This window comes from Narcine bancroftii, chromosome 11 (assembly GCF_036971445.1).
Source record: "Narcine bancroftii isolate sNarBan1 chromosome 11, sNarBan1.hap1, whole genome shotgun sequence".
Classification (NCBI taxonomy): Eukaryota; Metazoa; Chordata; class Chondrichthyes; order Torpediniformes; family Narcinidae; genus Narcine; species Narcine bancroftii.
This window is the reverse complement of record NC_091479.1, coordinates 11,106,247-11,228,142: the sequence shown is the minus strand read 5'-3', so window position 1 is coordinate 11,228,142 and position 121,896 is coordinate 11,106,247. Positions and strand designations below refer to the sequence as shown.

Sequence of the window (121,896 nt, the reverse complement as noted above, 5' to 3'; positions counted from 1 at the left end):
CGGGCCGAACCCCCCCGGTTGGCTCCAGCATCTGGGTCCCGAGCGGGGGATCCGCCGGTGGTGGTGGGCCAGCTCCCCCGGCGGCCCGTGGAAGGGGGCGTCTGGGTCTCGCCACGGTTGGACGGCCGGCGTGGGCGCGGACCGCTGCGCTCCCACCTCGAAGCGATCCCCTTACTCATCACAGAGCAGGACTGGCCCAGCGGTGAGTGGGAAGGGAAAGGTCGAGGACCACTGACCCTGTTTGACCTGCTGAGTTTTGATGCATTCAGGAGCCTTTGAGCTCCTGGACCTTGTCCCCGATGGGAACAGAGTGAAGAGGGGTGCATTTTCTGTTTCTGAAGTTTATATTTGCAAGTTTTCTTTTTAAAAATCTCATCGCCTTCCGCGGGCTAATTGCAGATCGTCCTGTTGGCCAGGCGCTGAGCCGGGGGAGGGGGGTGGTGCGAACCACAGCCGGGAGCCCTTGACCGCAGCGTCAGCAGCCAATCGGCTGCTGACTGGTAGCTCTTTCGCCAGGGCTGTCGAGACCGGCTTCAGTGCGAGGCGAGCGATGGTGGGTCGCGCTTTGTGGCTGATGCCCTTGCTCTGCTGGCTCACCCTCGGCCAGACGGCAGAGTGGCCGCGCCGCAGGTTCGAGTACAAGTACAGCTTCAAGGGTCCCCACTTGGCGTGGCGGGACGGTTCCATTCCCTTCTGGACCAAGCATGGCAGTAAGTTCTACTTACTCTCCCCTCCTCCTGTCCCCTTTGGCAATTAACATTGCGAGACCCCCCCAAGCATGGCAGTAAGTTATACTTACTCTCCCCTCCTCCTGTCCCCTTTGGCAATTAACATTGCGAGACCCCCCCAAGCATGGCAGTAAGTTATACTTACTCTCCCCTCCTCCTGTCCCCTTTGGCAATTAACATTGCGAGACCCCCCCAAGCATGGCAGTAACTTATACTTACTCTCCCCTCCTCCTGTCCCCTTTGGCAATTAACATTGCGAGACCCCCCCAAGCATGGCAGTAAGTTATACTTACTCTCCCCTCCTCCTGTCCCCTTTGGCAATTAACAGTGCGAGACCCCCCCCCCCAAGCATGGCAGTAAGTTATACTTACTCTCCCCTCCTCCTGTCCCCTTTGGCAATTAACATTGCGAGACCCCCCCAAGCATGGCAGTAAGTTATACTTACTCTCCCCTCCTCCTGTCCCCTTTGGCAATTAACTTTGCGAGACCCCCCCAAGCATGGCAGTAAGTTATACTTACTCTCCCCTCCTCCTGTCCCCTTTGGCAATTAACATTGCGAGACCCCCCCCCAAGCATGGCAGTAAGTTATACTTACTCTCCCCTCCTCCTGTCCCCTTTGTCAATTAACAGTGCGAGACCCCCCCCCAAGCATGGCAGTAAGTTATACTTACTCTCCCCTCCTCCTGTCCCCTTTGGCAATTAACATTGCGAGACCCCCCCAAGCATGGCAGTAAGTTATACTTACTCTCCCCTCCTCCTGTCCCCTTTGGCAATTAACATTGCGAGACCCCCCCCCCAAGCATGGCAGTAAGTTATACTTACTCTCCCCTCCTCCTGTCCCCTTTGGCAATGAACAGTGCGAGACCCCCCCAAGCATGGCAGTAAGTTATACTTACTCTCCCCTCCTCCTGTCCCCTTTGGCAATTAACATTGCGAGACCCCCCCCAAGCATGGCAGTAAGTTATACTTACTCTCCCCTCCTCCTGTCCCCTTTGTCAATTAACAGTGCGAGACCCCCCCCCCCAAGCATGGCAGTAAGTTATACTTACTCTCCCCTCCTCCTGTCCCCTTTGGCAATTAACATTGCGAGACCCCCCCCCCAAGCATGGCAGTAAGTTATACTTACTCTCCCCTCCTCCTGTCCCCTTTGGCAATTAACATTGCGAGACCCCCCCAAGCATGGCAGTAAGTTATACTTACTCTCCCCTCCTCCTGTCCCCTTTGGCAATTAACAGTGCGAGACCCCCCCCCCCAAGCATGGCAGTAAGTTCTACTTACTCTCCCCTCCTCCTGTCCCCTTTGGCAATTAACATTGCGAGACCCCCCCAAGCATGGCAGTAAGTTATACTTACTCTCCCCTCCTCCTGTCCCCTTTGGCAATTAAAATTGCGAGACCCCCCCCAAGCATGGCACTAAGTTATACTTACTCTCCCCTCCTCCTGTCCCCTTTGGCAATTAAAATTGCGAGACCCCCCCCCAAGCATGGCAGTAAGTTATACTTACTCTCCCCTCCTCCTGTCCCCTTTGGCAATTAACATTGCGAGACCCCCCCCAAGCATGGCAGTAAGTTATACTTACTCTCCCCTCCTCCTGTCCCCTTTGGCAATTAACATTGCGAGACCCCCCCCAAGCATGGCAGTAAGTTATACTTACTCTCCCCTCCTCCTGTCCCCTTTGGCAATTAACATTGCGAGACCCCCCCCCAAGCATGGCAGTAAGTTATACTTACTCTCCCCTCCTCCTGTCCCCTTTGTCAATTAACAGTGCGAGACCCCCCCCCAAGCATGGCAGTAAGTTATACTTACTCTCCCCTCCTCCTGTCCCCTTTGGCAATTAACATTGCGAGACCCCCCCCCCAAGCATGGCAGTAAGTTATACTTACTCTCCCCTCCTCCTGTCCCCTTTGGCAATTAACATTGCGAGACCCCCCCAAGCATGGCAGTAAGTTTTACTTACTCTCCCCTCCTCCTGTCCCCTTTGGCAATTAACAGTGCGAGACCCCCCCCCCCAAGCATGGCAGTAAGTTCTACTTACTCTCCCCTCCTCCTGTCCCCTTTGGCAATTAACATTGCGAGACCCCCCCAAGCATGGCAGTAAGTTATACTTACTCTCCCCTCCTCCTGTCCCCTTTGGCAATTAAAATTGCGAGACCCCCCCCAAGCATGGCAGTAAGTTATACTTACTCTCCCCTCCTCCTGTCCCCTTTGGCAATTAAAATTGCGAGACCCCCCCCCAAGCATGGCAGTAAGTTATACTTACTCTCCCCTCCTCCTGTCCCCTTTGGCAATTAACATTGCGAGACCCCCCCCCAAGCATGGCAGTAAGTTATACTTACTCTCCCCTCCTCCTGTCCCCTTTGGCAATTAACATTGCGAGACCCCCCCCAAGCATGGCAGTAAGTTATACTTACTCTCCCCTCCTCCTGTCCCCTTTGGCAATTAACATTGCGAGACCCCCCCAAGCATGGCAGTAACTTATACTTACTCTCCCCTCCTCCTGTCCCCTTTGGCAATTAACATTGCGAGACCCCCCCAAGCATGGCAGTAACTTATACTTACTCTCCCCTCCTCCTGTCCCCTTTGGCAATTAACATTGCGAGACCCCCCCAAGCATGGCAGTAAGTTATACTTACTCTCCCCTCCTCCTGTCCCCTTTGGCAATTAACATTGCGAGACCCCCCCAAGCATGGCAGTAAGTTATACTTACTCTCCCCTCCTCCTGTCCCCTTTGGCAATTAACAGTGCGAGACCCCCCCCCCAAGCATGGCAGTAAGTTATACTTACTCTCCCCTCCTCCTGTCCCCTTTGGCAATTAACATTGCGAGACCCCCCCAAGCATGGCAGTAAGTTATACTTACTCTCCCCTCCTCCTGTCCCCTTTGGCAATTAACATTGCGAGACCCCCCCAAGCATGGCAGTAAGTTATACTTACTCTCCCCTCCTCCTGTCCCCTTTGGCAATTAACATTGCGAGACCCCCCCCAAGCATGGCAGTAAGTTATACTTACTCTCTCCTCCTCCTGTCCCCTTTGGCAATTAACATTGCGAGACCCCCCCAGGCATGGCAGTAAGTTATACTTACTCTCCCCTCCTCCTGTCCCCTTTGGCAATTAACATTGCGAGACCCCCCCAAGCATGGCAGTAAGTTATACTTACTCTCCCCTCCTCCTGTCCCCTTTGGCAATTAACATTGCGAGACCCCCCCAAGCATGGCAGTAAGTTATACTTACTCTCCCCTCCTCCTGTCCCCTTTGGCAATTAACATTGCGAGACCCCCCCAAGCATGGCAGTAAGTTATACTTACTCTCCCCTCCTCCTGTCCCCTTTGGCAATTAACATTGCGAGACCCCCCCAAGCATGGCAGTAAGTTATACTTACTCTCCCCTCCTCCTGTCCCCTGTGGCAATTAACATTGCGAGACCCCCCCCAAGCGTGGCAGTAAGTTATACTTACTCTCCCCTCCTCCTGTCCCCTTTGGCAATTAACATTGCGAGACCCCCCCCAAGCATGGCAGTAAGTTATACTTACTCTCCCCTCCTCCTGTCCCCTTTGGCAATTAACATTGCGAGACCCCCCCAAGCATGGCAGTAAGTTATACTTACTCTCCCCTCCTCCTGTCCCCTTTGGCAATTAACATTGCAAGACCCCCCAAAGCATGGCAGTAAGTTATACTTACTCTCCCCTCCTCCTGTCCCCTTTGGCAATTAACATTGCGAGACCCCCCCAAGCATGGCAGTAAGTTATACTTACTCTCCCCTCCTCCTGTCCCCTTTGGCAATTAACATTGCGAGACCCCCCCAAGCATGGCAGTAAGTTATACTTACTCTCCCCTCCTCCTGTCCCCTTTGGCAATTAACATTGCGAGACCCCCCCAAGCTTGGCAGTAAGTTATACTTACTCTCCCCTCCTCCTGTCCCCTTTGGCAATTAACATTGCGAGACCCCCCCCAAGCATGGCAGTAAATTATACTTACTCTCCCCTCCTCCTGTCCCCTTTGGCAATTAACATTGCGAGACCCCCCCAAGCATGGCAGTAAGTTATACTTACTCTCCCCTCCTCCTGTCCCCTTTGGCAATTAACATTGCGAGACCCCCCCAAGCATGGCAGTAAGTTATACTTACTCTCCCCTCCTCCTGTCCCCTTTGGCAATTAACATTGCGAGACCCCCCCAAGCATGGCAGTAAGTTATACTTACTCTCCCCTCCTCCTGTCCCCTTTGGCAATTAACATTGCGAGACCCCCCCAAGCATGGCAGTAAGTTATACTTACTCTCCCCTCCTCCTGTCCCCTTTGGCAATTAACATTGCGAGACCCCCCCAAGCATGGCAGTAAGTTATACTTACTCTCCCCTCCTCCTGTCCCCTTTGGCAATTAACATTGCGAGACCCCCCCAAGCATGGCAGTAAGTTATACTTACTCTCCCCTCCTCCTGTCCCCTTTGGCAATTAACATTGCGAGACCCCCCCCAAGCATGGCAGTAAGTTATACTTACTCTCCCCTCCTCCTGTCCCCTTTGGCAATTAACATTGCGAGACCCCCCAAAGCATGGCAGTAAGTTATACTTACTCTCCCCTCCTCCTGTCCCCTTTGGCAATTAACATTGTGAGACCCCCCCAAGCATGGCAGTAAGTTATACTTACTCTCCCCTCCTCCTGTCCCCTTTGGCAATTAACATTGCGAGACCCCCCCAAGCATGGCAGTAAGTTATACTTACTCTCCCATCCTCCTGTCCCCTTTGGCAATTAACATTGCGAGACCCCCCCAAGCATGGCAGTAAGTTATACTTACTCTCCCCTCCTCCTGTCCCCTTTGGCAATTAACATTGCGAAACCCCCCAAGCATGGCAGTAAATTATACTTACTCTCCCCTCCTCTTGTCCCCTTTGGCAATTAACATTGCGAGACCCCCCCAAGCATGGCAGTAAGTTATACTTACTCTCCCCTCCTCCTGTCCCCTTTGGCAATTAACATTGCGAGACCCCCCCAAGCATGGCAGTAAGTTATACTTACTCTCCCCTCCTCCTGTCCCCTTTGGCAATTAACATTGCGAGACCCCCCCAAGCATGGCAGTAAGTTATACTTACTCTCCCCTCCTCCTGTCCCCTTTGGCAATTAACATTGCGAGACCCCCCAAGCATGGCAGTAAGTTATACTGACTCTCCCCTCCTCCTGTCCCCTTTGGCAATTAACATTGCGAGACCCCCCCAAGCATGGCAGTAAGTTATACTTACTCTCCCCTCCTCCTGTCCCCTTTGGCAATTAACATTGCGAGACACCCCCCAAGCATGGCAGTAAGTTATACTTACTCTCCCCTCCTCCTGTCCCCTTTGGCAATTAACATTGCGAGACCCCTCCCAAGCATGGCAGTAAATTATACTTACTCTCCCCTCCTCCTGTCCCCTTTGGCAATTAACATTGCGAGACCCCCCCAAGCATGGCAGTAAGTTATACTTACTCTCCCCTCCTCCTGTCCCCTTTGGCAATTAACATTGCGAGACCCCCCCAAGCATGGCAGTAAGTTATACTTACTCTCCCCTCCTCCTGTCCCCTTTGGCAATTAACATTGCGAGACCCCCCCAAGCATGGCAGTAAGTTATACTTACTCTCCCCTCCTCCTGTCGCCTTTGGTAATTAACATTGCGAGACCCCCCTAAGCATGGCAGTAAGTTATACTTACTCTCCCCTCCTCCTGTCCCCTTTAGCAATTAACATTGCGAGACCCCCCCAAGCATGGCAGTAAGTTATACTTACTCTCCCCTCCTCCTGTCCCCTTTGGCAATTAACATTGCGAGACCCCCCCAAGCATGGCAGTAAGTTATACTTACTCTCCCCTCCTCCTGTCGCCTTTGGTAATTAACATTGCGAGACCCCCCTAAGCATGGCAGTAAGTTATACTTACTCTCCCCTCCTCCTGTCCCCTTTAGCAATTAACATTGCGAGACCCCCCCCAAGCATGGCAGTAAGTTATACTTACTCTCCCCTCCTCCTGTCCCCTTTGGCAATTAACATTGCGAGACCCCCCCCCCAAGCATGGCAGTAAGTTATACTTACTCTCCCCTCCTCCTGTCCCCTTTGGCAATTAACATTGCGAGACCCCCCCAAGCATGGCAGTAAGTTATACTTACTCTCCCCTCCTCCTGTCCCCTTTGGCAATTAACATTGCGAGACCCCCCCAAGCATGGCAGTAAGTTATACTTACTCTCCCCTCCTCCTGTCCCCTTTGGCAATTAACATTGCGAGACCCCCCCCCAAGCATGGCAGTAAGTTATACTTACTCTCCCCTCCTCCTGTCCCCTTTGGCAATTAACATTGCGAGACCCCCCCAAGCATGGCAGTAAGTTATACTTACTCTCCCCTCCTCCTGTCCCCTTTGGCAATTAACATTGCGAGACCCCCCCAAGCATGGCAGTAAGTTATACTTACTCTCCCCTCCTCCTGTCCCCTTTAGCAATTAACATTGCGAGACCCCCCCAAGCATGGCAGTAAGTTATACTTACTCTCCCCTCCTCCTGTCCCCTTTGGCAATTAACATTGCGAGACCACCACCCAAGCATGGCAGTAAGTTATACTTACTCTCCCCTCCTCCTGTCCCCTTTGGCAATTAACATTGCGAGACCCCCCCCCCCCAAGCATGGCAGTAAGTTATACTTACTCTCCCCTCCTCCTGTCCCCTTTGGCAAGACTCAATTAACATTGTGAGACCCCCCCAAGCATGGCAGTAAGTTATACTTACTCTCCCCTCCTCCTGTCCCCTTTGGCAATTAACATTGCGAGACCCCCAGTTGAACTAAAAGCAGCAGAAGGGGAAATGTCCATGTCAAGCCACCTCCCTCCTCCATCTCTTGGGGGGGTGGGGAGACACCCGTCCCGGTGGTCCTGGGATCTTTCCACGCCTGCACACAGCTTCAGGTTCGACCAGAGAGGCAGAGGCACTCATGGAGCATCATGAACCAGTCATGGTTCTGCAGCAGTAAGAATAAAAGAAGCTGCCCTTTGTGCTCGTCTTCAGCCTCCTCTACCTTTCCCCACTGCTCACAGAGGGAAGGGCGGTGGTGGGGTGGGGGTCCTTGAGGAGAGCGGCGGCTCTCTTGGTGGTGAATCTGTGGGACTTGTCGCAGGCGGTGGTGGAGGCCAGTGTGGGGGGTGGGGGACGACTTGGTTCTTGATTCGCCAGGGCATTAGGGGTCACGGGCAGTGGGGGAATGCCCACGAATGGGCGGCGCCGCGCTGTTGCGGCACCAGTGATTGGGATCGGGGTTTGAATCCCACGTGGTCTGTGAGCCCTTTGTACGTTCTCCCCGTGTCTGCGTGGGTTTCTTCCGATCTCCCCCCACCATTCAAAAACGTACCATGGGGGGTTGTAGGTCAGTTAGGTGTCATTGGAGAGCACGGGCTCATTGGTCAAAAGGGCCTGTTACCATGCTGTATGTCTAAATTTAGAATTTATCATTATTGAATGGTGGGGCAGACTCAATGGGCTGAATAGCTCAAGTATCTCATCGTCTTAATGACAAACAGGAGGTCACTCAGCCCATCTCATCCCAAGGGGCTAGTTCCAATCTCCCTCTTCTTGTCTCTTCACCTGTATCAGGCATAGCCAAGAACCATTGCAAAAAAAAAAAAATTGAGTGGGCCAAGCCGAAAATCCCTGTCTTGTATCTTGGTTCGTAATCCTTCAAACTACTGCGTACGGAATTTAAACTGGAGGTGAGGGAGGGTGTGCTTAAATCTTAAATTTAATTGGGTCTGGTTGTGTGAGTATGGGAGGGTGAAGATCAAGTCCATACCTTAATTGTGCAGGGGAAGGATGAATTGCTGTACACATCGGTCTTGGAAGATGGCAAGTGGAATCTAATTAGGGCATGGCCTGTTGTTTCTGCCATTCAGCAAGGCACGGGATGATCAGTCGCGTCCGTTGTTTTTGGGAGGGGGATGTCGATGAAAACCAGTGGAAATCCACATGGTCCATGGCAGAACATGCAAAGTCCACACCGATGGCACCTTCGGATCGGGTGAACGGTCTCTCGTGGACATTTTAACACCTAAAGACGTAGTTCGACCTGCCTCTTCTGTAACCTTGAAAATCAATCGATTGTGGGACTTCTTCACATTTTAAGTGTAATTGGAGATGTGTGCGTTGGCAGCTTAGAGTCCCGAGATGGTGGTGCAGCAGTCACTCACAGTGGCTTCTTTGGGGCCTGTTGGTTCTTTTACCATGCTGTTTGTAGTTGTTAATGTAGTTTTTTTAATGTAGCACCGCGGGCTTGGGGAAACATCTCATTTTTCTCTTAAAGTGACAGATAAAGCCTATGACGACTGCTACTACCCGAGGCGGTGGGGGGGTGGGGGGTTTGGAATTGTTGAGTTGAGAGGTAACGGCTGCGCCACGGTGTTTCAGCTGTCAGTGGCTTTTCATTGACTGTTGTGGCAAACCTAGATTTGGAAAGCCAACTGAAACAAATGTTTGCCTCGACTAGTCACCCAACTCCATCTTGTGTGGCTCAGCTTCCACCTGACTACTTTTTCCTCTGGTGTGAAACACAAAAGATGCTGTGATTGCAGTAAAAACGCACCGAAATGCTGAAGGAACTCAGCCGGCCTCTCAGTGTCCATACTGACGTTTCGGGCCTGAGCCTTTCGTCAAGGAATGGGAAAAAGCAGGCGGGTGCCTGAATAAAAGCCCTGGCTGGGAGTGCAGAGCAACAGATAAAAGGTATGGAGAGGAGGCCAGAGAGAGAGGGATAGAGGAAAAGTGAGAATTGATAAGGGGAAGGGGGGGCATTGGCTCTGTGAATCCAAGAGTTGGGGTAAAGGCGATAGAGGGAAGAGGGAAACAGCTACAAGGAAGAAGATGGGGTGGTGGTTTCTAATGGAAACTGGAGAAGTTGATGTTTAATGACATCCGGTTGGTTGGAGGGGGCCCAGATGGAAGATGAGGTGTTGTTCTTATTCCAATTTGCCGTTGTTCTCAGTCTGGCAGTGCATGAGACCATGGACAGCCATGTCAGCAAGGGAATTGAAATGGGTGGCCACTGGGAGATCCACGCTATTGCGGTGGACAAAGCCAAGGTGCTCAACAAAGTGATCTCCCAGACTGCGCACAGCCTCTCCAATGTAGAGGAGACCATACGGGAACACCGGGTGCAGTCGATGATCTTTGAAGATTCACAAGTGAAGTGTTGCTTCACTTTGGAAGGACTGCTTGGGGTCCCAAATGGTGCGGACACACGTAGCATCTCCTGCGGTGACAGTGGTAGGTGCCAAGGGGGTGATTGGTAGGGAGGGAGGATTGGATGAAGGAATCATGGAGGAAGAGGTCCCTGCAGAAGGAGAGGGGAAGATGTGTCTGGTGGTGGGATTATGTTGTTGGTGGTAGAAATGGTGAAGGAAGATGTGGAGGCTGGTGGGGTGGTAGGTGATGACAAGGGGAATGCTGTCCTTATTGCAGATAAGGTTTTTTCCTCTCTCTCTCTCTTTGGCACCTGTCAATCAACTGCTCCTGTCTGTCATTCTGGGCATCTTAGCCAGTTTTAATGCTTCCACGTTGTTATTTGTGGGAGGTGCCAGTGTGAATGTTGATTTACAACTTTGTGGTGATTGAAGGAGTTGGGATGTTCTGGTAAAGTTGTGTAAGACATCTGGAGGATTGAAACATAGAAACATAGAAGATAGGAGCAGGAGTAGGTCATTCGACCCTTCGAGCCTGCTCCGCCATTCAACGAGATCATGGCTGATCTTAAAGTTCAATACCCCGTCCCCGCCTTATCTCCGTAACCTTTAATACCTTTATACTGAAGAAATAGATCTAATTCCCTCTTAAATAGATTTAATGAACCTGCCTCTACTGCCTTCTGTGGCAACGAATTCCACAGATTCACCACCCTCTGGGTAAAGAAATTCCTCCTCATCTCGATCCTAAATGGTTTGCCTATTATCCTCAAACCATGGCCCCGGGTTCTGGATTTTCCCACCATTGCAAACATCCCATCTGCATCCATTCTGTCCAGACCTGCCAGAATTCTATATGTCTCTATGAGATCCCCTCTCAATCTTCTAAACTCCAGCGAGTACAATCCCAATTTGCACAATCTTTCCTCCTAAGTCATTCCTGCCATTCCAGGTATCAGCCTGGTGAATCGCCTCTGCACTCCCTCCATTGCAAGAACATCCTTCCTTAGATAAGGTGACCAAAACTGCACACAATACTCCAGGTGGGGTCTCACCAAGGCCCTGTACAGCTACAGTAAGGTATCCTTGTTCCTATACTCAAACCCTCTTGATATGAAGGCCAACATACCATTTGCATCTGTGGGCAGTTTTGGTCACCAAACTACAGGAAAGATATCAATAAGATTGAAAGAGTGCAGAGATTTACTGGGATGTTGCCTCGACTTCAGGAACTGAGTTACAGGGAAAGGTTAGGACTTTATTTCCTGGAATGTAGAAGAATGAGGGGATATTTGATAGAGGTATTTAAAATTATGAGGGGCACAGACAGAGTGAACGTAGGCAGGCTTTTTCCAATGAGGGTAGGTGAGGTACAAACCAGCAGACGTGGGTTTAGGGTGAAAGGGGAAAAGTTTAGAGGGAACATGAGGGGGAACTTCTTCACACAGAGTGTTGGAAGTGGGGAACAAGCTGCCAGCTGAAGTGGTGAATGTGCCCTCAGTTTTTTTACCATTTGTGGTGGTATGATTATGTTCACAGGCTGGCCCGCCCTCTGGGCGTTTCCCTGTCCTTAACTCCTCGCTGGTCCTGCTCATGTGACCCCAGGCCATAAAGGACGAGTCCCCTCTCCTTCCCGCTCATTTCCGAGCCTTGGACCCGGGCCAGCAGTCTCTAGTACAATAAAGCCTATCGTTCTCCTCAGTCTTTGCGTCGTAATTGGGAGTACTGATAGCGCCCAATAACATTTTGGCAGATACATGGATGGGAAGGGTGTGGAGGGCTGTCGTTGAGGTGCAGGTCAGTGGGACGAAGCAGAAAAATAGTTTGGCACAGACTAGAAGGGCCTGTTTCTGAGCTGCAAGGTTTTACGGTTCTATTATGGGATGCATTTGACCTGGGCACCTGTAATCTGACTGTGGCTTTTGTTAAAGAATCATCAGATCCACCTGAGTTGGGGTGAGGCTTTGCCGAGGAGGAGTTTTCAGCCATGCAGCTATCTCGCAGCATTACAATGGAGTGTTGACCTCTCTTTCCCTGCCTGGTGTGATACTTGACTCCACAAGCTGTCTCTGCGACCTTCCCCTTGGAGACTCCAGAAGGAAATGCATACTAAACTTAAGACTTCTGAATCACATTTTGGGGGCAGGTCGCATTTTAAATCCAGTCTATCAATGTTTCCTTGTCCTGATTTTGAAGGTGCCATCTTTGGATGTTAAACCGAGGCCTTGTCTACTCTCATGGACAAATAGAATAAATCCCTGGGCTCTGATTTTAGGGAGGAGGTAAGCGCTTTGTAAAACCTGAAACAGCCCCTGGTATCTGGCACCTATGGAGATTGGTAGATGCCAGATAAGTGAATTTGCCGGTTGCTTGAGATTGCGTGGATTGATGAACTGGCCATTAGGGGACTGTTTTGTCTTTTTTTAACCCATTTGTTTTTAATTTGCTGTTGCTTGAATTCAAGACAACAGGGATTTTACTGTATTTATCTCGTGAAATTACTTGAATGGATGATCTGGTCAGTATTCCCTGTGCGAATCATGACCTCATTGTTCCCTGCAATTTGAAATCCAAAGCCTTAGAACAACAACAATCCAAATCTTTTCCCAGGGTAAAAATGTCTCACACGAGAGGATTTGTGTTTCAGTGTTTGGGGGGGGGGGGTTTAACTTGAAAGGAGATGTCCGGGGCAAGTTGTTTTGCACAGGGTACCAGCAACTGGATGCCAGGTGTAGAGTTGCAAGCAGATACAGTAGTAAGAGTCTTCTTGACCAGCCATTCTCAACCTTAGTTTTTTTGCTATGGCCACCTTAGGAGCCTGCTCAATGTTTCTGGGCCCCTTCCCTGAGAAGCACTCAAGTTTAGTTGGTTGCTTCCGTACTTCGCTCCGACCCACTGCATAAAATTTTTTTTTACGATTTCAGCCCGTGGCCTGCCTTAAATGTGCCGTGGCCTCCAGGATGGACCCCATTGAGAATGGTTATTTGAGGTAGACACAGCGAACAGAGGGGTGTATATTATGTACAAGGAGCAGAGTTTTAAACTGGAGATGAGGCTTCATGTAGATGTGGCCTGTTTCTATACTATCTGTTAGCCCTAACCACTCAATACTTGCATTTTTTAATTTTTAAAAGAAATTTAGACAGTAACAGGCCATTTCGGTCCATGCCACCTAATTAACCTACAACCCCCAGTATGTTTTTGAGCAGATGGAGGAAAACTGGAGCCCCCCCTCCCCCGGGAAAAGCACGCACTGAGACACTGGGAAAAACGTACAAACTCCTTGCAGACAGTGCGGGATTCAAACCCAGGTCCTGATTGTCTGCGCTGCACTATTAGCCACTCTAACCGTGCTGCCCTTGCTCAGCTCTCATCTGATGGTGCAGGATAGAATCAGCCTGTGCTCCTCGGGGAAGGAAACAGGCAATCCGGTTTGGGCTTGCACATGAATCAAGGTCCACGTGGGTACTTGAATGTTCACTGAAAGAGTCAAGACAACTTTTCCATTCAAGGGTACACAAGGATGGGAAATAAATAGTAGGGCATCATGCTCTCGTCCCATTATTAAAAGTAATTTGGATTCTACCTATGGCATGAGAAGGATTTTCTTTCTTGAATATTGCTCTGCATTAATTAGTGTGAACATTCTATGAACGTTCCGATGTTACGAGTCCAAAGAACCCAAAACCCAGCAGCAATAGACATTCACCAAGACAAGTGGTTTTTAAAACAAAAGTTATTTTTAATAAACTTTAAACATGAAAGTAGAATCAAACTTTAACTTAATCCTATACTTAACAACCCAAATTAACCCCCTTCTAATTCTAAGCGCACGTGTATGTCATGTGTATGTAAATTTAAGAAAAGTTCTTTGGTTCACACTTCAATCTCACTTCTCCTTCTTCCAATTTCTCTGGATGCAGGCAATTCTTATATTGTGCTCAGAATTTAACATGTATAAAGTTCACCAGGCTTTGGTGTTTGAAAGGTAAATGTTTACTGCTCAGGAAGGTTCTTGTAGGGTGTGCAGAGAGAGATTTGTTGTTCCAGGATTTCCACAACTGAGGTACCACCTCAAGGTCTCGCTGATGAAACTTGCCCCATCAGGGTTTTCCAGATGGTAACCTCTTTCTTTCAGGTTACCACAGAGTTCCATTCCTCTTATTCCAAGAGAAACATCAGACAGATCGCACTTCCAGCCATCCACTGCTCTGGAACTTTGTTTCCAACCAGCTCTTCCTGACTTGCACTGTTCAGCTGCTTTAGTGTCACACACACGAGCTGACTGAGAGCTTCTCCTCTCTCTCTCTCCAACTAAAACTTCCAGCAAAACCATGTGATTCACTCACTTGCAAAACCCCCACCTTCTTCAGCAAACAGGAGTTCGTCCTTCTGCTCAAGCTGTTGTTAGATAAACAAAAACCAGGAGTGACCTTCCTGTAAGCACCCTTCAGAAAGGTACTTGTAGCTATCCTGGCACCAGTTCATAATAATGGTCATTCATTTTATGAAGTCAGTTCAATTAACACCTACTTGTGAAGGTGCATAACATTCTCCAGAGATCTTCAATATTTCTTCAGTCGTTCAAATAAGATCTGTTTTAAAATGTGTGTATGGATGTAACCTACTCTAAATCTTACCAAAAGCCCCTCAAATATTACCAAATTCTCCCAAAATATTTATCCATTACACCGATCATTGAACCAACTCCAGAAGTCTCTGTATCCATTGATTCTCTGTGAAGGTATATTTCGATTTAGAAATGCATCAAGGTTAGTATTGCGGTTAGTGCGTGCTGTCTGTAAGGAGTTTGTACGTTCTCCCCGCATCTGCTTGGGTTTCCTCATGGCATCCCACCCTTCAAAATGTACCAGGGGTTGTTAGTTAATTGGGTGGCACTGGCTCGGGGGGCCAGAAGGACCTGTTACTGTACTGTATGTCTAAATTAAATCACCCAAGAAGGAATGTGAAATGGAATTAGTATTGAGTATTGGAGTTGGAATGTTATGGTAAAGTTGTATAAGCCACTGGTGAGGCCACATTTAGGGAATTGTGTGCAGGTTTGGTCGTCAAACTACAGGAAAGATATCAACAAGATTGAAAGAGAGCTGAGAGGATTTGCTGGGATGTTGCTGGGACTTGAGGAACTGGATTAAAGGGAGAGATTAAACAGGTTAGGACTTTATTCCCTGGAGCATAGAAGAATGAGGGGAGATTTGATGGAGGTATGGAGATGTATGAGTACATACAAGCAGGCTTTTTCCACTGAGGTTAGCAGTGGACATGGATTAAAGATGAAAGGGGAAATGTTTAAGGAGAACATTCGGGTGAATTTGTTCACACAGAGAGCAGTGAGAGTGTAGAACGAGATGCTAGCTGCAGGGTCAATTTTAACATTGAAGAAAGATTTGGACAGGTGCATGGATGTAAGGGATATGGTCTGAGTCCAGGCCAGTGGGAGCAGGCAGAGTGTAATAGAAGGGGCCTGTTTGCTGTGCTCTAATGTTCTATGAAAGATTTGTATTGTAGAAGGCAATGTTTATACACACTGGGAGTTGTGATTACAGACTTCAGATTGGGACCTGTGGTGAGATTATAGACTATCAAGCTAATTAAAAAAGACAGGTTAGTCTAATCCAATGACGGCATCGAAGTGCTATACAATGCAACATCCTGTAAAGAACTGTGTATGGGATTAAAATAAGAGATACTCTGATACACCAAAGTTGTAAGGTTCCTGATATTCACATGAGACTTTACAATTGGGGTGGCCAACCTTTTAATTTTTAATGTAGACATATAGCATGGCAACAGGCCATTTCGGCCCACGGGTCCATGCTGCCCAGTTAACCTACCCCCACCCCGGTACAGACCTGCGGTCCGAGATGACCTGTGTGTCCAAATTAAAAGCTGGCCACCCCTGCTTTACATGGTGACACAGCTGGCCATTTTGTTCCATCGCTTTAACCATTCCTCTTTCCCTCTTTTCCAGATACCCTTCCGAGTGCAGAAAAAGTCAGAATTGTCCCTTCGATACGAAGCCAAAGTGGATCCGTTTGGACCAAGAACAGTGTAGCTTTTGAAAATTGGGACGTGCACGTTGCTTTTCGGATAATCGGCAGGAACCAAATAGGCGCCGATGGGCTGGTGCGTGTCTTTGTTCAGTAAGCTCCAGGGCCTTGGAGTGGTTTCCAAAAGCCTGAGAAGTTTGCATCTTGGGGGACAGAGTTAATGACAGCTTTATAACGCACTCACTGTTTCAGTATGATGCAGTCTCCTCTGTGTGGGGTGTTTGCTGGGACATGCATTGGTGCTCTGGATTTGTCTATAGGCGCTAACCAATTTAGGCAGCCAGATTTCCATCCTTTTAAACCACAAGGAGTTTCTGCACTGGAGATGAGCTGTGTACGTTGATAAGGAGTGTCTAGTTAACAGAGAGTAAATCAATTACTGCTGAATCACAGCTCCGTTTCAGTCCGTCTGTGTGCATGTGGGTTTTACAATAAGTACAGCAAAATCTCTGTTAGCCGGAATTCAAACAACTGGCAGTCACAAGCAACTGGCCAAAAATAGGGCAAAAAGTACAAAAATTTAAAATTAACGGTCCTCGAGGTTAGTTTGCCAATCGTGCAACACGTGTTCCCAAGCAACTGGCAAATTTATTTATCTGGCATTACCAAATCCCATAGGTACCGGGTACTGGGAGGGTTTTACTGTACTCCAGTTTCTTCCCACTTTCCAAAGGCGTGAGGATTGGTTAGAATCAGGTTTATTGTTATGACCATGTGTCGTGAAATTTGTTGCTTTGCGACAGCAAAATTACTATAAAATTACAATTGAGTAAACACAAGATTTACAAAAGTAAATAAGTAGTGGAAAAAAAGTGAGGTAGTGTTCATGCTTTTGTTGTTTAAAGATCTGAAGGCAGAGGGGATGAAGCTGTTCCGTTGAGTGTTGGTCACCGCAAGTTATCTGTTTCTGTAGATACCTGGTAAAACAAAGGGGAGTTGGTTGGTGGACAGTTGAGAGAAAATGTTTGTTTATTATCATCCGATTGTACAAGTACAACATGACAAAACACCGTTCTCCGGCCCTCGGTGCAAAACACGTAGATGCACAACCAGACATAACACGCATACAGAGAAACAATGTATACATAGGCCAAATATGTATATAAAAAAATAAATAGTTTAGTAAATATTAGAGTCTCAGATGGCAGTTAGGACCACAACATTACAGCCCAGAAAATAGACCATTCGGCCCTTCTAGTCTGTGCCAAAACATCACTCTGCTAAGTCCCACTGACCTGTACCCACTCCATAACCATCCAGACCTCCCCCATCATTGTATCTATCCAATTTATTCTTAAAATTTGAGAGTGAGCCCGCATTTTCCCTGTCAGATGGCAGCTCATTCCACACTCTCGCTACTCCAGGTTCAGGAACAGCTGCTCCCCCTCCACCCTCAGACTCCTCAACAACAAACTCAATCAGAGACTAAGGACGCTTACTTGTGCACTTTATTGATTTTTCTCCGTATTGCACAGTCAGTTTGTTTATATTTTATTTACTTGTGTCCGTTGAGTGCAGTTTCTTGTGCACTGCCATTGGGGCCATTCTGCCTCGCCTGCAGGAAAAAGAATTTCAGGGTTGTATGCGATGTCATGTATGTACTCAGGCAATAAATCTGAATCTCAAGGCGCAGCGAATCCTGAAGTGAGCATTCAATCTGGGTAACTCTTGTGGAAAACAAGAATGTGGCTCAAAATGGCTTCTTCCACTGCAGGCCATATGGTACACCAAGGAGAGGGGGACAATGGGACCAGTCTATGGAGCAGATGACCACTGGCACGGTGTCGGCATTTTCTTCGATACTTTTGACAACGACGGCAGTGTAAGTGCATGAGAGGGGAATTTTGATGAATTCATTTTGGAAGTAATGAGGGGCGGATTTGTTCAAGGTGGGTCATATTAGAACACAGAAGAGTACAGCACAGGGAACTTCATCCAATGTGTCTGCCCCACACACGATATCCAAATTAAACTAAGATTCTGCTTGTGTATGACACAAACCTCTTCATTCCCTGCATGTTCTTGTGTGCATCTCAAAACCTCTTGAGCGCTACGATTCTGTGAGACATGACTTTATGGAGGTGCATAAGATTATGAGGGACACAGATCGGGTGAACAGGCAGCTCCTTTCCCACGGGGTGGTGTTGGCCAATGCCAGAAGTTGAGTGGAGGAAATTTTAGCACAATGGTCCGCAGCCTTTTATTCCACTCGCGTACCACCTCAAGTAATCCCTTATTAACCACAGAGCACCTATAACCTGGGTTTAACAGTGGTGTCAGGGGTAGATGTTTTACACCGAGTGGTGGGCTCCCACAATGCGTTGCTGGGGGCAGAGGTGGAGGGTGATCTAATAGGGACTCCCTGGGGGCCATTTAAGTAAAAGCCTTGTTTTCCTCTTGCCTGCCTCAACATAAATTTTTTTTTATTGTAGTCGGTAGGAGAGAGAAGTATGGAAGAAACCAAAACTGGTAAACTTGGGGCAGAGTCCTCGGGGGTCCAAAGCCAGGAAAAAAGGTTGAACATGGCTGGTTTAAAAGACACTTAGATCGACAGGTGGATGTAGCTTAAAGGAGAGAGTTAGGGCAGTGAGATTGAGAAGGGTTAGAATGGTGGTGGAGTAGGTGTGTACAGGTCAGCACAACATTGAGGACTGAAGGGTCTGGGCTGCATTATGTTCTGTCCTGCTTCAACCATGACCCTTGGATGGATTAAACGCCACCTTCCATTTAGAAACGGGCCCCGCTAGCCCCTATAGTCTGCGACAAACCACTTTTTTCTTGTCTAGTCCCACTGACCTGCACTCAATCCACGGCCCTCAATGCCTCTCCCATTTATATACTTGTCCAAATTTCCCTTAAATGTTAAAATCGAGCCCGCATCTACCACTTCAACTGGAAGCTCGCTCCACACTCCCACCACTCTCGTGTGAAGAAGTTCCCCCTAAACCTTTTCCCCTTTCACTCTTAACCCATGTTCTCTTGTTTGAATTTCACCTACCCTCAGTTGAAAAAGCCTACCTACATTTACTGTCTGTCCCCCTCATAATTTTAAATACCTCTATCAAATCACCCCTCATTCTTCTACGCTTCATGTTTAACTTTTCCCTGTAGCTCAGTCCATGAAGTCCAGACAACATCCTAGTAAATCTTTTCTGCACTCTCGCTTCTATCTTATTGATATCCATCCTGTAGTTAGGTGATACAATCCTCCAAAATTGGCTTCACCAATATCTTGTACAATTTTACCATAGCATCCCAACTCCTGTACTTAATACGTTGATTTATGAATCTGCTAAAAGCTTTCTTTACAACCCTATCCACATGTGATGCCACTTTCAGGGAATGATGTATCTGTACTTCCAGATCCCTCTGTTCTACCGCACTTCTCACTGCCCTGCCATTTACCGTGTGCGTCCTTTCTTGGTTTGTCCTTCTAATATGCAACACCTCACACTTATCTGCATTAGATTCCACCTGCCATTTTTACCAGCCGCATAATTTGTAACTGATGTACATCTGGCTGGATTATTATAGAAAGCTTTCGATCCACAAGGTAAAAGTTTGCTTAACACTAATCCACATGTCGCTCTTTTGTTGCTGTCTAGAAAAACAATCCAATCGTACTTGTGGTACAAAATGATGGACAGCTCACGTACGATCACATGAAGTGAGTTGGCATTTAATACTTGGTATTAACTTGAAAATTGTTTGATATATTAAAAAAATACAAACTGACCTCCAGCTGAAAACACTGACTACAAAATTTTTCAAAAGGTTCGCTTCCTGAAGATAAACTAGATAAACTGGGGATTACAGTAGATGAATTCAAGTTGAACAACGATAATTTCAGATTTGATGTATCATGTAGGAAGTTAGAGAAACATTAAATGAACTTCTATTGACTTTAGTGTGTTTAATCACATCGTGATGCTGTCACATTGCATCAGTTCAACTGACCTAAAAATACTTTGCCGCTGATTTTCGTCTGTTCTCTGCATCTGATGCCTCTCATGTCAATGTCCAACAATAGTCGGCCAGCGTTGATGGATTCCAGTTGCCTGATACCGCTCTTCCATGGTTGCAATGTCCTGGTGAAACCTTTTGCTGTGTTCGTCACTGACTGCACCAAGATCAGTCAAGTGTGGAAGTAGAAGATGAATTTTCAATGACATGTAGCACTTCATGTGTGCTTGAAGTAGACTTCACATGTGACAGGAAATCACAAAAATAGGTTGTGATAAAAATACCTCTAGATTCTGATGCAAGTAGTTTTCTTGAAGGGAAAACTTTTACTAAATATAAGCATTGAGAACTTTTTAGAATAGTATGGTACAAGCAAATCTTTGTTCCTCCTGTCAGTATGAAAGGAGATGGAGGCATATTGACCAGTTGTTCTCAATCATTTCTCACCTGGGGCGAGGAGATCGCTTTGTTGAGCACCTCGGCTCTGTCCGCCACAATAGCGTGGATCTCCCAGTGGCCACCCATTTCAATTCCCCATCCCATTCCCTTGCCGACGTGCCTGTCCACGTTCTCATGTACTGCCAGACTGAGACCACCAGCAAATTGGAGGAACAGCCCCTCGTCTTCTGACTGGGCACCCTCCAACTGGATGGCATTAACATCGACTTCTCTGGCTTTTGTTAACCCACCCCCTCCTCCCACTTCCTCCTGTGCCTTTCCCCCAGCTCTGTCTCTCTCTCTCTCTCCGCCTCCTTTCACACAGATGAAATAAATTCTCACCTTTCCCAGTTCCTATCCAAATAACAGCTTTTGTTGGTTTGGGCTCCTCTCCCAGCTGGCACTGCCTCTATTCTAAGATTTCTTGTTTTCTGCTTACTCCTTGAAGAAGGGCTCAGGCCCGAAACATCGACAATATATCCTTATTTCCTATGGACGCTGAGTTCCTCCAGCATTTTGATGTCTTTTTACATTTCTCATCTGGAGTCCACCTTAAGTATTCCTTGACTTATCGAGGACCTTGCACAACCAACTCGCTGAACTCCTATAGTAAACTCGCAGACCCCAGAGGTGCGGTGGGGAGGTGAGGGTGAAATGAATCAACTTTTTTTTCCTGAACTTTGGGTGTGTATGTGTGTCTCTCCATTTTTTCCTCTTTCCGTAACTTGCCACTTGAAGGGACAGGATCACCACTGCATTTTCCCTCTGAGTTGGGAGGTTTGATCTGTGACCACACTGACTCGGTCAACAGCTCTCTCAGCTCTTGCGTTGAACGTTTGTGCATTCAAGTCCCACTCGTGAGATCTGAGCATCGCCATCAAGGCAGAAACTCCAGTGCATTTCAAGAGGGTGTTCCAGTGTCAGGGATATCTTGTCCAGACAAGACTCCTTCTGCTTACTTGAGTTGTATCAGAGGATCACATTTTCTCCTGCAAGGGGAAAATTTATGTCGAGTATTCCCACTGATACGCACCCCTCAATCATTCCCTAAATTTGTTTTAAAATATTTAACAGGTCAGCCAGCATCTGAGTGAAAAGAAAGAGTTGATGTTTCAGGTTACCACACTTTTGAGACCAGTGTTGCCTTCAGTTCCGGTCACCTCATTGTAGGAAGATGTCAAAGCTTTGGAGAGGGTGCAGAGAGATTTACTAGGACAATGCTTGGATTGGAAAATAAGTCTGATGAGCCATGGTTAGCAGGGATATTTTGGAGCAAAGACTTAATAGATGCCGACAAGATTCTAAGATGGACAGCCAGTGCCTTTTTTTCCCCCCAGGGTTGGAATAGCACACAACAGGAGACATCTCCACAAAGTGAAGGGTGGAAGGTTCAGGGAAGACATCAGGGATTTTTTTTTAAGCAGAGAGTTGCAGGTGTCTGGGATAGTGATGGAGGGTGAAACATTAGGGGCATTTAAGAAACTCTTAGCCTCATGAATGAAAGAAAAACCGAAGGTTAGGAGATAGGAAGACTTATGTATTTTTTTGGAAGGAATATATAGGTCAGCACAATATCAAGGGCCAAAGGGCCTGTGCTGTAATGTTATGTTAATGAAGATCAATGTTAATTCTCTTTCTCTAGATGTGGGGGGTTCCAGCATTTTAAGCATTATTTCACCTTTTTTTTGCTTTCCAATCCTCAAAACAGATAACGTGCTCATTTCTGTGGACAGACCTTGCAGAACCTCCTCTGCGCACGTTGTCTCCTGTGTTTTCTACAGTGCAGGTGTCATTTAATTGGTTGCTTCATCGGCTGAAAGTTCATAGTTTTGTATATTTTTTTTGAAAAGGACCGTCTTCTAAAGTTCTTGAATCATTAATTCTCAAAGAAGAGTTATGGGATCACTGGTATCCTGAGATATCCCTAATTTCCTCAGTTGGTGGCAATGGACCTGTTCGCGAATGAGGGTGTGATCAGCTTGGAGAGCAGAAAGATATAGCCTCGTATTTCAGGCAGGACATTCTTGCCATAGAGGGAGTGTGGTGTCATGTTTCCAAAATAGTGGGTTAAATCTTTTTATTGCACGTTGAATCATTTATCTTGAGGTGAGGGCTTTATGTTCTGACCTCACTCATCAGTTTCAAACACAATCAGTGAAACACTTGGGTGCATTTGTCTTTCACTCCAAACACTAGAGACGGTGCTGGCCAGGCATCGGGCACGTGTCTGAGGGATTACCGCAATATCTACGACCCTATTCGAGTCAGGATCCGGTATTATCAGAGGGCACTGAAGGTAGGCATCCTGACAAAGTTAATCATTTGACTTCGCTGTGAAGATGGCTACATTATTTGCTGATGTTCAGTTTTCTTTGGATTTCCCTGCCCTCCCCCCTTGTCTGCCCCTGCCCCCACCTCCCTGTCTGCCCCTGTCCCTGCCCCCCTCTCCCCCCATTGAGAATTGCTGTTCGGGAAGAGCAAAACCATGCTTTGCACTATGGTCCATCACACATTATTTTTATATGATAGAAGACACATGGTCCGAATGGTCGACTCTTTAAATTTCTTAAGGCCTTTGTGCCTGCTTCATCATTCAATAAGACCATAGCTGATCCTTTACCTCAGTGTCACTTTCCCGCACTAACCCCCATCCCCTTTATTGCCTTAGTATCTCATTGACCTGGGAACTCAATGCAAGTCACACAAGTGGAGGACTTTGCCCAAAGATGCACTGAGCTGAAGATGCTTTTTAAATTATTTATTCCGTCTGCCTAACATCATTTCTTTTTATTAATAAAAAAAAGGAGCGAGGACTCTGGCTTTTATCTTCTTTGTCTTCAGAATCGCCAATGTAATTTTGCGTCCTGAATCTCAACCAGAATCGTGGGCGCTCGTGGAACAATTTGTCAACTTGATTTTTTTTTTCTGAAGCCCATGGTCATTCTGAATGTTGGTTAAAGACTTGGGAGATTTCCCTCCGACTTATCCAGGAGGTTGCACGTCCATCACATAAGGGTCGACTTCCGCGAATGAATTATTTTCAAATGCAGAGTCAATATCCCATCCCTGTGTGAGATCATGTAACCATCAGATTCAAGGACCGTTTCTTCACTGCCACCACCATTCTGTCATGTAATAGTGCAGAGCATGTAATACTACACGAAATCCCCTTCTGCCGCCATAAGGCAGAGAGTTGCCATTGGTGTCGCCTTTAGAGAGTCCCTGCAGAGTCGCCGAACGTCCGTGGATTTGTCTCCAGCGCTCCCAAAACCTCTGCAGCCACACAGAACCCTGTTCGATCCATCGGCGACCCGGGCTCCAGATTCAAATCTCCATCCAACACGATCAGGAAGCCTTTGGCGCCAGAGGCCCTTCAGGGGTGGGGGGGGGGGGGGGCTCTTCTTGCCCTCCGCACCCGCTCGAATCCCGATTCCGACCCCTGGTTCCCGTGAGCCCATGCGGTTTCCCCCGACCGTAAGTCACCTGCAGCCTGTGTGGGTCTCTCAGCTGCTGAGCCCCTCGCTGGTCTGCTGCTGGGGCTACCATCCTGTTGGGTCATCTCCTCCTCATCGGGGTGGGCCGTTTCTGGTGCCCTGCACTGGCTCGCTGCTTCCCAGAGTCTGCAAAGCCATGTTGCTACTGCTAAACATCTCATTAGTAAAATTATATTTGCTTCATACCGACTAATCACTTTCCTTAACTATCTTGCTGTTCTTTGTATGGGATGTCTAGATGGACTGCTAACAAAGCAAACCATCACTGCCTCTCGGCGCATATGACCATGAACTTGAACTGTGCTCCTCCAGGTTTATCTGAATATGGGGAAGGCAGACGTGGTTGAGAATTATGAGCTATGTACACAAGTCATAGAGATGGATCTGCCTTTGGGCGGTTACTTTGGAGTGTCCTCAGCCACCGGGGCAGTTGCTGGTGAGTGTCAATGACCGCTGGGTTACGTTGGGACGGTAAGGCTGCTTAACGTAAGAAATTACTGCCCAGATGTTTGTGGAGTTCGTGTGTTCTCCTGTGTAACCCCGAAGTCTGCAAGTGCTGTGATTAATAGTGCCAAAACAGTGAATGCTGGAGGGACTCAGCCGGTCTTGCCGTGTCCATAGGAGGTAAAGATATATGACCAGCATTTCAGGTCTGAGCCCTTCCTCAAGGGTTAAGCAAAATACAGGCGGGCGTCTAAATTTCAGGTTTATGGTCAGACAACATACATAACACCACATACAAGTCTGACATTTCTCCTGCAGGTTTTGCATTAATTCCTGCAAAACTACCACTGATTGGTAATGTAAAAAAAAACTACACAACGTATATATGTAAGCAAATAAAGAAATGTAAACAAATGTGCAATACAGAGAGGACAAAAAAAATCAGTAAAATGCAGAAGTCAGAGCCCTTAAATGAAGCCCTGATTAAGTTTGTTGTTGAGGAGTCTGTTGGAGGCGGAGCAGCTGTTCCTGAACCTGGTGGTGCGAGTCTTGTGGCACCGCTACCCCTTTCCTGATGGTAGCAGTGAGAGCAGAGCGTGTGCTGGGGGGGTGTGGATCCTTGCTGATCGCTGCTGCTCTCCGACGGCAGCGTTCCCTGTATATGTACTCTATAGTGAGGAGGGTTTTGCCTGTGATGTCCTGGGTTGTGTTTAGTACCTTTTGGAAGGCTTTCCACTCAGGGGTATTGATGTCCCCCATACCAGACCGTGATGCAGCCAATCAGTTCACTGTCCACCCCACATCTGTTGAAATTTGCCAGGGTTTCTGATGTCATACCAAATCTACACAAAGTCCTGAGGAAGTAGAGGTGCTGACGAGCTTTCTTCGCGATGCCATTAGTGTGTTGACTCCCAAGAACCTAAATTTGCTCCCCCTCTCCTCCTCACTCCAAATTCGGCCTCACCAATGTCTTATACAATTTTAATTTAAATGTTTTTAAAATTGTATTTAGACATGCAGGATAATAACAGGTCATTTTGGCCCAGGAGTCCATGTGGCCCAATTTACACCGAATTAGCCTACATCCCTGCAAACATGGAAAGAACATACAAACTCCTTACAGACAGCGCAGATTCAAACCCCGATCCTGATCACTAGTGCTGTCAACGCATTGTGCTAACCGCTAGGCCAACCGTTCCCCACTTTACTATAACATTCAAACTCCTATATGCAAAACTTTGATTTATGAAGCTCCCTTTACAACCCCATGCCACTTTCAGGGAATTTTGTATCTGTATTCCCTGATTCCGTTGTTCTACCGCACTCCGCAGTGCCCGACCATTTACTGCAATAGCGTAGCCTGAAAACATAACCACACCTCTCTTCACCTTTTTTTTTTAAATTTTTTATTTTTCACACCATAAACTAAGACGCAACTTACCCCCTTATCTGAGCTTTTTAATCACCTTCCCTCAAAGGGCTGAAAGTCTGACAAAGGTGCTTAAAAAAAAAAACCCTGGCTTGCAATGTTTTACTATGTTAAAAGTATTGTATTCTGAATGGATGAATACAGAGCTGCGCTGCAGTAAATCAGGCAAAACTGCAAGATCACCCACTAGCCCAGTGGTTCGCAAGTTTTTTTTCCACCTGCAAATCACCTTTCGTAATCCCTGACTAACCACAGAGCATTGATGGCAACCACTTGAGGTGGTATGTGAGAGAAAACCACTGGACTAGCCTCTGTTCCAACATTTACCCTTCCATCAGGTTCCATCATCCCCTTCCCATCCCGTTCCACTTATCGCAGACTGGCAACCTGTCCTGCTCCCCTGGGTCCTGATGTAAGGTCTTGATCCAAAATTTGCACCTTCTGCCTCCACGGATGTGGCTTGACCCACTGAGTTCTTCCGGCATTCTGTTTCTATCCCGTGTTTGGAACATTGCGTGCAATTCTGCTTGACGTACTGTCAGAAGGGAGCCGAGACTTTGGAAAGGGAGGGGTTAAGAGCGGTTCAGAGCAGCTTGCCTGAAATGGAGTGTATTAACTATACGGAGAGGTTGACAAACTTGAATTGTCAGAGGTCAAGGGGTGATTTGATGGAAGGGTATAAAATTATGAGAGGCATGGGTAGGGTGCATCACCAGAATATGTTGGCATTAGAAGCAGAATTTATTGTCATGAACAAGTCACAAAATTTGTTGTTTTGGGGCAACATCCCAGTACAAACATTTATATAAATCACCTTACAAAATAAATAAAAATAGCACAAGAAAATGTCAGAGTGGGACAGTGTCTGTGGTTCATTGCTCATTCAGGAATGTGATGGCGGAGGGGAAGAGGCTATCCTTGAGCCGCTGAGTGCTTGACTTCAGCCTCCTGTACCTTTTTCCCTATGATAGCAGTGTGAAGAGGGTGAGGCCTGGGTGGTGGAGGTTCTTGAGGATAGAAGCTGCTTTCTTGAGACACCGCCTTGTGCAGATGTCCTTGATGGTGTGAAGATTGGTGCCCGCAATGTCGCAGGCCGAGTTAACTACCCTCCGGAGTTTTTTCTTGTCCTGAGCGTTGGTACCTCTGTACCAGACTGTGATGCAACCAACCAGAATGCTCTCCATGTTGAAGTTTTCAAGAGTCTTCATTGACATAATGAGCTCCTCACAAAGTTTAGCTGTTGGATGTACTTTATGACAACAATGTTGCAGATAACAGGTTAGGGTGTACTCATAGGCGGGGGGGGGGGGGGGGGGGGCGGGGGGCGTGGGAAGGGGGGAGAGGGAGGTCTGGGGGGAGGGGGTGGTGCAGCAGAACTGATACATAACTTGCAGAGGAAATTATCACGGCTTTGCCATAGAGAAAAAAGCCTTTCCAGAAAGTCCTGTTTTTGGTGTGCCTTTGCTTCCATCTAGTGGCTGGGTTAAGCCTGGACTTCTGTTCAACACCTCTGTCATCCATTTCCGAATTTCCAGATTCAATCACTTCACCCTTTCTTTATCAGCAAAAGTCTGCAGGAAAAAGAATCTCAGGGTTGTATGTGATGTCGTGTATGTACTCGGACAATAAATCTGAAATTTGATCTGAATCGGATTCCTTTTACAATATGTGTAGCGGTTAGTGCAACGCCTTCACAGCACCAGCGATGGGGACGGGGGTCGAATCCAATGCTGACTGTAAGGACCCCATGTCTGCGTGGGTTTGGCCCATTTGAAATGCGCCGGGGGGGTGTAGGATAATTGGGTATAAATTATGGTCTCGTGGGCCGAAATGGCCTGTTATGTCTAAATTTAAATGTTAAAGAATGAATTTAAACTTACTGTGGAAGTATTTTGAGTGTCTCACTTACCTATGTGAAAGGCTCTAGTGGATTTCAGATGTGATCGCCACTGAGTCTGGCCGATGTGGTGTGGCGATTACTTGCAGAATAAAATTTGCACTGAGCGGGCAAAATGCTTCAACACGAAATGTGTGCATGTTTTCCAGATGACCATGATGTCCTCTCGTTCATCACGTTCAGCTTGACTGATCCTGAGAAAACGGTGAGTTGATGGCCAACTGTTCCCCACTTTACTATAAGATCCCAACTCCGAACCTTTGAAAGCCCTCAGTGTGTTAATGGTGATCGCACTGTGCACCACTTTGTGTCAAATGACCCGGCAAAGCTTAAATGTGACATGGCTTGTGATCGCATGGGACTTGAGCAGAATGCTCTTCCCCTGGTTTAGCTTGTGACCCATGGACAAGTGCTTGCACCTAAATGGTGAATATCACTGAAAAAGATTCAGTGGCAGAAAATGTGCTTCAATGGATCTGTCACTTCTCCCACCCTCCAAAACATACAGGGGCTGTACTCGGGCAGCAAAGGTTGCCGGAATCGGCTTTTACTGTCGTGCAAATTAAATTTAAATATACATTTTTTTTTAAAAATGCTAATACAGTTCTTTTCTCTGTATCCTGCATGACTTATTTCAAGGGGAGTGCTTTTTTAAAAAAATTTGTTGCTATGTACTTCCTGCTGTATGAGTTGACTTGCCTGGGTAGCGTGCAAGCCAAACTTTTTGCTGTCATGTTTACTACACGTTGATGACCATTTCAGTTCAATGCAGGAGGGACATGAAGAGGAAGATTCCCCCCCCCCCCCACCCCAAAGAGGCCGGAAATAATCTGGAAATCTTGACCTTTTCACGTGGTAGAAACCGAGTGGGTCACATTAGTAATGCTCGGCTGTAACTAATTTTCAATTTTCTGCTTGTTCGCTCCTTGTACTGTGATAAGCAGGAAGCTTCAACTCGGGTCCACGAGGAGCAGCAAGAGGACAAGTACCAGGAGGAATATGAGCGCTTTGAGAAGAACTTGGAGAAGCGGAAGGAAGAATATCAGAAGCAGCACCCTGAGATGCGCGGTCCAGGTGGGGCGGGGGGAGGGGGGATTGTCCTACATGTGTATTCTTTGTCTGTAGGTCTGTTATATCTCTTTGTGTGTCTGGAACCAAGGACCGGAGAACCCTGTTTCATTGGGTTGTAAATTTTGTTTACGTTTAGACATAAAGCATGTTAATAGGTCATTTTGGCCCACAAGCCCTTGACGCCAAATTAATTACACCCAATTAACCTACAAACCCCCGGTACGTTTCGAACAGTACTCGTGCAATCAAATGACAATGGACTCTCGGGAAGAGAGCCTTTCATCCTCAGGATTTTAATTGAGACATGAGGCACAGTAACAGGCCATTTTGGCCCACGAGTCTCTGCCACCCAATTTACACCCCATTAAACTATACCCCCAGTACATTTCGAACGGTGGAAGGAAACTTGAACTCCCCGGGGAAAATTCACGCAGACATGGGGAGAACATACAAACGTCGCCTGATCTACATTGCTTGATGGTGTATTTAAAAGAATTGCTTTGCAAAATTCTTCTTGAATTGGCATTTTGCCTTCTAGTTTGCAGTCTTGCAGGATATTAGTGTGGGGGGGGGGGGGGGGGTATAGTGACGTATTTATCCTGTCAATATTCTAATGCCAATTCCACATTAATTCCAATGTTCTCAGATGAAGATGCCTTTGAGACAGAGAGTCAGCGGGAGTTACAAATGGTGGTCAGCGGCCAGTCCTTAATTGAGGGAGAGCTGACGAGACTCAGGGAAAAGTTGGAGGAGGCGTTGGAAGAGCACCAGCAGCATTTGAAGACCTTCAGCAGGCAGAGCAGGGACCGACCGACAGGCGGCTCGGGGAGGGAAAGTGGACAGCAGGCAAGTCTTTGTTCCAGCCTGGTTCGGGAGGGACCTACCCCCTTGAACAGTTCAACAGATTCCAACGAGATAGTTACGTGTGAACCAAAAACTTCTGACAAAGTTGCATTTTTTTGTTCGAAGTCACAGGGATTTAGTTTTGAATCTTTTTCTCTACGGTGTGGGTTGTCACGGGGGGTCATTCTCTCCGTGACGTCCCAGCTGTTCCTTCCTCCCCCTTGCATCTGGGCACGGTCCAACCACATCAACTTAACATCAACTTTTCCTGCTGTTAAACCACCCCCCCCCCCATCTTCATCCCCGTCCCTGTATATTCCTACCAAAAAAAACAAAACCTCCTAACTCTCTAATTTTTCTTCGATCCATGTGCCTGTCTAAAGCTGTAGTAAGTGTCCCTAATGTTTCAACCTCCACCACCACACCTGGCAAGGCATTCCAGGCCCCCACAACTCTCTTTGATCCCTGATATCTCCCCTAAACTTTCCTCCCTTTACTTTGTACAGATGTCCTCTGTGTTGGCTGCTCCTGCCCTGGGGGACAAAAGGCGCTGGGCCGTTTGTGGTGAAACCACTACTGTGCACATTTGCCACATGTAAATGTCACGACCTTTCCTGGTTGGCCCTGCTCTCACTGGCCAGCTCGTGATTCCTCCCCTTTTCTTCCCCCAAAAAAGGCTGTCATGCCGCAAGGCCTGCGCCCCCCAGTTCGAGTCTGGGACAGGGTGAGCGACCAACACAAACAAGTTTCTGTAACTTCAGTCTTTGTGCATCACTCTCCACCGTATCTATGCCTCTCACAATCTTGCGGAGCTCTATTTCCCTGCAGATATTTTGGGAATGTTGTTCTTCAGACCTTTCCAGGGATCAGGACACTGTTTTATAGCTTAGACTGTGTCTAATGGCCCGAGTTCCCAACATAAAAACTTGTACTTAATCCAAATGGAGCACTGAAACACCCCTTCAACTTCTTCTCTTTAAATGGTGGACAAGACAGATGCTGTTCTTTACAGAGCTGAACCACCACATCCTGAAAAAGACCCTCTGAGTCATTTTCAGACGTTAATTAAAACTCCAAGCAAGAATAAAAGGCTTAAGGAGCAAGGAAATTTCAAATTCCACTCAAATTTAAGTGCCTCGATCTATTTGTTTCTTGGAATGATTTGATTCACGTGACAATCCAGTGGTTACTCGGGAAATAATCCTAAATGCTCCATCTCGTTTGAATATCCCTGTAGCCTGTCTGCTAAGAGGCTTTGACTCGGAGATTACTGGGATTATAATTATGATTCAAGTGCATCCGTAACCTGCCCACGTACAAGGTTCATGCAAATGGTGATCAATTCCAGAGGAAAATTGATCATGATCCCCTCTGCGTTTATGAGAGAGCGAGTTTCTGCAGAAGCTGTCAATTTGGGGTGAAAGAAACGTGAATTTTTTTTTAAAAAAGCAAGCCTGTTCCTCAATGCAAGAGAGCGAGAACAGGTTTAAAAAATGATTCCAGGCCTTCAGATACAAGATTAGAAGCTGGGGTTATTCTCCTTGGAACAAAGAAGGCTGAGAGGAGATTTGATGGAGCTGGACAGTATCATAGAGAGGGTAAATAGAGGTAATTTGCTTTCATTGGGCAGATGGCCCAAGGACCAAGAGATGAGGGTTTAGAAATGCAAGTGACAGATACATGGTGAGGAAAAGTAGTTTTTCTGGTAGAAACAATGTAGGTCAAGTCTTTCTCGGCTAAAAGGTGAGCAGCGTTTACAGGATTTGGGAAAGAACAAGGGAATGGGGTTAGCAGAGTGAAATTCAAAGATCTGCACATACTGTATTGTAGTCAAAACACAGTAAATGCTGGAGGAACTCAGCTGGGGCTCACAGCGTCCAGAGGAGGTAAAGCCATGTTGCCGACGCTTTGGGCCTAACGCTACAGCAAAGAAAATGGTCATTCGGCCCTTCTCGTCTGCTGTGAGCACTATTTTGCAACTCCCACTGACCTGCTCCCATTCCATAACCCTCCAGACCCCTCCCATCCACGTCTCTCTCCAATCTATTTTTAAAACTCAAAATCAAGCCCGCATTCACCACGTCGGAGGGCAGCCCATTCCACACTCCCTCCGCTCTCTGAGTGAAGAACTTTCCCCTTTCAACTTAAAACCTCTCTCCCCCCGATCTAAGTGGAAAAAGCCTTCTTGCACCCGCTCTTGTCTCGTAATCCTCTATCAAACCCCCCCCCCCCCCCGATTCTTCTTCACTCCAAGGAATGTGAAGAAACGCAGCGTCTGAATTAAAGGGTGAGGAAAGAAAGGGGGAAAGAATGGAAGGGGGAGGATTACAGACCAACAGACAATTGGATATGATCAAAGGAAAGGTGAGACTCAATAGAGGTCTACAAGATTATGAGAAGCATAGATAGGGTGGACGGCCAGCACCTGTTTGTCAGGGTTGGATCAACAAACACCAGCGGATATGTGTACAAAGTTAAAGGAAGGAAGTTTAGAGAAGATGTCAGGGGTAAGCTTTTTTTTTACACAGAGAGTTGTGGGGGCCTGGAATGTCTTGCTGGGGGTGGTGGTGGAGACTGAAACATTATGGGCATTTAAGAGACTCTTAGACAGGTACCTGGATGAAACAAAAATAGAGGGTCATAGGATAGGGAGGGTTTAGAACGTTCTTTTTGGAAGGCACAACATCAAGGGTCAAAGCGCGTTGTATTGTTCTATGATTTTGCCTCTGTGAAAGGACATAGAACTAAAAGGAAGAAAGTGCAAGAAGAAAGGAGATGGGGAAGATGAGGGGCCAGGGGTGAAGGGTTCAACAGAAACCAGGGAATTCGATGCTAATGCCATCCTATTGGAGGGATCCCAGATGGAAAATGAGGTGATGTTCCTCCAATTTGCGGGTGGTCTCAGTCTGGCAGTGCACGAGAGCATGGACAGACATGTTGGCAAGGAATAGAGCACTGAAGTGGGTGGCCACTGGGCGGTCCACGCTGTTGCGGACCGCCAGTAAAATCGCTTTGGTAGGGCCCAGGAGACACTCAATGGGCTGAAGAGCCATCTTCTGTGGGGTAGTAATTCTGGGTCTACTCCCTATTACCGCGAGTTCTCTTCCCCAGCCCCCACCTCCCAATCAGATATCATTAATTAGGCTACTATTTCAAACCACATTCTTTAACCATGGAAGAAATGTATTCTTAATAGTGAAATGTTTCTATCCAGTACCTTTTGGTGAAATGCTCCTTTGTTTGGTAGGACGCTATTGATGAAAGCTTGATGACAGTCCTTAATGGTCAGAAGAAGGCAGCTCAACAAGTGCAGGAGATTGGGTAACTATTGTCTTTCCTGTTGCCTCTGTGGTGTGGATGGGGAGAACCATTGAGAGACCAAGTACTCTGGAATTTCAAAGATAAAAATCCTTAAGGAAAATTCTTATACAGATAATCCCTGATTTACAATGGTTTGACATGATTTTTCCAAGTTACGAAGGTACTGTACAGGCAGTCCTCAATGTACGACCTACGCGACTTATGCCCACCTGCAAATATGACCAAAATTTTTAAAAATACTATACATAGACTGAGATTCTTCATTGAGGGTTCATTTGTTGAATTTTTTTTAAAATTGCTTTAATGCTTCATTAAGACATGAAAATCTGACTTATGACCAGACCGAGTTATGACCAATCGTTCAGTCCCAATTACGGTCGTAAGTTGAGGACTAACTGTACTTTGAATTTTGGCTGGGCTATGATGTTCAGGGTCTCCCGTCAGCGCTGTTTCATTTCCCACACTGATCCCACTGCTCCTCTCTCTCTCCACAATGTCAGTCCCCACACTGATCCCACTGCTCCTCTCTCTCCACAGTGTCGGTCCCCACACTGATCCCACTGCCCCTCTCTCTCTCTCCACAGTGTCGGTCCTCACACTGATCCCACTGCTCCTCTCTCTCTCCACAGTGTCAGTCCCCACACTGATCCCACTGCTCCTCTCTCTCTCTCTCCCTGCAGTGTCGGTCCCCACAGTGATCCCACTGCCCTTTTCAACACAATTTTTTCAACTTACGATGGGATTGCCAGAACATAACTATCGCAGGTTGAGGATTATCCCACTTGGAATTAAATAGGGGAGTTAAGAAAAAGCACAAAGTGTAGATGACACTGTCGAACTTCTAATATTTCCCAATCTCAAAACATGTCATCTCCCAAGAAACGTAAGCCTCGATATTCCGAATTGCATTTTATTCATCCAAACAAATCAAACTTCGTAATTGTAGCTGTAAATAGTTTTAATTTGTTGTTGATAAAAGCGAATAAACATTTTCATAGCTTCGAACTTCAAACACAGCATATTGTAGATGATAACAATACTCAACTTCAAGCAAATAGAAACAAATTAAAATGATAATAAATGAATAATAATGAAAAGTTTCTCGAGTAAGCTTACTCTCCTTCCACGGTTAATCCAAGAATGAGAACGAGCTCCTCGTCCGCTCAGATATTACGACATGGTTAGTAACTATGGTAAGTCTACAAAAACAATTTATCCCTAAAGGAAAGTCATAAAACAACCACAAATAATAAACACAAGGGTTTAACCTTTACACAAAGTATGCATTCAGATCTGACCCCTGAGGTTTATATCGGTGAACAATCCTTTAAGTACAGTGCATGCAGTAGTTGATCATGGGTGTCAAGACCAGTGCAGCAAAGTGATTTGTTTGCTTTACCTTCCAGAACTTGAATGTTTTTCAATAATTTCTTGCAGTTTATGGTATTTTAAATGTTTTTAATCAATTTGAATGGTTTGGCAATGTCTTTATGGCTTTAAAGTAATTAATAATTAGGTGGCTCGGTTAGCATAGGGGTTTCCACTATGCTGTTAGAGTGTCAGTGACCCGGGTTCGAATCTGGCATTGTCTGTAAGGAGTTTGTACTTGTACCCTGTGTCTGCATGGATTTCCTCTGGGTGCTTCGTTTCCTCCCACCTTTCAAAATGTAGTGGGGGGGGTGCTGATGGTTAATTGTATGTATTTGGTTTGTGGGCTGGAAGAGCTTGTTTACTGTGCTGTATTTTTCTAAAAAAGTGTTTAGCTGTCAACAGGCCATCAAGGCTTTCTGGGGGGTTAGATTATAGAATTTTCAAACCCCCACCCCCCTACCCCGAGAGTGAACCAAATGTAGAAGCTATGTGTGTACCCATGGGAGAAGCATCAATGCAGATCCCATAGCAGCAAAGCACGGGGACAGTATGAGCATAATCTCGGTAAGAATATAAAAGCTTCGATGGTGGTGTTACATTGACCAACTCACATTGTCTTTGAATGATCCGGCAGGTGCAGGATAGATTGTACAGGGTGCACCCAGAGCTATCCAATCTCGGCACCAATGGAGCTCTCGATTTGACCTTTGAATCTCTGTCAGGGGGACACTGGGCAGGATTCCTGATTGGTCACCAATGAGCCTATGGGAAGTGGTGGAGCATTTGCTGATCATCTGGGCACCAAGGGGAGACATCTCTTGGGGTGAATCCAGCAATGCATTTGCACCTCCTGAGAGTAATAGGTTAAGCAAAGCCATATCAAATGTTTCATGCAATTAATCTCTGTACAGTAAAAGTCCGAAGATCCGTATCAACTGCGAATCTGGATCTCAAACTTGCCTGAAATCCAGACCACCCAAGAATCCAGACCTTAAGTATTCACGGATTTTGCGTACATGCGTGCTCTGGGTAAGCACCAAAGATGTACTGCTCAAGAAGCCAGAAAATCGAGACCAACCCAATCCCCAAGCAGTCTGGATTTCAGGACTTTTTACTGTATTTCTATAATCTCTGTACAGTATTTGCATGCATTTAAATTGGAATATAAATATGCTTTGAGGTACAAGTATGAAATGTGGCAGCTGATCAAAGTCCAAACATAATTAATCAGCTAACTTGAAACTAAAATAACAGGAATTCTTAAAGGTATGGGTGGATTTATTTATACATATCTACTTCCCTGTTTAGAGTTTAGATTTGGAGATACACTGGAAAATTGATTTAATCTTAATTGACTGGGCGATGGGAATAGAGAAAATATTGGGCTTTGAGCATCTTTGGCAATGCACTTTAATGTTAAAATGTGTTGTGAAAGACTTCATATCCATTCTGACTCATTATGGGTATGAACGGAGCTGAACTCCCTCCCCAGAATTTTTCCAAATTAGCCCTCCTCGGAGATGTTGACATCAAGGAATTTGAAGTTCTTGACCTTCTCCACTACTGAACCTTCAAGAAGGATTGGATCATGTTCTCCTGACTTCTTGCTGAACTCCACAATCGTCTCCTTGGTTTTGTCCCTTCCTACACCCAGTGTTAGCCCTCAAACGCCTTCTCTAAAGCTTCACTACTCTGGAATATTTCATCTTTGCTGTCAGAAAATGGTGGAAGTAGAAACCATTGGCATCTTCCAGATCATTGCAGTAGGCCATCGTGGTTGGCATAGCGGTTAATGCAACGCCTTTACGGCACCAGCGATCGGGTCTGGGGTTTGAATCCAGAGCTGTCTGTCAGGTGTTTGTACGTTCTCCCCGAGACTCTGTGGGTTTTCCCCAGGGGCTCTGGTGTAGGATAAATGGGTGTAAGTCGGGCAGCACAGATTCATGGGCCGAAATGATGTGTGACAAGTCTAAATTTAAAGAAAAAAAAATTAATTTTAATTACATTTTATTTTTAAAACCACTTTGTGTAGGTGGATTAACTGGATGGCCTATTTAGTCTGAACTAATTGTCTCACAAGAGGGATTTTCTGTTATTAAAATTCTGTGCTTTAACCTTTATAAATTTCACTCTGGAGCTCAGTAGCAGAGCATGGAGAAGGGTTCTAATTTCCACCTTGTTCGCTGAAAGTAAATGGGTACAAAATACAGAAGCTTAAAATTAGATTACCTCACCATTCGCCGATCATGTCACACGCAATCTCAAGCAACCGAAAAATTCACTATCCCCATAGATGTCAGGTACTGGGGGAGGGGGAGGGGGGGGGGTTTATTGTATTTTGAATCGGCTGCCAGAGGAAGTGTTAGAAGCAGGGACTAATGTAACATTTCAAAAAGTATTTAGATGGGTACATGGATAGGAAAGGTTTAGAGGGATTTGGATCAACTGCAGGCAAATGGGACTGGTTTAGTCAGCATGAACAAGATGGGACGAAGGGGCATATTTTGTGCTGTAGAACTCTGTGATTCTGAGTGAAGGCAAGACACAGATTGCTAGATTTTTATTTTAGATCTACAGCACAGTAACAGGCCCTTTAGGCCCACAAGCCTGGGCTGCCCAATTGACTTACGTCCTCAGTACGTTTCAAACGGTGGGAGGAAGCCGGAGCTCCCCGGGAAACCTCACGCAGACACAGGGAGAACGTACAAACTCCTTACAGATGGCGCAGGATTCTAACCCTGGTCCCGATCGTTGGTGCCGTGACACCATTGCGCCAACCGGGCCACCCTTTTATTCTTGGCATTAAGGGATTGGTTCAAGAAGGTGCTGCTGAGGTAAAGATTGAATGGGAGACCAGGCACAAAGGGCTGAATGGCCTTTTACTCCTACTGATATCCCAACCTAGTGAAAGTGAAGCATAGATTTCAAACTATTTGGCAGAGGGGTTGGAGTCTATGCATAATTGAGGGTTGAGAGAGGTGGGGAAGGGAGGAGGCAGGAGGCAGGCAACTGCTAGGCCTAATTTGGACCGAAGACTGGGTCATGGAATTTACCCCAATTATCCCTGTGTTGATATCTCCGCCCAGTCTTTAACAGAACCAGTCCACTAGTCCCATTGCTCTGCAGTGGAGTGAGCTCGAGGATGGGAGATTGTGTTTACGCAGCAGGGGTTCGGGCTGGGGATCACCCTGGGGTTGGGGGGGATGGGTCACCAGGGACCAGGAACGTGGGCGGGTTTATAGCTGGAGTCAGGTTCTGGACTGCTTGAATGTTTTGGCTGATTTTGATGCACTGAAGTGTACAAGTTGGAGCGGACAGCGCGGAAACTTGTCAGGCTGACTGGCCTCAGAATTTGCAAGAGGCGTAGATAGGATGGACATCCTGCACCTTTTTGCTGGGATGACAGTATAAAGCACCAGAGAACACCTGTAGAAGGTGAGGGGAGGAAAGTTGGGGAAGACGTCAAGGGTAAGAATTTGACTCAGAGTAGTGGGTGCTGGAACACATTGCCAGGGATGGTGGTGGAGGCTGATACAATGACTCAGACAAGCACATTAATGCAAGAGAAAAGAGCATTATGGGTGTGAGCTAGGGAAGGTTTAGATTGTTGAGTAGGTTTATAGAGGTCGGCACAACTCTGTGGGCCGAAGGGTGTTTGAGATGTTTAAATTTAATTTTACACATGAAGCTCCATAACAAGCCCTCTTGGCCCACAAGCCTGTGCTAACCGACTACACCCAATTGACTGAAAACCCAACCCCTGGTGTGTTTTGAGGAAACCAGAGCCCACAGAGGAAAACCCACAAAGACATGGGGAGAGCGTACAAACCCCTTACAGTGTGGGATTTGAATTCCAGTCCCGATCGCTGGCGCTGTAACAGCATTGCGCTAACCGCTACACTAAACGTGCCGCCCTCCTATATTCCAGAGTTCCTGCTAATTATTTTTTAAAATAATTCATATAAATTCTCTATACTGTTCTTTCCAATATTGACCTTGAACTTTTTTTTAACTCAACTATAAATAGATTTGCCAACTCAATCCAGCCTTATTATTCTAAGTGCCTGTGTCAGATTACTCTGTCTGTGCTCTCTGTCATTCTCACCCTGGATATTGCCGACATAAACCAGTACTGTATCAGGTTTTGGACATCTTAGGTGAATGTCCATAATTAGATTCTGGATTTAACTTTGCCATTACGAGGCAGGATTTCTCTTGGTCAAGAGTGTTGCGTTACAGATCAAGGTGATCTGTGACACGGAAGGCCTTCAAACCTCTTGAATATTTAACCCAAATTTATTCAGTTATGGAGGAAATCTGAATTGTATTTTCAGAAGGGAGGGATAGTTCGACTTGTGTTTCCGCGTCCTCGTAATAATTCTCTCCATATACCAGCCATCACTGACATCAGCCTTCCGTCCATTGAAAATCTTTGTGTGAGGCGTTGCCTCAAGAAGGCAGCCAACATAAAGGACCCCGGTCACAACCTCTCACTGCTACCTTCAGGCAAAAGGGACAGGAGCTTCATGTCCAACACCTATCGGGTTTTGAGCCTCCTTGTACTAACCTCCCCTAACCATAAGACAACTCCGAAACCTCCAAAAGGAGACAAGGAAGTGAGAGAGACAGACCTGGGGGACGATGACGGGGAAAAAGTGGAAAGTCTCAGTCACTGTCCCCCAGCTCTGTCTCTCGCTTCCCTGTCCTCTTTTGCACAAACATGATCAATTCTTATCTCGTCCCTTATCCTATCCAATGGACACCTTTTGTTGATCTGGATTCCTCCCCCAGCCAGCACTGTCTGAATTCTGAGACTTTGTGAAATATATCTTTTCCTGATGCTCCAAGACCTGCTCCAGCATTTTCTGTGGAGTTTTTTTTAAAACTGGCTAATGTAAAAAGTGCTGGGGTCGTTGAGTAAATGGAGTGACAGCTCCAGTGCCATTTCTTCTTGAGGCCGAATTCATCCCGCCTTTCGGCACGACACTAGCTTTTTCCTGGATGGCTCCTGCGGTTCTTCGACGCAGCGCCACGATCATCGGAGGTCAGAGATGTCACCGTATCGTGTGGCCAGACTGATTGGGTCAGCTTGACCCTTTTTGGCGGAGCGAGCTGTGCGCAAGACAACCCACGAAAACCAACTGCCCTGAAATTAGAAACTGCATGGTGAAATGATTCATGTGAATCTTGTGGTAAGTCCAGCAGAGATGACTTGGGCCAGATGGCTTTCATTTGCGGCGAATGCTTAATATAGCACCAAAGTTTATGAATGAACTTCCCTGCTGTTTGATTAGGTCTGCATATCCATCTGCAGTTATGGAATTAAACCTTGCGAATGCCAACCCTTTGCATCTCAAGGCAATTATCTGCAGATTCAAAATAAGTGATAATTATCTGATAATTAGCTGAACTAAATTATCCTAGTACACCATTCAAGAAGAAATCTGTTGTTCCTTCTGTGCAGTCAGAGCCATCTTCAGTTTAATTGGAATGAAGCACTTTTGTAATTAACAAGTGAATCTGCTCAACAAAAGTGGATTTGAACTTGCTTGTTCAGCAATAAATGGTGCTGTACCTTGTGCCTGGACCAGTTTCCCAGGACTTTCCTGGGATCGTTGACTCAGAGGTCCTCAGTTGTGAGTGTCCCATATAGGAAGATGCATCCTGGCCAATAACGTCCCTCCTCTGACACAAGTATTCCATTGTAATATGACATCTCCAACAATGTGGGAGTACCTCAGAGATCAGAGATTGCAGAGGGTGACCATAAGTTCTTGGGAGTCACTATCCCAATTGATGTGATCTACCAGGATCGTTGTCTGAAGAGGGCGTGCAAAATCACTCAACACCCCTTCCGTCCAGAGCACAGCATCTCTCAGCTGCTCCCATCGGGGAAAAGATCCAGGAGGATCAGAGCCAGCACGACCAGGCTGAGGAACAGCTTCATCCCACGGACAGTGAGAATGCTGAACGGCCAAAGGAACTGCTCACACTGACCATCTGTGAGTCTCATATTCATGAAACAACATTGATTTGTATATATGAATCCTTGCCCTACATATGTTTTGTTTGTCGATATACGAGTTATGTCTGGCTGTGCGTCTGCGAGTTTTGCACCGAGGACCGGAGAAAGCTATTTTGTCAGGTTGCACTTGTACAGTCGTAATCTTAAGTCACTATTTTAACAGGGGAAAAACAAATTAGGACATTCAGTGCATTTCTCCTTCAAGATAATATCAATGTCACATTTTCCGCTTTGTTCCTGGTGTCCTTCAACTTGCATTTTCTGTAGCTTTATATATAACATCTGCAGTTAGTGATGCTTTTATCCAGCCTGGATGTAATTTCATCGAAACTGTTGGTAGCCAAGGGCACTAATTTGATGAATAATTCCACCCCCCCCCCCCCGCCAAAGATTGTTCGTGGTGCCTTCCCTATGCTGTACCACTTTATGACACCATTGTTGGCAATAGCAGCCTGTGTTTTCTGTCTCTGGTTGCCTTTGAACTGAGAAGGAAGTTGAGACACAATCACTTGGGTCGGCCTCGACTTGCATCGAGATCAGATTGGGCACAGCTGGCTAGATTTTCTTCCTTCATGGACGTTCGTGAGCCTGCGAGAATCCAGTGGTTGAGACTAACTTTTTAAGTTCACTTATTTATTTCGTTCTTTGAATATAAATCCCCCGGTTACTGGGAGGAGACGTTGCCTCGTATTTCGGGATCTGGGTTATTAGTGCCACTCTGTTAAGGTGACTGCCTCCATTGGCACTTCAGGGAATGTTTATCCAGCACGTTGAGTTGTTGTGGGCTGGAGAATCAGAATTGATTGTCGTGAACATGTCACGAAATTCGTTGTTTTGAAGCACCCTCACATTGCTAACATTTCTATAAACCACCTTAAAAGTCAAAGTTAGGTAATGTAGTGGTTCAATATTCATTCAGAAATTTGGTGACAGTGGGGAAGCAGCTGTCCTTGTACCACTGAGTGCTCGTGCTCCTGTACCTCTTTTTCCTGATGGTAGAGTGAAGAGGGCACGGCCTGGGTTATGGCGGTCCCTGAGGACAGAGGCTGCTTTCTTAAGACCTCCTCGTAGATGTTCTCAATGGAGTGAAGTCGCAGGTCAAGTTAACAACCCTCTGGAGTACTTTCCTGACCTGAGAGTTGGCAGCTCCATACCCGAGAGTGATGCAACCAGACAGAATGCTGACCACCTGTAGTAGTTTTCGGGAGTCTTTGGTGACGTATGTAAGGTAAAACATCATGAGATGGGAATGTGCAGGGCTGTAACAAGATGTGAATGCATCCTTGTACTTACAAGATAAGAGAGACATTGATGGATTGAGAGGCAGGAAGCTAGCAGGGAAAGGATAGCAACAGTTTTAGTCATTGGACAAGTAATGATATGATGATGTTCTAAGCACGTATCCAAGGGTATAAAAAATCACCATTTTGCTGATAACGGCAGAATGCATTCTCCAACTAACATGTTTAGTTGCAAGTGTTACAATCCGGTAATAAAGAACAAAGAACCCTGATTTCGACTCAGTCTGGTGTTTGTCTCACTCATTCATGAACAAAGCAGACCTAACACGTACGGAATCTCCTCAAACTCCTCCTGAACTATGGCCGCTGGCGAGCTTTCTTCTTGATTGGATTGACGTGAGAACTCCAGGACAGTTCCCCGGAGATGTTGACACCCAGAAATTTGAAGTTCTAGACCCTCTTCACTGCTGAGCCCTTGATGAGGACGGGTCGGTGGTCTCCTAACAGCTCCTAACACAATCATCACCTTGGTTTTGCTAGTGTTGAGCCAGTGTAATCATGAGTTTTGAAAGGGTGCTGGATATATACTGAGGAGGTGGAGTTTTCAGAGCCAGAGAGACCTAAGTTACTGTCTGATTGGTTGCATAATTGGCCTGTACTCTCCCTGACCTGCTGGTTGCTATATAGAAGAGGAAGGGCTCAAGCCCGAAACATCGGTTGTGTATTTTTGTCTTTGCTATATGGAGGACACTGTTTGACCTTTAAATTTCCTAAGACATACAACATGGTAACAGGCAATTTCGGCCCATGAGCCCATACCGCCCAATTTACACCCAATTAGCCTACATCCCCGGTGCGTTTTGAACGGTGGGAGGAAACCGGAGCACCTGGGGGAAACCTACACAAACTCCTTACATACAGCGTGGGATTTGAACCCTGGTCCGGTCCCGATCGCTGGCGCTGTAAAAGCTTCGCCAGCCTGCTAAGTTGCTCCAGCATTATGCTTTTTGCTTCAACCGCGGCGTCCGCAGACTTGTGTGTATTACTTCTCCCAATGCCCTCTCGTACACTAGCTCACCAAATACATCAGGGATGTGCTAGAAGGTGCCGAGAAGGATGGTGATCCAGTGGCGCACAATCCAGGGGCAAGCCCAAGCTCCCAACTTCCGAACCTCCGATAGGGTCGGGATGCTTTCACTGAATGAGGCCTCTTCGGGAGCCCTTCTTGCCCTCGAATCCTGCTCCTGATATGTCAGTGTGGGGTCCTTCAGCCACTGAGCCTCTCACTAATCTCCTGGCGTGTCTTCTCCCAGGCTTGTAACTGCCACAAGGACAGTTATGAATTAATAAAAGTTTCAAGTTGCAGTGGAAAATATGGTGGGATGTCTCTCAACATCTCCCTTTACTGATGAATGGAAATTCTGTTGAAATCAGTAAAGCGCATGACATCATGTTGTTCCATCCAGCATTTGAGCAGACACTGACTTCCCAGGGCATAAGTCATCAGGAAGATTGCAATGAATTAAAAACTGGTTTGTTTGGATTCTTAAGTGGGATTATGTAGCAAACTATGCAATGCAATGAGAGCAGCGGCAATCATCACCTAGTGCACGTTCTGTTCTCATAGGAACATAGGAAGTAGGAACAGGACTAGGCCCAAAAAGGCCCATCGAGCCTGCTCCGCCATTCAATGCGATCATGGCTGATCTAATTTATGACCTAACTCCACCTACCTGCCTTCTCCCCATATCCCCTAATTCCTCTATCATGTAAAAATTTATCGAACTGAATTTTAAATATGTTTAATGAGGCGGCCTCCACCACTTCCCTGGCTAGAGAATTCCAAGCATTCACTACTCTCTGCCATCAGGAAAGAGGTCTCGGTGCCACAAGACTCGCACCACAGGTTCAGGAACAGCTGCTCCCCCTCCACCATCAGACTCCTCAACCACAAACTCAATCAGAGACTCTTAGTTTACATATTTATGGTTGGATATTTATTTTCTGCATCACACGGGCAGTTGGTCTGCCCTTCTTTGCTTGCATTTCTCTCCCTTGTCCACGTATCTCGAAAAAAGTCCCCCCCCCCCCCCCCCCCACCAATGAGTAGAAATTCTGCCTGGCCCACAGGAAAAACAATCTGAGGTATTTTTAAATTTACACGTACGGCACAGTAACAGGCCATTTCGGCCCACGAGCGAGGGCAGCCCAATTTACCTTCGACCCCCTTTGAAGGGTGGGAGGAAACCCACATAGAGAACGAACAAACTCCTTGCAGACAGCGTAGGATTTGAACCCCGGTCCAAATCGCTGGTGCTGTAACATTGTTGCGCTAATCGCTACGCAAACGTGCCGCCATTGTATGTGATGTCATGTATGTTCTCTGACTATAAATCTGAGCTTTGACTTTGAAGTGAAGGAGTATGAGAGAGAGAGAGAAAGTGGTGGAGTACCATTCCCCGAATGTGAAAGGTAAAGGTTCCATTATTGTCACATTTTTAGAATGTAATATGCATGAAATTCTTTAACGTTGTCTACCGTAAAGAGAGTCACCACTTTGCCCAGAGCTCCTCACAGAAATGAGGCCCCAGCGAGGAAAAACCCCTGGTTTACAAGCCCTCTAACCACTAAGCTATGTGGGGGAGAGGAAGAATTTGGGAGGATATTGAAGTGAATATAAGAAGATGAAATGAGATTAGTTTTGGATTGGAGCAAATAGATGCTCAATGATGCATCGGATCACAGGCTCCAGATTTATGTCTATATTGTATGTTCTCAATGTCGCCGTTAAGCGTAGGATGCATTGTGTAGGGCACTACCAGTAACCACCAAGACTAGGAATGATAGGCTTTAATAAACAGAAGAACCTTGCTGGCCCAGATCCAGGTATAGGAATGGTGGGAAGGGAGAGGTGGCTCGACCTTTATGGCCCAAGACCACAGGGGAGGAGTCATAGGGTATGAACCATCAGTGGGCAGGCCAGCTCCACATATACAGTAGCCAACAATAACTATATACAATGGAGGAAACCTTTCACCACACATTGTTACAGAAATCCGAACTCTTCAAAAACTCCCAAACTTTTAAAATTTTGTGGGCTTAAGTGCCACGGGGCATGCTTTTTGTCAAGTGTTAACTTTATTTCTCTTCAAAACTGTTCATTTTGATTAACAAAGCCTGCTGTATTTGGTAAATGAGTCAACAATCAAAAATTTAACCGTTCATCTCTTTATTTATGTTCATATCTTAAAAGTACTGTCTGATAATCCGGACCGGTCCAATCCCAGAGTGGTCCGGATTTTTGGACTTCTACTGCAGTTGATTAAAATAGGAAGGGCTCTCTGGTTACCATTTCTACTGCTCTCTTGGGTAAGCTACCTGCATGACCACCTTCCCCATGTTTTGACGCAGGCAGTAAGGTGCTTTGGGAACATTCTGACAGGGATGTGAAGAGAGCTACATTTGTACAAGGGATGTATCCTTTTTGTAAAAGAGTTATCACGCTGGCAGAGATGTGCAGCATGGCCTCCTGAAGCTGATTAATTTGTTTTTGGCCATGTGCAAAATAAATCCCGTTAATCCCTCCAGCAGCTGAATCCCACTTCAAAATGCAAACTCAAAAGGAAGCTGCCATTTGGACTGATGCCAGGTTTGCTTTCATTGGGAAGGTTTGTGTGAGCATTTGTGACCTGGATTTGTCAGGCAAATTAAATGAACCTTTGCCCTCTGGCCGTGCTGAATCATCTGTACAGGAGAGGTTAGAAGGTGAGCAGTGGATGGGGAAGTGGACAAATTCCTTGGGATCTAAGGGCCAGGATGATCGCAGGGTCTGGGCTCAAGGTGGTGGCGCCTGTGTTTAGCAGTGGCCACGAGGGGTTGCAGACACGGGGCGAGCAGCGGACTTGCGCCGGGTACCAGTAATGGGGAGAGCACACAGTGTTGAGAGGATCCTAAGGATGGTGACATTGGTGGCAGACCGACGAGGAGCTCTGCAGCTGAAAGACACACACAGGTGGCGAGCTGTGGGTGAAGGACCCACACAGGCCGTGCGACTTGAGGTCAAAGGACTCGTATCAGGCCATGGGCCACTGGAGACTGGCTCATGAGAACCAGGTATCGGAACCGGGATTCGAGAGGGTGCTGAGGGCAAGGAGGGCTCCCGAAGGGCCCTGGGTGCTGAAGGCCGTGTTGGTGGTTTTGATCTGGAGCTCGCTTTGCCAATGGTTTGAACTGTATGAGGAGCACTGGACAAAGTCGCAACTCTGAGTGCCTTACGGTAGACAAAAGTTAAAGAATTTCACATATCTAAATGTAGTATCATATGACAGGGATCTTGTGTGGCTGCAGAGGTTGGAGGCGAATCCACAGACACTCTTACTTCTGTCTCTGACTGGTGCATTAGGCAATGCTGATGAACCTTGGGGCAGAATAAAGGCAGTTTCATGTAATATTACATTTATTTTTTATTACATGACAATAAATAGTATCTGACCTGAAATAAGGAAGAATTTGACCTTCAAAAGGATCTTGTACGTGAGGGAAGTTCATACTGACAGCCAACTAACTTGAGATGGATGTCACGTTATTCCTAATGAGGGAGAGGGAGTTCCAGGAATGACCTCCATAGCAGGATGCTGGCGGCAAAACCTTTGGACGATCCAAAAAAACAGATGCTGTGCAGGAAGAAAACTTGAGTTTATCTGGAAAGATAAGTTGAGATAATGCAAAGCTTATACAAGGGGAACGGTGGGGAAGCAGCTGAGGATTGGGAATCTTGGTTCATTTCTCCTTCATTATCTTCCAACCCTGCCGAAAAATTCCGTGGATATTGGAGTGGGATGTGGACCAGGTCTCTTTCTGTCCATTGCACTAATTTGAAGACGTCCAAGGGAGTTCTTCCCAGGTCCTGAACAATGTCCTGCGAACCATCACCAGAAGCAGATTATAGAGTCCTCATCAAGTTACCACAGCCCCTCGTCCAATCTGTTCACTGTCAGAAAATTCCATTGCTTCTCCTCTCTTGGTGCCAGCCAGACTAATTTATTTGGGCGAGGGTTTGAGAGTTCCATCTCTTGAGAGGGGAAGGTCAGAGGGGATGTCAAAGAGCAAGTAGGGGGTCACTGATCCCTTGGCTCTGTCCGCATCAGCGACAGGGATCTCCCAGTGGCCAACCATTTCAGTTCTCTGCCCCACTCCTGCGCTGACATGTCTGTCCACTGGCTCATGTATTGTCAAACCAAGGCCACCCGTAAACTGAAGGAGCATTGCCTTGTTTTCCGTCTGGGCCCTCCCCAACCGGGTGGCATCAACATCGACTTCTCCAGTTCCTGCGAGACCACTCCCCATTCTTCTCTCTCTTCCCCCCTCCCTGCAGCTCTCTTCCCTCTCCATTCACAGAGCCACCCCCCTCCCGTTGTTTGCAGATGTGCCCTCCCTCCCTTATCCACCTCCTGCCTGTGGAACTGTGCTCGTCCCCTGCCCCTCCCCCCACCATTTTGTTCGAGTGCCTGCCGACATTTTGTCCATACCTTGATGAAGGGCTCAGGCCCGAAACATTGGTTATGAATCTTTATCTTTGCTACACTGTTTGACCTGTTGAGTTTCTCCAGTGTTTGTGTTTTAACTTGGACAAATTAATTTCCCTTTCTCAATTGTGATGAAGGGTCCCTCATCTGAAACGATAACTATTTTCACAGATGCTGCATAACCAGCCTAGATTTTTCAGGATTTTCTGTTTTTATTCTCATCCTACACACTTGAGACTTGCGTGTCTGACAGGTTTGAGCCCTGTGCCAATTAACAACTCATTACACGGCCTCGTAACTTAACCTGCTGGCAACTGTTCTCCACTGAACTATTTTATTTATCCTATCGTAGATAGTCTCTTTGTTCTATACACCCATTCCTCTGCATTCCAATGAGAAACCATACATGCCTGTGTCAGAATCAGATTTTATTGACGAGAACGTCACAAAATTTGTTGTGCGGCAGCGTGGCAGTGCGAACGTTTCTTTGGGCTCCTGTACCTTTTTTCCCTGACGGTAGCAGAGTGAAGAGGGCATGGGGGGTCCTTGAGGATAGAGGCTCCTTTCTTAAGACACCACCCCTTGTACATGTCCTCGATGGAGTGCCCATGATGTCGCAAGCTGAGTTATCAACCCTCTAGATGATTTTCCTGTCCTGAGCCTTGGCATCTCCATACCAGGCAGTGATGCAACCAGACAGAATATTTCTCCATGGAGAAGTTTATGAGAGTCTTTGGTGGCATACCAAATCCCCTCAAACACCTCACAAAGTATAGCCGCTGGTGAGCCTTCTTTGTGACTGCATCGACGTGGAGGGTCCAAGTTGCCATGCTTGACCTTCTCCAGTATTGAACCCTGTTGAGGACTGGTACATGTTATCCTGATTTCCACAATTATCTCCTTGGTTTTGCTAACGTTGAGTGGAAGGTTGTTTTGACACCATTCAACGAGCTGATCTACCTCCCTCATTGCCATCTGTGATTCTGCCAACAACTGTGGTGTCAACGGCAAATTTCTAGATAGTATTTGAATTGTGTCTGGCCACACAGTCATTGGTGCAGAGTAGAGCAGTGGGCTAAACACGCGTCCTTAAGGTGCACCTGTGTTGATTGTCAGCGAGGAGGACACGTGATTTCCAATTCGTACTGACTGTGGTCTTCCGATGAGGAAGTCAAGGATTCCGGTGCAGAGGCCCAGGGTTTGGAGGTTCTTGACCAACACTGAAAGAATAATGTTTTGAGCTGTTGAGCTGCAGTCGATTAACAACTCATTACACGGCCGAGTAGCTCAATCCTGCTGGTAAAAATCCCCACTGAGCCATTTTATTTTGTAAACATTCCTTTTGTTCCTTTTGTTCTAAACCCCCCCACCCACCACTTTCCAACTAGAACCGAGCGAGCAAGCCTGAACTGTTAAGTGTTTCTCTTTTCTTAGATGCTGCCTGAGAATCTGAGCTTTTCAAACATTTTTCTGTTTCATTATCAGGCTGTTCACTTTCGGAAATGGTTGTGCACCAAATAGTGGTCATGTTTTCTACAATGCACCCGCAACTCCCTTTAATTAATTATACCCCCCGCCCCCCCCCCCCAGCTCTAAAGTGTACATAGCTTGGTGGTGACATTGCAGATCATGTTGCAGGATCGTGCTCTGCCAAAAATTATTTACCTGTTTCCTGGCAGCATGGGTTGTGCAACGCTGTTGCAGCGCTAGCAATCAGGGTTCAAATCTGGTGCTGTCTGTAAGGAGTTTGCACATTCTCCCTGCGTCTGCGTGAGTTTCCTCCAAGTGCTCTGGTTTCCTCCCACCCTTCAAAATGTCAATTGGGCGACACAGGCTCGTGGGCCAAAAGGGCCTGTTGCCATGCTGTATGTCTAAATTAAATTCAATCTGATTCTGACGACTTCCTGTATTGCACAGTCAGTTTGCTTACATTTCTTTTGCTTGTATACAAATCTTTTCTCGAGTGCAGTTTTATGCGCTACCAATCAGTGGAAATTCTGCCTGGCACTCTTGAAAAAAGAATCTCTGGTTGTGTGTGATGTCGTGTACGTACTCTAAAAATAAATCTGAACCTCGAGCTTTGTTTTGGTCTGATTAGCTCAGAACCGATGTACTTAGTGGTACTAAAAAAACCAAATGCAAAAAAAAAATCCCAATTCAGAATTTATTGTCATGACCGTGTAACAAAGTTTGTTGTTTTGCCGCAGCCCTCACAGGGCAAACGTTTATATAAACCACCTTACTAAATAAATAAAAAATAGTGCAAGAAAAAGTCCAAGTGAGGCAGTGTCTTTGGCTCATTGTTCATTAAGGGATCTAATGGCAGAAGGGAAGAAGCTGTCCTTGTGCCGCTAAGTGTTCGTCTTTAAGCTCCCATACCTTTTTTCCTGATGGTAGCAGAGTGAAGAGGGCATTCCCTGGGTGCTCGGGGTCTTTGAGGATAGAGGCTGCTTTCTTAAGACACCGCCTCTTGTAGATGTCCTCAATGAAGGCTGGTGCCCGTGATGCCGCAGGCCGAGTTAACAATCCCCCCCATGGAGTTTTTTTCCTCTCCTGAGTGTTGGCGCCTCCGTACCAGACAGTGATGCAACCAGCCAGAGTGCTCTCCACGGTCCACCTGGAGAAGTTTTCGAGAGTCTTCGGTGACGATACCGAATCTCCTCAAACTCCTCACAATGTATAGCCGCTGGCGGGCCTCCTTCGTGATTGCATTCGGAGTGTGCACCATCAAAATAGCTGGCCCTTTTAGATTTTGTCTGAAATTTTGCTTTTTAAAATATTCATTCCTTTTTTTTTTAAACACTCCGGCTAACAAGGTCCTTTGCCACTCTCTGTGGGCAACAGGGACTCGAAGAGCAAAGCCAAGCCATCTGCTGCTTCCCTAACCAGAGGACGATCTTGGAATGTATCCAAGTGGTGCTGCTTGCATGAGTTCTAAGCAGCATGGCCGATGAACTGTGTAGGGCATGTCTTTCAGTTGGTAACAGAATCCTCATTGGAGTATGTCATGTGGAGCTTCAGGAATGTTGTTTGCAGGAAAGATTCGCAAGAATGTGGCCAGGATTGGTATGTATGAATTATAAAGAGAGGCCGAATAGGCAGAAAGCTGATGGGTGGGCTTTATAAAAGTTGATAGAATCTCGATGGGCAAACATGTCTCCCAATGTGGGTGAACCTAAAGCTGGATGGCAGAGATGTTAGATGAGAGGGGGGGAAAGATTTAAAAGGGACCCAAAAGCAATGTGAGCAAAAATTTTACGCTGTACAAATTCTTTTCCTGTGCGCTTTGAATTCTAGTGCAAATGTAAACTTGAAATTGTTTCAAGATGATTTTGGCCCAGCCCATCTTTCATGGCTAATAACTCTGTATGGGTGTGTTTTTAATGTGCTACAAGTACAATCGTGTCTGCCTGTCCCGCATCGGACTTGTCAGCCACAAACGAGCCTGCAGCTGACGTGGACTTTTTACCCCCTCCATAAATCTTCGTCCGCGAAGCCAAGCCAAAGAAAAAAGACAAGTACTTAAGATACTTTTGTATGCACTTTAATTTCCTTTGGGCGTCCGTTGCAAAACGTGTGTGTGCGCACACAACTTAGAGGGAACGGGGCCCAAAAGGTTTTTCAAAACTTGTTACTACAGCACTTCCCATAATGTTGGTAAAGTAAAATCCCTGTTATCCCAAATTGAAGCAACCGGTGAAAAAATTGCAGAAAATAAACAGGTTTTTTTAAAAAAAGAACAAAAGTTTAAAATCAACACCCCATGGTGGTTAGTTCGCCAATCCTCGCAGCAATCTCAAGGAACCGGAAAATTCACTCATCTGGCATCGACCCATCCTCATAGGTACTGGATACCGGGGAGGTTTACTGTATATGGACCAAGCTTCCAGAGGAGGTGGGAACCAATTGTCATGCTCAAAAGGCATTGAGAGAAATGGATGGATGGGAAAAGGTTTAGAGGAATGAGATCCGAACGCAAGCACCTTGCTCAACGTGGACAGGTTGGGCCAATGAGTCCATTTACATGAAGGGTTAATATTGGTTGGGATGCTGGAGAGAGTTTCCCTACTGCTCTGAAATATGTTGCCATGGGTTCCTCTGCTCTACTTTATTTTGGGAATGAAGAAAACTGCAGGACTTGGAAGAAGGCCTGGTTGGCGTTAGCGGTTAGAGCGGCAGCGATCGGGTATTGCCAAAACAACAAAGTATCTTCCCTGCTCTCCTTGAATGGGTTAATCTTTTATAATTTATATTTTATTTGCAACAAGGTAGAAGCCACTTCTGGCCAGTTAAACCTGTGTTGCCCCAATTAACCTCCAATCCTGAATGACATGGAGGGTGGGAGGAAACCAGAGCACCCGATGAATTCCTTCGCAGGAGTGGGGGGCGGGGGGGGGGAGAACGTACAAACTCTTTAGAGTCTGGTCGCTGGCACTGTTTAGCATCATCTAACTGCTGTACTAACTGTGCTGTCCTTAGGCTAGGGGCAACCCATCAGTAAGATGGTGTCAATGGCTGGAGGACAAACCCCTTCCCAGGCCAAACGAAGGCATGTGGTGGCTTCGTCCCCAGTGATCTGATAGCTTGGTATCTCTAGTCAGGGCGTGACTTCTGAGATGTAACTTTTTGTTCTTGATCATTTCCATCCCCTCTTGTTGCTGGACTTGAGCTCTCACACTCTCCTCCAATCTACTCTCCCATGCGTTGGCCTTTCCCTTGTTCACATTCTCTCCTGTATGAAATGTCCATGGAGTTCATAGCATTCAACCATGAGACTTCACTGTGATTCCCTGTTCATAGTTCTTCCACCACCTTCCAATGGGAACCAGAGTAAAAATTACAATGCTGAAGAAACTCGGCAGGTCAAACAATGTGTAGAGCAAAGATAAAGATGCCCTTTTGTACCAGCCTCCACCACCATTCTCCAGACACCCACAACTCTGCATTTTTTTTAAAAAAAACTTCCCTGATCTCTCCATCTCTCCTCCAAACTTTCCCCCCTTCACTTTGTACATACGTCCTCTGTTGTTTGCTATCCTGCCCTGGGAAAAAAGGAGCTGTCTCGGTCTCTCAGAATCTTGTAGAAAGTCTCCTCTCATCCTTCTTTGCTCCAAAGTGGAAAGCCGCAGCTCTGCTAACCTTGCCCTCATAAGACTTATTTTCCAATCCAGGCAGCATCCTGGCAAATCTCCTCTGCACCCTCTCTATCCCTTCCACATCTTTTCTATAATGAGGGGACCAGAATGGGACACAATGTGCGGTCTCACCAGGGATTTGTCGAGTTGCAATAGGAGTTTAATTGCCTTTCTGAGGGCCTTCCCTGGGATTCCTATTTCTCTGTGATTCCGACCTCCCTCAGAAGCTTAAGGTTTGCTTAAAATTCCAGCATTTGCAATGTTTGTGTTTCTCATGTAATACTGAAAGAGCATTTATCACCACAGACGCTGCCCATCCAGGTTTTTATCATTTGCTCAAGATTTTGGCATCTACAGTTCTTGTTTTTCTCAATACTTTAATGATCTGTTTTCTAGGACAAGTATAGACAATGTCCTCTCAAAGGTAAAGCTCAGCCAGGAGTCCTTGCATGGCATGTTCACAGACCAGAACCATTTTGGGGAGATTAAAGAGCACATCCACATTGCAAAGAAGGATATTGATCGCCTCATGAATACCAAGGTTTGTTGCCAATCATTTTACTTCAATCATGAATTGTCTTTCCGATACACTGCACCAGCACTTTTTCCCTAACCAGCATTTTCTTTGCTTTAAGTAATTTATTTGTGCATCTTGTCCAATGCAGCAGGACACAGGAAGGGTTAAAATTCTTTAGATGTTGCATAAATCGTGTTCTATTAAATTAATCCAAGGGAACAAATGGTATTACCCCAGGGGGAGAGAGAGAGAGAGCGCGTGAGACCCAGACAAGTTTTTGATAGATATTCGCATTGCCAGGCTGAGACTTCCTCTAAAAGCCTTCCAACCTCAGGAGAAGCTATGACCTTGCTCTGCTTTCAGTATTGCTGCAGGCTGTCCCCAATGTATTCTCAGTGACGACATTGACTGTTCCACTGAGGTAGACCCAGCTTGAGATGCATTGAGCCTCTCCCACCTCTCTGCATGCAGCAGTCAGTGAAAAAGTCAAAACGCAATGCTGGAGAAACTCAGCAGGTCAAACGGTGTACTTTGCATGGAAAATAAAGATACAGAACTATCGTTTCGGGTTTGATCCCTTCATCGAGGTATGAGCAAAATGTAGACAGGCACCCAAACAAAATGGTTGGAGGGGGAAGAGCACAGTCAATTCACAGCACCTTAAACCTTGCCCCTCCACTCACAGAGCCTTCAATGCTCTCCACCCCCTTCCCTCTCCATTCTCATGTACTGTCCCACTGGCACCACCCTCAAGTTGGAGGAGCAGCACCATCTCCCTCCAACCAGATGGCGTTGGCATCGACATCTCCGGTTTCTGCTCGCCTCCTCTCCGTTCTTCCTCCCTCCCCTTTCCTCCAGCTCTCCACCCCCCCCCCTTCCCTCACCATTCACAGAGCCGTCCCTCCCTCGCCCCCACTCGCTGGTGTGCCCGCCCTCCCTTATCCACCCACCCCCTCCGGCCTTTGGGACACCGTTTTAAAAGAGCGCTCTGCCACTTGCAGCAAAAAGCCCAAACTGCCGGAGGAACTCAGCAAATGGTTTGGAGGCAGAGGGATTTGTCAATATTTATGGACAAGACCTTTATTTTTTTCTTTTAAACGTTAATTTTAGATTTCCGACATGGTAAGAGGCCCACAAGCCCATGCCGCCCAATTTCCCCCGGTACGTTTTGAAGGGCCCATGCAGACACGGGAAAAATGTACAAACTCCTTAAAGACAGCGCGGGATTCAAACCCCAGTCCCAATCGCTGCCGCTCTAACCGCTCCGTCAACCGGGCCTTCTTCCAAGTCCTGCATTCCCAAATTGTTCTCTGGTATTTCCAAAATACAGCTCTCTCACCAACATCAGCTCTATCCCATCAGCTAGCTGGTAATTTGGTAGGTAATATATTGGAACTGATATAATGTGTTGAAGAGAATATTCCAGCGGTTGAAGTAACGCTTCAAGAAAGATACATGTTTGGACTCAGCATCCCTCCACAAACCCGATGTGGAAATGGCATGGAAGTTAGGGCTCAAGCCCGAAACATTGGTTTTACATCCTTAGTTTTGCTACATAAAGTTCACTGTTTGCTGAGTTTCTCCAGCTTTGTGCTTTTACTCGAAATAGACTCTTTGCCTCTCTCATTGAGATTTGTGTAGATCACTTAACTTTGAACACAAATTTTACGCTAACCATGAAGGCTGGGTTCTTTTTACGTTCGGATGTGGTTCCAGTTTATGGTCATGCGTACCAAGGGTCAGTGAGAAGGTAGGTTTTGCGTGCTGTTCAGCTGGTCGACCCACACGACAGCACGACATGGAGTGCAGACTTGCAAAGAGAGCTCAGTCAGAACAGAACGAGGGCAGCATTATTTTACTGATACGAGGCAAGAAAGGAACAGTCCTTGAATCTGGTGGTGCGTGAACATTCTTCCTGACTGGAAGAGGGAGAAGAGAGAGCAACTGGGCTGGGGGGAGCCCTTTGGCAGCCGCACCAAGGCAGTAGGAAGTGTAGATGGGGTTTATGGAGATGAGGGAGGGTTGTGCGATGGTCTGAGCTACATTTACCACTCATCCTGGCTCTAAACTGGTGGCCTTTTCCTCCACGCATCGCTCTCCATCTCTGCCCTGTGTGACTCATCATCCTTTGAATCTTGCCTCTCTCCCTTTGCTTGGTGCCTGCCAATCAACTGCCTCTGTCTCCCCGTTTTCTGGTGCCCTGCTCCAGTCCTCTGCTCTCCCAGAGTCTGCAGCCCCTCGTGGCTGCTGCCAATCACAGGCGCCGCCATCTTGGGCGCAGGCTCCGCGATGGCGTGATTTTAAATCAAACTACCATTGGCTCCTTTACCGGGCTGTTCGGAAGCTGCACTGGGCGGTTGGACCCCGCAGGAACGCTGTGGCTCCGCTCTCTGCGGGCCCGGACCAGCGGCAGCGCTGCCGTTACAATAGTGCCACCATTTTATCTCCTATGCATCCAAAATGCTGGGGGGAAGGTGTTGAGCATACGAAAGAGGATGGGTTGTGGAGAATGGGGACGGGCACTGTTCCCTCTAAGCAGTGCGTGCACACATGCCTTTTGCAGCCAGCGCATAAAGGAAATTAACGTGCCCACAAAAGGTTAGTTATCTAAAATTATATAGTAATTAATAATTATACTTATTAAAAAATAATCTCTCAGCTGTTTCTGTTAACTAGTCAGTTTTTCAAATATCACATTAATTTATTTAGTCATCACATCACATCAAAATAAGAAATACTCATTGATGTTTTATTTAATGGAACAACAAACTGAACAAAGGAGTTCAACGTATAGAATAAAATCTTATCTCGATACATTACATTGTAGCATGCAATCACACTTGTGTCATATTAAAACATGTTAATACAGTTTTATTAGCCATGAGAGAGAGAGAGAGAGAGAGAGAGAGAGGCTGTGCCAAAATGATCTTGAAACAATTTCAAGTTTCCATTTGCACAAGCCTTCAGTGCGCACGTGCTTTTGTCACGGGAAAATAAGCTGCACAACATAAGATTTTTGCACACACTGACGACTCAAAATTAGGGGAAGCACTGGGGATGGGGTGGGATTGGATTGGTGGGATTGGGATTGGATTGGTGGGATTGGATTGCGTTGGTGGGATTGGAATGGGTTGGTGGGATTGGATTGGGTTGGTGGGATTGGATTGGGTTGGTGGGATTGGGTTGGTGGGATTGGATTGGGTTAGTGGGATTGGATTGGGTTGGTGGGATTGGCTTGGTGAGATTGGGATTGGATTGGTGGGATTGGATTGGTGGGATTGGATTGGCTTATTGGGATTGGATTGGTGGGATTGGCTTGGCTTGGTGGGATTAGATTGGCTTGGTGTGATTGGATTGGCTTGGTGGGATTGGATCGGCTTGGTGGGATTGGGATTGGATTGGTGGGATTGGGATTGGCTTGGTGGGATTGGGATTGGCTTGGTGGGATTGGATTGGGTTGGTGGGATTGGATTGGGTTGGTGGGATTGGATTGGGTTGGTGGGATTGGATTGGGTTGGTGGGATTGCTTGGTGAGATTGGGATTGGATTGGTGGGATTGGATTGGTGGGATTGGCTTGGCTTGGTGGGATTAGATTGGCTTGGTGGGATTGGATCAGCTTGGTGGGATTGGATCGGCTTGGTGGGATTGGATTGGCTTGGTGGGATTGGATTGGGTTGGTGGGATTGGATTGGGTTGGTGGGATTGCTTGGTGAGATTGGGATTGGATTGGTGGGATTGGATTGGTGGGATTGGCTTGGCTTGGTGGGATTAGATTGGCTTGGTGGGATTGGATCGGCTTGGTGGGATTGGATCGGCTTTGTGGGATTGGATCGGCTTTGTGGGATTGGATCGGCTTGGTGGGATTGGATTGGCTTGGTGGGATTGGATTGGCTTGGCGGGATTGGATTGGCTTGGCGGGATTGGATTGGCTTGGCGGGATTGGATTGGCTTGGTGGGATTGGATTGGTTTGGCGGGATTGAATTGGCTTGGTGGGATTGGCTTGACGGGATTGGATTGGCTTGGCGGGATTGGATTGGCTTGGTGGGATTGGATTGGCTTGGCGGGATTGGATTGGCTTGGTGGGATTGAATTGGCTTGGTGGGATTGGCTTGGCTTGGTGGGATTGGATTGGCTTGGTGGGATTAGATTGGCTTGGTGGGATTGGATTGGCTTGGTGGGATTGGATTGGCTTGGTGGGATTGGATTGGCTTGGTGGGATTGGATTGGCTTGGTGGGATTGGCTTGACTTGGTGGGATTGGATTGGCTTGGTGGGATTGGCTTGGCAGGATTAGATTGCACTAAGACAGCATGGCCTTAATGAGCTGAATAGCTTCCAATGCAGTCATAAAATATGATGATTGTGTTCTGTTTTGCATTTCACTTTTCGAAGAGCTAATCCATGACTAGCAAGGTTTTGATTTGTTGGCGATTTGGATAAAGTGCATTAATTGGTTGTTCTGCAGGTTCAACCAGTCAGCTGCCCAAAGGCACCTCCAGTCCCATCCTGTCTCTCGCTGTGGCATTTCTCGGCATTCATTGTTCTCCAATCAGCGTTCTTCCTCTACTACCTGATCCACAGGTAATTCTCTTTATACACCTGAAATCGGTAATGACTGGCAATGCACTGTATTTTGGCAGTTTTGTTTCGTGACTGCAGTCCGCAGGCACTGTTAGAACTCTCTGCTTGACGGTAACACCTTATTAAATGTCAGTGATCATTGTTTACCAAAAGAAGGAAAAAGACCCGGCGTAGCGGGGTTTTAAAGAAAACAACTTGTGGGTAATGACCACACTGAAGAATTTCATTGATTCCCGTGATTAACCTGCGCAGAGTTTGTGTGAAGCCAGCCGATCACTCTGAATGGTTGGATAATTCACCTTACAAGTCACTCAAGTGGGCCGAGCAGAGGGTGAGAAGGAGCACGTGCCCAAAGGTCCTGATCGACATTTGGATCCGGATCATCCCGAAATGCTCAATGAGCGCTCAGTGCGATCTGACATCGCAAATGGCTTTCTGCAGGACCAAGGATCCACTGTGCACAACTCTCGGATCATTAGGAGGACAGAATTTGTTTTAAAGTTGAATGGCTGCTCTCTCCTGTGTTTGTTCGTTGAAAAGGCTTGGGAGGAGTAGTTTTAGACTTCCTTCTGATCACTGCCAACTATATCATTCAGGAATGAAGTTACAATGACTACAAGCTTGGGGACGGGCGCCATTTCTCCAGAGATCAGGAGTGCGGAAGAAATAAAAGGAAACAAGAATATATTAATGCCCTTTCAATTATCCACCTGCTAATAATACCTTGCCGTCTGGATGTGTTATTAGTCCCTCAGAACTCGTGCTATTGAATGCTCTTGATTTGTCAGAGCTCGGGTGATGCAGACGTTGAGACACTTTAGCAGAGACATTCGAGTTCACAGCCTGGTGCAAGTGGCAGGTTAATGGCCCCCTTGATCACAGCTGATGAAGGAGGAAGGCCTTTCTGACTAATGTGAGCTCTCGGCATTATCTAGTTCTGAATGGCAAAGCAAACCGGAAGGTCTGAATGATCATTTCTTCTTCTGAATTGTGATACCAGGGAATGACTAATGCAATGACAAGTGCTGCCTTCCCTAAAAGAAACGTATTTTTGTCTTGCTATTGAAAACGCTAAATAGAATGGTGGGGGGGGGGCATGGGGGTGGTGGAAGTGGCACCTACATGGATTGCAGATGCCAGATATGCAAATTTTCCGGTTGCCCGAGTCTCACTCTTGCGATAAAAACCGACAGAAATTCTGGAGGAGATTAGTTGATCTTGCAGGATCCATGGGAGGTAAAGAGGTCTGAGTACCTTTACCTCCTATGGACGCTGTGAGATGGGCTGAGTTCCTCCAGCGTTTCTGTGATTTTATTGCAATCACAGCGTCTGCAGACTTTCGTGTTTCACTCACTCTCACATTTCCTTTGGAGTTATGAAGCCGTGCACAAAACGAGTCAATGAGGTACAATTAAAACAGTGGTTCTCAACCTTCTTTCCACTCACATCCCAATTTAAATCATCCCTCCGCCATTGGTGCTCTGTGATTAGTAAGGGGTTGCTTAAGGTGGGATGTGGGTGGAAAGAAAACGTTTGAAAACCACTGTTTTAATTGTACCTCATTGACTCGTTATGTGCAGGGTTTCATAACTCCAAAGGAAATGGGCCAACAGCAATTTTTCTCAAGCAAAATATTTCGGTAACAATTGGGTCTAGAGCAGTGGTTCTCAAACTTCCCTCTCACTCACAAACCACCTAAGCAATCTCTTACTAATCCCAGAGCACCAATGGCATAGGGATTACTTAAGGTGTTGTGTGAGTGGAAAGAAAAAAGTTGAGAAGCACTGGCCTAACTAATACACCTGCTTTAAGAATTAACAGTTTAAAAGACAAAAAAAAGAGCAAAATGTAAAGTAATTTGAAAAAAAAAATCAGTTGTAGTCCTTAATTACATAAAGTTCACTTTAATCAGGTTGTTCCCCTAACTTAGAAATTTTAAATTTAAATGGTGCTGCCATCATAATTAACACCCTCCCTCAAATTTACAGATTAAGCCATACTTAATATACTAATAAAGATCAAGACTCTTATTAGCCAGGGATAGGGAGACACTTTAGGAGGAGTTGCCCCAGCGATGAGCAGCTTCGGCCAGCTCTTCATCCTGGGCGCCACCTTTTCATGCCAACACAACTTTATTGAAACAGCTGCTGCAGGCGGGGCACAACCGGGACGCTCCGCTGGCTGAACTTTTGCTCCCGTCTTCACCAAGGGGTTTTTGTGTTGCTTCACAGAACAATTACTTTTACAATTTTAAACTTCTGCTTAATTTTTTACTGATTCTTATTTCCCTTTTTATTTGCCTGAATTCCGGATAACGGGGATTTTTACTGTATTTCTGTTTTGCAGGAACAGAAGGGAAGTCAATTCAAAAAAATTTTATTGAAGATTTACTGCAAGATCTTTGGGTATATAATTTGTAAGGAGTATTTATGAATGAGTTTGAAATAATTTTTTTTTAAGGTGTCTTGCTCTCCGAAAAGATGAACATCTCTCACTTCTACCACCAGATAAAATGAACACATCTACTTTGATGGAGAAAAACTCAATGCTGGAGAAACTCACCAGGTCAAACAGGGTCTTTTATATAGTAAAAGGTAACGGTAAGTGTGAGGAGCTTCATTCTGGGAAGAATAACCAAAATAGGATGTATGCAGTAGGAATGTAGAGGACCAGAGGAATTACTTGGAATTACGGATCATCGTTCTTTGAAAGTGGATTTTCATGTAGATAGGATGGTGAAGAAGGCTTTTGGAACGTTGGCCTTTTTAAATCATAGCATAAAATATAGGAGCTGGGAGGTGATGTTGAGACTGTTTAAGGCTTTGATGAGGCCAAGTTTGGAATATTGTGTGCAGTTCTGGTCTCCAAATTATAGGAAGGATATCAATAAGGTTGAGAGGGTGCAGAGAAGGTTTACTAAAATGTTGCCTGGATTGCGGTATCTTGAATATGGAGAAAGATTGAGTAGACTGGGTCTTTATTCGTTGGAGCGTAGAAGGTTGAGGGGGGATTTGATAGAGGTATTTAAAATTATGAAGGGAATAGAGTAAATGTGAATAGGCTCTTTCCCCTTGAGGGTAGATTGGAATGAGGGGTCATAAATTAAGGGTTGGGGGAAAAACTTCAAGAGGAAGCTTCTTCACTCAGGGAGAGGTGGCTTAGTGGAATGACCTTCTCGAAGAGGTAGTTGCAGCAGGGTCAATTCTGTCATTTAAGAGGAGGTTGGATGAGTACATGGATGTGAGGGGGTTGGAGGGTTATGGGCATAGGAGTGGGTAGGTGGGACCAGTGGAGTTTCACGTAAATTGGTGCGGACTAGAGGGGCTGATATAGCCTGTTTCTGTACTGTAAATTGTTATATGATACAGAACTGGCGTTTCGGGCTTGAGCCCTTTATCAAGGTATGGAAAAATGTAGGCGTCTGAATAAAAGATTGAAACGTGATGGACCACAGACTCTGTGACTGTAGTAAAAACACCGACGTGCGGGAGGAACTCAGCCGGTCTTTTAGGCATCTAAGGAGACAAAAATACATCACCAATGTTTCGGGCCTGAGACTGGGTTCAGGGTGAAGGTTCATGTCGGATGCTCGATCCTGTAGAATGCCGTGCCAAAACGGAGACCTGCGTGTGAACCCCGGTCCTGTGGGGTGGCGGGTTCAGGGTGAAAGTTCATGTCGGAGGTTTGATCCTGTAGGTCAAGGTGGAGACCCTGTTTCAGGAGGTCCATCCTGTCAGCTGCCATAAATTAATGGCAGTCTCCCAGGACGCTAGCTTCTGATCCTTGATGGATGCCGGGTGAGTGTAGAATCGGTGGATTGAATGCGTGGATCCAGCAGAGAATGAAGTATAGGAGAGATCCGTGGCATATGAGGTATGGAGCTGTGGTAGCGAGAGAGAGAGGGCCTGCTGGTACCTGTGGATCAAGCTGAGAGTGGTCTGTAGGGTAAGGCGGAAGAAGCAGGAGTCAATGCAGCACAGGTACCTAAGTGGGGGCCAAAGAAGGGCTCAGGCCTGAAACATCGGCAATACATCTTTGTCTCCTGAAGATGCCAAGTTCCTCCAACATTTTGGTCCGAATAAAAGAGTAGAGGAGGAGTGGTGGTCACAAAGGCAGGAGGTAATAGCTGTGGAAGGGAGGGGACAGCAGCAAGTATGGGGAGGCAGGATGGCTGGGTGAATAGTGAGGGGAGAGGAGAGCTGGCTAGCAGAAACACCACGACCACGTACTCACACAGACTTGATTCCACAGCCACGTTGCCTTCCTTGCTACCGGTTTCTGCTAACCTGCTCTCCCCCCTCCTCCTTCTCTCCCCTCTTCCCTCTCTATTCACCCAGCCATCTTCCCCCCCCCCACCCCCCCATTGCTTGCTGCTGTCCCATCCCTTCCTTCTCCACCTTCTTTAACCTCCTGCCTTTGCGACCACGACTCTCCCCCAACTCTTCTCTTCGGATGCCTACCGACAATTTTCCATACCTCTTTCCTCTCGCCCGAAACGTCGGTTATGTCATTTTACCAAAGCTATTTGACCAGCTGAGTTTCTCCGGCATTGTCTGCTAATTTTCATGTTTTACTTTGCATGTAATCCATGCATTAACTCACCCCCGAGATATTTGAAATGTTTGTAAGTAAAATTGTAGATTTTTACCAAATTTGCTAAAGCAGTATCTGAGGCCTTTTCTCCATTTTCATGAATGGAGTGAATTGTCCAAATGTGCATATTAATTTATTTCAGCCAGTTTTATAAATATACCTTTGAGCATCTTGGCAATAAATGGAATCCCTGTACATCGCAATCGTTGCTGAGGAGTTTCTGTGTGAAAGTGCAGAAGAGGAGGATTTCTAATCCAAAGTTTAAATGTCGACATCCAGCCCTTTCAGCCCACGAGACATGTTGCCCAATTGACCTATAACACCGGTGCGTTTTTTTTTAACATTGGGAGGAAACTGGAGGAAGCCCACGCAGGCACGGGGAGAACGTTTTACGGACAGCACCACCCTTGATTTCAGCTCGCTCCCGTTTCTGCGCCCCGTTGTTGATTGCCTTTGTGAAAATGGTTACCCCATCGCCGAGCTGTTATGGAATGGTGAAAGCTGTTAGCGTGTAACATTGGTACTAGGTATTAGTGGTGGTCAACTGGAGAGTAATAATTTGTCCCAATGTGCATATATATAAAATAGTGTTGGCAAGTCCGTTGTCCCAAAGAAAACTGGCGGGATGATCTACTTTACTACTTTTGGAATTGATTTGAAGGGCAGTATTGACCACATTTTCAAGACGGTTTGGTCAATATCCATGAGATTTTCCACTTGTACAGATCGGCAAGACCTTAGTGTCAACTGCCATTTGAAAAGAAAACTGAACCTTGCAAGTTCATCTCGGTCAATGGTTTTCAGACTTTCCACTCACATCCCACTTGAAGTAATCCCCATGCCATGGGTGCTCTGTGATTAGTAAGGTGGGATGTGAGTTGTAAATTTGAAAACCACTAGCTAAGATCGTTGTGTGTGATCTCAACCTTCCATCCAACGGAAGAAAATATCACTTTAACCAAGCTGACACATGACCTTAATCTTCAGAACTGCCTCCGAGCTCCAAATAATGTCCGGAACCTCCCAGTGATAAACGTCAGCCAGCCACCATCCACTCGAAGTGGCGATGAATCCTTTTCAAAATTGACCAAGGCCTGACTTAATGGCTTTCTGCTACCATGCTAACAGGGTGTAGTGATTATGTGGCAGAGATTTTAACTGGGACATCATCTGATCTGAAAAAAATAATACATTGTGGGGTATTTGAATAAAAGGAAATGAATAATTTTTGGAGGTGTTTAGTATAATAAAATGATGGGATATAAGCAAGGCGGTTCAAATTTCCAATCCAAATTTAGACATACAGCACGGTAAAAGAGCCTGTGTTTCACAAATACCCTAATTAACCAGGAACTCCAGTTCATTTTGAAAGTTGGGGGGAAACCAAGTAGACATGGGAAGAACATGCAAACTCCTTACAGACAGCACCAGATTCGAACCCGGGTCGCTGGCGCTCTAATAACGTTGTGCTAATTGTGAAGCTAACCTGCCGCCCCGGTGGTCAACTTGAACCAAATAGTGCCAGGGGAATAAGCAATACATAGCAAGTTTGATGAGTGATCTTTGTCGAGTTAAGGATTGAAGTGGCGATTGTGGCAGCATCTTGGATCAAATGGATGGATGAAGAAAAAATGGATTGAACGTGGGTCAAAGGGCAGGGTATATTTCAGTAAGAGGCGCCATGGCAGATTTTGGGTTCGATGCTCTAGTTCCATACGTAACTACATCACTGCACCCTCATGTCCCCTGCATCTGAGAGTGTTGCCATTGCTTTTCTGAGCCTGATGAAACGGGGTGGGGGGGGGGGGGGAAATCTTAATAAGAGTTCAGTAAAAAGCACAAAATTGCTGGAAGAACTCAGCATCCAAGGAGGTAAAGGTATACACCCTCTCCCCAACATACATACGACTGGAAAAAAATACGTTTTAAAAATAAAGAAAAGTGATATATAAATATAAAAATTACTCTTGGTCGTACGTCCACCAGTGCTAACAGCTGTGTGCATGTAACAGTCACAGTCAGACGATATCCTGGAATTGTGTACATCACAGCATCTCTCTCCGTTCTCAGGAGAAAATAAGGCTGAACAGGTACAGGGGGCCGTCGGGAGAGCACGGGGCAGTGGGATCAGTGTGGGGACTGATAGCGGGATGTCGAGAGAGCGTGGGGCAGTGGGATCAGTGTGGGGACTGATAGCGGGCTGCCGGGAGAGCGCAGGGCAGTGGGATCAGTGTGGGGACTGATAGCGGGATGTCGAGAGAGCGCGGGGCAGTGGGATCAGTGTGGGGACTGATAGCGGGCTGTCGGGAGAGCGTGGGGCAGTGGGATCAGTGTGGGGACTGATAGCGGGCTGCCGGGAGAGTGCGGGGCAGTGGGATCAGTGTGGGGACTGATAGTGGGCTGTCGGGAGAGTGTGGGGCAATGGGATCAGTGTGGGGACTGATAGTGGGCTGTCGGGAGACTGTAGGGCAATGGGATCAGTGTGGGGACTGATAGTGGGGTGTCGGGAGAGCACGGGGCAGTGGAATCAGTTTGGGGACTGATAGCGGGCTGTCGGGAGAGAATGGGGCAGTGGAATCAGTTTGGGGACTGATAGCGTGGGGACCACAAGCCATGCTAACATACATTTGATTTGTGTCCATTTTGAGATCCGACCGGTCGGTCAGAACGGAACTTGGACGTATGCCAGGGAATGACTGAACAGCCAACATTTCTGGCCTGAGCACTTCCTCAAGGTATGAACAAAAAGGGTGGGGGGAGGGAAGAGACGGCAGGGGGAGGAGCACATGCCAACAGGCGAGAATTGGATGTGGATCGGCGGACAGGTGAGAATCGATGAGACTGGCATTTATTGCTTATCCCAAACCACTGGGCTATTTCAGAAAGCAGTTCAGAGTCAACTCTGGAGTTGCACAGGTAGGGAAGGCAGATTTCCTTCTCTAAAGGATATGAGTGAAACAGGTAGGGTTTAGAAACAGTCCAGTCGTTACATGCACATGATCTCTGATATCCCTCCATTCCAGATCACTCAGATCATTTAAATTCTCTGCTTCCACAGTGGGATTTGAACTCATGACTCTTGGATTATTAAGCCATAGGTTTTGATCGGTCTAATAACAAACACTGTGCTACTACCCCTGATTACAATCCACGGAATATTTAATACCAAGTCTCTGCAGCCAGTAAGTATGTCCTGAAATGCAGTGTCACCCGGTGTGGTAGCACATAGTGTCTTCCCCCTCCCCCGCCAGAGTGCTGAGCGTTGAAGAAACGGGTATGTGTTCATTGTATGTCCGGGGTGGCACTGAGTGGGGTGGGGGTGGGGGGGGGGGGGTTGGGGCGCATTAGAAGGTTCAAAAAGTAATGAGCGTTGAGTTTTAGCCTTGTAGGTGTATTCACACATATAAGGTGGGGGTGATGGTGTCACCTGGTGTGGTCCGTATCCCCCCCCCCTCAATAGAACAGGCCCCTCAGCCCATGTGTCTGTGCTGTACATGATACCCAATTCAAACTAAAGATCTGCTCCTTGCACCCAATCCATCTCCCTCCAACGCCCTCCGTATTGATGCGTCGATCGAGAATGCTACTTTTGGATTTGCTTTCCCCACTACTCCTGGTTGTTGTCACCCACCGCTCTTTGTGTAAAATATTTGCCCTGCACCTTAAATACCTATTTCTCTGGGGCGTAATGCTTTTGTCTTGGAAATCAATGTGAATTAAAGTCCTTTAGTTGGAAGGGAAATAGAGAAAGGATTTAATTGACGTGCAAAAGAATATACTGCTGATCTGCTCTTGTTTGAGTTTAATAATTGACACTGATTACACTGGACACAAACATTTTCCTTCCTGAATACTTTTGGATGCATTTTCTGGGTTTGGGGCTGCTGACCGATCGCCTTAAAATTTTCCGATCACATTACCGTTTTTTTTTAAAATATAAACCTATTTTTGTGATTTCCTGTCATACGACTGGTACATTGGCCACAAACCAAGCGGTTTTAGTCAGTTCAAGCACGCCCTCAGTGCAGGTTCGAAGATCTGCCAGTGAGGCTGGGGAAAATAGTATGGAAGGCATTTTTTTTTAAAACTTTATTTAAGATTTTATAACATGAATAACATATAGGATTACATTAAAAAAAATTAAGAATAAAATAATAAAATTACAATACAGTATCAGTAATCTAAATAAACTATACCCTCCCCAATAATTATTACACATTGATAACCCAACTCAAATTAGTCCAACCCCCCCTTCCCCCAAATAAAGAGGGAAGAATTAATAAAGTTAATAATATATGTGAGAAAAAAACCCACTTACAAAAAAAAAACAAAAACATAACTGATTAAAATACTAACAAAAAGAAAAGTAATTAATACTAAGATATCAGACTTAAAAAACATATTTAAATCAAACTTAAACCCAACACCCAACCCCAACCAACCAATTTTCCCCTGCAACCGCTGCAACCGTGTCTGCCTGTCCCGCATCGGACTTGTCAGCCACAAACGAGCCTGCAGCTGACGTGGACTTTTACCCCCTCCATAAATCTTCGTCCGCGAAGCCAAGCCAAAGAAAAAAAAAATGCATATATTTAACAAACAGAGTTAAGATGAAACATATATTTAACTCAAACTTAATATAAAAAATTAGTAAAATTAGTAACATTATCTATCAAAAATTCTTAAACAATAATCAATTCTTAAAAAAAATTGTAGCATGAAAAAAAATGAAAAAAAAACTTTCTCTATAGAGATAAACCTTCACCAAATATCAACTAACTTCACATCTATCATCATATTTGTCACATAAACCACCACCTTAAAACAAAATTCAAACCTCATTAAGCATTGTACAATTCAATTTTAATACTCTTCCACCATTTTTCCCTTTTACTCTTGAATAGTTATCCAATAAAAGCTCCAATACCACATTTAAATATCCCCAATCATTACGTTAAAATTCAGATATCCAAATAATAAAAACACATCTACAACGAAATCTATATCTTCAACAAATGGAGCATAAACCACAAACAAAATTCAAGCCTCATTAAGAATTGTACAATTCAATTTATAACTTTCACCATTATTCCCTTGGTTCCATAACTAAAATAGCAAAATAATATACACCAGAATTACCACTCCTTTCACCTTAAAGTTAAAGAAAAAATATAAAAAAAAACTTATCCATCCCATTCACATTTAAATTTCAAATATTCCTTATCTACTGAATAAACTTTACAAAAAAACCACATCAATTTTTAGTTTTTTAAACAATCAAATACTTTCCTATGCTTTTTTTTATATTTAAACAAAAAAAACCCTCTTCACTCTTTAATCTAATAATACAAAAAAAAGGAAAAAAAACGGGTAGAAGGTTAAAAATACCCCCTCCCGTCTAAACCGCGCAATGCGGTAACTCCCAAAAAAAAAATGGGTGTGAGATAACTCACACGTAGCAGATGACTTTCAGGAAATAGTGCCTATCCAGTTCTCTCCCCCAACTCTCACTTCATCTTAAACTAACATCATCAATATTTAATATCCCTTTTTTTTGAAAAAAACATTAAAAAAAAAAGGACAACTCTTCTTTTAATCAGCTCCAACTGCCGAGTCACCATTACAACCATTCCTTCTTGGAGCACGGCTCTTTTCTTCCATCTCTTGTCTCCTTAGAGATCGCGGCGGACTATATCTCTGTTGAAACTGAGTGATTGGCAGCTCTTGAGCAAATGCTATAGCTTCCTTTGGAGAATCAAAGAACTTTGGTTGGTAACCATCTTGAAAAACCTTCAAAACAGCTGGATATCTAAAGGTTGCCTTGTAACCTTTCTTCCACAACAACTCTTTAGCAGAATTGAATTCCCGTCGTTGGAACATAACTTCTGGACTCAAATCCGCATAGAAGAAAACTCGATTATTTTGAATCATCAAGGGTGATTTTCTCTGTTGTGCATTTCTAATAGCCACTCGTAAAATTATTTCTCTGTCGTAATAATTCAAGCAACGAACCAAAACAGGTCTTGGACTTTGACCTGAAATAGGTCTTCTACGTAAAGCTCTGTGAGCACGTTCCAGTATTATACCTTCCGGGAAATTTTCTTGACCCAGCACCTGTGGAATCCATTCAGTAAAAAGTTTTCTTGGGTCTGGTCCCTCCATACCTTCCGGCAAACCAATAATCTTTATATTGTTCCGTCTGGATTGGTTTTCCAAATAATCTTTTTCACCAAATTTTTATTTTGAGTTTGTAAGTCTTCGACCATTTTGGTCACATCAAAAACTTGATCCCGTATTTCGTCTATATCTTCTTCACACGAATTAAATTTATCTCTCAGTATGGAAGGAATTTAAAGAAGTTGTTGAGAATTTTCTTTCTTTCTTTCTTTTCTTTGGCTTGGCTTCGCGGATGAAGATTTATGGAGGGGTAATGTCCACGTCAGCTGCAGGCTCGTTGGTGGCTGACAAGTCCGATGCGGGACAGACAGACACGGTTGCAGCGGTTGCAAGGGAAAATTGGTGGGTTGGGGTTGGGTGTTGGGTTTTTCCTTTGTCTTTTGACAGTGAGGTGGGCTCTGCGGTCTTCTTCAAAGGAGGTTGCTGCCCGCCGAACTGTGAGGCGTCAAGATGCACGGTTGGAGGCGAGATCAGCCCACTGGCGGTGGTCAATGTGGCAGGCACCAAGAGATTTCTTTAGGCAGTCCTGTACCTCTTCTTTGGTGCACCTCTGTCACGGTGGCCAGTGGAGAGCTCGCCATAGAACATGATCTTGGGAAGGCAATGGTCCTCCATTCTGGAGACGTGACCTACCCAGCGCAGAATTTTCACCAAAGTACCAAATTACATCCAGCTGATTGCAAATGCTTCAAGCAGATAAAATTGACAAATTCATTTTCTGCATTCGCACTCTGACGTCTTCCCTGCCGTCAGGGTTCACCAGGGGATTGTGACCATGGAAGAGCGGTATCAGGGCAACTGGAATCCATTAATGCTGCCCGACTATTGTTGGACACTGACATGAGAGGCATCAGATGCTGAGCATAAACGAAAATCAGCGGCAAAGCATTTTTAAGCCTGTTGAACTGACGCAACGTGCCAGCATTATTATGCGATTAAGCATGCTAAATTCAATAAAAGTTTATATTTCTCCGACTTCCTACGTGATACAACAAATCTGAAAATATCTTTGTTTTCAGCTTCCACTGTGGAAGCAGAGAATTTAAATTATCTGAGTGATCTGGAATGGAGGGCTATCAGAGATCATGAGGATGTAACGACTGGGCTGTTTCTAAACCCTATTGTAGTCCTCAATTTTTTTTTTCAGGAAGCAAACATTAGAAAAAAATGTATTGTCCAGTGTTATTTATCCAGGATAGTTATCCCACACAGCCACTTAACCAAATCATCTTTCACCTCCTATGGATAACGTTGATGCTTGTCAATTAATTCACTGGATCTCCTCGATCCACAGCTTGAGCAGATTTAGATGGGCATTCTGCACCGAAATGCCTTTTATGTGGCCGTTGAATTTAGGTCAGAAAATAATCAGTCATGTTTGATGTGGGAAAAATATATTTTGTTCCACTGTCATGTTTTTCAAAATGACTGACTCATTATGTACATGGGTTTACTATATATTTGTGTCATAACCTGCCATCTGCTATTGCTTTTGTGGATTTATTCAATTAAGATTTTAATCTAAAATCAAAATATTAAGATGACTCATGGTTTTGCAACCTACATTTTAAAACCGTTTGAATGATTTTTGAACATTTATGCAAATAAACTGAAGGCAGTTACCTCAAAATCTGCATTTATTTTGTTCAAGAATGAGAATTAAAGTCTGGCAAATTGCTACCCATCATTTTTCTATTACACTGTGTCTACAATTATACAGGATATTCAACTTGTGAATGATAACCCTGGCACTGTGCAGAAACTACCTTCCAGAGGGGAAATTTGTGTTACCTGCCGGAACTGAATAGGCATTTTATTTCTCATCCACACTTGGCCCTTCAGGAAATATTAAAAACGTTCCGAAGCTGTTGAAGTGAAAGACGAAAGGCCTGCAGGCGCTGTGATTGGAGTGAAAGCACAAAAATGCTCGAGGAACTCGGCAGGTCTCGCAGCATCCATGAGAGGTAAAGATCAATGTTTTGTGTCCTTCGTCAGGGTATGAGCAAAAACCAGCCAGACCCCCGAATAAAAAGGCTGGGAAGGGGGGGGATACAATTGCCTGGTCCTTGGGTTCAGTAATAATGCTGGAATGAAATGGCTTTTAGAAATGATTCCAATGCCATTCAGTCATTACCCAGTAATTGAGGGAGAGCTTTACACTTTTTCTATTGATTGCAATGTGTGATGTTATTTCACAAGTTTGTGTCTTTAATGGAGAGAGAAATTTAGAATCCATCAGTAACATTCTTGACGATGGCCTTTCTTCCTATAATCTGTTGGTTCAAAGGATGACACATTTTCCAATTCGTAGTATTTTTCTTGCAGTTGAGGTATTCCTGAGATTGAGCCACATTTGAAGAGCTGATAATCAGTTTTTCTTTTCTTAAAGAATATTGTTCCCACCTTCAGTCAATAATTGCTGAAGGTGGGGCGTGAGTGGGAAGGGAAGGGAAGGTTGAGAACCACCGCTCTAGACCCCAATTGTTACTGAAATATGTTGCTTGAGAAAAATTGTCATTGACCCATTTCCTTTTGGAGTTATGAGACCGTCCACATAACGAGTCAATGAGGGACGATTAAAACAGTGGTTTTCAAACTTTTTCTTTCCGCTCACATCCCACCTTAAGCAATCCCTTACTAATCACAGAGCAACGATGGCGTAGGGATTGCTTAAGGTAATATGTGAGGTTTTTTTTTAAATTGCCCAGCCTGTTATAGATAATACATAAAAACCCTGAAGCCTGACAAGTGAACTTGTTTATGTAGGAATTCTGATTGCTTTTAATATGTCTTTTATGATCGGAGTGGACTAGGAGAGCTGAAGAGCCAGTTTTTAATGCTGTGATTTTAGGCATGGGTCAGACTGATAGCTCACTCTGGTTTTATCTAAGTAAAGTCAAGTTTATTGTCATCTGACTGTACAAGTACAATTCGACAAAACAGCGTTCTCCGGTCCTCCGTGCAAAACATGCATATACACACCATATGTAACAATACATATGGAGGACGTATTTTATCAATATAAATAAATATGTTTTTTTACATATGAGAGTCTCGGAGGGTCAGTGTGAGCAGTTCCTTTGGTCGTTCAGCATTCTCACTGCCCATGGGAAGAAGCTGTTCCTCAGCCTGGTGGCGCTGGCTCTGATCCTCCTGGATCTCTTCCCCGACCGGAACAGCAGGAAGAAGCTGTGTGCAGAGTGGAATAATTTTGTGTGTCCTCTTCAGACAACGATCCTAGTAGATCATGTTGATGAGGGGGAGGGAGACTCCAGTGATCCTCTCTGCCGCTCTTATGGTCCTGTTGATTGACCTCTGATCCATTTCTCTGCAGCAACAAATAAAGTGAGGTGAAACACAAAAGTCTGTAGATGCCATGATGGTAATTAAAAACATAGAAGTGTTGGAGAAACTCAGCAGGTCATGTAGCGCCCATAGGAGGTAAAGATGTATAACCATTGTTTTGAGCTTGGGCCCTTCCTTACTGTATATCTAGGTAAAGTTCCTCAGTGTGCCATATAAAAGACATCCTAACCTGGACCCACAACCCCTCCCCATTAGTCAGGAATATGCAATGGTGCCTGCACTTTCCAAACAGGTTGAGGAAGGCAAGACACCTGGCCCCTGCTGTCTTGACAGCATTTTACAAGAGCACAATTGAGAGAGCAAAGCATCAGACCTGAAGTCAATATAGAGGATCATCAAAACTGTCCAGAAGATCGCTTCCTTTCCTCTACTGTCCACATTTGCCGGGAGCATTTTTAAATAGGGCTCAAAGAATTACAGAATCCATTTCCATCCAGCGCACGGTATATTGGATCGACTATCATCAGGAAGGAGGTACAGGAGCATTAAAATCGGGACTGCAAGGCTGGGGAATGATATCTTCCACAGTATCCTGTGTGTGTGTGTGTGTGTGTGTGTGTGTGTCCACGTGCCACATGGCCCAGAGAAATTCTGATTTGTCAGGTTGCGTATGTACAGTCGGATGATAAACTTGAAAGATCTCTGTACTCTGACCTCTTGAGACTGGCATATATGGTTTCAAATTCTATTTAACACCTGATGTTCACCGTTCAGAGCCCCGAGGCAGGACTGCGCCATCTGAGCTTTTGCCTCTCGCATGAGAGAGCAAAATGATGACTTGCCTGCCAGCCCATGTGTGGTTCACCAATTTGCAAGAGGAAACCATGCATTCTCCAATATTTAACCCTGGGACAATGCTTCAAAACAATCTGATTATTTGGAAAATGGCGTGCATGTTTCCTGTGAAATATTCCATGGAATATTTGACATCGCAGGCAATGGGATTCTTGATCCTGGAATTGTCCAGTGCTCATTCTTGGAGCCCACATCTCTGACATTGCAACCAATTCATACTGATCCAGCAGTTACACTTGAATCCCGGGAATATATGTATATTTATATTGTGGTAATATTGTGGTCATTTCATTGACTCTACTGTTGTTGGTCTATCTTATGTGCTTGAGTAGCTGCAAGTAAGAATTTCTGTCAATTCTACGTTGTACTGAAGTATATGGCCACAAATATCATATAAAAGTAATATATTAGAATTATTTAGCAGTAAAACATGAAAGTCTGCAGATACTGTGATTGAAGTAAAACCACACAATGCTGGAGAAACACAGCAGATTTAACCGTGTACTTTACATAGCAAAGATACATAACCAACGTTTCAGGCTTGAGCCCTTCATCAAGGTATGGAAGAATGTGGACAGATGCCCAAACAAAATGAGGTGGGGATGAACCAGGAGGAAGACCACAGTCCCACAGGCAGGAAGTTGTAGGTAGATGAGGGAGGGAGGGTACACTAGCAAGCAGGGGAAGGGGGGGGTGGCTCTGTGAATGGAGGGAAGGGGTGGAGAGTTGGAGGAAAGAGATAGGGGAGAAAGGGAAATTGGTTGGCAGAAATCAGAGAAGTGGATGCTAATGCCACTCTGTTGGAGAGTGGCCAGTCAGAAAATTGGGTGTTGCTTAACTGGTACATAATTGGATTTATAAACACTTCTGTGAGAAAGGACTTTATAAACTGTCTCCTTGCACCCAAAAGAAACCAATTGTTATAAATCAGTTTTACAAGGATTTGGAAAGAAAGACTGTTTGATTTCTCCTACTATCTGAAATCATTTAAGGAATTTTGCTTTCAACCCTATTTTCATCTTGTGTTTTGGTCCCTTCAGAGAGGGATAACATTGAATATATTCCAACCTCCCCCCCTTCTCCGCCACCGGATCCTTGTGGAGGGTGAGAATGACAGGACTCTATATTTGGTTGGTATCTTGCTAGAGGTAGATATAAGGGTTTCTTCTGGCCTGCCCACAAAAGTATCCTTGTCAAGTTAAGTCTATTGTCATTTGATTGCACAAGTACAATAATAGCATTCTCCAGTCCTTGGAGCAAAACACACAGCCAGACATAGCACACGTACAGACAAACACATGCAGGACAAGTATTTTATCTATACAAATAAATATTGTAGGATGGTCAATGTGAGCAGTTCCTTTGGTCATTCAGCATTCTCACTGCCCATTTAAATGTCCTGTATCTCTTCCCCAACTGGAGCAGCTGAAAGATGTGTGTGGTGTGGAAAGGGTCCTCAGTGATTTTGCGCGGCCTCTTCAGACAATGATCCCGATCGATCATGTTGATGGGGTAGAGGGAAAGATCATCTCTGCCACTCTGACCTCCAATCCATTTCTCCGCAGCAACCGAGCCATTCTGTGATGTAGCCTGCCAGGACGCTCTCAATAGAACTCCTGTGGAAGATGTGGCTGCAGTCTAGGCAATGCACCTTTAAACTTGGGATGAGATCCTGTTACTTTTACAGCATGAGTTACCCTTATTAATAAATCTGGCCACTCAGTTTGCAAGTTTATTCCAGAGCTGTGAATATAATTAGTGGTCAAGTATTGTATTAAGATTCATCAATATATTTGTTTTTAAAATCTCGCAGATCAGATTTTTTCCTCTCTGTATTGCACAGTTTGTTTATATTTGCATGTGTAGGTTGGGGGGTCAGTAATTTTTTTTTGCACCACCAATAAGTGGTAATTCTGCCTGGCCCCCAGGAAAAAGAATCCCAGGGTTGTACGTGATGTCAATAAATCTGAAATCTAAATCCAATCAGAGGGGAGATGTGCTGAGGTTGTTGGTTTCCAGAGGATAAGCTGTTAATCTAAATCCACCCAAACCTTGGGTGCCAATTGGCCATTTTTTTAAAAAATGTCGACATACAGCACGGTCACAGGCCACGAGTCCATGCCACCGAATTAGCCGACAGCTCCTGATACGTTTCCAGAGTCCCCTGGGGAAGCCCCACACTGACTGCCCCATTTGCTATCTCTGGTGGTTAACTTGGCATGTCAAACGAACTAGCTGAGACTCTCGCATCCATGTATCTCACATGTATCTCTGAAGACTTGTCCTGCATATGTATGTCTGCTTGTTTTGCACCAAGGACCGGCCTGTTTCGTCAGGTGACAATCAGATGACTTGATGTTGCAGATTAGTTTGTTTCCAAATTTTCTGGCACTGTTTCCAGAAGAATATCCTGTAAGAGCCCAGGGGTGCAGACATGGAGATGGGGGGTTGGGGAAAGCTCATCAGGATACATTTTTTGTGTCGGCAGAGAGAAGAAACTTTCGACTTGAATGTGAAGTGGGAATCCAGTCGCGTTTCAGGGCCCCCATGAACAGGGAACTTAAATGAATAAGTAACAGGATTGCCTGCGGGTCAGTGGGTTCTAGAAGGGGCGAAGGGCCTGCGCTGTCATGTTCTTTGGTGAGGTCGACTGGGGAGGGGTGGGGGGGGTGGGGGTTAACATTTCCCGTCAATGCTCAGACAGCGGAAAGTTGAATCAAAGGAAAGTGGCGGGGGCTAAATTGTGAAAGAGCAAAAGCATCTGATTCCCCCTTGGTTTCCTCCCGCCGGCGCGTAAATCGTCAGCTGATGAGACCCAATGTCATGTGCGGAATGGGAGAAATCTCCGGCTGTCGGGAGGCGAGGAGAGCTCGCTTCCCATTCAGCGACGAGAGCTGTCCACCCAACGTGGTGCTGAAACTCCCTCCCGCCCACTCTCGGGGGCCGGGAGCTGTTCGCGGGCTCCGGGTCCTGAAACCGAACTGCAGCCGCAACTTCCAGCCATGGCTTTCATGGTGAAGACGATGGTCGGGGGGCAGTTGAAGAATCTGACCGGTGGGCTCGGAGGCGAGGAAAAGGGAGACGGGGAGAAATCTGACGCGGCGGCTCAGGGGATGACCAGGGAAGAATTTGATGAATACCAGCGACAGCTGTTGGATGAAAAGTAAGTTCATTAATTATAATTTGGACCTCTGCTCCCTGGCTAAGAGATGCATTCATACAAAGTTGAAGCGAATCAGTAAATATCTAACCCACTAGCAGAAATAGCAGGGCAAATTTAACCTTAAAGCGTAATTTCCTCCCCCCCTCCCCTAGTTCTTTAATTTCAAAGCAGTTCATGTAAATCTCCCTCTTTCGTGTAAATAACACAACTCAAAACTCGAAATGTTATTGACCTTCTACAATCTCGTTCAGTGATAGATTCATTGTGAATCCAACTCCCAATCGTGCTTCGCTGACCGACAGTTGTCGGTCAATCATTGCGCGGTCAGTTAAGTCACATCGAGAAAATCTTGTCTGCTGAGTGGCAGATACATTTTGAGTTTTCAGTCAGAAGGTTCAGAACCATTGGTGCTCGGAGATTTTTCACGAACTGATGGGGTGAATGGCTCGCTGAAAGCCTGGTGTCATAAATAGTCCACAAAATCCCGAGTTTTTCAACCCTAACCCTAAACCCTAACGGTGGATCTTGATGAAGGGCTCAAGTCCAAAATGTTGAGGATGTATCTTTATCTTTGCTGTATACACTACACTGTTTGGCCAGCATTCTGCTTCCACTTCAACCTTCTGGCCTCGAGCTCTCATGCATTTTGAACCAATCCTCCCCTCAGCGGTAGTTCCTCACAGACCCACAAATTTGGTTTCTCTCACTGCCAAGCCCCTTGGAAGTTCTCATTGGAAAAGGACCAAGCAGCCATGGAGGAAGTTCCAGAATTTAATAATCCCTCCAGGTGAAGGAAGTTTTTTTTAAAAAAACTCACCCTCCTTTATTTCACTTTTTAAAAAAGAAATACTGTCTTTTGATTCCCACCCACTTTCTCTCTGGGTGTTCTATCTAAATCAGCCCAGGATGTGGAGTTCCTCTGTGATGGCTCTTCCGTACCCTCTGCGGAGCCTTTCTGAAAATTACAGTGTGGGCAGTTTCTCTGTCCTTACCATGGCACTATTTACATATTTAAATGGACGTTCCCATCATCAGTAATGAATTTCAACTCCCAATGTAACATTATGCCGAGACAAGCTTCGTTTTTCTCCTGTACTCTCACCTACAGAGATATCCAAATAGGCACAGGGAAAGCTGTTTTACATGCTTGAGTGACTGTTTTAAGGCGCAATTGTTTTTATCAAAATAATGAAAATTTAATTTCCAAACTACCTTTGACTTGACCAACCAATAGTGCACGATGGCTCACGGTGTTTTGTTTTCACAATGAACCAAGGGGTCATTTGGATTTTTCAATATGTTCTCTAAAATCATCAAAGCATTGCACGTGCTCAACCTTGTAACATCGACTTGTGTGAATGTAGGGTTTTGTGATCTTAGTTAAACCACCATGACATAAAATAAGAAATAGGACCAGGAGTCGGCCACATCTGGCCTGTCGAGCCTGCTCTGCCGTTCAAGGTGTTTGATCTGATGATGGGTTCATCTCCACCCACCTGCTTTTCCCACATATCCCTTAATTTCCTGACAATATAAAAAAATCGATCCAACCTTGTCTTAAATATATTTGCTGAGGCCGCCACCACTGCTTTAATGGGCACTGAATCCCACAGATTTACCATCCTTTGGGAAAAGCAGTTTCTCCTCATCTCCGTCCTAAATTTTGGGGCTATGTCCCCTAGTTCTAGACTTCCCTGCCAATGGAAACAACTTACCTAAATCATTTTTTCCTTTCAGAATTTTATAATTTCATAAAATTCTTCTATAAAATTAGAAGAATTTAGAATTCTTCTAAATTCCAGAGAGTACAGTGCCAGTCGACTCGATCTTTCCTCATAAGCTAACCCCATCCTCTCTGGAATCAAATGGTGAACCACCTCCAAAGCCAGTCCATTCTGAACTGCACCCAGTCCTCCAGATGCAGCCTCACCAGGACCTTGTACAGTTGCAGCGTAACCTCCCTGCTCCTAAATTTAATCCCTCTAGCAATGATGGCCAACTTTCTTTTTGCCTTCCTGATAGCCTGCTGCACCTGCAAACCAACCTTTTGCGATTCATGCACACGCACTCCCAAGTCCTTCTGCATGGCAATATGCTGCAATAAAGGTTTGATGTGAGAAAGCCTGTAAATATGTTATTCAGTGTCCAGACAACAGGAAATACAGGAGAAGGAGAAAAACCAACAACCTTTGCCCTATTCATTCTATTTCAAAATATTTTTGTTTCCTTTGATTGTATTAGCATGGGATAATATAGGTGGGATTTACCAAATGATGAGCCTCATAAAATCCATCAAAAATACCATAATCCACTAAAAATATAATCCATCAGAACTACCTTATACTAACTATGGCTAGATGGCTCAGGGGTGACCTCAGCAGAGTAATGATGTAATGTTACCAAGGATTGATGCTGTTCACTGGAGATCCATTCCTGGGGAAGATTAAATTTACATTTTGAATGTTTTTTTTTAACAATTTAAAAATTTTAAAGTTGAACAAACAGGCACCTGAGCCTGCGCCACCCACAAATATCCCAATTAACCTACAACCTATGTTTTTGGAAGGGTGGGGGGAAAAAAACGGAGAATGTAGAAGAAACCCGCGGTGATACGGGGATAATGTACAAGCTTCTTACAGACAATGCCGGATTGTAGGCATGAAGGGGCTGGATGAGTTTGGAATGTGGGGGGGGGGGGGGGGGGAATATGAGGGGCAGATTAAGACTGATCAGCTGCTTTGACAGTTGATCCTAAAAGGAACAATTCCATTTCTCCAGCCCTATTCCATGCACCTCAGGTTATGTGTTGCACCATCCTGTACACTTCAAAAAAACTGGTTGAATTCTATTCAGTGGATATTCATCTGCACTGAGCTGAATGGTATCTGAAAATGAGCACATTTTGCCACCAAAGAAAGAGAACATAATTAATTCTTGTCGAGCTCGTCGAAAGAATCAAAGACTTGATGATCCAAACCAAGGCTTTTATTAGCAAAAGACAGGAGCTCTTCACAGGTGGCCGACCAGTCCGGAATGATCCGACCTGGATAGGGACACAACCCTTTAAGGCCCAGACAGTAGGCGTGGCTTAGCTCTCAGCCAATCGCTGTAAGCACAGTCGAGATACTGTAACTATATACACTATATACATTGGTGATAGATCTGGACTATCACAATTCTACAAGATCCTGTTAGGATGGCAAAGCCATGAAGACCTCGCCCAGGATGCCAGTCCTGACAGTTCAGGTGAACACCAGGTCAAAGAGCTGTATTCAAACATAATGTCGATGAAACATAAGTAGAACGCAGAATTCTGTGGACACCGTGGTTGACATTTTTTTAAAAAAGCACACATGCACAATGCTGGAGAAAGCCAGCAAGTCAAACAGTGTCCTTTATATAGCAGAGGTAGAGATACATAACTGACATTTCAGGCTTGATCCCTTCATCAAAGTAATTAAGTTGTACAATTCCCTTGTGCTCACTGTATCCTTTCATGGAATGAGGGTAGCAATATTAAATCTCAGACCCTGTCTAAATTTGCAATGCAGTACAATTTCATAAACATTTCATGGATTTATTGAATATATTTTTTCTATACAAATTACCTATAAAAAGTAAGATTATTAGAAAAATACCTTTTATTATCATGTAATAAAACAGAAAATGTCATATGACACAACATTTCCTTTAGCCTACCATAAAGCCAATAAAGATTCACCATCAGCAGAAATTGCCCAGTGCCCTTTACAGAGAAAGAGAGTCCCCCCCACCCCCCGCAGAGTCACTGTGTCCGTGGATTCACCTCCAGCATTCCCGCAGCCTCCGTAACCACACAGTCTTCAGTCCAAACTATCAGCGGCCCGAGCTCCAGATCGAAACCTCCAGCATGATCGTGAAGCCTCCAGCACCCTCTTGCATCCCGGTTGCGACACCTGGTACCCCTTTCGGTCAGTCTCGAGCCAGTCTCCAGTCGTCCGCAGCCTGGTGTGAGTCTCCTGACCGCAGTCGCCAGCAGCCCACCTAGGTTCCACTTCCTGAGTTAACCAGCAGCCCGCTGGCCCGCCGCTGTGCTCACTGTCCTGCAGGGTCGTCGCCTCCTCTCCTTCTCATAAACCGGGGGGGGGGGGGGGGGGTTGTTCTCCCTGTTACTGGTGGCCTGCAGCAGTCCTTTGCTCCTCGAGTCTGCAACCCCACGAGGCCACTGCCAATCATAGACTCCACAGTTGCAGATTTGGAAAATGAACCACTGTTGTCTCCTTTAACAGGTCGTTTAAAAGTCTGCAGGGACTTTATCTGACATAATAAAGTTGCATAATTATGTCAGCCCATTTAATAGTGATTTAAAATCTGAGTTTTTAAAGAAAGTTCCAATTTAAATGATCTTTGGTCATGTGGTAGGCAACATCATCTGAATTTTGTCTTGCAGTGCCAGTACAGAGATTCACTGTATTATAGCTGCTTCTGGTGACCATACCACACTTCCTTTCCGAATATCCTTAACATTATCAGGGTGCCACGATTGACATAGCAGTTAGCCCCCTGACTGTGTGGGTTTTCGCCGGGATTTGGGATTCCTCCCACCATTTGAAACGTACCCGGGGTGTAGGTTAATTGGGTGTAAATTGAGTGACATGGACTCATGGGCCAAAATGGCCTATTACCCTGCTGTATGTCTACATTTTTAAAAATATTAAATTATCTGGAGATTTGGTCCCTGTTGAAAGGGACCAACAGGTTGTCAAGTATCGATTGCTGGTTGACAGCAAATGCTGGACATAAAACAGAAATCCCGCCCTTCTAGGATTTTAGATTTAGAGAAAATGAATGACGCAGAAAAGAACTGTGAACCCCTTGTGCCTGCCAAGAAAGCACAGCACAGTCTCACCCTACTTTCCAGCACTGAGTCTTTGTTACTCACAACTTGCGTTCAGATCTGATGAAGTCATCCGCCTCCACTCTGTGGTCAGGCAGTGCATTCCAGATACCTCCACCTCCAGATATCTCCCCCAGGTCCCACCTCCCCTGGGCACCACTTACCCCAGATCCCACCTTCCTTGGATCTCACCTGCCCTGGTCCCCAACTCCCATTATCCCCACCTGACCCAGATGCCACCTCCCATGGACCCCACCTCCCCCAAATCTCATTAATCCATCTACCTATTAATTTAACCCTTTGCTCCTGGTACAGTATGCGGATGCAAAGCTAGCCCCTTCCCCCTCCCCTTATCAATGCTCCAATTATACTGGTCAATTACATCAATCCTTTCAGCCTCTTCTGGACTGTCAACCCCAGCCTGTCCAATTTCCCCTCATGTACAGTAAGCAAAGTTCAAGAGACTGAATTTATGATTAATTTGCAATATGCAACACATTTTTTTTTCAATAACCATGCACATTCTTCCATACCCGACATTCTCTCTCTCTCTCTCTCTCTCTCTCTCTCACACACACACACACACACACACACACACACACACACACACACACACACACACACACACACACACACACACACACACACACACAATCAAGCAACTTCCCATACAGGAAGTCTGAAATAGAAACAGAAATTGCTGATAACCGGCAGAATGAACAGTATCTGCAGAAACAGATACTGGGTTTAGGTAGAAAGGTCATTCCTGTCACCTGGAATATTAACTCTATTTCTCTTTGGTGCCTGATCTATCGAGTGTTTCCAGCATTTTCTGATTTTATTCGAATAAATGCAAATTGTCTTGCTTTTTCAACATTCTCGCTAAGGGACAGTTTTGGATGAAATATTAAAGGAGGAATAATATGTCTCATACAATTATTCATTCTTATATAATGCATAGAAACAAGAATTATGGCTAGCTAATAGGTAAGAAAGTCATTACAGTGCCAGCAACATTGGTCCGAATCGCATGTTGCCTGTAAGGAGTTTGCATGTTCTCCCCGTGACTGTGTGGGTTTCTTCTGGATAATAGAGGAATTAGGGGATATGGGGAGAAGGCAGGTAGGTGGAGTTAGGTCATAAATTAGATCAGCCATGATCGTATTGAATGGCGGAGCAGGCTCGATGGGCCATTTTTGGCCTAGTCCTGGTCCTACTTCCTATGTTCCAATTTCCTCCCACCTTTCTGCGTACCGAGGGCTGTAGGTCAATTGGGTGGTGTGGGCTGAAGTGGCCTGTTACTGTGCTGTATGTCTAAATTTTAAAATTTAACAAAAGATGTTCGGCAGCAGGGTTAGAATATTTTAAGTCCGATATGAACATTTATTAGTACAGTGTTCCATCTCTAAATGAAATTGGCTTTTCACTCTCCAATGAATACCTGTTCCTCGGTAAATTGTTGTAGAAACAGGCCAACAAGACTCATTTCTGAAAAGAACTCTTGCCAAATTGTTCCCCAATTACTCTTGGGGTTTATAAGTACCATATCTTGATTCATCAATGAAATGTAGTGATGCGAACTGGAGAAAAATGTCAGCTGAAATACCACACCATAAAACATACAGGATACTGAGGTAGCCAAGAGTGATTTCAAGGTTGACGTCTAATCCTCTTCTTCCAACACAATTACCCACCCAACTACAAGCACATTCACTCTCACTTTTTCACTCAGTATCTGTTATACGTGGATTGTGGAGTAATACATGCCCTCCCTGTCTGTCTGGAATATTGTGGATTGCAGGTGGTCACATGTTCTCCCTGTCTGAAACTTATTCGGAAGTCACATCACCTGTCAATCAAGGTTGGACTCTAGCCACCCATTAGTGCACACCTTGCCATTGGCTAATTTAAACCCCCAGGGTCATTATTGGCTAGACACCCAGATCAGAACTGTATAAAACATCGATGCATGGCACATTCTCTCTCTCTGCCTCGTTGTCCAAGCCCTGGACATCGGTCCAAGCCAGGTCGCTACTGTGGAAGCATCGTGGGTAAGGTGTGCACTACACTGAAGCTGAGCCATAGTACTGCGATAGATCGGTACTTGCAGGGAGCCGGACCCCCATTGGTACAGGGAACCAGGTGTGCATGTGCAAGTCTCTGTCTGTAGAGTGTGTACTCAAGTGTGTGTGTGTGTGTGTGTGTGTGTGTGTGTGTATGTGTGGAATGTTGGTGGCCACTGGTATCAGAGTCCAACGAATGTCTGATGTGAATGTCTATATCATTGTTTAAGTAATATAGTGAGTGAATACCATTTGATGTTCTCCCATGTGTTAATTAAAGTTACCTGTGATTGTAACACTTGTGTCCAGATTCATTTCTCTGTGAACCCACTGAACCTGATACTCTTCCCAACACGACAGTCACCCACTGATCAAATCAGTTTGCTTGATTTGACTGATATAAAAATCAAATGTAGAAAAGGTGGCATGTTGATTCACGCTTGGAAGAGAGAAGTCTGATGAATATCCCCAGCAATGGAAAGAACATCCAATACTTCCGAAAATCTGATTCTTTCCGGTACTTGTTCGTCCTTATCATCAAATAAGCTGAGGGCGCTGAAGAGTGCAGGAGAACAGAGGGATCGGGGAATACGCATTCATAATTCCCTGAAAGTGGCATGACGGGTAGATAGGGTTGTAAAGAGAGCTTTTGGCATTTTTGGTCTTCATAAATCAAAGTATTGAGTACAGAAGATGGGATGTTATGATAAAGTTGTATAAGACTTTTTAAGGCCAGATTTGGAGTATTGTGTTCAGTTTTGGTCACCAATTACAGGGAAGATATCCTAAGATTGAAAGAGTGAAGAGAAGATTTACTAGGATGTTGCCTGGACTTCAGGAACTGAGTTACAGGGAAAGGTTATACAGGGTGGGACTTTATTCCCTGGAGTGTAGAAGAATGAGGGGAGACTTAATAGCAGTACTTAAAATTAAGAGGGTTTTTTTTCACTGAGGGTGGGTGAGATACAAATCAGAGGACATAGGTTAAGGGTGAAAGTGGAAAAGTTTAGGGGGAACTTATTTATGCAGAGAGTGGTGGGGGTGTGGAACGATCTGCCAGCTGAAGTGGTGAATGCAGGCTCAGTTTTAACATTTAAGAAGAATTTGGACAGGGAAGGGTATGGAGGATTAGAGACTGGATCCAGGTCAGTGGGACTAGGCAGAATAATAATTCAGCATGGTCTAGAAGGGCCAAAGGTCCCCTTTCTGTGATGTAACGTTCTATGGTTCTAATTTGTAGCATCCCACCCTGGTCACTGTCTCTTTTCCCCTCTCTGGCTGGACAGAACCTCCAGATTCAAGGACAATCTTTTTCCTGCAGTAATGGATCTGTCATTGGTAAAAGAAGATGCCCTTGCGCTGCTTTTAACTGTACTTTCTCTATACCCTGCACTTTATCTTGTAACAGTATCTCCCGCATTATTTGACTCACTGTGATACTATGTCCTGGAACATCAAACCCTGAACTTTTGCTTTATTATTTCCCCAGCTGCTGAACTGGCATTTAGGTTGACTTGCCTGGATAGCAAGCATTTTAACTGTATTGCAAAATGTATGACGACCCATCGCAAACCAGGGTGAGAAAGTCCAGTTAAATTCAGCAGATTTTCATCTCTCGTTCCACCTCAGGGCTTTCTTTTTTTCTTAACTTTGTATGGAATCATTTATCTGTCATGCAGGCATCACATGTCATGGTTTTAATGTAAAATCGCACAGAAATCCTGGAGGAGCTCAGCCAGTCTCACAGCGTCCAAAGGAGGTAAAGATATGATGTTTCGGGCCTGAGCCCTTTTAAATTTAAATTTTTTTAATTTATGCACACGGTATGGTAACAGACCATTTTGGCCCACAGGTCAGTGCCACCCAATTTACACCCCATTAAACTACATCCCCGTCTTGTTTTGAATGGTGGGAAGAAGCTGGAGCCTCCAGGGAGAACCCACGCAGACATGGGGGGAACGTACAAACTCCTTACAGACAGCACGGGATTCGAACCCCGGTCCCAATTACTGGTGCTGTAAAGACATTGTGCTCAGGGCTATGGCAACTGTGCCGCCCCACAGTAAGGTATAAAGAAAAAGCAGGCAGGCATCTCGATAAAGACTGGGGAGAGAAAGGAGGGTCTGGGAGGGGGGAGGAGTCCAGACCAACCAAAGGTGCTAATTGGATATGATAAGAGGAGAGGAGAGAATTGATAGTGGCTCTGTGAAAGGAGACAGGGAAGAAGATTGGGGGGGAGGGCGTTTAACAGATGTTGATATTAGTGGTTGGAGGGTGCCCAGATGGAAGATGAGGTGTTCCTCCAATTTGCGGGTGGTCTCAGCTTAGTGGTGCATGAGACCATGGACAGACATGTCAGCAAGGGAATGGGATGGGGAATTGAAATGGGCAGCAACTGGGTGTCTTATTAGCTTACTTCAGAATGTTATCACTGAGATCAATTTCCTTCCATCACATCCTCTCGTCCCTGAGCTTCTTCCTGTGTTCATGCTTCGGCTGAGATAAAAGCACTGGAACAGATGGAAAAAAGTGATGAGACCAAGGTAGAGAGAACCATTGAATAACCTAATGGGGTTTTCATTGGAAAAGAGGGTAAATTTGGCATGGATATTTAAAACGCTGTAAAGGTTCAGCCAGATAGATGCAGAACTAATATGTAGGAACTCATAAATTCTTGGGAAATAACTTGTGGTTAAAACAGTGGTCAGCAGATGGATGGGTTGAAGGAAAATTTGTTGATGTATTAGAAGTAAATGTTGGTTCATAGAACTTTTCTCTTTGGAGTGAAAAAGGATGAGAGGTGACTTTATGGAGATCTACAAGATTATGAGAGGCAGAGGTAAGGTGGGCGGCCAGCACCTTTTCCCCAGGGCAGGAGCAGCACATCCATCTGTACAAAGTGAAAGGAGGAACCCTTCAAGGAGACATCAGGAGTAAGATTTGTGGGTGCCTGAAATGCCTTGGCATTTAGTGGGGAGGCTGGAACATCAGGGGCATTTAAGACACTCTTAGACAGGCACAGGGATGAAAGGAAAAATAAGAATGATGAGGTATCTCTACAAACGGTATTGAAGTGCATTGCATTAGCGTCTCTGAACACACCAGTTTCACTCCCCCCCCCCCCCCCCCACTTCCCATGTTTTATTTTCCAGGTTTCAAGGCCTGGTGCTTTCCTAAATAGGCTTGCAGTTTTCCATGCAAGCTCGACTTGGGTGCTGTTAGCTGACAGCTCCGTTGTGATTGCTTTTAATCCTTGTACTATACTTAGGTGCAGGTGCCTTGTTACAGGAGATCTTCCTTGCACATCTTGCATACAGTTTTTTTTGCACGGCCAATAAGTAGAAATTCTGCCTGGCCCCCGGGAAAAAGAATCTCAGAGTTGTATGTGATGTCAAGTCTATACTCTGACAATAAATCTGAACTTTGAATTTTGAACCTTGACTGCAGGTATCAGGCATCCCTGAATATTTATTTAATTGCAGGATGGAACGCGATGCCAATTTTGCTCAGAAAAAGGCAGAACGTGCAACAATGAGGACACACTTACGAGATAAGTATCGCCTCCCAAAGGTAGGCTATCCATTTTCACATTGATTAGTGACGTAACTTCATTCAACTTTTCCTGGGTTGATGAGAGTACTTCATTACCATTTCCCTTCCAGCCCATGAGCCCCCTGGTGCTGCCCAAGCCCTCCCAATGAACCTACAACCCCCGTAGCCCATACGTTTTAAAAGGCAGGAGGAAGCCCACTCAGACACGGGGAGAATGTACCAATTCCTTCCAGACAGCGCCAAGTTCGAAACCGGCGCTAACCGTGGCGCTCAGTGCGGCGCCCTGAAGTCTCACTAATGCTACACGTTCACTCTCCGCTCTTTCATCAAAACCAACCAGGGTTTGGAATCCTTCATTTTACTCTGTGATTTCCATGGGCTTAGTATATTCACATTAAATTACCATTCACATTTGACCGTATAACCATATACGGCCAGTTCGGCCCTACTAGTCCATGCCAGAACAAATCCCCACCCTCCTAGGCCCTTAACAGTTAAAAATACAACCTTATGAATCCTCCCTTTATTAAACTGTAAGGTGTTGGCAGTAGGTCAGGAATATTCATGCCAAAAAAATATTAAGATGTTCATTTATCTAATGCCTTAAAATAATGCTAAGGTGTTTCACAACTAATAATAAGATCATGGCTGATCTAGCCAAGGACTCAACTCCACCGAATTGTCTTTTCCCCACAACCCTTAATACCCCTGCGATACAAAAATCTATCCAAATTCAACTTAATGAGGCAAGAGAAATGCTTAGGTTTACTCCTCGTCTCCGTCCTCAATCTACTCTCCCGAACCTTGCGGCTAAAATGGATTAACGTCTTTGTTAGAATGAGAATCAAAGGATTTAATGTGAACGTGAGATTAATATGACACCATGTTAATATCAACTCAACTGTAGTTCACCGAAGGTCACACTGAAGTGGATGACACATGGATTATTGCCCTTGTGTTTTTGCGAGGAAGCTGTTGGTGTTATTAGTATGATCCTTTTGTAACATTGCATTAATTTAAAGGCAACTTCTCTCACCCAGTGGCACAAGGACGGCTTCTTCCCCTCCGCCATCAAATTTATGGACACAATGAACTACAGACACTGCCTCACTTTCTCCTCTATTTTTGAACTATTATTTTCGAGCCATCTTGCTCTGTGACGCTGCCATGAAACAATGAATTTGGCGACAAGTCCACAGCAGTAAATTGTACTTCTGCTTTTAAATCTGAGTGTCCTGCCTCAATCAAGATCGTCAACATGTTGTCCTCATTCACGTTATTGCTTCTGGAATCTTGCTGTGCTCAAATTAAATTAATTTGCCTCAAAGAGTTTTGGAGCTGTGAAGGACACAAAAAGATAAATTCTTTCCCGTCGCTGTATCAGCAAGAAAAGTGCATGGCTCCAAAATTGTCAGATGCAAAATATACTGCAATATTAATTGCAGATGATTTAGATCCGACAAGAAATATAATCTGAATTTTCATATGCAATGAAGGTAATGCTATGGGGAGAAGAAACTCATGATTCAGTAATTGAATATGGTTTAATGATTCACTTAATTGGTCTTGGGGTTAATCCCAGTGCAGTCACAGCAGGTGAAGTTTGAATTAACTCCCTACAAACATCTTTGAGGAAATGGACTGTAGAACAGAAGATTTGCTTTGACTGGGGAAAGAGATTCATCCTGGATTACCTGGTCTCAACATCCGACCCAGTGGCCAACCATTTCAATTCCCCACCCCATTCCCATGCTGGCATGTCTGTCCATGGTTTCATGCTTTGGCAGACTGAGAACTCCCGCAACTGGAGGAACAACAACTCATCTTTCATCTGGCACCGTCCAACTGGATGGCATTAATATCGGCCTCCATTTTCCATTAGCTCCACCCCTCCAACCCCCCCCCCCCCAATCTTTCCTGTAGCTCTGACTCTCTCTCTCTCTTCCCTTTTTCATCTGTCTCCTTTACCCCAGTTCTGCAATCACGGAGCTCCCTTCCCTTCAACCAGCTATCCCTCCTCCCCTTGATCGCTGCTGCCCCCTCCCTCCCTTCTCCACCTATCACCTGCCTTTGTGTCCACCCCCTTACTCTTTTGCTTGGACACCTGATGATATTTTTCCATATCTTGATGAAGGGATCAAGCCCAAAACATCGGTTCTGTACCTATACTTTTGCTACATAAAGGTCACTGTTTGACCTGCTGAGTTTCTCCAGTGTGGTGTGTTTTTACTTCAACCATTTTCGTGTTTTACTTCTGCATTCACAGAGCCCAGCCTGCCCCCCTCCCCACCATTTTGTACAGGCACCTGCCTACATTTTGCCCATACGTGGATGAAGGACTCAGGCCCGAAACGTTGGTTATATAAAATACGCTTTTTGACCTGCTGAGTTTCCTCAGCATTGTGTTTTTAAAGGAAAACTCGGGGCTCCTTTTGCCCTGTCGTGTTCTCCACCATCATGAACAGAATTGCCTCCCAACACCCTGTATTCACACAGGAAGGATACAAATGGGTGAAAGAGAAACACAGTACGGTTGTCAGAGGGGCCAATGGCCTGGAGATCCATGGAACCTGTACCATTCAAATAGAAAGAGTGGATCATTAATATTCAGGTGCCGATCATGCCTCTCCCTCCGTCACGGTCTCCGACCCTCCGAATTGTAGGTGTTTCCTCCCCTGTTCTCCTTCGGTGAAGGCTCCATTTTTGAGCTGAGACTGTAGTCAATACGAGTTCATGAAGGGAAAAATACCAAAGTGATTTCCCATTGCCCTGTCCACACTGGACAGGTGACCCTGGCCATTGATCAGCAGATTCATCTGCCCAGCGATTTCAGTTTTACCACCATAAATTCCAATTTGTAGTATCTGCTCGTAAAAACCATCCACCATCTGCAAACCATGGCTTCATGTGACCCTGAATGGGAGGCTAAACACCTTGCCCAAGGGTGACCCGTAGGCCATCGGATGGAAGGAGCCCCTGACACCTCCTCTTGCGCAACCCTGACCCCGATATTCCCGAGTTCTGCTTTGATGTGCTGTTATGGGGGTGGTTGCAATCTTCTGCGATTGAAAGAATAATTAAAAGTTAGTCTAACACCTGCGGCAGAAACAATCTCAAGCTTGTAATTTGACCTTGAATGTTAAATGGCCCTTGCAAGGATAGTAATTTACTGGAATCAATCTCCTATGAAAGAAAAAGTTAGCTTGAGTCAACTATTAATAACCAAACAATTAGTTTCTTGTTCTCAGTACAGCTGCATTCTGTGTCTTTATGTACACAAGTTTCTGGCCTCAGTAAATCAGGTGCACCAATAATTCAGTGGCGGCTACGAAATGGTCCGTCAAAAACCAGGCTTCAGAGAATGATTCAATCAATGATTTCTTTCCATCAGAGCGAAATAGATGAGAACCAGATCCAACTGGCTGGTGGTGATGTGAAATTGCCAAAGGAATTGGCCAAGATGATTGAACAGGACAATGAGGAAGAGACTGAGAAGGATTCCTTGATGGGGCAACTCAGCAACATCCAGGACTTTGACCTTGACACCTTGAAGGACAAGGCACAAGCAACCCTGGTCGACTTCAAGCAAACAGCAGAGAAGTGCTGTGTCATGTGAAACGAAAACTGCGGGGACTGATTTGCACAATATTCACTGCAACTTTCAACGAAAAATGCCTCTTAAGCACTGACCTGAAAAGTAATGTCCCAGTTAAGGCAATGCAATAGGTGGTCAAACGTAGGTCTGCTTCTGTTTGCAATGTCTTGGCTGTTCAATGTACACATTCTTGTCCATTCTTACTGGCAACCTGTTAATCATTTTTGTATTGTAAGAGACCAAATGAGATGCAGGCTTGGAATTCTGAATATAACCTGGAGAGCTGATGCCATTCCCATCCATTTCCCAAAAGATAGCGTATTTCAGTGGCTGAAATGGTCATTGTTTGTACAAAAGGCAAGCAGCAATCTTGATCTGGTTTAGTGAATTGCGTCCCACCACGAACGTGAGGAAATCAGAGTCTTCCCATTCTAGTTACCTAAAGAAGCCTGATTCAGCAACTTTTATTTACATGGGATCTTTGGTGCAGCAAGATAGCTCAAGGGGGATCTCGAGATGGGTGAAGCAAGAAGATAGTTGAATCGGTCATTGATAGACATGGCCTGGTAATAGCCACTTCGGACCACAGTGTCTGCACTGGCTATCAAATGTCCATATTCACAGTAATTGGCAGGGTTAGCCTGGTGGTTAACACAACACCAGCAACCTGGATTTAAATCCTGCGCTGTTATTCAGGAGTTTGTACATCCTCCTCGTGTCTGCATGTGTTTCTTCCCACCCTTCAAAACATTTGGACTCGTGGGCTGGAAAGGCCTGTATGTCTTAAAAGTTTTTAAATTCTGCCCTATTCCCATTAATTTCCTCCCAGATCTTACCTTTCTTCTCCAAACATGGGACACTTTACAGGTAAATGAGAGCTCAGTCAAAGAGGAAAGGAAGACAGAAAGATTTATGGAGGGAATCCCAAAGTTTAGGACCCCTGAGCGAATGGATTATGTTTTGCTATGTCATAGCTTCTGTATAAATGCCCTTCACCCCACTGTTGCTGTGTGAGCCCAGGCATTAAGCAGTGTTGACATGTTTTAACTGAAGGCGGTGTGTGTGGGAGCTGTTCAAATCCAAGCCTGAATCAAAAATAATGACTCTATTAAAATCCAATATCATCTACTTTGCCTTTATTCTTCTCTCTTCCTCTCTGCTCTTTCTTTCTTTTCCGTTTCTCCTTCCCCCTCCCCCCCCCCCCCCCCCCCCCACTTGTATCCCCACTCCTCTCTCTCTCATTTTTTCATTAAATAGAGTACACAGATTCGAGCACCAATATGCTTCCAATATATCAGGTTTTCTGATTTAATCAGTACCTTTAAAATATTGTTTTTCATGCCAAACAGTTGTATTTATACACATTAGGATAGCAATATATAAGATTTCATATCTGTAAGTTTGTTTATTTGTTTGTGTATATGTTCATTGAACTCTTAAATGTTTAGTATGGAATGTAATTTTATCGTATCTTGTTCTTCCTTGATCTTTAAATGATGTGAATGGAAAATGTGAGGGGAACTCTTAAAGCTGTTGAATCCAAACTTCACTATTTCTGTAGCTGTTAGGAGAAAATCCTCTGTAGAACGAGCCATTTTCTTCAGAATTCATTCCAGTTCCTGCAAGTAATCTAAGCATCACCCTAAAATGTCCAAAGATTTCCACCTCTTCTGCTATCTCCAAGCAAGACCACCCCCGCATGTTCCTTTCCTGAAGCCATGAACACGTGGGCTGTTCTTTGTCCTGGCATCAGAGCTAATTCTCAGGCCAATCAGTCAATGCGGAGGTCAACCCAGCCAAAAGGGAGTGTGGCTGTGACTCCTGGCGCCCCGATTGTGAACCCTCACCTTGGCTGCCCACTCATCCGAGCTCCCAACATCCTAGCTGCAGACCCTTGGCTCGGCTATCTGACCATTCGAACTCCTGATGCCCAACTGCTGACTCTCACCTAGGCCCCAGCCTAGGTGATCTCCTGATGACCTGATTGCAGACTTACCACTCAGTCCGGCCAGCTGCCCATTGAAACCCCTGATGCCTCGAATGATGCAGGTACCTACTGTGGTCAAAAGAAGTATGCGTGTAAGAGTTGACCCCTGAAATTCAGTCCACAAAATTCGACGATTACACGCTTGTATACGGTAGGTGTTTGACAGTGAAACTCATTGAAAAACACCCAACAGCAAGGTGCTTTGATTTCCCCCGGAGTGGGGGTTGAGGGAAGAGGACACTTTCGGGTGTTCACCAAATTCCTGGTTCTTATGGGAACAGTTGATTCTTGTCGTGCAGATGAAAATTGGCTTTCAGTAGCAGAAGGAAATCCCGTCAGTAACAGCTGGTTACATTCTCCCTGTGTTCCGAACACCTCCATAACTTCTCAGCAAACCACTTTCTCAATAAAGGATTCAAAGCCATTGACTTGCATGTGTGTAGGGTTCCTACTCATGTTCTGCACGCCTGAGTTTATTGTTATAAACCCCAATCGAATGGGCTATCCCACCTCTATCAGTGAACCACACCTCTCTCGCTCTCTCTCCCCCCCTCCCTCCCTCCCTCCCCACCTTCGCTTCCACTATATTTTTCTCCCGATGGCAAAAGGACCATGCTGGAGAAACTTCAGCAGGTCATACAGCAAAGATAGATACATACATTTCAAGCACCAAATGTTATGTGCCTTTACCTTTGGTATATAAAGTGCACTGTTTGACCAGATGAGTTTCTCCAGTGTTGTGTTTTTTCTTTAACCACGGTCTCTGCAGACTTCCTGTTTTATTTCTCCCGAGGGCTTTCATTCTCCTTTTCCACACTCTCCCCATCTCTGTCTTTTGTACCTATTCTCCTCACTCAGTGTAAGGGATGTGATATTTAATGCTAGCATAGTTGCACCACACCGGATTAACGTGGAGGCCTGCGCAAATGCTCTTAGACATTGAGTTGAAAACCCTCCATACTAATTTGGGAAAATAAACTTGGGAAAGTGCACATTACTGGCAAAGCCAATTTGTCTTGTCCATTCTTAAATGCGCTCAAGAAGGCAGCAGCGAGCTGCCTTCCTGAACCACTGCAATCCTTCCGGAGCAGGACCCCCACAGATATTACGGGAAGGAATTCCAGTGACGATGAATGGAGTGCGACTCAGAGGCAGTGGTGTTCCATGCATCTGCTTGCCCTTGTTCTTCCAGGCAGCAGAGAACGTGAGTGTGGGCGGTGCTGCCAAAATAAATTTGGTGAATGGCAATGATGCATTTTGGAGAGGCGCACACGGCCGGCAGTCATGTCACGGTGAATGTTTTAGAGCGAATTGTCGAGCAGAGCCATAGGGATGGACAGAAGAGATCAGTGTTAATTGCACAGCAGCCCACACTGCCAAAATGTCCTTAAAATGTAGCATCCAAGTGAACTTACTGCTTTCATTGAATAGAAGAAATCATTGTTTGACTCATGCCGAAAAAGGCAAGTGCCTAGATCCTTTGGCTCTAATACTTCATAACTAGTGAAACAAATTACACTGGACAATGAAGATTGTTCTTCCTGAACACTTTCAGGTGTATTTTATGGATTTTGGACTGCCGATCACCTGAACGTTTTCCTATCACGTACCTTATTTTTAGATATAACCAGTTTTGGTGATTCCCTGTCCTATTTTAAGTCTACTTCAAGCAGACAAAACCATAAAGTGCAACATGTCATTGAAAATTCATTTCCTGCATTCACACTTGGACTCCTTCCCGGCTGATCTTGGTCTGTGACGAACACGGTGAAAGGTTTCACCAGGACATTGCGACCATGGACAAGTGGTACCAGGACAACTGGTATCCATCAATAGGGCCGATTATTGTTGGACACTGACATGAGAGACATCAGATGCTGAGTACAAACAAAAATCAGCGGGAAAGCACTTTTAGGTCAGTTGACCTAACGCAACGTGTCAGCACCACGATTGAATTAAACATGCTAAATTCAATCAAAGTTAATTTAATGTTTCTCCAAATTCCTAAGTGAACCAGCAAATCTGAAATTATCTTTGATCAGCTTGACGTTGTCTATAGTAATCCCCAATTTAGTTTCAGGAAGTAAACCTTTTGAAAAAAAATTGTTGTTCACCTCCTAGAAATTCCTGATTTGTAGGACGAGTGATGTGTTTTCACCCCACTCTTGTGGTTGTAACCTGCTCTGTGTGGTAACAACTTAGTTCTTTCAATGAAACGTCCTGAAGTAGGGTCTCGACAGAAATGTTAACCGTTCCTCTGGCTCCCACAGATACTGCCTGATCCGCTGAGTTTCTCCAGCCTTTCTTGGCTCCAGATTCCAGAATCTGCTCTATGTCCACATGTGCTCCCAATACCTTCCTCTCTCTGGGAGGAGACGGTCTTTACCCAGACGTTTTACACATTTCACATCCGGTTGGAAATAGTGACGACGCTTTATTTACTTCTCAAACAAATATAACATTTTCAAAATAAGTAAACATTCTTTGAAAGTAGGTATGTGTAGATTTGCAAAGGACAAAATTCAGATTGGCTTACTGGCCAGGAAGATTAATAAAATGCATTTGTTCCACGTTGCACATACATTTCATGATGTGCATGGTTTTTAATGAAAATCCATTATCTCCTAATATGAAAATACAAATAAGTGACAGTGCTGAAGATGAGTTAAATTGCAAAGCAAAGCCTTCTGACACAGGCAACTCATAATTGCTTGTGCCCAACTTTGGGGATGCCCTGTCATTCACACTTGACGGCTCAATTGATCAGTGAGAGCAAAGCCTTCCGCAGCCTGTAGGAGTGTACAGGATAAGGTCACGAAAACGTTGCTGCCTCCGGTGCTTACGGCTGAATGGGAGCTGGGTTGTTTCTTCCTGAGGATAAAAATTACTTTGACGGAGCCCACGACGGTGTTTCCAAAAAGATGGAAAGGACCAGTAGAGGGGAGGAGATGTTGGCATCTCAGTGGGACCAAACAGCAATAATGAATTTACCAATTTTCATTGTGGGGAAAACGTTTCCAGGAGGCTGAAGGATATGTACTTCCTTTCGATCTCAGCTGGACGGTTCCGATGACTCCTGCCCTGGAGAGCATTCAGAGTTGGGTTATCAGTCAACACTCGAGCCTGAACTTTGCCAAAATGGTGGTCTCCAAATTCCTCCACTGTTCTCTTCTCCCTTCCACATCCCATAGTCTTTTCTGTTGTAATATTTGCAACGCACATTTAATTTACATCTCTTTCTGCATTCAGCTGTCGTAAATTAAAAACCTATTGAGCAGATCATTCACCTCTCAGAGTTTGCAACTGCTGTTATCATTAGGAGTAAAACAGAAATAAGGTTAAAAATATTTGTGGTTATCTCCTTCTATCAAACACCTGTAATGCAGAAGTGTTTGTCCAGATGTGGATTCAAGATCCAAGTACTATTAGAAGTAGATATCAAATAGATGCACACTCAAGATATGGAATCTTCTCTCCACTGATTATACAGCACCTTCCAGGTTCTGGAAGCCAAGAACAGAAACATCTACATAAGTCATATGTAAGATTCAATAGATTAGTACCAAAAAAAGATTGAAAATTTCTAGAAATTCTTAAAATAAATTTTTTTAATTGTCTTAAATTTGATCTTTGATGGACAATTAGATCAGCTTCTGACGACTTTAAAGAAATAACGGACACAACTGGTGTGTTAGATTTTTCTCTCGAAATTGTCGGTGTAATTTCTCCCTGGTTCCTTCCAGGCAGCGGAGAACAGGAACTCAGGGGCATGATGTCAGAAGATTTGCACTGCAGGCATGAGGTTGAGAGATGGCTGGGAGAAGTAAGTGAGAGAGAAGGAGGGTCGGATTACCTTTCCTGGGCAGCCAGGTATCTAGCTGAGAGAGATTCACCCCTCCCCCAACCCCAACCTCTCGTCTCCACCCCCCCCTCACCCACCCCCCCCCCCCCGAGGATTTCTTTGATCTATGACAACTCACTCTTCCAGATGAGATATGGTCTTACCTTTGATTTTTGATTCACTGGTTGAATCAGGATAAGCTGTTCAGAATTTTTTTTGGCTAATTTTCTTTTTAGGTTATGTGGGATTTTTTAATAGATAGATACATAATATTTTTGATGTCTTTTTTGTCTTCAGCCAGTCCAGTGGAAGGGGGAGGGGTGGAGGCCGAGCTTAAACTATTCAACCTTTTATCTTGATATAACCACATAACAATTGCAGTACGGAAACAGGCCATCTTTAGTCCGCACCGATTTAAGTAACCTCCTCTAGTCCCACTTACCTGCTCCCTGTCCATAACCCTCCAACCCCCTCACATCCATGCACTCATCCAATCTCCTCTTAAATGACAAAACTGGCCCTGCAGCAACCACCTCTTCCGGAAGGTCATTCCACTCGGCCACCACTCTCTGAGTGAAGAAGCTTCTAAACTTTTGCCCCCAACCCTCAACTACTGACCCCTTGTTCCAATATGTGATATTGTATGTTCAGTTCACTCCCCTTTTTATTTCATTATACTGTATTTAACCAATAAAAAAAGATTGAAAAAGAAAAGAAAGATGTATGAAAAGGTCGGCATGGTTGGCGAAGCAGTTAGCGCAACGCCTTTACAGCGCCAGTGATCGCGACCGGTGTTCAGGTCTCGTACTGTCTGTAAGGACTTTGTTCGTTCTCCCCGTGTCTGCATGGGCTTTCCCCTGGGGTTCTGGTTTCAAAATGTACCTAGGGTGTAGGTGAATGGGGTGCACATTGGGGGCACGAACCTGTGGGCTGTATGTCTAAAAGAAAATGTCAGGAGCATGTTTAAATGCTCTCTGCTCACCTGAACAATTATTTTTAGCTGCAGCAATGTTGACACCCTCTTGGCCAGAGCAGTCCGCTTGATTAAAAACATAGTGAATGCTGGAGGGACTCAGTCGGTCTCACAGCATCCATAGGAGGTAAAGATATATTACCGACGTTTTGGGCACGAGTCCTTTTTCAAGGTATAAGCCAAAAAAAAACAGGAAAACATCTGAATCAAGGGAGGAGAGAGAAAGGGGGAGGAGTCCAGACCAACAACCAAAAGGTGTTAATTGGATATGATAAGAGGAAAGGTGAGAATTGATTTTGCCTTTTTGAAAGGAGACAGGGTTGGGGGGGAGTGGGGGGGGGGGCATTGTTTAATAGAAACTAGAGGTTGATTTTAATGCCGTCTAGTTGGAGGGTGCCCAGATGGAAGACGAGGTTTTGTTCCTCCAGTTCGTGGGTGGTCTCAGACTGGCAGTGCTTCAAAAAAAATGGAGCTTCTGTAACAGCAACGCTGCAGGTTGTTCAGACCCAGAGAGAGCAGGGAGCGAGGACACTGCACTTCTACAGGCTCCAACAGCCCAGTCTGACTGCCATCAGCTCCGTTAAAGGAACTGACAACAGTTTTATTTAAAATCCCACAGCCACGGGGTCTTGAACTAAGATGGCAACAGCCACGAGGGGTTGCTGACACCAGGGAAGTGGAGAACTGGCGAAGGGCACCAGAAAACAGGAAGACCACCTCTCATTTGAGAAGGGGAAGCGGAGGAGACAACCCATGGGATGGTGACCACTGCGGCAGACCAGCGAGGGACTCTGAGGCTGAAGGAACCACGCAGGCGGTGGGCTGCTGGAGAGTGCGGTCGAGGGACTTGCACCAAGCTGTGGACTACTGGAGACTGGCTGAAGGGGATCCAGGAATCGGAACCAGGATGAGAGTGGGTGCCGAGGGCGCTGAAGGGATCCTAGTCGTGTCAGAGGTTCGGATCTGGAGCTTGGGTTGCCGGTGGTTTGGACTGGACTCTGTGTGGCTGCAGAGGTTGCGGGATCGCTGAGGTGAATTTATGGATACTCAGTGTCTCTGGGGGAACTCACTTTTCCTTCTCTTTCTGTGGTTCAGGCAAATCTGTCTGCCTTACAGCAGATGAAAGCAATTTCATGTAATATGTCACTATGTATTATTTGTCAATATAATGAAACTTCATTCTTGAATCTTAAGACCATGGACATGCATGTAAGTAAGGGAATGGGATGGGAAATTGAAATGGGAGATCCACGCTACTGTGGCGAACAGAGCCGAGGTGCTCTGGAAGTGAACTCCCAGTCTGCGTCCAGTGAGAGGAGACCACAACAGGAGCACGAATGCAGAAGATAGCACCCGCAGATTCACAAATAAAATGTTGCTTTACTTGGAAGGGCGGTGTGGGGCCTCGAATGGTGGGGAGAGAGGGGATGTGGGTGCAAGTGAACCATCCCCTGCAGTCACAGGGCAAGGTGCTAAGGAGATGAGGGAGGAGTGGGTTTCTGTGCGCTTTTATGTGTTTCACTCCAGTCTGTTTGATTGTTCTGTGTCTACAGATGGTTTTGTCAACGCACATATGCTCTGTTGAGACCATATTTGGCTCTGGCGGCCTTTAAAACACTCTTGGAAAACCTATTTTTACAGCGTTTTGGATGCCTCAGGTATTTCCCTTGATCATTACCAATCAAGTCTAGCATGGTAAGAGAAGTTCAATATAAGAGAACATGGCCAAAACCCCAGTCAGAAGGCAGTGTCTTAAAGGTGGCGAGAAAGAGGAGTAGAGGTTGAACTCTTTGGACTTCATGTCTCAGTTTTCAGAGACTACCACCAAGCACATCTACTCCGTGTCCACGTCACCCATTCACCAACTGGTTCGTTCTGTCCGGAGAAATGGCCGGAGTCCAAAGGGTTAGGAAATGAATTTCAGAGATGGGTCAAGGCACTTGAAGATATGGGCGTGGAAGGCATTCTGATTAAAATCAGAGACAAAAATCCGGATGCCAGAAAACCGGACCACCCGAGACTCCAGACATCTCGCAAACTCTCGTCTGAAATCCAGACCACCCGAGACTCCGCACATCTCGCAAACTCTCATCTGAATTACGGACCACCCGAGACTCCAGACATCTCGCAAACTCTCGTCTGAAATCCGGACCACCCGAGACTCCGCACATCTCGCAAAGGCTCGTCTTTTGCGTGCGTGCGTAAGCACCACAGATTCACAGTGGCAACAAGCGGAAATGTAAGATTTTTTTTTTACTTTGTATTTTCTATGAGAAATGTTTTGTTAATGATCTGTCAAAATTGACCTGTTTATTCTCCTTAAATTTGAATTTTAAAAGTACTACCTGAGAATCTGGAAAATCCAGACCGACCCAATCCTGGAGCAGTTTGGATTTGAGGACTGTACAAGGGAATTGGACGTTGTACTCACGTTCATGGGCAGAGCATCGGTGGGTTTCTCTTTCTCTTGGAAGTCAACATTATAAAAACCGACCCCATTAGAAGCTTCCTCGTCTGTTCTTTCACTTAATAGAAAGATCTTGTTCAAAATGGTCGGAGCAAAGAAGCTCAGCCCTATGATGGCTGATCCGATGATTAAAGCGAGCAAAGCTGAAACAACCGAAAGAGAAGAGTTCATCTCCTTTCACTGCTGAAGTTTTTGAACTTTTAGAAGCCTACAGCACAATGGAGGAACTTCGCCAAACATGTGCCTACCTTATAAATTACTAGGCTTCCCCATAGTCCTCAATGTACCTGTCCAAAAGTCTCTTAAAAGACCCTATCATATCCACCTCCACTCCCATTGCTGGCTGCCCATTCCAAGGACCCACCTCTTTATGCATAAAAAAACTTACCTCTGACATCTCCTCTCTAAATTCTCCCAAGCACCTCTTGTGGCAACCATTTCGGCCCTGGGGGGAAAAGCCTTTGACTATCCACACTTTAGTAGAAGTGATTCACAAAATATTAGAACTATAGAACACTACTACACAGAAACAAGCCCCTTTGGCCCTTCTAGTCTGTGCCGGACCATTTTCTTTGTTGCCTAGTCCCACTGACCTGTGCCCAGTCCATAGCCCTCCATACCTCTCCCATCCATGTCGATGGATTCTTCTTAAATGTTAAAATCGAGCCCGTATTCACCACCTCAGCTGGCAGCTCATTTAACACTCTCACCACTCTCTGCATAAAGAGATTCAGGAGTATCAGAGCTTATTCCTCTGGGTAGTGAGACCACTGAACGACTGATGAACTGCTCATACAAACCCTCCAAGACTCTATGCTTTAGTAGCAAGATCTCTATGTGTATGTAGATACTGTATATGTCTCATTTGTGTGCATGTATGTTATGTCTGTATATGCATTTGCCTGTTTCTGCACCGACCGGAATGCTGTTTTGTCCAGTTGTACTCGTACAATCATAGAACATATAACATACAGCACAATACAGGCCCTTTGGCCTTTGATTTACTGCCAACCTATATATTCCTACCTAAAAAAAAACCCTTCCTACCTTGTAACCCTCTATTTTTCTTTCATCCAGGTACCTGTCTAAGCCTCAAATGCCCCTAATGTTTCGGTCTCCACCACCACTCCCAGCAAGGCATTCCAGCACCCACAACTCTCTGTGTAAAAAAAACTTACCCCTAATGTCTCACCTAAACTTCACTTTATAGAGATGCCCTCTGGTGTTTGTTATTCCTGCCTTGGGAAAAAGGTGCTGGCTGTCCACCTTATCTATGCCTATCAGAATCTTGTAGATATCTCATCCTTCTGCGCTCCAAAGGGAAAAGTCCTAACCTTGCCTCATAAGACTTGTTCTCCATTCCAGACCACATGGGGTAAATCTCTTCTGTACCCTTTCCAAGACTTCCATCTCCTTCCTATAAGGAGGTGACCAGAACTGAACACAATATTCCAAGTGTGGTCTCACCAGAGATTTGTTGAGCTGCAACATGACCTCATGACTCTTGAACTCAATCCCCCATTAATGAAGCCCAACATCTCATAGGCCCTCTCTGAGGATCTCAAGGGATCACAAGATATAGGAGCAGAAGTAGACCAATTGGCATCACGTCTGCTCTTTTATCCTGAAGTTATGCCCTCTTGTCCTGTACTCCCCTACTATGGGAAACATCCTTGCCACATCTACTACGATAATAAACTTGAACTTGAACTCCTGCCCAGAACCTGATGCATGGATTTGTGGTTGTTTAACTAAGTCTACAACCACCAAAGGAAACAAGGCAAGTAACTGCAGAGTTACTTTGGGAGCACTTTGGGAAGAGTGACTAGAACTCCATTTATTTTAAAATTGCTATTTAAAAACTTAGGATAGGGCCAAACATTAAGGTACAAAATTGCCACAAGGCTAATTTTGATGGTATTAAATGGAAACTTTCAACTGCTGATGGGGACAGATTGATTGCAGGTAAAGGGAAGCCAGTGAAGTCCACGGAAAAGTGACCATGACAGTGGACCAGCAAGGGGCTCTGATGCTGGAGAACACACAGGCGGCGGGCTGCTGGAAACTCAAGGCAAGTAACCCACGTGGGCGGTGAGATGCTGGAGACTGAGGTCAAGGCTGTGGACCTGGTGACTGGCTGAAGTGGTACCAGGTATGGGAACCGAGATGCGAGAGGGAGGCTTCCTGATGGTGTGAGAGGTGTGCGTCTGGAGCTCTGGTTGGTGATGGTTTGAACTAAAATCTGTGTGGCTGCAGAGGCTGAAGGAGTGATGGAGGTAAATACATAGACACGGTGACTCCAAAGGGACACTCTTTTTACTTCTCTTCCTCTGACTGAAGGGAAACCAGGCAATTTCTGCTGATGGCGAATCTTTGTCTGCCTTATGGCAGGTGAAAGGTGATTTTGTGTAATATTACGTCTTTTTATTAAATGGCAATAAAAGAATCCTGAACCTCAAGAAAGCAGTTTCTATCATCAAGAATCCCCACCACCCTCTTCTCACTGCTACCATCAGGAAGGAGGTACAGGAGCCTGAAGGCACCCACTCAACATTGCAGAAACAGCTGCTTCCCCTCCGCCATCAGATTTCTGAACGGGCAATGAACCACAGACATCACCTCACCTTTCAATGACAATAAATCTGATTCTGGTGCAAGAATCAATACTGGATTCCACAATTGCACTTAGTGGCATGTTATCCTGTGCCTCATGTTTCATGCAGACAGGACTGGAGATGCGTTATGACACCAGAAACCCTGGCAAATTTCTACAGATGTGTGGTGGAAAGTGTGCCGACCGGCTGCATCACGGTCAGGTATGGAGACACCAATACTCCTGAGCACAAAGCCCTCCAAAAGGTAGTGGACACAACCCTGGACATCCCCGCAAAACCCTCCCCACCATCGAGAACATCTACGGAGAGCAGCAGCGATCATCACGGATCCACACCACCCAGCACACGCTCTGTTCTCACTGCTGCCCTCGGGAAAGAGGTCTAGGTGCCACTAGGCTCGCACCAACCAGGTTCGGGAACAGCTTCTTCCCCTCCACCATCAGACTCCTCAACAGCAAACTCAATCAGGACTCATGCACAGTCCGTTTACATTTGTGGTTTGTTTACACGTATATGCTGTGTACAGTCTTTTTGCACTACCAATTAATGGTAATTCTGCCTCGCCTGCAGGTGAAGGAATCACAGACCTCTGGCAATAGATCTGAACCCTGGTCTAATACGTCCACGCCGACCAGATTTGCTTCTTTAATCCTATCTGCCTGCATTTGGCCCGTATCCATCTGAACCTTCCTTATCCATGTACCCACCCATATGGCTTTTAAATGTTGCAACTGTACCTGGCTCCATCTCTTAAGCTGCCAACACATTCTACATATCCACCACCTCCGGTATTAAAGTTTTTATTTCCTTGTTGCAATTCCAGGTTTCAATCATCTCCAACGTACTCCTCCTCCCAGCCCTGATCATTATTATTCTCTCTCATTCACAGATCCCATCACATTTATGATTCATCCTCTCTGTAGTCCTCCCATCGTCTTGCAGTGACACCCCTCCCCCCCCCCCCCCACCAACCCCAAATGAACGGCAGTTTTTGGTTGTTATTTTGGAAACTGCATGAACACATGCCCTGAGATGGATTAAGAGAATAATTGGTAAATACAACATTGGAAAGTGTACGGTCTTTCATTTTTGTCGAAGGAATTAAAAAGGGCAGACTATTGTTTGGCTGGGGAGAAAATTCAAACCTCAGAGTGATTTTGGTGTCCTCGGGAGCAGGATACCCAAAGGGTTAATTTAAAAAAAATTTAGACATACAGCACGGTAACAGGCATTTCGGCCCACGAGTCCGTGCCGCCCAATTTACCCCAATTAACCTACATCTTTGGTACGTTTTCATTAACCTCCAGGTTGAGTCGGTGGTGAATGCAATGTTGGCATTCATCCCTAGCAGAATAGGATGCAAGAGCAGGGACGTGATGTGGAGGCTTTTATAAGACTCTGGGGAGTACAATGTTGGGCTCCTTATCGAAGAAAGGATGTGTTGGCATCGGAGAGGGTTCAGAGAAGATTTTCAAGAACGATTCCTGAAATAAAGGGATGTTTGATAGCTCTTGGACTGTCCTCCTTGGCATTCAAGAAAATGAAGGGGGACTCAAAGAAGCATTTCTAACGTTAAAAGCCTAGACACAGTAGATGTGGCAAAGTTGTCTTCGATAGAGGGGAGTCGAAGACAAGAGGGCTCAACTTCAGGAATGAAAGTCATCCATTTAAAACAGAGATATGGAGGAATTTCTTCAACCAGAGAGTGGTGAACCTCTGGAATTTGCTACCACTGGCGGCTGTGGAGGCCAGGTCATTGGGCATATTTAAGGCGTCTGAATAGTCAGGGTATCATAGGTTATGGGGAGTGGGACTGAGTGGGAGAATGGATCAGCTCATGATGGAATGGTAGAGATGACTCGATGGGCCAAATGGACTACATCTGCTCCTAGATCTTGCGGTCTTATTGACTCACAAAGTTGATAGTGCTGCCGACTGGATTTCTTTGGAGCAAAGAAGGATGAGAGCTCTACAAGAATGTGAGAGGCATTGATAAGGTGGACAGCCAACACCTTTTCCCCAGGGTGGGAATAGCAAACATCAGAGGACATCTGTACAAAGTGAAGGGAGGAAATATTAGGGTAGAAACCAGGGTTAAATGTTTTTACACAGAATAATGGGTGTCTGAAAGGCATTGCCGAGGTGATGGTGGAGAATGGAACAATAGGGACAAGTGGAGTGAACCTGTGGAGGTTTAAAATTTCATATTTATCCCTCGAAAAGAACACGACAAATTTGCAAATTTTTATCTCACTTTTCGGTTCCATGTTGAACCAATCTCTGATAAACAGCAGTGAGGGAAATGAATGACTACCTGCCCAAGTTTCAGATTGATGCTCACCTGTTGCCAATGCCAGCCAAAATGAGGGCCCGAGGGCAGTCTTCAATGCCACTTGGTCAAACTGAATTGCACAGAGTGGGGTCTTCCTTGTTGTGCCAAAGGAGATGATGGAAAATATCATGAAGAAACTAGATACCAGTAACATATAAGCTCCATATAAAAGAACATTGAGCCACAGAAGGATATTGGACAACATCCAGGCAACAAGAGCAACCCTGATGATTAAGAACAAGAAATCAAGTCATTTTCTTAAAAAAACAAAAATGTATTTACAGTACAACTCCGATTCTCCAAATTCCTGTTATCCAATTTTTTTAAAAACCTGGATAAATGGGGACATCCGAAACAAATCAGAAATCCTCATTTATCCAAAAAACTTTCGGAGCCGAACTGACCAGGGACATCAGGCTCCCGGCGCCGGTAGCAGTGGAGCTGGGGCTTCCGGGCAGGAGTGGGACCTTGGTGGGGAAGAGTTGGTGATCGGTATGGCCAGCAAATTTTTTTGTGAGAATTAAACATTATTTTAATGCTTACAAAGCCTTACCTTGTTTGTTGTTGTTTAAACAAAGTTACAAATGATTTGCCGTCGCTACTGGGCTGTTTTTTTTAAAAATGACCAGTTCTCAGATAAAAACCTATCTGAAATAGGTCCGGTCTCGACCACTTCGGATAATCAGAGTTGAACTGAGCTAACTGCTATGCTAACCTTGCCATGTTCTGTAACTTACCACATTGTAGCTGATGCATAAGTACTGGAGACCTTGTACTGTGAATAGACACCACATGGGCTGTTTGGAGTGAACTTTTCTGCTATGTACAAGATGGGATCTGGAAGGCCCCTTTCCAACCCCTTGCGATACTCATTGTCATAGCTAAGTCCGGACATCCACAAAAACTCTTCATTGTAATTGATAGTTTCATTCAGCTGAGTTTCGGGAAGTCCTGCAAGGAAATTAGGATGAGATACTTTTTAACTTTACCTAGTTCTCTTGTGATCGTTTCATGGAGCACCTTTGCTCTGTCTACAGCAGTGGAGGAGTACCATCCCACGGGCAGGAGGTGGATAAGGGAGCGAGAGTGCACCAGCAGACAAGGGGAGGGGGGGTGGCTCAGTGAATGGAGAGGGAAGGGGGTGGAGAGCTGGAGGAATGAAGAGAGAGGGACGGGGAAGAAAGGGAGAATGCAGGCAGTGGCAGAAACCAGAGAAGTCAATGTTAATGCCATCCAGTTGGGGAGGGCCCAGACAGATATAGGGTGTGGATCCTCCAATTTACAGGTGGTCCAGGTTTGACATCACAAGGCCACGGACAGACATGTCAGCATGGGAGTGGGGCACAGAATTGAAGTGGTTGGCTTGTGTCTTTCTCTTTACTCTATACAATGCACCGTTTGACCTGCTGAGTTCCCTCAGCATTGTGTTTTTACTTCAACCACAGAGTGTGCAGACCTTCATGTTTTACTCTTTGTTTAACTCGTTCCTTTGAAGTTTTGTTTTGCAACGAGTAGATGGCTCCTCTCAGGTCTGGCGAAAAGGAGCAAAAGCCTGTCCATAATACCAGTTATTGCTAACAATGTCTTCCCCCAGTGGTACCTAGAGTGATTTAATACAGCTGCTTCTTTTTTTAATTCCAGTTTCTTTAATGAATTGAAGTTGCACTCCCCAGCAGGAGAAAATTTGAATATTTCAGCATTATTTAACATTGAACATACAGTACAGGGCCTTTGGCCTTTGATGTTTTACCGACCTATATATTCCAACCAAAATAAAAATCCACAACCCTCCCTACCTCGTAACCCTCTATTTTTCTTCCATCCACGGGCCTATCTAAGAGTCTCTTAAATGCCCCTAATGTTTCAACCTCCACCACCACCCCTGGCAAAGCATTCCAGGCCCCCACAACTCTCTGTGTAAACAAAAATTTACTGCTGATGTCTCCCCTAAACTTTCCTCCTTTCACTTTGTACAGATGCTCTCTGGTGTTTGCTATTATCTTATAATTGTGTAGACATCGATTAAATCGTGTCTCATCCTTCTTCACTCTGAACAGAAAATCCCCAGCTCTGCTAACCTTGCCTCATCAGACATTTTCTAATTCAGGTAACAACCTGGTAAATCTCCTCTGCACCCTCTCCTTAGCTCCCACATCCTTCCACATGAGGTGACCAGAACTGAACACAATATTCTAACTGTGGTCTCTGAAGATTTGTATTTATGCAAGCCTCTCAGGCAATCGTCAGTGAATCCAGTGCTCAAATGTAAGTAAATCTAATTGTAAAGCCATTGAAGTCGGCACCGGCTTCTATTTCATCTCTGCGACACAGCCCAGGACATTGCAGCCAAAACCCTCCCCGCTATCGAGAGCATCTACGGGAATGCTGCTGTCAGAGAGCAGCAGCAATCGTCAAGGATCCACCCCACTCAGCGCACACTCTGTTCTCCCTGCTGCCATCAGGAAAGAGTTCCAGGAGCCACCAGGTTCAGGAACAGCTGTTCCCCCTCCTCAACAACAAACTCAATCTTGTGCGCTTTATTGAAATTTTTTTTCTCTCTGTATTGCACAGTTTGTTTACATTTCTTTATTTCTTTACATGTGTATGTTGTGTGCAGCTTTTTTTTTGCATTACCAGCAAGTGAAATTCTGCCTCACCCACAGGAAAAAGAATGTAGTCTGACAATAAATCTGAAATCCTGCCACGTTTCATCCGCCCATTACCCCAAGTCCTCACTGATTTATCCTGGATGACATTTGAACACTGCTATTATTTAAAGATTCTGGTTCTCAGATCTGTCTGTGATCACCTTACTACTTCCTCCTCCAAGCCCACAGCCGCCAGAGATATCGTTGCTTTTCTAATTCTGCAGTCTCGAAAGCTCCTGAATTTAATCACTCTGCCATACCAGGCTCTAACCTGGAATTCCCTCCATAATTATCTCTTGGCTCCTCCAGGAACTGCCTTTAACCCTTATCAACTTTCAGTGACCTGTATTAATACTTCCTTAAGTGGTTTATTGTCAAATTTGCTTGATGATATGATTGCAAAACACTGTGATGTGTTTTTGTTTTCCAACAATAAAGCTGTTGAACAAATGGGTGTTGTATTCTCTTGGCATGAGCTGAAAGGTGAAGAAATAGAAATTTTTGGCTGGTGATCTTGAAAAGCACCTTAAAATATTCCTATCACATACTGTCTTTTAGATATAACCTATTTTTGTGATCTCCTGTCATATTTTAAGTCTTCTTCAAGCATGCAAAACCATGAAGTCCAACACGTTATTGAAAATTCATTTCCTGCTTTCGCACTTGGACTCCTTCCCGGCTAATCCTGGTGCCTTCAGTGACGAACACGGTGAAAGGTTTCACCAGGGCACTGCAACCATGAAAAAGCAGTATCTGGGCAACTGGAATCCATCAATGCTAGCCGACTGACACAAGAGGCATCAGATGCTGAGTACAAACGAAAATCAGCGGCAATTTAGGTCAGATGAACTAATATCTGATTAAACATGCTAAATTCAATGAAAGTTACTGTTTCTCCAAGTTCTAACATGATGCACCAAGTCTGAAATTGTGTTTATCTTGAAGTTGTCTATCATAATCTCCAATTTTTTTTGGGGGGGGAAGCAAACCTTTTGAAAAAATTTCTTTCCTGAAACCTTTCGCCGTGTTCGTCACTGACGGCACCAGGATCAGCCGGGAAGGAGTCCAAGTGCGAATGCAGAAAATGAATTTTCAATGGCACGTTGCGCTTTATGGTTTTGTCTGCTTGAAGAAGACTTAAAATATGACAGAAAATCACAAAATCAGGTTATATCTAAAAGCTGGCAGGTGGTAGGAAAATTTTAAGGTGATTTTCATGACCAGCAGACCAAAGTCCATAAAATACACCCAAAAGTATTCAGGAAGCGAAATCTTTATGATCGAGTGCTATCTGACTTCAGCTGATTTCCAGGAGACTTCTATTTCTTCACCTTTCAGTTCATGCCAAGGGAAAACAACACACATGTGTTCAACAGCTTCATCCAGTGTTATTGACCGTCTGCACTCCTTCATAGGTTACGTTCGGCCGATTGGCCTACTTCTGCGCTTATAAATTGTGATCTTCCTTTAAGTGAACTTTAATCTGGCATCTTTCATGCTTCAATCTTATTTTTAATCCTAGGAAACAAATAACCACCTTTATTCAAGTAACCTCTTCAAACCTTGAAGAAGGGCTCAGGTCTGAAACAATTTTTCCCCCTCTGGAGTCCTGCTGAATGCGTCCAGCATTTCTGTGTTTTTACAACAATCGCAGCTTCAGCAGACTTTCTCATCAGCTTCATTGAATACAATTCTGCAATCTGCAGTCTTTGTGGCATTTATCCCTATGGGTTTTCCTTAGAGTAATCCTATCTATTCCTTTTTCCTTCTCTTCCCTCAGAACTCTGCAAATACCAGTCCAAATCCTTCCTGAAACCCCTAGTCAACTATTTCCATCACCTTTGCGGGCAGTGAGTTCCAGATAAAGATCAGATTTATTGTCATATAATAAAACATGAAATTGCCTTTAGCCTGTCGTAGAGCAGACAAAGGTTCCCCAGTATCATTGCCCGGTGCCCCTTACAGCCAGAGAAAGAAAAGCAAGTTCCCTCAGCTTTGGCAGCCACACAACTCTGCTGTTCAGTTCCAACCCTTGGCAACCCAAGCTCCAGATCCAAACCTCCAATACAATGAGGAAGCCTCCCAGGACCCTTTCTCCTTGCCCTCAGCAACCTTCCAACACCTGGTTCCCATGGGCCAGTCTCCAGCAGCCCGCAGCCTGGTGTGAGTCACTCATTAGATAAAGAACTTTCCTTTGCCTTTAAATCACTTTAAATCTGTAGCTCTTGGTCTTGCAACCAAAAGGAGCAGTTTCTCTGTCCACCTTATCTAAAACCCATCACAACTTCATACAAAGTCGTGGGAGCTGAGTTCTTATCTAATGCCAGCAGAACTTGCTGTGCGGACAAGGGGGGATGGAAACCCTACCTCTGAGCGTTATGTTAACTCCTGAAAGCCCAACATGTACGCCAACTTCCGCGTTGATGTTTGCGCTGCTGAACGATTTATACGTTGTGTTTACAGTGGCATATCCTCGTTCCCAGTCGTTGGTGAAATTAACAACTGAAAGAGAAACACATGAAATGACTGGAGTCCTTCATCTTCTTGCAGGACAATGCACTTTTAAGTTCAAGCTTATTTATCATCCGATCGTACAAGTACAACCCGACGAAACGGTGTTCTCCATTCCTCAGTGCAACACACTGCAAACACCACTACAGACGTAACTCATACAGACATTATGCACAGTACTGATATACAGATATTAAAATCAATAAATGTTATTTTTTGTTAAATAAATAGTTGAGTCAGAGAGTTTGTATGATCCGTTCATCAGTTATTCTGCATTCTCACTGCCCATGGTGGTCCTCAGCCTGGTACTTGTGGGTCTGATTCTCCTCTATCTCTTTCTCAACAGCGAGGTCCGACCTTACTGTATCACAACTAACCTGAGCTCCCCTAAACCACAATGAGATTTCACATTTTTGCCTATTTTCTTTTTAACACACCGTGATTCTGCTCGAAGTTACCCTGTGGGGATAGACGGGGTCTCGTCTACCCTCCCGCCAAATGGCTTCAGGTTTCTGCACAAGGGAATTCGCAGCATCTTCCCTTAAAAGTACCACCTTTTACCTCCTCGCTCGGTTTTGCCTCCCCACTTATACCTCGGCTTTCTCGTTGAATCGCACTTTATCAAAAAAACTGCTTTAACTTTTGCTCAAGGAACTTCTGTTTGTTAATTCAGTCAATTTGAAGTTAATTTTCCAATTTGTCCGCCCCTGAACAATGATCAGTAGTGCACCTGCTGCCCTCTGTTGGAAGGCTGTGTTGCTTCAATGCCCCACACTGAGGGGATAGTGTTGCTTGGTTTCAACTGTGCAGAGATGTGCATAACTTCCGACAGACACGCTTCTCCCACGATGGGCAATTTCCTTCCATAAGCTACACTTTGAAGGTGTTATATAATTGCTCCCTGGATCTGAATTTCCACTGTTCCTCGAGTTTTAGCTGTTACTGTATTACGTAAGGTCCTTGTTTTTAGGACAACGTTGAAAGCTTGGTTGTGAAACTACTCACATTCTATGGAGACTTTGAAAGAATTTAGACTGCTGCTCTGTGTTTTTTGTTTCGGCTTTGCAGAAAATTCCCTTATGATTTCTATTATTTTCTTTTAATTTTTAGACATAAAGCATGGTTACAGGCCCTTCCGGCCCACAAGCCAATTAATCTATACCCCGGTATGGTTTTTTTTTAAAGGTGGAAGGAAACCCACGCAGTAACAGGGAGAACGTACAAACTCTTTACAGGCAGGGCCGGATCCGAAACCTTGTCGATGGCTCTGTAATACTGTTTTGCTGACTGCAATTAATAAATAAACTTATTTAACACAGAAAAAAATGTAATCCAGATGTCATCTCCTGGATCTGAGAGAAAGGATGATAACTTGGCAGAATGAAAGATACTTTTGAACTGTAGGATCCTGTGGCTTGAGGGATGGGCAGGGGAGAGGGAAGAGGAGAAAGGTCCCGATGTTTTCAAAGCAGGAGAATGTTAAATGGGGGAACATGGCAAACAGATTGGGGTTGGAGCTGTCGGTTAAAACTGGGGAGTGCAGGAACGTTTTCTTACAGAGACGTCTCTGGCTCGGAGGGTTGTGAAGTTAGCTGTGGGTGATTTCTCAGGAGGAGGTAAATACTTTTTTTGAAAGGTCAGGAAATTAAGGAATGTGGGAAAAATGGCCAAGGGGATGAGAGTTGGGTCGATCAGTCACGATCCTAGTGAATGGAAGGGCAGTCTTGCAAGGTCAAGTGGCCTACTCTTTCTCCCTACACTCTTACATTTTGATGGATTCTTGGTCTAGTCCAATGGTTCTCAACCTTTTTCTTTCCCCTCACATATCACTTTAAGTATTCCCTATGCCATCGGTGCTCTGTGATTAATAAGGGTGGAAAGAAAAAGTTTGAAAACCACTGTCTTAAACGTACCTCATCGACTTGTTATGTGCAGGGTTTCAGAACTCCAAAGGAAATGGGCCAATGACAATTTTTCTCAAGCAAAATATTTCAGTAACAATTGGGTCTAGAGCAGTGGTTCTCAACTTTTCTCCCCCCACAGACCTACCACCTTAAGTAATCCTTTACTAATCACAGAGTGCCTTAAGGTGGTAGGTGAGTGGAAAGAAAAAGGTTGAAAACCACTGGTCTAGTCCATTCGCACCAAGCCACAAAATAGCAATCAATTTTAATCTAAAAATTCACAATGTCAGAGGTGCAGAGGAATTTCTTCAGCCATAGGGTAGTAAATATGTGGAATTTGTGGCCGCATCAGTGTGGAGGCCAGGTCATTGGATGCAGTTAAGGCAGAGGTTGATGGGTTCTTGATTAGCCAGGTTAAGGGGAGAAAGCCAGGCAGTGGGGCTGAGTGGGGAAATGGATCAGCTCATGATTGAATGGCAGGGCAGACTCGATGGGCTGAATGGCCTATTTCTGCACCTATGTCTGATGGTCTTGTTTCCACCACCCTAATTATTCATTCCTCTACCAATACACACTGTGGCTACAGGGTGTGCCTTAGAGAAAATGCACTTAGTTTCTAACTGTGACAGCACCTTCAAGACCTGTGGTCTCTATCACCAAGAAGGACAAGGCAATGAACGAATCATAGTACCATCTGCTTCAGATTGAATAATGAATTGGAAATCTATCACTGTTTCCTCATGGTCACTGAATTGAAATCCTGGTATCCCTATCTAACTGTGCTGTGGGAGTACCCCCACTTGAAGGAAGTGGTCTGTGAAGGATTCTCAGTACTACTTACTCAAAGACAATTTAAATATCCTTTAAATTCTGGGCTTTTTAATATGGCTTTCAAGCGCGCTATCAAAACTCTGGATATCCAGCCTTGTCTATCTCTACTATACTCACAGGTTATATTTAATACAGTTGTGTGGGGTCTGGCCTGGAAGAAAACTGAAATTTTAATCTAATATTTCACATTCAGCACTTATTGAGTTTTAATATATTGTCAGTTAGACAATGAAAGGGGCGACGGGGAACCATTGTTGGGCTGTGCTTAGGGTATCAGTTGGCCTTAATCCGGCCCTGGCTCTTTTAAGACACTTTTTTAAACCTTACCAGAAATTTACTCCTCCGTCTAAAGAAATAATCATCTTGTTTTAAAAGTGAGTACACAATCAAGTGGTTGATATAGCAATACTCACCAACAATAACAGCGCCAATAAACAGATTTAGGGGTATCCTTACAATCCAGTGGTATTTCTGCAAAATTATCACACGGTTTTTTTAGTACAAAACCACTATCCATTAATAAAGCTATAAGACTGTTCCACACGAATATTTCAGTTATGAAGTCTACAAAACCCGATAGACAGCTCAAACAATCTTAGGGATATTATTTCCGGCAAATAGCATTTAAAGCCCATACCTCATTTCCCCAGAACTGAGGTAGCAGTTAAGGCTCAACAAGGCTGTGGGTCCATTGATAATTAAAATGTCATGGCCAAGTACAGAAAATGGTCAAAAGGCTGGAAGGATCATTGAAATGGAGCAGAAGAGGGTGGAAGTTATGTTGCAGTTATATGAGATTCGGCATCAAGCACCCAAGGAATGATGCAAACACTTCTGGCCTCCATAATTCAGGAAGAATATAATGGCTTGGCAGTGTAAATTTACCAGAAAGTGATCTGGACTCCAAGGATTAAACTATTAAAATTCAAAGTTCAGATTTATTGTCAGAATGCATACATGACCTCGCATACAACCCGGAGATTCTTTTGCCCGTGGGCCAGGTAGAATTTCTACTTAACCCTACAACCATATAACCAATTACAGCACAGAACAGGCCAGTTCGGCCCTACTAGTCCATGCCGTAACAAATGCAAAAAAAAATGTACTCATTAAAAAAAAGATCCGTATACAAAAGTGAGAAATGCAAACAAACTGATTGTGTTGTACAGAAAATAAATATTAAATCATCAATAAAGTGCAAAGACCTTAAATGAGTCCCTGATTGAGTTTGTGGTTGAGGAGTCTGTTAGTGGAGGGGGAGCAGCTGTTCCTGAACCTGGGGGTGCGAGTCTTGTGGCCCCGACACCTCTTTCCTGATGGCAGCAGCGAGAACAGGGCGTGTGCTGGGGGGTGCAGGTCCTTGTTGATTACTGCTGCTCTCCAATGGTGGTGGGGAAAGTTTTGCCTGTGATATACTGGTCTGAGTCCGTGAACTTCTGCCGGGCCTTTGGCTCAGAGAGATTACACAAATTGAGGTAGTTTTTCCTGGAATTTTCAAAATAGGGTGATTTGGTAGAGGTTTTTAAGAAACCAGGAAGTCAACTTGGCCATATTACATACTGTTACTGTCTGTGGTTAGGGAGAATATTAAGAAAAGTAGAGGTAGGTCTTTCAGGAGTGAAGTTAAGAATTATTTTCACAATCTGAGCTTGATGAAGGAAGTATAAAACTCTCTTCTACAAATGGAAATTATGTTCACTCAAGTAAAGTTAGTCAGCGGCCTCGTGGGGTTGCAGACTTGAGGAAGCAGGGCACCAGAAAACAGGAAGACTATCCCCCATTTGATCAGGAGAATCAGAAGAGACAACCCACAGGACGATGACCTGTGAGGCTGAAGAACACGCAGGCAACTCGAGGTAAGGAACCCACACAGGCTGTGGACTGCCTCCAACTGCAGTCAAGGGACTCATGCCAGGCTGCTGACGGCTGGAGACTGGATTGAGGCTGGCTGAAGGGGTACCAGGTATTGGAACCGAGAGGCGAGAGGGCGCTGGAAGCTTCCTGATTGTGTCCGAGGTGTGCATTTGGAGCTCAGGTTGCCGACGGTTTGGACTGAAGTCTGCGTGGCTACGGAGGCTGTGGGAGTGCTGGGGTTGAATCCATGGGCACTCAGTGACTCTGGGGGACTCTTATTTTGTTTCTCTTTCTCTTGTTGAATGGGGCTCTGGGTGATTTCTGCTGATGGTGAATTTTTGTCTGCCTTATGTTAGGCCAAAGACAATTTTATCTGCCTTATGGTAGGCCAAAGACAAATTCATGTAATATCACATTTTCTGTTTTATTACACAATAAAATAATCTTGAACTATCTTGAAATCAAAGATAGAGAATTTTTTGTCAATTGAAGGTATTATGAGATATGGGATAGGTTACAGTTTGTTAAATAGTAGAGCCTTAATACGCTAATTTCCAACTCAAATCCTAGGAAAATGGGGTGGAATATCAGAAAAAATAGCATAAGAAATAGAAGGAACTCAAGTTTGAGTTTATTGTCACGTGTACCATTTCAAAACCAAAATCTTTTCTCCCATTCGTCTAGGAAAGAAAATCTCCCCTCTTCACCGATAACACTGGACAACGAAGATTTCGCTTCCTGAACGCTTTTGGGTGCATTTTATGGATTTTGGACTACTGATCATGAGAAGCACCTTAAAATATTGCTAGAAGGTACCGTCTTTTTTAGATATCACCTATCTTTGTGATTTTCTGTCATATTTTAAGTCTTCTTCAAGCAAACTAAACCGTGAAGTGCAACATGTGACTGAAAATTCATTTTCTGCATTCGCCCTCAGACTCCTTCCCTGATGATCCTGGTGCTGTCAGCGACGAACACGGTGAAAAGTTTCACCAGGACATTGGGACCATGAAAATCAGCGGCAAAACATTTTTAGGTCATTTGAACTAATGCAATGAGTCAGCGTCATTATGCGATTAAACACGCCAAACTCAATGAAAGTTAATTTAATGTTTCTCCAGCTTCCTACGCGATATAGCAAATCTGAAATTATCTTTGTGTTCAGCTTGAAGTCGCCTATCGTAATCTCCATTTTATTTTCAACAATTAAAAATTGTTATCTGGTGCAATTTTAAAAATACAGACAAACTTCAAGAGAGCAATATCTTTTGAACTAGTTAATCTTTGAAATAAGTCAGGGTCTGGGTTAGTTGAATCAAGAGTTGAGATGTCCAAAATAATTCCACAATTGGTTGTTCACCCCTTGAAAAGATCCTGACCTTTTCAGTGCTTTTATTAATCTTGTTTGAGAGTGCAGAACCATACAGTTCAGCTCATCTTTAATCTCTCTGAAACATCTATTCAATTAGTCTAACTGCCTTGCTCTTTCCACATAATTCAGGTGGTGCACTCCAGACCATAATAACTCACTATTTATCAAAGTTATTGTCATTACCTCCCAATACACACACCTAGTTAGCGTAGTGGTTAGGGCAACGCTGTTACAGCGCCAGCGATCGGGATCGGGGTTTGATTTCCACGCTGCCTGTAAGGAGTTTGTCCATGCTCCCCGTGTCTGCGTGGGTTTGCACCAGGTGCTGCAGTTTCCTCCCACCCTGCAGAGTGTACCAGGGGTGTAGGCCAATTGGGTGCAATTGGGCTCGTGGGCCGTAAGGGCTTGTAACCGTGCTGTATGTCTAAATTTAAATTAAAAGTTAAATTAAACCTTTCTCCCAATAGTAGCAGTTTCTCTTTATTATTTTTAAATCAAAATCCCACATCATTTCTTCATTAGTTAACCCTACTAAATCTTCCACAAAAGATCTGATTGACAATCCATCTAAAACCCTTGATTAAATGACTCTTCCCAGCATTTGCCACAGTGGATAAACCCACCAATAAGACAGACACTTACTTCATTTCCTCGAAACCCAACCAGCACAATGAGAAAAGCCACCAGGAATACTAAAAATATAATAATTATCACAATTTGGTTGGTATTGAACACTACTGACGTCCGGTGTGTTGGATAGAAGGGGTAAAGGCCATCGTAAAAGGTCATCTTTGCTGTTTTCTGTAGTTACCTGAAAATCACATGACATTTATATAGGTAAAGAAGTTGTACAGGTGTGGTGATATTACATTCGACTGCTATGCTCGTTTTAAATTACTCGCACTGGGAATGAACATGGTTTGACCTCCTGAGTTTCTCCAGCATTGTGTCTTCACTTCAACCACAGTGTCTGCAGACTTTCGTGTTTTACTCCTAAAATTAGTATCTTGGAAAGCCAGGAATCTGGAGCCTCATAATATTATATTAATCTCAAATGATTAATTTCTGGGTTGTAGATTGCCACAAAAGCAAAAATTTCTATCATTCTTCTACTTCAAGTTCCTTTGTTCTTGTTCAGGGACACTCTGAAGCAGTGAGAAGAACTTGTCACATGGACCTGGCATTAATTTTAAAGTCAGATCGTCAAAGGAATGTTACTAATCCTAGTTCTAGCCACATTGTAAATATGTGGTGCATTTGTCGACATGTTACTTGTTCTGTCCAACTCCTTATACTCTGGCAAATCATGTTGTGATGTCAAGAGGTGAAATGAAGTGGGTTTTCCATGCACTTCCTGAGACAGGAGTTGATTTGTTCTCTATCGATCTCTTCAATCACGGAAGGTGCAATGCCACCAGTCGCTATTCCTTGAGGTAGGTTTCCTTGCTCTTCCAGGACACCAATGAATGAATTAAACAAATACTTAATCATTTTTAAAATGTAGCTCATGTTCTGCATTTGATAAGTGTTAGGTTAGCAAAAAACATGGGATAGAAAAAAAGTTTGTGGGTGAAAACTTTCTAAAAAAAAAGTTGCCTCTCCTCTCTCTCTACAAAGGCAAGTACTGCATGATCTGCTGATCATGCTGTTTGATCACTTTATACTGAGATACTTTCACAAAGATTTCATACTTCTAATTATTGATAATCATAGCCAAAACCTTTTATTTTCTACTCTGTGGCATAAGAGCATAAGAAATAGGCTATTCAGCCCATTGAGTCCGCCCCACCATTTAATCATGAGCTGATCCACTTTCCCACTGCCCGGCCCTCTCCCCGTAGCCTTTGATGCCCTGGCATCTCCAGTTAAGTCTGGACGAGTACCGAAGATGCTTGAAATCTGAAAGAAGACAGACCTGGGGGCAATGAGATGAATCAGGATGCATTTGCGCACCCTTTGGACTCCAGCCATTTTTAACCTTTCATAATATGTACTCTTGGCTGGATCCATGGGGAACCACAGTACGGACACCAGTTTGAACCAGCTAGTGGTTGGGTATAAAACCAGTCCCAGAAAATGGGGACATGATATATATGCACTTGTTGGTAGTCCCTGAAAACCAGGACATGGAGTCCAAAAGGTTAATATGACTAACTTGGAGGACAAAGTCAGCAGGCCATGTCAAAACAACCCCATTATTAAGTTCTCCATGAAGTATCTCACCATCCTGTCTTGGGGAATATATTGTCACCCCTTCCTCCTTGCTGTTTCTCATTCATGGGACTCCTCCCCCAGAGGGAGGACATTCAATAGGTGGGTGGTCGCAGTCCAAGAAGTCAATACACCGAGCAAGACACAAAAGTGCTGGAGAAACTCAGCAGGTCACCCAACATCGAAGGGAGACGTTTCCCGCCTGAGCGCTTCATCCAGATACTATGGTCAAGTTTATCATCATCGGGTTGGACAAGCACAACCTGATGGAACAGCGTTCTCGCAGTCCTCGGTGCAAAACACACAGACACACAACCCGACATAGCACAATACATATGATTCACATAGACAAATAAATAAGTATTGTTTCATGAATATGCGAGTCTCGGGGGGTCAGTGTGAGCAGCTCCTTGGGTCGTTCAGCATTTTCACCGCCCTTGGGAAGAAGCTGTACCCCCTGATTCTCCTTGCTTCCCCTCGGGACCAGCTGAAAGACCCCGTGTGCGGGGTGGAAGGGCTCCTCAAAGAGAGCTTGCATTAACTGCCGCGTTTCTCCAGCGCTTTTGTTCATGACAGTACAATCCCAACGTTCCTGTTTTCAGAACAAAGGGATGGGCAGTAATTGCTCTTGCCTTCATGCGGGCGGAGCAGTGGAGCCTTCTCCCTGTTTCAATTCAGGAACGTGTTGGCTCTGTTTTCTTTCCTGGCTCTTCTCGCTGCTCCTCAGCACAGCGAGAGGGTGCCCACAGCTTTCCAATGAAAGGCTCCTTTCTCCAACCAGGTGCTTGAATATCAAGGCATTTTCCTCCTGATACAAAATATCTCACCAATCCACAACAGGGACCCAAGTTTTAAATAGTTCATAAAATAGGAATTGAAATGATAATCATAATGTAACTCACCAGCCCTCAGCAGCGAGAGGTACATCCAGTCTGATCCAGCACTAAAATGTCTTTGCCAGTTTCCCCAGAAGTTCTGGGAGTCACTCTGGTTCACTCTCCAGTAGAAATTATGCAAATCTCCTTGCTCTCACGAAGGTTATCAAAAGGAAGGAATGTGGGCGGTGAAGAATGGTATCCCAGCTAAATCATTTCCTCTTCTCGAAATCCTTTGTGCAGCCTAAATCTTGAAGCCAGCTGATTCCCCTTCCTTTCACTGGCCGGACAATGGGTCTCTTTAGAATTGCGTTGGCTGTTCGCCCGATGCCCTTCAATGGGCAGATTAATATTATTCATCCCTCTCTACATTGAGTGATCGCGGGAGCTCCGTGGCTCCTCGGTTCGCTAATGTTGGCAAGGACTCTTCAGGGCAGTATTTCTTGTGTCAACAAAAGAGAAGCCGGTCAAACAGTGAGTCAACATTTGGAGTCCTGATTGGGCGATTGTCTCCATAGAACCATAGAAGATGACAGAAAAGGCCCTTCTAGTCTGTGCCAAACTAGCCCACTGACCATGGTCCTCCATACCCCTCCCATCCATGGTCCTGTCCAAATTTTTCTTAAATGTTAAAATTGAGCTGGCATTCACCACTTCTGCTGGCAGCTCGTTCCACACCCCCCCACCACTCTCTGTGTGAGGATGTTCCCCCTAAACCTTTCCCTTTTCACCCTTAACCCATGTCCTCTGGGTTGTAGCTTACCTTCCCTCAGTGGAAAAAAAGTACATACATTGACTCTGTCTATTCCCTTCATAATTTTAAATACCTCTATCAAATCTCCCCTCATTTTTTCTATGCTCCAAAGAATAAAGTCCTAACCTGTTTAATTTTTCCCTGTAACTAAAACAAAATCTGAGTAAATCTTCTCTGCACTCTTTCGACGTTAGCAATATCTTTCCTGTAGTTAAGTGACCAAACTACACATAATACTCCAAATTTGTACAACTTCACCCTAACATCCTGACTCCTATACGCAATACTTTGCTTTATGAACATGCCAAAAGATCTCTTGACAACCCTATCTACATGTCACACCACTTTTAGGGAATTATGTGACTGTATTCCCAGATCCAACACTGAAACGCTGCCCATTTCTCCCCGTGGATGGTGCCTGGCCCCTGGTGTCCCTCCAACTTATCTTGGTTCATGCAAGATTCCGTCATTTGCTTGGTTTTTTTACATTTCTCAGGACTGAACTTATTGGGCCACCTCTATCGTCCCTGAGCTGAGGGCACAGTTAAGAGTCAGTCACATCACCAGGTCCAGAAAGATGAACTCTGAAGGAATTCCGAGCCCCATGCCAGGCTGCCCCTTCCTCCAGGTATATTTGTTCCAGACAGTGGAGCATTTGTTCCTGATTCGCCTGCAACCTGCTGCCTGGAGGAGATGGTTTACGTGGGAGAGCGAGAGGTTGCAGCCCCTCTTTGCCTACCTGAAGGGGAAAACATCTAACAGAGTGGAGAGTCAATGAAATAGCATCCACTGTTGACATGTTGTGATGACAAGAGGTGAAATGAAGTGGGTTTCCATGCACTTCCTGAGACAGGATTTGATTTGTTCTCTATCGATCTCTTCAATCACCGGAAGGTGCAGTGCCACCAGTCGCTATTCCTTGAGGTAGGTTTCCTTGCTCTTCCAGGACATAGGTATAATAGATATCGTTTTAAAGCAGGTGAAAATCTCAGATCATAGCAGTAAGAATTTGAAAACGTCTTCCAAAACCCCAGCCAGAATGACCATGTATAATTTGGGGACGTGGCCAGGTCCCAGACGGATACAGACATGATGACCCTCTGCATCTATTTTGCACAATGTTCAATGAGACCCCTTCTATTAGCATCTTCATTCACCCGGCTCAACTTGAATGGTTATAAATTCACTTTACATTAGGATAACATGTTGATGTGGATAGAGGGATACAGACAGTGGACAGATATAGGTCCATTTGTGGTTGACGCAATGCAATGAAGGAGATGCCACAGGATTATGGATCCTTCATGCTTAGAATTTGTATACAAATGAAAGGATCAAAGCTGTAGGTGCTAAAAAAATTTTAAATTTTTAGGCATACAGCACGGTAACAGGCCATATTGGCCAACTAACCAATGCTGCAATTGACTTACAACCCCTGATACATTTCGTTCAGTGGGAAGAATCTGGAGCTCTCGGGGAAAACCCACACAGACATGGGGAGAACATACAAACTCCTTATGGACAGCGCGGGATCTTAACTCTGGTCCCAATCGCTGGCGCTGTAACACCGTTGCACTAATCGCTCTGCTCAATGTGTTAATGATACAAAGATGATGGAAAGATAAGTTGTTAAGAGGTCATAACATGGCTGCAAAGTCATCAAGATGAGTGGGAAAAGTTGTGGCAAATGGAGTGCAATGTGGAAAAAATGGTAAAATTTTCTTTTCTGGGGAGTGAAGTAAAATAGAAGCATGTTATCTAAATTGTAGAGCTCTGAAACGCAGAGGATTGGGATGAACTAGACCAGCCATTCTTGTTTGAGGAGGTGCAACAAGGCAAGCAAATGGACAGTTAAAGGCAGGATATTGAGCAGCCATTCTCAATGGGCCACGGCAAATTTAATTAAAAGACTCGTTTTCTTTTCCCCTCACATAACAGAATTTTTTTTAATGTGGTCGGGAGGAGCGAAGGACGGAAGAAACTAGAAGGGGGCCCCCCATGAACGTAAAGTAGAATCCTAAGGGGACCGTAGCCCAAAAAAGCTTGAGAATGGATGGACTAGACCATGTTTTGTTCAAGACTGGTATGCAGCCACAGCAAGTCATTAAGAAAGCTAACTGGGTATTTTCTTTTATTGGAAAGGGAAATGAATACAAAGATAGAAGATTATATCTCAGGTATGTAGGCCATTGAAGAGCCCACATCTGGAATACTGTGCAAAATACTGACCTTCTGGTTTAAGGAAGGGTATAAATGCATTGGAAGCAGTTCAGAGAAGGTTTACCAGACTGATAAAAATGTTTGCAACATTTATCAAATTAGCAACGTTAATCTATCATATATTGCCTGTGTGGTTGAAGACCAGGGGGCAGCGATTTTAAAATTGGAGCAAAGGTGTAAGTGGGGTGTCGGTCAAAACTCTTGCAGAGTCTCGTTCTGATCGGAACTCGCTTCTTGGAGGTGTACAGTAAATGGAATAGAGATTTCAAAGGGTCATTAAATAGATATTTAAAAGAGAATAATTTGCAGGATTGTGGGCAAAGGGTAGGGTGTTAAAGTCGACCCGCACTGCAATAAAACAACTGTAGAACCAATGAACGTATAACCAGCTGTATTGCAAGGGGTACAAAGAATGAGTAGACAGGATCACTCGTTCTCTGCACTGAGCCTTACTCAACTCGTACACCATTTTAATTCATCTTATAGAGTCCTTTAGAAGGGTGCTACGTGCAGCTTTTCATGTTTCTTGAAGCTGGTTGTTCTTTACCTTGCAGCTGGTTATTCTTGTTTTTGTTACATCTTGACCTTGTCTTGCAGCTTTCTCAACTTTAGATATGCTAATCTTGATCAGGTCTGGTCAGGCTGTCTTTGTCAGGTCGTGCCATGGTCTTGTGGCTTTGTTTACAGTCATGTTATGTGACCAGATATTTGTACAAACGTGCTCATATATTTCTTAATTATGGATCTTCATTTGCATAACTAGGCAATCTCCATCAGCTGACACCCAACATCAGAAAATTCCTTCCCCTAATGCATTTTATTCTTTCACAAGGGTATTGTGCCCAATGGAATTGTTCCAATAGGATTTAGTATAGAGTCAATGGGCTGAATGGCCTTCAGCATCGAGACATTAGTCATGTTTTAAATTTCTATTGAATTGGGTGCACTGATACCAGTGAATACATGAATCTACACAATGCTTCGTGCATATTGAGATATTCTCAAAGGGTTTAACCGCAATACTTTTTACGAATGTGGGCATTGAACCATAGAAAGAAACC

At 45.0% G+C, this 121,896-nt stretch overlaps 3 protein-coding genes and 1 long non-coding RNA gene across 5 annotated transcripts; 2 read left to right on the top strand and 2 right to left on the bottom strand.

Moving 5' to 3' along the window:
- Positions 1 to 427: 427 nt before the first annotated feature.
- On the top strand, positions 428 to 62,056 carry LOC138745514 (protein ERGIC-53-like). 2 transcript variants are annotated; one of them, XM_069902604.1, is made up of 14 exons: positions 485 to 710; positions 15,886 to 16,040; positions 17,679 to 17,786; positions 19,570 to 19,631; positions 22,562 to 22,661; positions 24,172 to 24,295; positions 27,779 to 27,834; positions 28,574 to 28,703; positions 29,347 to 29,546; positions 32,791 to 32,864; positions 52,558 to 52,702; positions 57,145 to 57,260; positions 59,607 to 59,676; positions 59,768 to 62,056. In XM_069902604.1, the coding sequence occupies exons 1-13, from the start codon at positions 551 to 553 to the stop codon at positions 59,641 to 59,643; spliced, it is 1,467 nt and encodes a 488-aa protein (XP_069758705.1). In that variant the 5' UTR covers positions 485 to 550; the 3' UTR covers positions 59,644 to 59,676; positions 59,768 to 62,056. The 2 variants fall into 2 exon arrangements, with proteins under 2 accessions (XP_069758706.1, XP_069758705.1); XM_069902605.1 differs by having other exon boundaries at positions 428 to 710; positions 59,607 to 62,056.
- Positions 16,802 to 20,074, bottom strand: LOC138745515 (uncharacterized). Its single transcript, XR_011346315.1, has 3 exons — positions 19,922 to 20,074; positions 17,404 to 17,519; positions 16,802 to 16,881 (listed from the first exon to the last, which is right to left on the bottom strand). It is a non-coding gene; the product is annotated as an uncharacterized lncRNA (long non-coding RNA).
- A 13,137-nt stretch (positions 62,057 to 75,193) lies between the features above and the next one.
- On the top strand, positions 75,194 to 89,870 carry LOC138746306 (complexin-3-like). Its single transcript, XM_069904530.1, has 3 exons — positions 75,194 to 75,354; positions 85,776 to 85,863; positions 89,237 to 89,870. The coding sequence occupies exons 1-3, from the start codon at positions 75,194 to 75,196 to the stop codon at positions 89,459 to 89,461; spliced, it is 474 nt and encodes a 157-aa protein (XP_069760631.1). The 3' UTR covers positions 89,462 to 89,870.
- A 3,526-nt stretch (positions 89,871 to 93,396) lies between these two features.
- LOC138745513 (dual oxidase maturation factor 1-like) lies at positions 93,397 to 118,218 on the bottom strand. The gene is made up of 8 exons (XM_069902602.1): positions 117,889 to 118,218; positions 115,418 to 115,586; positions 111,963 to 112,020; positions 108,671 to 108,805; positions 104,393 to 104,606; positions 103,665 to 103,879; positions 98,673 to 98,851; positions 93,397 to 94,930 (listed from the first exon to the last, which is right to left on the bottom strand). The coding sequence occupies exons 2-8, from the start codon at positions 115,562 to 115,564 to the stop codon at positions 94,910 to 94,912; spliced, it is 969 nt and encodes a 322-aa protein (XP_069758703.1). The 5' UTR covers positions 115,565 to 115,586; positions 117,889 to 118,218; the 3' UTR covers positions 93,397 to 94,909.
- Between the last annotated feature and the right edge of the window lie 3,678 nt (positions 118,219 to 121,896).

Excerpts from the sequence above, each read along its gene's own strand:
- LOC138745514 (XM_069902605.1), top strand. The coding sequence starts at position 551 with ATGGTGGGTCGCGCTTTGTGGCTGATGCCCTTGCTCTGCTGGCTCACC. Across the intron at positions 711-15,885 it reads CTTCTGGACCAAGCATGGCA|ATACCCTTCCGAGTGCAGAA; the intron begins GTAAGTTCTACT and ends CCTCTTTTCCAG. Across the intron at positions 32,865-52,557 it reads CAACAAGTGCAGGAGATTGG|GACAAGTATAGACAATGTCC; the intron begins GTAACTATTGTC and ends TCTGTTTTCTAG.
- LOC138746306 (XM_069904530.1), top strand. The coding sequence starts at position 75,194 with ATGGCTTTCATGGTGAAGACGATGGTCGGGGGGCAGTTGAAGAATCTG. Across the intron at positions 75,355-85,775 it reads CGACAGCTGTTGGATGAAAA|GATGGAACGCGATGCCAATT; the intron begins GTAAGTTCATTA and ends ATTTAATTGCAG. Across the intron at positions 85,864-89,236 it reads ATAAGTATCGCCTCCCAAAG|AGCGAAATAGATGAGAACCA; the intron begins GTAGGCTATCCA and ends TCTTTCCATCAG.
- LOC138745513 (XM_069902602.1), bottom strand. The coding sequence starts at position 115,564 with ATGACCTTTTACGATGGCCTTTACCCCTTCTATCCAACACACCGGACG. Across the intron at positions 112,021-115,417 it reads TTGGGTTTCGAGGAAATGAA|AAATACCACTGGATTGTAAG; the intron begins GTAAGTGTCTGT and ends ATAATTTTGCAG. Across the intron at positions 108,806-111,962 it reads TATTGGCGCTGTTATTGTTG|TTGTTAATTTCACCAACGAC; the intron begins GTGAGTATTGCT and ends TTTCTCTTTCAG.